The sequence below is a fragment of the Pinus tabuliformis genome, chromosome 1_1 (assembly GCF_031772625.1).
Source record: "Pinus tabuliformis cultivar Carrire ecotype Pingquan chromosome 1_1, CPIR1, whole genome shotgun sequence".
In the NCBI taxonomy this organism is placed as follows: Eukaryota; Viridiplantae; Streptophyta; class Pinopsida; order Pinales; family Pinaceae; genus Pinus; species Pinus tabuliformis.
In genome coordinates, this window is record NC_142297.1 from 951,612,084 (window position 1) to 951,756,262 (window position 144,179).

Consider the following 144,179-nt stretch of genomic DNA (forward strand, 5'->3'; position numbering starts at 1 on the left):
TGTGCCTTAGCCTCTCCACCAATTTTCAAGGCTAGAGCACTTCCAATGCTACCAAAAACTAACAATCCTATGGAATATGAGCAGGATGAGTAGTTCACCTTCTGCTGTCGGCACATCCTACCCATGCAATCCGTGACTCATGGGAAGTACCTCTCATCTAGCCAATGAGTGGGGAAATGAGGATAGGGACCATAGTACTACCAATGGACGCATCGTGTACTACCATACTCCCTATGCTAGGATGTTGATATTGATCTAGGATCAATGGAAACTGACTTCGAGTTGGTTAAGAGTGGTATGACACACTCTCTATTATTGGAGACTGACTTCGGGTCAGTGGAGAATGGTATGATACATTCTCGATCATTTCTTCTTTCTTCATGGTTCAACAAAGCAGAGCAGAGCAAAGACAGTGATGGTACAGATTGTCAGACAGTTTGGTAGGTGAAGTTCTCCCTAGTTGAGAGGGAGTGTTAATTTTGGCAACTAGGGCCAAACTTCACATTGGACAGCTCATATGAGGCAAATGATATTTTTATTGGATTCCTCTCAATGAGAGGCGTGGGATTGATCTAAAGATCATCCCATTCTGACATGTACAAATGGAATTATGAATTTATTTTGATTATGAACAAATTGTCAAGGTCGGCCAGCAAACTCATCTAGGCTCAGAAGCCCAACAGTGACGTCTATTCATCCTCAATGTTTTCATATAAATACAAGGTGTCTCCTCATTTGGACACTTAACTCACTCACACATCTCTCTCTTCTTGAATGGGTACGGATTTCTGAGGCTTCTCTCTCTCCACACGTGCGAAGAAGGCACTGTTCTTTTGTTGTCCCTACGTTGACCAAAGTTGACCGAAAATTGCAGAAGGTTGTTTTGACTAGCGTTGACCATCTTTGACTGTGGTTTTGTGTGGGGTATTTCTGTTTGGGCAGGCCGCAGTTCTAGGCACGAAATCTGAGGTTGTTTGACCTCTGTTTGACCAGCGTTGACTGTGTTAGGGTTTGCTGCAGCGTTGACTTTTGTTGACCAGATTTGACTGGACTTTTTTGCACTGTTTCTAGGCTGATTTGACTTGCTGTTGGAGGTCGAGTTGACCAAGTTTGACTGAGTTGTTTTGGAGGTCAAAATCTGCCCTGTTGACCAACGTTGACTTTCTGGTTAGGGCTTTCTGTTTCTATTGTTTGACTGATCAGATTTCACTGTGATTGGGCAAGTGAATATTGTATATTGTACTCTCTCTCTCTGCTGAACTTTTGAAGAATTATAAGAAGAATTGATCAAGGGTTTCCCCACATTGGGGTTTGTCCCTGGCTGGTGCCATATCTTGTGTCCTCTTGTCTTGGCTTGTCTTCTACTGTTATTGTTTATGTTCTATCTGCATTTTACTATCATGTTGATGTGATTGCTAAACTGGATATTGATATTGGGCTAATATGGAAATTGAAGTAAAATTGCTCTAAGCATAGAACATACCATTGTTATCCAAAAATGAACAATGGTCGATGCCCTACGAAGAAGATCTAGAAGATGAAGGCTCCATAATGAAGAAGATGAAGTTCATGACATCAAAAGGAGGAGCCCTACAAGCAACTGATAGTACCATGATCTCCACCAAAGAGCAAATAGTTGTTGTTGATAACAAGTCCCTAGTTAAGAGAGAGCTTGCGTATATTCCTTTTATAGGAATGAGTATATCTTCCCTAGTTGAGAAGGAGAGATAGACACATCATTCTTGTCTTCATGTTATAAAGAAAGAATGGAGGATTAGGTAAGCATCTGAGATTGATTTCGATACTCTTTGAGGATGTGGTAGGGCATCTAACAGGTAAGAGTAGTCGAAGAGGAAATTCCTTGAGGATGTGTTAATTCCAAGACAGGGATTGTCCTAAATGGACATACCCATTGAACACCAGGGTGGGGTATGTGCCTTGAGAGATAATGATAATGGTGTCTATCAGTCATCGGTCTCACCAACATTGTGCTTTGATCTTGTGGAAAGATAGAGTTGTTAGTCAATATCTTTCTATGTGACAATGTTGGTTGGTATGATGAGATGCTTTGGTATAAGTTGATAAAATAGCTTATGAGATGGCCTACCAATCCGACTCTTCTTTTGAGAATTCTTCAGTATGAGAATATCCAAGTACCATGAATAGATTATTAATACCTCCCTAGTTAAGAGGGAGTGTTGAAATATGTAACTAGGTTTGGTCTTCATAATGACATATGTAATCATATTTTATGTATTTAATGTAAAGAGAAAAATAAATTTATTATTGTCATTTTTGAGGCATGGATTTCATGCTCAAGGAAAATTTATTTATAGATCAAGCACGCATTGAATGCTTCTAGGGCTTGTCCTTGAGTCTACAAGTCGATTGAGTCATTGTCATGTGTAGAAAACCATTTTGGGCATGTTACATCTTGTAAAGAAAATTTATGTAAAGTCAAAAGTGTCAAATAGACCCTCCAAGACCTTGTCATCATCAAAAGAACAAGTTGGCCTTCATGAGTGGACAAGTCGGCCTAAAGGAAGCAATTCAACCTAGAAAGAAGCCTATATATAAGAAGACTTTGACCTCATTTGAAGATCATCCAATCAGCTCTCAAGAAGTTCGATCTAAGAGGAGAAGAGGACGAAAAAAGAAGTCGAATACCTAACAAAGAAGGAGAAGGAGAAAGCGAAGCTTTGGGATTGTCTTTGGGCTAATATCCTTCACACATGAAAGATAATTAGGGCATCTATTGCAGCAGCTAAAGACCGAATTGCAAAAGTCAAGTTAGGGTTCCAAGTGGCATACTTTGCAAGCCGAGTTTCTTAGAAGAAAGGATCAACTCAAGCAAAGAAGAAAAGAGGAAGAAATCACTATTTTCTCCACACGTGCAAGAGCTAGGGTTTCTGCAGAAGAAACTACTGAGGGTCGAAGTCGCTGAAGAAACTGTTGGGGGTCAAAATTGCAGAAGAAACTGCTAGAGGTCGACATTGCAAAAAAAATTTGAGGTTAAAGTTGTTGGAAGGAAAGCATCGAGGAGGAAGGATTGACTTGGTCTTGGAGGGAACTTTGACAAGGGTCATAGGTCTTGGAATTCGTCATTTGAAGTTCTATAAGAAGAGAATAATTCTTGTGGGTTTTCCTCTCAAGAGGAGAGGTTTTGGCCCTGGCTGATAGCCTATATCTTGTGTCCTATTGTCTCATTGATCTTCATTGTTTGGTAGTTGTTTGATGATAGAGAACACTAATAATAATCAAGTGAAAGAAGAAGTTAATCAAGTTAAGTAAAAATACATCACAAACAGTTATCAAAGTAAGAGAAATCACCTAATCTAGCTGCCCCTAGATTTCTCAACAATCTAGGGGCCGAAGGAAAAACTATCCTCTTGTTTTAGGCTTTCAAGGTTTATCTAGCATCATTTTGAGGGTTTGAAAGTATCTTCACAATTGTGAAAATTTGTTACAGCAATATCTTCTTAAGGATTGGTAAGGCTCTTTGCCTAGGGTTTTATGAGAGAGGTTGCTTTTAACCCTTTAAAGCCCTACTTTAATTTTTGTAGTATTTTAACTACATATTATCAATATCTGGAAGTGTTTTAGGTTGCCCTAAGTGCTGCAAAAAATTTTATCTTTGTTAGGACATTTTCCAATGTTGACCCTAGGGGAGTTCGACCCCCCTCTTTATGCATGTTTGGATCAGACTGTTGTAACTTACAATGTACTTGCAATTTTATCATAAATGGGCAGTGTTTTCACTCACATTTCAGTGCCCAAGCTCAAGCACCTAAAGATCCATCATCCTAGTGTGTTTCCACACTTCTAGGTTGCTTCAAAGACACTCCAAATCTAGTATTTTTGTGTTTTCAGGTTATTTTGCAGATCTGAAAGCGTAGGACAGCAGGAAGTTTGTCCAAATCAGGTTACAAAACAAGTGGCAATCAAGGACAAATCATCTCACTTGATGTATGTACTCTTCCCTCACTCTTGAGCATCAAAGATTACCATCTACTATGTATTTTGAGTGAGTAACAAGAAGCACAATTGGAAGAGTCCTCCTTTACTTTTCTACATATTGAAGTAAATGCTTGTGGTTGGTTAGAGAATGTTTATAACAACCTCACTATGGCTTCTTCCATAAACGTTCAAACCCTCCTAATTATTGACCCTAACTCCATCACCATTGGATAGGCACTAGTCTTGGCAACCCAATGAGTTCACATTGTACCACGACTATCTACATGTCATAGCCTCTAAGAAAGGCCATTGTTTTAGAGATAACACCTTCCCACTAGATAATCCACCCATGTTCACCTCGAGGCCTAGGAAACAAAGTCTAAATGGTTTTTATGAAGGTGCAAAACATTCAAAATTAAATGTGTCTATGCATGCACTTTTTTTTCAACACCCCTTGTAAAGCAAACCAAATACACTAGTGGTCTAACAAAGTGGTCATCCTTTCTTCATGAACCAAACTTCAACTTGAAGAATCAAAGTACAGGGAGTTTTGCTCAAAAAGCATCACTCTATCAAGCCTTTGAAACATCTTTCCTTGGCCTTCCTGAAAATTATTCCAAAGACACCACAGCTATGTAGAACCATGGTGCTATCACCTATTGGGCTATAGAAACCTTAGTCGAGCTTTTTATCTCTAAGAGGGATTTGCACCGCTAGGTCACCTTCTTTGTTGTCCTGACTTTCTACCATACTAAAATCTCCACAAACCAACCATGTGGTCTCTAGTGATTCACTCCAAATGACTACCATCTCCTTGGCATTGTTAGTAGCATATATGTTGGCCAACACAACAAATATCCATCTAAATTCAGAAGTAACCAAACCAACATCACCTAGCCAAACAATAAATGAGGTCATACTTGACAAAAACCAAATGATTTTGACTTCATGCAAACACAAGGTGTGCACTTCACCAATCATAGTCCTTATCCAATAAACTATGTTTTCTACCAAGGTTACTCATTCCCTAGACATTCCATGATGCAACCTTCATTGGGAACCCACAATGGTATCCATCCAAACTAATGGGCTTTGGCATCTTCAATTAACCATCAACCAAATCATCCATCTATAGCAATAGGGACAGGGAATAGGCCCTTTGGCCTCCTCCTCATTGAGAAAGTACTGAGACCTAACACATCACTAGTTTTATCTAGAGGAGCCTAAGACCTACTGAAGCAATGATCAATGTATCCTTTTTCACCAGATATTTTGCGGACTAGTTGTTCTTGTCGTAACATGCTACTTGGGTCCATCCTCCTTCCACAACATTATCAGCCTAAGAATATGATTGTGCTTGAGGGGCTTGAGTGGTTAAGACCATTGGGGAGTCAACTTTGCCATCAACAAACAAACATGAATGCACTGGTCCCAGCTTGGACACCTGAAACAGGTATTAGGCAAGTCGATACACCTAGTAGCCTAGTAGGTTGCCTTATCATTTTGTCTCCTACCTTTATGAGGACAAACTACTTTAAGTCCTTGAGCAAGTTAACATTGAGAAAGACTCTACACTATGAGCTATGGTTAAATAAGCGCTTAGACTCATGGCAAATAAATCTACCAACATGGGCCAAAATCTGCTCTAGAAAATGCCATAACAGCATTGGGAGACCAGGAAACTCAACCCAAACCAGGTAGGACAACTGGGGTGTGTGATCAAAAGAGAAGTCTCCACTCCATGGAAAAAAGACCATTGAGATGTTTTTACAGACCCACATGCCATGCTTAGTGACATCAAGAAAATGGGGCAAAATCACAAACTGAAACAGAAAGAATCCATTGGTCAAGTTGCAGCATAGATACAGTGCCAAGCATGTGGCTAGTAAACCCCCTTAGCCCATCCCCTAATGATAACTTCAGGTGAGACATAACCTACAAAATAGCCCAAATGGGTTTCTTCTTGAAGAGCATTACAAATTTTGTCATATTTAAAGACAGAAATAAATAGCCATTTCATAAGGTTCAATATTACATCGTAGTACACCTTGGGAATGTTTGTGGGTACTATAAATGCTACCAGAGCTATCATTACCACTTCGAGAAACAATGATAGAGTTATCAAGGTGGGGGTAACCATTTAAGGCTCCCTCTGAAGCCTTCTGCCAATGTTGGCAGTAGCCGATTCCAGTTAGGCCAAATCAAATGCAGAAAGACTAAGATTAAGCATGCCATTATATGAAATCTTCAACGCCACTCAAACCTTAACCAGGAAAGGGCCTATTCCAACGATTTTCAGTTAACCCCAAGTGCACTTGGAAATTCTGAGATTTAAATCCATGTTCAAATGATATTTCATGAAGGGATGATATCAATCAAGACTATCGTAAATGCATATTTTTAGGCTTTGAAGACATTCCTCTAAATTTTAGATGCACATCAAGGACTGATATTACTTTGTTTGTGTGGAGAGATGGGCTGTCTAACAAGAAAGCTTTCTACAAAGGCTCTGTCTGAGCTTGAAAACAACCCCTCCACAGGGGTAATGTTATATGATCTTATATCTCAAATCATTAGTAAATAACTCAGTCCATGAGCTGGATGCCTGTTAGATGTTTGGAGAGATGGGCTGTACGACAAGAAAAGATTCCCCAAAGGCTCTGTATGAGCTTGAAATCAGCCCTTCCACAGAGGTAATGTTATATGATCTTATATATCAGATCATTCGTAAATAATTCAGTCCATGAGCTGGATGCCTCTTAGATATCAACCATGTAATATCCCGCTTCAAATACAATCACAAAACTAACCCCAAGCACGGTCACACAACCAATTTTCTTTCTCCTCTTCGTATCCCACTTCAAAATTAACCCCAAGCACAGTCATATAAGATAGACATATTGCTGTATAATGAATATCCTTGTCAAATTACAATTAAAGTTCCAATAGACAACTTACAAAACTATCCAAAACTTAATCAAATCATATCACAGAAAAAAATGCATGGTTTAGTTTTAATATCCATGATTCCATGTTTCATTTCTGACACCTCTTGTTGAAAGTTAAGTGAAAGATTGCTGAATTGAAAGAAATATGACAATATTCTGCAGCAAATATTACACATTGTAACAAAAAATGACTCTATAACCAAAGGCACATTTTCAAGCACCATCATAAGTATTCGTGTATAACTTAAATATGATCTACTCTGAATTCCTCCTCATTCACAACATTGGTAAGGTGCGTGTACTTTTTCGAGGAGCCCCTGCACCGCTCAACAGGATATTTGAGACCATTTTTCTTAACTTTTCTCAGTGCTGCTTCACCAAGGTCCACCTCACAGATGTCTGCAAGCCTTACCAAATACAGTAGAACATCTGATAACTCTTCACCTAAATGCTCCTTCTCTGCAGCATTCCAGTCTGGAAGGCCTTTTGGAACCTCACCCTTCCATTGAAATATTTCAGACAGTTCTCCCACTTCTCCCACCTGAAACATGAAATAATGTGCAATATTAGAGCTATCACGAGGAAATGGTTATGAAGTTTTGATATTAAGAGCTACCACAGTGTACAAGCTGTCATAATAGGTCAGTCAATCTCGGAATATGTTAATGGAATATAATACTGAAAATTATAATAAAATAAAAAAGATAAAAGCCTACCAATATAGCAGAAGAAACAATAGAATAACCAAACCAAAAAAATAACTACCCTAATATAACAGAAGATAACTCTAGCCCCAAGGGTTAGCTCAAGTGGTCTGGAGCCAAACGTGAAGTCCTTTGATATTGTTGCTAGTTGTTGCTGATCACGGATTATACTCTCTTTGATTCCCTTGGGGTGAGGCCCCGTAATCAGGGGCAATGGTTTACCTGGTTTACGGTCCACGAAATGTGGGGAAGTACTCTGGGGTTTCCCGTGCTTTCATTCCAAGTAAAAAATAAATAAATAATTTATATGGTATGCTTCTCCTGTGAGTCAAAACCAGATTGACAAAGCAGAGGCACAACTAGCCTCTATACAGCTGTTGGCATAAGTAGCCCATATCCAGCTCTTCTTTACAATTTTCCTATTGTGCAATGTTGTGAAAACCAATATGAAAATTTTTACCACTCGATGATATTGTCGCCGGGAAATATCAACAATATTTTTGTTGGTGATAATATCATGATATTATCATAAATATCACGATATTATCATGAGATGAACCAAAAAATTGCCAGCCCGCAAACAAAGGTGCTTTAAGTGGGTTTTTTGACTTATTTTGCAAACAGAAAGAAGGGTTGGGAGAGCAAAGGAGGAAGAGACTGGTTTTTTCTCAAGAAACAGATGAGGAAAACACCATTTTCCTTTGCCATCACCATGTTTTTTTGTAGCGGGGATTAATTTCCCTCAACCATGGATGCATTTGCAGGTATGGGCAGCAATTTTCCCCATTTTTTCATAGGTTTTCCTTTACCCATTAGTTTTCACTCATCTTGTTGGGGATAGAGTGTGTTTTATGTGCCATCATCAATTTATTATGAAGTAGGGAGAGATGCCAACAGCTGGTGGTGTATTTGCAGGTACATCCACCTCCTTTTTTTTGTTTTTACAAATTTTTGATAGGTTTTGCATGCCTATCAGTTTTTCCTCTTTTTTCTTAAATTTGTATTGGATTGTAGGAGATATACAGTTTATGTATCATTTAGATTTGTAATTTTTCATGCAATTTTTTTGTGTTTTGACTCTAAAAATGTTGATTTTAATTCATTTTGTGCCCTAGGTTTAATCATTACATTGAAGACTAAAAATGCCAAGACATTTGTACCCTATGTGGGAATATGGTGAACCCAAGTGAGGATTCAGTAGACAAATTTTGTATTGTAAGTTGTGTGGCAAGCACATTATAGGGGGGACCTCCCAATTGAAATACCACATTACACAACTTTCGAGACATGAAATAGAAATCTGCATAGGAACAAGCCTGAAAATCATCCATATTGCCAACAAAGCACTTGCAGATATGGATGGAGCCAAAGAGAATAGTGAAGCTATGAAAAAGTCAAGTTACAAGGGAGGAATAGGGAGAAGAAGTGAGAGTGGTTCTTCAACATCCCCTCCCACAATGTCTGGCCCCTCATAGAACTCGTCATGTTTTCTTACTACCTTCTTTCAAGTTGGTGCTTAAAATAAAGAAGGGAGAAGTTGACAAGCTAGTGGGTAGGTATTTTCTATGGAGTGGCATTCCTTTCAACATTGCCCATAACAATATATTCTACCAGCCTACGTTCGATGTTGTTGCTATTGTTGGCTTGGGGTACAAGGCCCCTTTCCTATGATCAGTTGAGAGGGTGTATTCGTCAAAATGAAAAGGTCGACTACACCACTACATTGGAGCAATTTAAGGAATCATCAAAACACATTAGATGCACTGTGATGTCAGATGGTTTGATTGATCAGAAGGATAAGACCCTTCTTAACTTCTTGGTTAATTGTCCCAAGGGAATAATGTTTATTAAATCTGTTGATGATCTACACATATTAAAAATGCACAATTATTATGTGAGTTGTTGGACAAGTTCATGCAAGAGGTATGTCCATAGAACTTTATCTAAGTCATATATGTCGTTGTTTGTAGGTTGCTTATGTAGAGGTATCCTATGTTGTTTTGGACTCCTTGTGCTACACGTTGTATTGATTTGATGTTAGAATATATAGGGAAAAATTCTTATGTAAGGGATATTGTTGAATCATCTAGGAGCATAACAAAATTGATATATAATCATGCATCTGTGCTTAGCTTGATTTGAAGATTCATCAATAAGAAGGAGTTGGTGCATCCTCTCATTACATGGTTTGCCACTAGATTCATGTCTCTTTCATCTCTCTTGACTTCTATGTGGGATGTAAAGAGAATGTTTCTTTCAGAGGAGTGTTGTGTTTTCTCATTTAGTCGTAAACTGGAGGGGGAGGCCATAGGCAAGCTAGTTTCATATCAAGAGAGATTTTGGGCAGGAGTGGAGGAGGTGTGTACCATTAGTGAAGTTTTAGTAAAGGTTCTTCAGTTGGTTGTCGAAGACAAGCCCACAATGTGCTACTTGTATAAGGCCATGGATAGGGCCAAAGACCTATTATGAGGATAAGGGGGATGATGGATTTGAGAAATGACTATTGTGTGGAGAGTGACTGATGAGCGATGGAACAATACATTCCATCACGCTATTCATTTTGCAGGGACCTACCTCAACCTCACATTTTCTTACTCATGTGGCTTTAGATTTGATGATTATGTGATGGATGGATTCCTCACATATGATCAGAGGATGGTGTCATCTCCACAAGAACGTGCGGATATTTCTAAAGATATGGAGATATATAGAATGGCAGGTAGAACATTTGCCTTGACATGGCTATCCAAGATAGGAAGACCAAAATGCCAAGTATTCATTTTGTTTCAAATTTCATTGTCTCTTCATGCTTTGTTTCAAAATTCAAATTTCAATGTTTTTTCTTATGTTTCTCTTATTTGTTGTGTTAGTTTTTGGTAGCATCGGAAGTGCTCTAGCCTTGAAATTGGTGGAGAGGCTAAGGCACATGAGTTCCAAAAAACCCAGAAACCATTTGGTGAAATTCCAGCCAGATTGTATTTTATTAAAATAATTAATATTTTTAAATGTTCCACCAAGGTTCCGGGACGAGGGGGCGAGGGAGCGAGGGGGCGCGAGAGCGGCCTATGCAAAAGCTCCCCACCATTTTTTAGGAAACGTGGGGGAGCGTCAGGGTCTTAAAAACTTATAAATATAAAATATAATTTATTAATTGAGTCCACTATGACAATTTGGTTTGAATTGAAAAGCTGCAAAGCATGATCATTGATATGAATATCATTATCTAAATTTCTAATATCATATAAAATAATAAATTTAAAATTCTAATTTATAATCATACATTATAACAAAATACAAAGACAGCAATACCACCATCTTCAGCATTCTGATAATACACAACAAACCTCAACAATGTCGTTGTAGAAGATCACTGTAGATCTATTCTTCCTGCATCTCTGTTATCAATAAAAGATCTTAATCTCAGAATCTTAACACTTCTGTCCTCTGCAACTTCAACAATATGTTATCAAGGCAACTCTGTTCAGTTCTAAGCCAAACTGCTATAATCATTGGTGAGTTTTGCCCATCTGTACATAGTATCAATTACAAGGATATACAAAACAACAGTGTTGTGTTATGCTCGTGTGAATTCTATTATCAATTGTATCCTTGTTGAAGAGTGACTGTTGTGCAGACTCCTGATGGCATAACAAGATGCTAATGCCTCTGTCCACTGATGCACATTTGTGTCTAGAACATTACTCATACTTCTATCATAACTCCAAATATCTGCAATCTAAACCTGTAGCTTCCATATCTGACAATTTGGCTATATGTATTACAGCTTCTACTCCTTTACTTTGAAACTCTTGTTTAAATTCAAATTACAATGACCTCAAGGATTAGCACTGCCACACAAAAGTTAAGTTAATTTGATGCTGAACTTCTTTGCCTTCTAATATTTCTTATCGTTACAAACTGAATTCTTCACAAGAGGGAGCCTTTGATGTTGATCATCCATAGTGAATCTTGAAGAGCCGAAGAGAAGCAAAGAAGCATTGATGAGTAACCACTTCAGGGATGATCTCCTCACAGAATGTGTAGGGTAATATTGAGCAGCAACCATAGAGAAATGAATTTGTTTGTATCAAACTCAGAATTTGTCTAATCAGAGGGCCGACGGTTCATAGTGATAGAAATCCTCAAGATCTGTCTTCAATTCTATCTAATATGTGCACTCCAGAATTCCTGCAAATAACCAAATCACATTACCAATGTGATAGCCATATCAAGGGTCCATTCTGCAATCTGCAATGTTCCAACAGATGCCATCGAGGTTCCATGTGTGGGAGTGATCAAATCTAGTAATAACAACACACACAGCGCGCGAAGGCTATGTGTGTTGTTATGTGTTCACCCTGCCGTTTTAATAACATGAAACAGCTAAATTCCAAAACCCTACGCTTAGTTTAACTGTTGATTAAAGATTAGTTTTAGGGTTAAGTTAATTAAAATCGTTTTTTTTTGCATAAACGTGTGCCACATCCCCCCCACGCCCCCCCACGTCCCCTCACGTCCCCTTTCTTGGAAACGCCCCCTCAGGAAAGGGAAACGACTCCCTGGCACGTCCCCCTGAGTTTCCTCATTTTTGGGGACGTGGGGAAACGTCCCCTATTCGTCCCCAAGTCCCCGGAGCGCAGGGGAGCGAGGAAACTAGACCCCTAGGGGGGGGGGGGGGCGAGTCCCCGTGGAACACTGATATTTTTAATGGAGTTCCTAAGTCTAAACTTAGGGAAATTAAAATATTAGAGGGTATTAATCAAAATATGGGTGAGAATGATCTAGAAGGCGAATCAAGTCATGTTTTAATCTTAGCCGTTGATTAGAGACTTAATCTCGGTCATTGAAAACTCAACAAGAAAAGTATAAAATGGAAGCTTGGGGTTCATTTGGAAACACACAAAGAGAGATAGAGGAAATCAATTTTCTGAGATGAGAAGTTCTCAGGAGGAAAATCGATTGGGGAGATCTTGTAGCTGAGGGGTAGACAGAATCCGGGAGGACTTTCCAGAAAATAACAAACCAGGAGGCGGAGAGAGCTTGCAGAGAGGGAGAGCAGTAGTTGAGAGAGTTGACGCAAAAAAGTTGTCTGTCACGCAAAATCCAGAACTGTCGGAACAGCCAAAACTGCCAGAACAACTAGGAGAGCTGACGCAGAGGCAGCGCAGTAGCTAGTGTTGATTTGTGGTAGCATCAAATGTGCTCTAGCCACGAAAATTGGTGGAAAGGCTAAAGCACATGAGATCTCCAAAACCCAGAAATCGTTTGGAGAAATTCTACCCGGATGAGGAGATATTAAAATAATTAATATTTTTAATGGGGTCCTAAGTATAAACTTAGGAAAATTAAAATTTTAATGTGTATTAATATAATTTTGGGTTAGAAGGTTCCAAAAGACGAGGATCAAGCCAAATCTAATCTTAGTCGTTGATTAGGGACTTAATCTCGGTCGTTGAAGACTCAACAGAAAAGTATAAGAGGAGGCTTGAGGGTTAGTTAGAGATACACCAAATTGATCAGTCAGTTCGATTTTCTGGAGCGGGGTTTGATGAGATAATCGAACCAGTGATCTGTCGCAACGAGGGGCAGTTCGCAGAAGGCCAAGAATACATAGCAGAGAGGCAGAGATAGTGCCAAAGAGACATCGCAAAGCCTGGGAAGGTTAATACAGAGCTAGCTGGGACTAACGCAGAGGCTGAGGAGGCCAGCGTAGGTGATGCAGAGGGCCAAAGGGCTGACGCAGAGAGCCAAGTGGCTAACACAGATGCAACAGTAGCTGCGCGAGGCTAGCAGAGCTGACGCAGGGCCAAGAGGCAGCACTGGAGATTTTCGTGGGGCAGACTGGAGCTAAGAGGGTGACGCAGTCCCTGGAAGTGATGCAAAGCAATGGAGAAGCTTGGAGCAGCTTTCCCTGTCCAACGAAGGAGTTGTAGTAGTTGCTGTGGATCGATCATCTAGTAGTTGATTAGCTAAAATATCTGTCTCCGAGGAGAGGTACTTCTGCAAAGGAATTTCTCTGAAGGGTGAGCCATTTCTGGCACCCTAGTTGTATTCAGAAACTGCATAATAATAAAACCCTCATATATGTTGCACCGGTTTTCCCGCATTAGGTTTTTCCGGGGACGATTGCCCAAAAATAACGATGTCCCTTGTGTGATTGTCTCAATTATTTCAGTTGTTGATCTATATATGAGTTAAGGTTGCATTTGTGTTTATTTCGATATTTATATTTATAAATAACTTGTTAATCGAAAGAACAAGTAGGTGATAATAAACCAGATAATGCAGTAGGAATTTCTGACGTGTCAGACGTAGAAATTTCAACATGGTATCAGAAGATTGCAAATCACAGGAGAACTGAAGACGCCAGCAGGAGAAATCTGAAATTTGCAGTAGTAGCATCTATCCCGAGAGACAGCGTTGTTCCAGAGCAGAAGCAGCAAGAGAGGAAGTGACACATAGCTTGCATCAGCATTTCAAGCCAAAAGGAAGGTCAGTGCAGAGGTGAAGAGGGGCAAATCAAACCTACGTTGCGCCCGATCATCTTTCTCAGCCAAGAAGGATCGACGTTGTGGCCAGGAGGAGCAGATTCACTCGTTGCCAAAATTGCGCAAAGCCTGAAAGGCTCAGTTTCTTCGATTGTCGAAGCTTAGGGGTTGTGGACAGATTGTGATTTGAGGAGCTGGTGGGACGTTGTTCTTGTCGATTCAGAACAATGTCTAAGGAGGTTGGACCAAGGTAGAGGGAGTCACTACCTCAACGGATTTCTAGCCAAGGAATCCAGATCCGAGTTGCAGTTGCAAGGAGGATTGGAGAGGAGCGGTTCGACAGTTAGCCAGAGGATTTCCAAAAGGGAAATCAGGACTTAGAGGGAGATTTCCAGGAGGGGAGTCGAGACTCAGAGGGAGTCCATAAGAGGAGTTGAAATGGTAGTGAACGAACTAAGGGATCAGGACAGGTTCGACGGGGCTTCTAACTTTGTCATCTAGAAGGCCAGGATCCTGGCAGTCCTGGATCGACATCATATCAAGGACTTTGCCTTGAAAACCATGGCTATCCCAGTTGACCCAGCCGAGAACAAGAAGTATGAAGATGCAATGGCGAGGGCGAAGTGTGTGATCCTAGATGGGGTCAAAGATCATGTCATACCACATATTGCTGAGAAGAACGCTGCAAAGGAGATGTGGGACACCCTGACCACCTTATACCAGGGCTCTTCCGTGCAGAGGAAGATGCTATTGGAGAATCAGCTGTAGTCATATCAGATGCAGAAGGGAGAGCAGATAGATCCATTCCTTGTCAGGTTGCAGGAGATTCACGACCAGCTTACCTCCGTGGGGTCTACATCGGATCCAGAATTTATGGTCGGGACTGCCCTGAATGCAGTCTCTGAGGAGTGGGAGACATTTTTCAAAAGTATTTTGGGCAGGGCTACTCTTCCCGGTTGGGAGGAGATGTGGGCAGCTCTTCGACAAGAAGAGATCAGGAGGATGACCAAGGCGGGGAGTAGTGGTAAGGGAGTTCAAGTCAAGAAAGAGGAGGAGGAGGATGCGGCTCTAGCATCTACAGGGCAGTAAGGAAAAAGGAAGAAGGATATCTCCAAGGTCAAGTGCTTCAATTGTGGGAGCTGGGTCATTATGCATCCTAGTGTTCCCAAAAGAAAGGCAAGGGAGAAGCTTCCGATTCAAAGGCAGCGCCAACTAAGGCAGAGAAAGAGGTCAAGACTGATGACGATTGTGCCATGAATGCTCATGCACCTCTAGAGAAGAGGTGGGTACACATCGAGTTGTAGTCAGGATGACTACATACTAGGGGCAGGATCCTTGAGGTGCCCAAACTCTTGGATCATATCCGGCTACAAGAGCCCTTAACGATAGTAGCAAAAATGACAGGGGTCGGGTGGAGCAATGTGTAGTGGAGCAACAAGGCAGTGCTTGGGTGCAAAAATCTGAGGCAGCGCAGTAGAGGTTGCAGCAGTGCGAGAGGCACAGAGGTGTATGCAACAGCGGAGTGGTAGCAGAGGGAGGACAGGATAGCAGTAGAGGCAGCTTCAGTTTCACAAGGCTTCCAGACTGACTAGGATGTTAAGTATTTGAGAGAAGTCAGTTACCTACTTCTCGGTAACTACGTTGCAATGCATCACTTAGCAGTGGCAGTGCTAGGGGCAACATGGGCAGCATATTGAGAGGGAGCTGCAGTACAGATGTAGCAGTGGCAATGGCAGTGTCATGGGCAGCAGAACAAAAAGCAGCAGTGCAGATGATGTGAGGCCGCAGGCTAAGCATCAGCACAGGTACTGGTGCCGAGGATCAGTGTCATGTTTCAGTGATGGAGCAGTACTAGAACACATTCCTCGCTAAGAGGGAGTGTTGATTTGTGGTAGCATCAGATGTGCTCTAGCCATGAAAATTGATGGAGAGGCTAAAGCACATGAGATCTCCAAAACCCAGAAATCATTTGGAGAAATTCTACCCGGATGAGGAGATATTAAAATAATTAATATTTTTAATGGGGTCCTAAGTATAAACTTAGGAAAATTAAAATATTAGTGTATTAATATAATTTTGGGTTAGAAGGTTCCAAGAAACGAGGATCAAGCCAAATCTAATCTTAGCCATTGATTAGGGACTTAGTCTCGGCCGTTGAAGACTCAACAGGAAAAGTATAAGAGGAGGCTTGAGGGTTACTTGGAGATACATCAAATTGATCAGTCAATTCGATTTGCTGGAGCGAGGTTTGCTGAGAGAATCGAACCAGTGATTTGTTGCAGCGAGGGGCGATTCGGCAGAAGGTCGAGAATACATAGCAGAGAGGCAGAGATAGTGTCAGAGAGACAGCATAGAGCTTAAGGAGGCTGACGCAGAGGCTGAGGTGGCCAGCGTGGGTGACGCAAAGGGCCAAGGACTGATGCAAAGAGCCAAGTGGCTGACGTAGAGGCTAGCAGAGCTAACGCAGGGCCAAGAGGCAGCGCTAGAGATTTTCGTGGCGTAGACTGGAGCTGAGAGGGTGACGCAGTCCCTGGAAGTGACGTAGAGCAGTGGAGAAGCTTTGAGCAGCTTTCATTGTCTAGCTAAGGAGTTGTCGTAGTTGTTGTGGGATCGATCATCTGGTAGCTGATTATCCAGAATATCTATCTCCAAGGAGATGTACTTCTGCCAAGGAAATTCTCTGAAGGGTGAGCCATTTCTGGCACCCTAGTTGTATTAAGAAACTACATAATAATAAAACTCTGATATCTGTTGCACCGGTTTTCCTACATTGGGTTTTCTCGGGGACGATTGTCCAAAAATAACAGTGTCCCTTGTGTGATTGTCTCAGTTATTTCAGTTGTTGATCTGTATATGAGTTAAGGTTGCATTTGTGTTTATTTCGGTATTATATTTATAAATAACTTGTTAATAGAAAGAACAAGTAAGAGATAATAAACCAGATAATGCAGTAGGAATTTCTGACGTGTTAGACTTAGAAATTTCAACAGCCAGGAGAGCTAACGTAGAAAAGTTGTTTGTCACGCACAATCCAGAACTGTCGAAACAGCTAAAACTGTCGGGAACTGTCGGGAACAGCCGGAACAGCCGGGATAGCTGACGCAGGGAACAAAGGAGCCGACGCAGAGCCAGCGCAGAAATAGCCTGGGTTAGCCAGTCTTGGTCGAATCAGCCGGAATTCTACCGAGTGAAGTGAGGTAAAACTCACTCAAATTTTCCGCCAGTATTTTCTCTGTAAAGGATTGCTAGATGAGCATCCTAGATTTGTATTCAGATATTTCTCCTCCATAATAATAAACCCTCAGAACTGTTGCACCGGTTTTCCCGCATTGGGTTTTTCTAGGGACTATTGTGTCCAAAAATAAGTGTGTACTATGTATCTTGTTCTTTGCTCTGTTTTCTGTTTCATGAGATCAAATAATTAATTAGTGTAGTTTGCAGAAGTAATTTGCTTCAATATTCAGAAGAATAACTTGGTGATTAAAAATCAAGTAGGTGAAGTAGATTCAGGTTTGTTGCAGTAGGGGTTCCTTTAGAGTGTAGGAATTTTGTAATATCCCTTTTCCGAGATATTCCTCAAACCCCAGCAAAATCCAACCAAATGCGTACAAATTATATAGTAACCGGGAAGCTCAAAGAGATAAAAATAACAGTGGTGCAACATATAATAATGTAAACATGGAATATAAGTAGATACTCGAGAAATGCAGAGAGAAATGCTAAGCCATTTTATTATACTAAGTAAAGGAAAGAGTACAGGAGGTGATCAGAAAGATAGCACCTCGACTTGCACAAGGCAAGTGAAGAAATACACCCAGAATAGTAAAGAAATGGCCCCTCTCTTAACTGCGTCCAAGCTACTGGGGAAATGTTGTGCTGCTGCTACTGCATGGAATCAAGTGAGGATTTGGGGTTGTTCCCTTCCTCAAAAAATGTTGAAACTCTGGAATCAGCCTCTGCTCAATAAACCCAGAAAAACCTAGAAAGCTTTTCTGAAATAGCTGACCCCCGAAAATCACCCCCTTGAGGATCTACGCAATCCTTCAAGGCTATGCGCTGCCACTGAATAGAACCCTCCAAAACTCTGCCCGAAACTCTGCAAAAATCCTCCAATATGCAAGGGTTGATCCCTTGCTCAATCTCCCAGCTCAAATCCTACGCAAAAACCCCAATCTGGAACTCCCACCAAAAGAACTGCGTCCCTCTCTCAAGACTACGCAGTTATGAAAAATGCTCAGTTCCTCCTCACTCCAAAGATCAATCCTCCTGCAAAAGACTACTGAAAACTACCTTGCCCGAGCAGGCACTCGAAGTCCCCCAGGGCTAAGGGTGAGATCTCCGAACGGAGACACTCAATGCACTAAACAGTGCTGCAGACAGGCTAAACAGCCAGCGTGCTCTAAGTCGAAGTGACTAGCTCAAATGCACATAATCGAATGCCAAAATGAGGAGGCTCCTCTCTCCTTTATAGCGTTGGCCCCTCTCAAAACCCTAAAGCCACCTCCTCCAACGTAGCCATCTCTTGCCACGTGCTCCTCTCCATCTACGCAGTCCCTCCAAGTGTCTACGTGGGCCCCCTTCTCTACGTGGTCCTATGGCCCCCTTGGCTCCCCTTTAAGTTACAACATTGTGCTACTGAGGGAGTGACTTTATTCTAAAAGTGAGTTATGTCCCCCTTTCCTCACCTTTTTATTTATAAAATAACTATAGAAGGCAAAATTGAGCAAAATCGAATATTCCAATTAGCCATGGCTAATTAGGAATATTACAATCTCCCCCGACAAAATGTTGCTTGTCCTCAAGCAACTGAAGTGATGGACGCTGCAAAATTTTCTCACTCTCCCAAGTGGCATCCTCATCCGGCAAATTCTTCCACCTCACCAAGAATTCCCGGACTGTCCTGCTTCGCAGCTACCTCTCCCTGGTATCAATAATAGCCTCTGGCTGCAACACAAAATGCCCCTCATCATCCATGGGTGGTAGCTCATCTATCACTGTCACCTGCTGCCCCAATGCCTTCTTCAAGCATGATACATGAAAAATATTATGAATCTTGTTGCCTTGGGACAGCTCCAACTCATACGCAACCTGTCCAATCCTGCATATCACCCGATATGGCCGATAAAAGCGAGGCTTGAGCTTCTCAGCCCCCTTCTGCTTTAATGGCGACTGTCGGTATGGCTGTAATCTTAGGTAGACCAAGTCCCCTACCTCAAACTGTCTCTCCACCCGACCCCTGTCAACGTACAGCTTCTGCTGGTTCTGCGTTGTAGCCATGTTATCTTTGAGAGCTTGGAGAATATCCTGACTCTCTTGGATCCAAATCTTGGCTCTTGGAGCCTTGCTATCACCAAACATCACGTCAGCAAAAGATAAAGGATGATATCCATACAAGGCATAGAATGGTGACATACCAAAATGGACATGTGATGTGTAGTGTTGTAGCAGTACTCCCCCAGATGCAGCCACTTCAGCCATGCTCACCGTTGCTCGCTGACATAGTTACGCAAGTAGCCCTCCAGCCACTTGTTAACTAACTCTGTCTGCCCGTCCGTCTGTGGGTGATAACTGGTACTCGTGTCATCTCCATCCCCACCAACCGGAAAAGCTCCTGCCAAAGCCCGCCCATGAAACGGCTGTCCTTGTCACTGACGATGGTCTTAGGAAGACCATGTAGCCTGAAGACCTCTCTGAAGAACAGCTCGGCCACCTGTGTTGATGTGTAGTGTGCGGATATGGCGAAAAAATGTGCGTACTTTGTCAGCCAATCAACGACGACAAGGATACAATCCTTGCCCTGTACCATGGGCAACCCTATGATGAAGTCCATCGATATACACTCCCATTTCCCCTCCAGAATGGGAAGAGGCTGCAATAATCCTGTGGGATGGCTCATCTCCCCCTTGTTCCTCTGGCAAATATCGCACTCCCAGATATGCTGGAGTACATCCTCCTTGAGGCCCTTCCATGAGAACCTCTCTCTAATGGCCCTGTAGGTTTTGGTAGACCCCTGATGGCCGGCCAATGGTGAATCATGTGATGCCTGAAGTATCTTCTTCTTGAGCTGAGATCCCTCAGTCAAGAGGATCCGGTCCCTGTAGTAGATGATCTCATCGACCACCCTGTACCTATCATCCACCACCTGCCCATCCAGAACCTCACATGCAAATCTGTCCTTGGAGTACTCTACTAAGAGTCGAGCCCTCCAGTCTGTATCCAAGCTCATAAGAGACAACGTGGCTGGTCTACGTGAAAGGGCATCTGCTACTATGTTGTTCTTACCCTTGACATACTCAATATCAAAGTCATACGCTTGGATCTTACTGATCCACTTCTGCTGCCTCTCTTGTAGCTGTTTCTGCTCCAAAAAGAACCTGAAGTTGTTGTGATCAGTCCTCACCCTGAACCTGTTACCCACTAAATACTGCCGGAACTTGGCCAATGCATGCATGATGGCCAGCATCTCCTTGTCGTATATAGAATACAACCTCTCGTGCGGAAGGAGCTTCCTGCTCTCAAAGGCTATAGGGTAACCTCCCTGCATCAACACTGCGTCGATCCCCTCTCCCGACGCATCACACTCCAAAACAAATCGCTGCAAAAAATCCAGCAATGTAAGCACTGGGCAGCTACTCATAACCTCCTTGAGCCTATCAAAGGCTCACTGCGCTGTATCCGACCAACTGAATGCCCCCTTCCTCGTTAGATCTGTCAGGGGTGCAGCAAAGCTGTGAGAAACTCTTGACGAACTTCTGGTAGTAAGTACAAATGCCAATGAATCCCCGAAGTTCTGTCACGTTCCTCGGCTCCAGACAATCTCTGATGACCCTGATCTTCTCCTCGTGGACTCTCACTCCGTCCACCCCTATGATGTGTCCCAAGTACAACATCTCCGTCAACCCAAACTCACACTTGGAGAGCTTGGCATAGAACTGCTGCTCCTCCAAGATGTGCAACGCTGTCTCAATGTGCTGGAGATGCTCCTCCCAAGTCCTACTGTAAATGAGGATATCATCAAAGAACACTAACACAAACTTCCTTAAGTGACTACGGAAGATGTGATTCATGCAGGACTGGAATGTAGCTGGGGCGTTGGTTAGCCCGAAGGGCATCACCAAAAACTCAAAGTGCCCATAGTGACACCTGAAGGCGGTCTTGGGAATGTCCTGCTCCCTCACGCGAATCTGATGGTACCCAGATCTCAGATCAATCTTTGAGAATAACCGTGCTCCTCTCAACTCATCCATCAACTCATCGATCCTGGGTATGGGGTACCTGTTCTTCAGTGTCTTTTTGTTCAGGGCCCTGTAGTCAATGCACATCCTCAATGTGACGTCCTTCTTCTTCACCAACACCACGGAAGAAGCAAAAGGACTCGTGCTCGGTCAAATGTGCCCAAGAGCCAACAACTCCTGAATGGCCCGCTCAATCTCATCCCGATAGGCCTTGGGATGCCTATAGGGGGTAGTAATCACTGCCTGTATGCCCTGCTCAAGCTCAATGGTGTGCTCAAACCCCCAGTCCGGTGGCTGTACTGGCGGAATCTCCCCAAACACTGTGGCATACTATGGACTGTATCTCTGGATGTACCATCTACCCTATAGTCCATGCCTCTGATGCATGCAGCTCCACTGCCCACTCTACGTCTCCCTTCCGGAAGACAGCCTCCATCCGATGAGCCGAAACAGTCTGAGGCGGATATGTGTGTTGTCCCCGTATCTTCTCATGCCTCCCTGTCTTCTCATCATCCCACTCCATCTCTAGGGTCTTCCAATTTGTCGTGACCTTCCCTAGAATGATAAGCCACTGAACACCCAGTATCATGTTGGTGTCCGGAATATCGACCACGAAAAAGTGGTCAATTAGTGTGTAGGTGCCCATCATCACTGATAACTCTGGGACATAACGAGCACACACCATGGTCTGATCTACTGGGACCAAAACTGAAAATCCATCGAAGCTCTTTGTTTGTATACCTCTCCGCTCAACCATCTGTGCATCGATGAAGTTGTGGGTTGCCCCACTGTCAACCAAAACTGATACTCGCTGGCCACGTACTGTCCCCCGTACACGTAGCATCAAATACTTGGGAACTCCTCGCAATGCTGCAAGGGCCCCTCCAGTAGGTGCAAAAGCTGCACCACCTGCTGCTGGCAGTGGAGGTGGCGAAGGACCCTGCACGGCATGACTATCTCCTGCCTCCACATCAACCTCCTCATCCTCTTCCTCGCTACTCTCGGAGAAGACCTCAATAAAATGTGCTTTGCCGACAGCACATCTATGTCCCGATGCCCACGGCTCCTGACAGGTAAAGCACAACCGCTTCTTCAACTCCCTCCTGGCATCATCGTCAATCTGTGCTCGTCCTGGATTCCCCTTTGGAGGCGGAATCCTCACATCCTTCCCTTTAGGCTGGAAAGTCTGTCTCTGGGAGTAAGGTGTCCGGGTCCTGAGTAAGACATCCTGTAAGTCCCGGGTCCTGCTAATAGTATCCTGGAGTGTGGCTGGTCGAGTGGATCGGACTAAACCCCGAAGTGGCTTTGCTAACCCCTCAACATACATGTAGATCCTCCGTGCCGCGGATAGATCTGGCACCATCACTGAAACCCTCAAAAAGTCTGCAATGTAGGTCTCTGGGCTCCCGGTCTGTTGAGCCTCGTCAGCTCAACAAATTGTTGTTCTGGATCCCTCCAGTCAAACCTCTCCATCAATCTCCTGGTGAATTCGGCATATGTCGTCACTGTGGAGTGTCCGAGTGTAACCATCCCATGGAACCACCAATCCTGGGCCTCACCATCCAAATGTAATGTCGCCACCTTGATGGCCTCTGTCTGGTTAAGCTGGAAATAGATGTCCAGCTTCTCCACCCAAGACTTTGCCGAACTGTTTGATGAACCATCAAACGTAGGCAAGTGGAATCTACTAGCTGCACGGTGGGTGTCACCCTCATGATAATGCCGGTATCTTCTGTGATGGTCGCGGGGTCTACTATCCCGTTGGAGCTGAACAAAGTCTCTGAATGAGAGAGCATCCTTGAACTCCTGCCCATAGGCCTGGTACTCTGCAAAATAATCGCCCATATGAGCGGGCTCTGCCTCCTGCTGGGCTCCGGCCCCAGTGTCTGCTCCTAAGAAAGTGGGCACGGTAGAGCATGTAGGGGCATGTGAGGCCATCTGCGGAGTAGTATCACGCTGAGTGGCACCCTGCTCTGGCAAATGGTGGGATGTACCCGATCCCTCACCAACCTGGAAAACCCGTGGGTTCTCACGCTGTCTAGCCTCCACTGCCATGAATCTCTGCCCCATCACCTCGATCTGCCTCGACAAATCCTGCACTAATTTGAGGAGCATGTCTGCAAATCTCTTCCCGTCCTCATCTGCCATCAGATCCTCCTGCTCTGCGTCCACCACAGGCTCCTCCTGTTTTGTGTTCACCACTGGCTCCTCCTGTTCTGTGTCCACCACCCGAACACAGTCTCCCTCTCCGTAGGTGTTCTCCAACCTACGCTCAATATCTCTGTATTTCCTACCTCTGTAACAGATGTAGGGCTTCTCCCTCGGTGTCATAGACTGCTAGCTCCACAGGCTGAGCCAGATCTATGCTCTGATACCACTGTAATATCCCTTTTCCAGGATATTCCTCAAACCCCAGCAAACTCCAACCAAATGCGTACAAATGATATAGTAACCGAGAAGCTCAAAGAGATAAAAATAACAGTGGTGCAACATATAACAATGTAAACATGGAATATAAGTAGATACTCAAGAAATGCAAAGAGAAATGCTAAGCCATTTTATTATACTGAGTAATGGAAAGAGTACAGGAGGTGATCAGAAAGATAGCACCTCGACTTGCACAAGGCAAGTGAAGAAATACACCCAGAATAGTAAAGAAATGGCCTCTCTCTGAACTGCGTCCAAGCTGCTGGAGAACTGTTGTGCTGCTGCCACTGCATGGAATTAAGTGAGGATTTGGAGCTGTTCCCTTCCTCAAAAAATGTTGAAACTCTGGAATCAGCCTCTGCTCAATAGACCCAGAAAAAACCCAAAAAACTTTTCTGAAATAGCCGACCCCCGAAAATCACCCCCTTGAGGATCTATGCAATCCCTCAAGGCTCTGCGCTGCCATTGAATAGAACCCTCCAAAACTCTGCCCGAAACTCTGCAAAAATCCTCCAATATGCAAGGGCTGATCCCTTGCTCAATCTCCCAACTCAAATCCTACGCAAAAACCCCAATCCGGAACTCCCACCAAAAGAACTGCGTCCCTCTCTCAAGACTGCGCAGTTATGAAAAATGCTTAGTTCCTCCTCACTCCAAAGATCAATCCTCCTGCAAAAGACTACTGAAAACTACCTTGCCCAAGCAGGCACTCGAAGTCCCCCGGGGCTAAGGGTGAGATCTCCGAACGGAGACACTCGATGCACTAAACAGTGCTGCAGACAGGCTAAACAGCGAGCGTGCTCTAAGTCAAAGTGACTAGCTCAAATGCACATAATCGAATGCCAAAATGAGGAGGCTCCTCCCTCCTTTATAGCGTTGGCCCCTCTCAAAACCCTAAAGCCACCTCTTCCAACGTAGCCATCTCTTGCCACATGCTCCTCTCCATCTGCGCAGTCCCTCCAAGTGTCTACGTGGGCCCCCTTCTCTACGTGGTCCTATGGCCCCCTTGGCTCCCCTTTAAGTTACAACGTTGTGCTACTTAGGGAGTAACTTTATTCTAAAAGTGAGTTATGTCCCCCTTTCCTCACCTTTTTATTTACAAAATAACTATAGAAGGCAAAATTGAGCAAAATCAAATATTCCAATTAGCCATGGCTAATTAGGAATATTACAAATTTTCACATGGTATCAGACGATTGATTTTGAAACAGGAAGAGCAGATCCAGTGTTGAGCAATTAGGCCAAAAGATGCACTTGGCAACAATTCAAATCCCCTTGAAGGGATTGCGTAGTCCTTTCCAGGAAGCATATCCGAGGAAATCTCTCTCTGAGTGAGACGACAGAGAAGTACGATTTCCAGTTCGTAAGTTTGCAGAGGTAGAAAGAGTGACATAGAGCCTCAGCGTAGTGCTTGAAGAGTGCAGTTTCTGTCGGGGCATAAATCCGCTGGAAAAGAACGAAGACACGTAGAAGGGAAATTTTCTCCTTAAAGAACTTTCCGCCAAAAAGTTCGAATTCCTCACTTACTGAGCAGCTGATAAGTGCTAAGTAGTGACTAGAGGAGTCAATTCGACAGTTGGGTGAGATGACATCGCATGGGCTCAGAGATCAAGACAAGTTGGAAGGTGCTTCCAACTATGTCATATGGAAGACCAGAATCATAGTTGTTCTGGAGGAACATGATCTCGAGACCTACGGCAATAGTGTTGTAGCTGTTCTTGTTGACAACGATCAAAAGAAGAAATACAAGGTCGAGCAAGGGAAGGCAAAGAGGTTCATTCTTGATGGAGTTCGAAATCATGTGGTCTCACACTTGCAAGGCAAGGATACAGCCCAAGAGATATGGGAAGCCTTGTCTTCTCTGTATGAAGGCTCTTCCGAACAACAGAAGATGTATTTGGAGCAGAAGTTGCAGCGGACCTTGATGCAGAAAGGAGAAGGGGTGAACCTCTATCTTCAACGTCTTCAGGACACTAGAAACCAGCTTGTTGCAGTGGGGTCCACTCCTCAACCAACCGCAATGGTGAGGATAGCCCCGAATGGAGTCTCGGATGAATGGCAAGTTTTCGTCCAAAGCATATTGGGAAGAGAAAAACTACCTTCATGGGAGGAGATTTGGGCGGCTCTTCAACAAGAGGAGTTAAGGAGGGACCTAGTGAAGGTCAACCTCAGTGGCAACAATGCGAGTGGCACAAAGACGAAGGAGTGGGAGGAGAATGCAGCTCTAGCATCGAAGGGACAACACAAGCCGAAGCGAAAGGAGGACATTTCAAAGGTGAAATATTTCAGTTGTGGCGAGATGGGCCACTATGCATCCCAGTGTCCTTTGAAGAAAAAAGACAAGGATTAGAAACATGATCCTAAGGTTGCTTCAGCAAAGATTGACGAGGATGAGTTTGCCATGAGTGACCACGCATCTCCAGGAGGGAGATGGGGCGATATTGAGCTGTAGTCAGGGGGACTACATGTGGGCAGGATCCTTGAGGAATCCACCTCTTGGATAAATTCCTTGCTACGGGAGCCTAAGATTCAACAGTAGCGAGAGGGGCTTAGTGTCAGATGATACAGTGGAGTGTTTGGAGGACAGATGCAATAGCTGGGGAGCAGAGACTGATCAGCGCAGAGCGAGATTGGAAGCAATGCAATTGGCACAGTGTAGGAGTCAGCAACAACGCAGAAGATTCAGAGGGTCAAAATCAGCAGCAGTCAGATTCCAACATTCATTGTATTATGTTGAACATAGTTAAGTTCAAATAATTTTGGATGTTTTCCAGGTGCTTCTCTCAACAACTGAGTTGCAGTATAGATGCAGTGTTAGCAGTGGCAGTGCTAGCAGCATAGCAGATGCAGTGGTTGAGAGGGAGTTGTAGTACAAATGCAGCAGTGGCAGCCGCAGTGTCATGGGTAACAGTACAGTAGCAACAACAGCACAGTGTTGGTGGCAGCAGCAATGTAGAAAAGAGGTGCTTCAGAAACAGAGCAGCATGTAGGTGGACATTGTTGCTAGAGCACTTTCCTTGCTAAGAGGGAGTGTTAGTTTTTGGTAGCATCAGAAGTGCTCTAGCCTTGAAAATTGGTGGAGAGGCTAAGGTACATGAGTTCTAAGGAACCCAAAAACCGTTTGGTGAAATTCCACCCAGATTGTATTTTATTAAAATAATTATTATTTTTGATGGAGTTCCTAAGTCTAAACTTAGGGAAATTAAAGTATTATTGGGTATTAATCAAAATATGGGTGAGAATGATCTAGAAGGTGGATCAAGTCATGTTTTAATCTTAGCCGTTGATTAGAGACTTAATCTTGGTCGTTAAAGACTCAACAAGAAAAGTATAAAATGGAGGCTTGGGGTTCATTTGGAAACACACACAGAGAGATTGAGGAAATCGATTTTCTAAGGTGAGAAGTTCTCAGGAAGAAAATTGTTAATTTTAGGTATGTTTTATGCTGAGAGCAAATTTACTTCAATTTTCCTTATTAGCTCAATATCAATTCTAGATTAGCAATCACATTTAGCATGATAGTAAAATGCAGATAGAACATAAACATAAATCGCAGAAAACAAGCCAAGACAAGAGGACACAAGATGTGGCACCAGCAAGGGACAGACCCCAATGTGGGGAAACCCTTGATCAATTCTTCTTACGTTCTTCAATAGTTCAGCAAAGATAGAGATAGTACATCTGCATCAGAAGTCAACATTTTGACTTATCAAAATAAGAGCAGAGATCTTCTCTAAGATGTCACATGAGGTAGCTAATCTGAACACAAGTGATTCCATCACCTTGTTGTACCTATCACTGTATTGCACCATGTTGCACCATCATACCATGTCCATCATCACAGCGTTGCACCACGTTGCACCATCACCATGTCCATCATCACTGTGCTACACCATGCTGCACCATCATTGAGTTGTACATCATCATGTTGTACCCAACATGTTGCTATGCTCTTCATCATCATGCTACATTATTCATCATGTTGCAGTTGCATTATTCATCATTGTGCACTATGCTGCACCATTCATCATGCTGCTTCATGCACCTTACTGCTCCATGCACCTTACTGCACCATGTTGCCCATGCACCTTACTGCACCATGCTACCCATGCACCATACTACACCATGCTGCCTGTTGTCGCGCAGATTGACACGACAACGCTCGGACCGGGGGCTGTCACTCTGATCCCCGATCCCTCCGTTTAAGCCTGTCTCCCGCGGCTAAGGGGGGTAGTCCCTGCGAGGCGAGGGAGACCAACTATCGGCTAGTTGGGTGGGAGACACGATATGGCAAGTACTAAGATGATTTGATTTAGCAGACCAGTGCCTTTAAAGCGACTACTTGTTAGATGATATAGAATATAAAACCATGAACAACAATCACTTATCATCAGATAGCCTGAACAATGCTTAAATATTCAGTAAAACCACAAAGATCATGGAACTCAATAACGATATCCAGTAGTTAGTAGAATAATAACACAATTATAAATCACCAATTGTTCACCAGATACCACATCAAGATAATCATTCATGTAAAGCATTCATTCCACATCAATAACTTTAAATCTCAGCATAAAAATTTCTCAAATAACTGAATTTTGACAAAAGAATTTCCACAATATTTTCAGACAAAAAGATTTAAAGCTAAATTTTCCAGCTAAATGCTAATCCTAAATTTTTTTTATTTTTTTTTATAATAAAATCTAAAAAGAAAATCTAGAAAATTATTCTAAAACTAAACTATATTAAGAATAAAACTAATCCTAACTTTAAAACATAAACATTTGTTTTGATTTTTTTTTTTTTTTTTTTTTTTTTTTTTTTTTTTTTTTGATTTTTATATTTATAAAATAAAAATCTAAAATCCTAAACGAAAACTATAAATTATCCTAAAAATATAAAAAAAATAAAACTAAAACTAAATCCCTTTTTTTTTTATATGAGACTTTATAAAACCCTAAAAAATAAAAAAAACAAAACCTAACTATACGCTATCACACCTACACATAACGAAAGCTGAGAAAAACAAAAAATTTGAAAACGACCAAAGCGTGAGGCTCAAAATCAAAACGCAAGACGAATTTCGTGACAGGGCTCGGAGGCGGAATGAGGGCTTTCGGGCTTAAAAAAAAAAAAAAACAAACGCTGATACGTTCCCCGGCAAAATGTGACGGCAGAGAAGAAATGAAAGTCAAAAATGCTGAACGCATGCCCCTTTTTTTTTTACATGCGCATTCAAATAAAACCGTGACTGCAGGTATAACTACAGACCAGCACGCAGGAAAGAAAACCAGCCAGGGTTTGAGCGACGGATGCAAGGGCGCAACGAAGGCAGGAGAAAGCACGGGTTAGATTTAACACTGAACTATGAAACGAAACCAAATGGCTATGAAACGTAACTAGGGCACGAATAGTGGATTGAAACCCCCAGCCGCGGATCAAACCATAACAGGAAACAACGCAGTCAAAAAAAATCAACGTATGCGGATCAATTATGTCACGATTTTTGCCCCTTTTGTTTTTTATTCTGAGAAAATAAAAAAAATGTGAAAAGCAGCTCCACGCATAAATCAAACCCTGTACACTAAAATCACAATCGTAATATCGAAATCGACCTGTTGGAGATTTGTAGACTTACCTGATGCCTGTATGTAGCGCTTATCCCACAGAAAATTTGTCACGCCAAGCGTATGAGGCACCTGATCTGCAAGGAATGTCCGATCCCCAAGCAATTGCGGGTGGAAAACTTGAACAGCGAAGAGAGAAATTTAACGTTTATTTCTGAGGAGTATGACGTGGGGCAGCGTTTCCTCCGAAGCTTAGTTGAAAACCCTTTAACTGGACTGTGTTCTTTTCAGTGCACAGTTTGTGGAATTCAATCCCTCAACAGCCAGCCCAGCAGATGGGCAGACAATCAACACAGTACTAGAGGAAAACCCTTTTCTCGATTTTGTCTTAGTAATCCTGCAGGAAAAGAACACTGGCAGATATACACAAAATTTTGCAGTAAACCCTTGAAAATTTGCCCAAAATCACAAAAAATTATAGCTCTGGACAGCCAGATTTAACAATAATTGCAGTAATATTTTCAATATATCAGAAATTTGAACTTTACTGTGAACATAAAGAAAATCTCTCAATGTAAAACACGAAATAAAATTTAAAAGATTAACCCAGGGCACAATCAGCTGGGCTCTGCACAGAAAAGCCTGTGGGAGTCGGCTGGTTCAGCCCAGAACTTCCCCAAACGCCCACAAATATCCTTCACCTAAAGATTTCCTGCACACCTCAAGCAACCATCAGTAAAGAGAGCAAGAAATGCTGCTAAATTTCAGGAAATAATGGAGATACCTGCCATTTCTCCAGAAACCCTACAACATTCAAACCCTAGCGAGTGAGCAAGATACCTGTACTCACAATACTCTGAAAACAAGCTATTATTAACGGCTGAAAACTGAAATATGCAGAAAAATAAACATCTCACAGCAATTCCAGAGAGTAACACCAGCCAGATTTGAACCCCAAAGTCTTTTTATTAACCAGAAAATCAGATTACAAGAGAGTTTTTTCAGTATAGACTCACAGATCAGATAAACCTGTAAAATGACCCCCTAAGACCCTATATAAAGGAAATGATCCCAACGGCTAGTTTTGAGTGATCCATGTTGAAGCGATCTCGACCGTCGATGAGGGTTAAGACATCTCTTAATCTCATCCGTCGATTTTATTAAAAAAGAGATATTTTGCATGCATTCACAAAAATATTATTATTTTATTGTTTAGGGTTTTTGCTTTATTTTATGAACTTTTTATTATTTTTTATTTATTTCATTTTTTTTTTAATTTTTTAATTTTTTAATTTTTTTTTATTTATTTTATTATTTTAGTATTTCATTTATTTTCTTAAATGGATCATTCGAACTAAGCCGTTGGAAACATCACCTAGGACCTAGGACTTAGGACTCATGAGGGGATTTACAACATTTTTCAACCCTCAAGACACATTTCATCATGATTTTTACAATTTACATCTCAAAGGGATGAACCCACTTAATACAGACCCTCATAGAACACCCAGTTCTGCGACACAACTATAATCTAGCAGATTAACACACTAAGATTCTCCTAAAGTTCTAATGACAAAATCCATCCCGGCTTTGGGGTCAGGTTTGAAGGAAAACTCTGTCGATCGTAGATCGATGAGACGAAAAACCTCCCGGGACGTAGATCATCATTAGAAAGTTAGGTCCACCTAGGCAACTTTACATACATGACTCTGATCTGCTTAGATTATTTACAATTCATACATGCAGACTGGGTTTACAACAAAAATGATCAAGCTGTTGATGACTGTAGGCTGGCACGGACACGTTGCTCAGGAGCTACCCCTCTCTGCCAACAGAAAGGAGGTGTACTGCATGGGTAGTTGACCCGTAGTGGTCAACACTGCCCATGCACCTTACTGCACCATGCTGCCCATGCACCATACTGCACCATGTTGTCCATGCACCTTACTGCACCATGTTGCCCATGCACCTTACTACACCATGCTGCTCCATGCACCTTACTGCACCATGCTGCTCATGCACCTTACTGTATCTTACCAGCTTTAGCTGCTTGCTATGGCTTGCAGCCGAGTAGTGCAGCTAGGCTATAGTTAGCAGCCAAGCTTACGACAGCAGTTAGTTATGACTAGATGTGACATCTTTACATCTGAGATTGGGGCCTTTTAGGCCTCCTTACTACGTCTTCCAGACCTTCCCTTTTGACGCTATCCCTGTCATGTCAGATTAGGCATCATATAGCTGAGGTATCACTGTGGCAAACCTCCTCTTTCCAACATACATGAATCCATCTTTTGCTGCTTAGAACCCTCAATGATATGGATAGGAGGGTTGCGGTTAGGACAACATAGAACCCTTCTTTTGTAGCCAAATAAGGCCAGCATTTAGAGTGCTACACAGAACTACGACTAGGTCTCTTTTAGAACAGTGTGTAGACTTAGAACCCTTGCTCCATGACAGAATTTAGGGTAGCGTACTTAGGATTCTTATCGCTGTGTAGAAAGGTCCCATTTAGGACAACGTGGAACCTTCTGTAGACTCCACCATAAGATTTGTCCTCCATGATAGCGTTAGGCTTCTATCATATCAACGTTAAGACTTCTCCTTGGACTGCGTTATGAAACCTTCCTCCCTGACTGCGTGAGCCTTCATAACTATAATTTAGTGCCTCTTCTTGCTACGTATTACACTTCTCCATTAGGCTGTTAGGGCTTCTCCATAGGGCAGCGTATTAGACTTCTTCATTAGGCTGTTAGGGCTTCTCCATAGGGCAGCGTATCACCTAGGGCACTCTCTCTAGATCTCATCTTCATCAAACCCAAAACAGAATGAAGAGAGATCACAAGAGTGTGTGTCCAAATGACTAACAAGCCACCTCTTTTTATACTAAAACGTTGAGCACAAGTGGGGGCAATTTGGTCGTTGGCCGACCTTGATGAATAGTCCCATAACACAAATAAATTCATATCTCCATGAATACATGTCGGAATAGGATGATCTTTAGATCAATCCTACACCTCTCGATGAGAAGAATCCAAGAAAAATATCAGCTGCCATGAATAAGTAGACCCACATGGAGTTTGGCCCTAGTTGCCAATTTTAACACTCCCTCTCAACTAGGGAGAACTCCATCAGCTAATCCATTTGCCAGACTGTACTATCTCTACCATCAATGCTCTGCACCGCTCTACTCTGCTGAACTACGAAGAAGAAGAAATGATCGAAAATGTATCATAACATCCTCTATTGACCCGAAGTCAGTCCCATATAAAAGAGAGTGTCTCATACCACTCTTACTGATCCGAAATCAATTCCAATAAAGAGAGTATCTCATACCACTCTTACTAATCCGAAATCAGTTCCAAATAAAGAGAGTGTCTCATACCACTCTTACTGGTCCAAAATCAATTCCAAAAAAGAGTGAGTTATATCACTCTTACTAACTCGAAGTCAGTTCCAATTGATCCCAGATCAATATCATCCGAGCATAGGGAGTACAATAGTAACACGATGCATCCATCGGTAATACTATGTTCCCTATCCTCATTTCCCTACTCATTGGCCAGATGAGAGGTACTTCCCATGAGTCCCAAACTGCATGGGTAGGATGTCTCAGTAGGAGAGGGATGAACCACTCATCTTGCCTACATAGCAGACCACTAGGGGAAGGTTGAACCACTCACCCTATGGTTGCTCATCGCTCCACGATGTACCCCCAAACCCCCGAAGCTCCTAGAGCTCAATGTCCATATCATACAGGACCCTTAGGAGAGGGTCTCTCAACGACTCCTAGTCGTTCTCGGAAAGTCAAGAATTTGACCTTTCCCAAGGACTTCGACAGAATATCGACAACCTGCACATCAGTCCCAATGCGATGGAGCCTTCTAGCTCCTTGATGTACCATATCCTAGATAAAGAGGTACTTGATGTTTGTATGCTTGGAGAGATCATAGAACACAGGATTCCTCAACAATCAAATCCCCCTTCGGTTGTCACAGAAGATCACAATGGTATCCAGCATGTGTCCAAGCAGCTCACTAAAGAGCTTCCTCAACCAGGCAGCTTCACACAAGGTCATACTCGTAGCCATGTATTCGGTCTCATCGGTGCTCGAAGCAACCGACTTCTGCTTCCTACTCATCCAGGATATCGAAGCAAAACCCAAAGAGAACCAGCACCCAGAAGTGCTCTTGCGATCCTCCACATTGTCAGCCAAGTCAGCATTCGAATAATCACGCAGCTTCACATTTCCAACAGTGTATCTCAATCCATGAGAGATTATGCCCCGAAGATATCTCAGAAGATTCTTGGCACCAATCCAATGAGGCTCAACCATATATGAGCTCAACATGTTAACTGCAAAACATATATCCGAACGAGAGTTCACCAAGAACATCAATGCTAGAATGAGTTTATAAAACTCAGAGGCATTTCCCAAATCCAGTCCGGCATCACTACCACATAAATTTTGAAAGTTAAGCTCCATCGAGGTAGTCACAGGCTTGCAGTTTACCATTCCAAATCTGGAATCCAACTCCCTCTTACTTTTGCAAATGAGAGGGTCTGCACCTGTCAGAAAGAGGTCGTCCTAATAAGGTGCCAAAATGAGATGTCTATCATCCACAACGTTCAAGTAATGGTTTGGATCGGCTTCACTCCTAGTGAATCTCAGCTTCATCAGACAGCTATCAATCCTCTCATATCAAGTCTGGGGTGTTTGCTCTAAGACATAGAGAGCTTTCTTCCACCTGCATACTTGAGATTCCCAATCATGAATCTCAAACCCCTCAGGTTGTTCCACATCTGAGGTCTTGCTACATGAGGGGAATGGTCCCCTTGTAAGTTTTCCTTCGGTACATCTCGGACATGTACCTTCATGCTCTTCTTGAATTCAAGCATCTCTGTCACCATCTGACTCACATCGGGTAGGGCCCCATAATAAGTAGACCTTCGGTGCTATAGAAGAGATGTGTCAACTAACATGGTCCCCAATGGACTTCCTGCAACTTGATACAAATTGCCAACCCTGAACCCAAGAATAAAAGCATCTTGAAAAATTCCTTTTTCAAACACGTACCTTTCCATCGATGAATGCCACCTTGAAACCTTTGACTTCCATTGTCGAAATGGACACCAGGTTCTTCTTGAGATCAGGTACATAAAGAACTTCTTGTAAATTAATCGTCTTACCCTTATTCAATTGAGGGGTAACATTCCCTACACCCTTTCTGGGAGAGGTGGCATTGACTCCAAGTATAATCTCCACGATTGTTTCCTTCTCTATCAAATTAGAGAAAGCTTCCTTCTATCCGATGAAGTAACTTGAAGCACTACTATCAATAAGCCAGATTCCCAAAGAGTCTGGAGGAGAAGTAGTGGAGAGGACCAATATAAGATAATACTCCTTTTGCTTATCACAAACAACATTTGATTCTTCATACCTAGAGTTCCATGCTTTCTTGAAGAGTCGGCCATTTCCTTGATGACCTGCATTACCTGTCATTCCTTCAATCATTGAAGATGTCCCTGGAATGATTGTTATCATCATCAAGTGATGTGTCCCTACCATTCGGACACTCCTTCACATAATGGCCGAACTTATTGCAAGCAAGGCATCTGCCTTTCCTTCCACCCTTAGATCTGGACTTCCCATTGAAGTGATCTTTAGGTAGGCCATCGGATGCTTCCGCTGCACCACTCGGATAATATTCTCTGCTTCGACTTCACCCTTGGTGAATTTGAAGTGGGATGAGGAACCCATTGAGCCTTTTATCCTTTCTAACTGTCTTCGGTGATTGCTCTTTCACCCTTGCTTGGGCTTTGTCTTCACCTCAGCTCTGATACCATGTTAATTTTAGGTATGCTCTATGCTGAGAGCAAATTTACTTCAATTTTCCTTATTAGCTCAATATCAATTCCAGATTAGCAATCACATTTAGCATGATAGTAAAATGCAGATAGAACATAAACATAAATCACAGAAAACAAGCCAAGACAAGAGGACACAAGATGTGGCGTCAGCGAGGGGGTTACCCCAATGTGGGGAAACCTTGATCAATTCTTCTTATGTTCTTCAATAGTTCAACAAAGAGGGAGATAGTACATCTACATCAGAAGTCAACATTTTGACTTATCAAAATAAGAGCAGAGATCTTGTCTAAGAAGATGTCACATGAGGTAGTTGATCTGAACACAGGTGATTCCATCACCTTGTTGTACCTATCACTGTGCTGCACCATGCTACACCATCATACCATGTCCATCATCATTGTGCTGCACCATCACCATGTCCATCATCACTGCGCTGCACCATCACCATGTCCATCATCACTGTGTTGCACCATGTTGCACCATCATTGAGATGTAACTCATCATGTTGTACCCAACATGCTGCTCTGCTCTTCATCATCATGCTGCACTATTCATCACTGTGCTACACCACTATCACTGTGCACTACGCTGCACCATTCATCATGCTGCTTCATGCACCTTACTGCACCATGCTGCCCATGCACCTTACTGCACCATGATGCTCCATGCACCTTACTGCACCATGCTGCCCATGCACCATACTGCACCATGTTGCCCATGCACCTTACTGCACCATGCTATCCATGCATCTTACTGCACCGTGTTTCTCATGCACCTTACTACACCATGCTGCTCCATGCACCTTACTGCACCATGTTGCTCATGCACCTTACTGTATCTTACCAGCCTTATCTGCTTGCTATGGCTTGCAGCCTAGTAGAGCAGTTAGGCTATAGTTAGCAACCAAGCCTAGGACAACAGTTAGTTATGACAAGATGTGACATCTTTACATCTGAGATTAGGACCTCTTTAGGCCTCCTTACTGCGGCTTCCAGACCTTCCCTTTTGACACTATCCCTGTCATGTCAGATTAGGCATCATATAGCTGAGGTATCACTGTGGCAGACCTCCTCTTTCCAACGTACATGAATCCATCTTTTGCTGCTTAGAACCCTCAATGACTATGGATAGGAGGGTTGCGGTTAGGACAACATAGAACCCTTCTTTTGTAGCGGAATAAGGCTAGCATTTAGAGTGCTACATAGAACTGCGGCTAGGTCTCTTTTAGACCAGCGTGTAGACTTAGAACCCTTGCTCCATGACAGAATTTAGGGTAGCGTACATAGGATTCTTATTGTTGTGTAGAAAGGTCCCATTTAGGACAACGTGGAACCTTCTGTAGACTCCACCATAAGATTTGTCCTCCATGATAGTGTTAGGATTCTATCATATCAACGTTAAGAGTTCTCCTTGGACTGCGTTATGAAACCTTCCTCCCTGACTGTGTGAGCCTTCATGACTGTAATTTAGTGCCTCTTCTTGCTACGTATTAGACTTCTCCATTAGGCTATTAGGGCTTCTCCATAGCACAGTGTATTAGACTTCTTCATTAGGTTGTTAGGGCTTCTCCATAGGGCAGTGTATCACCTAAGGCACTCTCTCTAGATCTCGTCTTCATCAAACCCAAAACAAAATGAAGAGAAATCACAAGAGTGTGTGTGTCCAAATGACTAACAAGCTACCCCTTTTTATACTAAAACGTTGAGCACAAGTGGGGGCAATTTGGTCACTAGCCGACCTTGACGAATTGTCCCATAACACAAATAATTCATATCTCCATGAATACATGTCAGAATCGCATGATATTTAGATCAATCCTACACCTCTCGACGAGAGGAATCCAAGAAAAATATCTGCTGCCATGAATAAGTAGACCCACATGGAGTTTGGCCCTAGTTGCCAATTTTAACGCTCCCTCTCAACTAGGGAGAACTCCATCAGCTAATCCATCTGCCAAACTGTACTATCTTTGCCATCAGTGCCCTGCACCGCTCTACTCTGCTGAACTCGAAGAAGAAGAAATGATCGAGAATGTATCATACCATTCTCTACTGACCCGAAGTCAGTCCCATATAAAAGGGAGTGTCTCATACCACTCTTACTCATCCGAAATCAGTTCCAATAAAGAGTGTCCCATACCACTCTTACTGATCTGAAATCAATTCCAAATAAAGAGTGTCTCATACCGCTCTTACTGATCCGAATTCAGTTCCAAAAGAGAGTGAGTTATATCACTCTTACTAACCCGAAGTCAATTCCAATTGATCCCAGATCAATATCATCCTAGCATAAGGAGTACAATAGTAACACGATGTGTCCATCCGTACTACTATGGTCCCTATCCTCATTTCCCTACTCATTGGCCAGATGAGAGGTACTGCCCATGAGTCCCAAACTGCATGGGTAGGATGTCTCAGCAGGAGAGGGATGAACCACTCATCCTGCCTACATAGCAGACCACTAGGGGAAGGCTGAACCACTCACCCTATGGTTGCTCATGGCTCCACGATGTATCCCCAAGCACACCGGAGCTCCTAGAGCTCAATGTCCATATCATACAGGACCCTTAGGAGAGAGTCTCTTCACGACTCCTAGTCGTTCTCGGGAAGTCAAGAATTTGACCTTTCCCAGGGGCTTCGATAGAATATCGGCGACCTGCACATCAGTCCCAATGCGATGGAGCCTTCTTGCTCCTCAATGTATCATATCCTAGATAAAGAGGTACCTGACGTCTGTATGCTTGGAACGATCATAGAACACGAGATTCCTCAACAATCAAATCCCCTCTGGTTGTCACAGAAGATCACGGTGGTATCTAACATGTGTCCAAACAGCTCATTGAAGAGCTTCCTCAACCAGGCAGCTTCACACAAGGTCATACTCGTAGCCATGTATTCGGTCTCATCGGTGCTCGAAGCAACCGACTTCTGCTTCCTACTCATCCAGGATATCGAAGCAAAACCCAAAGAGAACCAACACCCAGAAGTGCTCTTGCGATCCTCCACATTGACAACCCAGTCAGCATTCGAATAATCATGCAACTTCACATTTCCGGCAGTGTATCTCAATCCATGAGAGATTGTGCCCTGAACAGAGAGATTGTGCCCCAATGATATCTCAGAAGATCCTTGGCACCAATCCAGTGAGGCTCAACCATATATGAGCTCAACATGCTAACTGCAAAACATATATCCGGACGGGAGTTCACCAAGAACATCAATGCTAGAATGAGTTTATGAAACTCAGAGGCATTTCCCAAATCCGGTCTGGCATCACTACCACATAACTTTTGAAAGTTAAGCTCCATAGAGGTAGTCACGGGCTTGCAATTTACCATTCCAAATCTAGAATCCAACTTCCTCTTACTTTTGCAAACGAGAGGGTCTACACCTGTCAGAAAAAAGTTGTCCTCATAAGGTGCCAGTATGAGAGGTCTATCATCCACAACCTTCAAGCAATGGTTTGATCGGCTTCACTCCTAGTGAATCTCAGCTTCATCAGACAACTATCAATCCTCTCATATCAAGTCTGGGGTGTTTGCTCTAAAGACATAGAGAGCTTTCTTCCACCTGCATACTTGAGATTCCCAATCATGAATCTCAAACCCCTTAGGTTGTTCCACATCTGAGGTCTTGCTACATGAGGGGAATGGTCCCCTTGTAAGTTTTCCTTCGATACATCTTGGACATGTACCTTCATGCTCTTCTTGAATTAAGGCATCCATGTCACCATCTGACTCACATCGGGTAGGGCCCCATAATAAGCAGAACTTCGGTGCTATAGAAGAGATGTGTCAACTGACATGGTCCCCAATGGACTTCCCGCAACTTGATACAAATTGCCAACCCTGAACCCAAGAATAAAAGCATCTTGAAAAATTCATTTTTCAAACATGTACCTTTCCATCGATGAATGCCACCTTGAAACCTTTGAGTTCCATTGCCGAAATGGACACCAGGTTCTTTTTGAGATCGGGTACATAAAGAACTTCTTGTAAATGAATCGTGTTACCCTTATTCAATTGAGGGGTAACATTCCCTACACCCTTTCCGGGATAGGTGGCATTGACTCCAAGTATAATCTCCACGATTGTTTCCTTCTCTATCAAATTAGAGAAAGCTTCCTTTTATCCGATGAAGTACCTTGAAGCACTACTATCAATAAGCCAAATTCCCAAAGAGTCTGGAGGAGAAGTAGTGGAGAGGGCCAATATAAGATAATATTCCTTTTGCTTATCAGAAACAACATTTGATTCTTCATACCTGGAGTTCCTTGCTTTCTTGAAGAGTCGGCCATTTCCTTGATGACCTGCATTACCTGTCATTCCTCCGATCATTGAAGATATCCCTGGAATGATTGTTATCATCATCAAGTGATGTGTCCCTACTATTCGAACACTCCTTCACATAATGGTTGAACTTATTGCAAGCAAGGCATCTGCCTTTCCTTCCACCCTTAGATCTGGACTTCCCATTGAAGTGATCTTTAGGTAGGCCATCAGATGCTTCCGCTGCGCCACTCGGATAATATTCTCTGCTTCGACTTCACCCTTGGTGAATTTGAAGTGGGATGAGGAACCCATTGAGCCTTTTGTCCTTTCCACTTGTCTTCAGTGATTGCTCTTTCACTCTTGCTTGGGCTTTGTCTTCACCTCAGCTCTGATACCATGTTAATTTTAGGTATGCTCTATGCTGAGAGCAAATTTACTTCAATTTTCCTTATTAGCTCAATATCAATTCCAGATTAGCAATCACATTTAGCATGATAGTAAAATGCAAATAGAACATAAACATAAATCACAAAAAACAAGCCATGACAATAGCAGACAAGATGAGGCGTCAACGAGGGACAAACCCCAATGTGGGGAAACCTTTGATCAATTCTTCTTATGTTCTTCGAGCAGAGAGATAGTACATCTACATCTGAAGTCAACATTTTGACTTATCAAAATAAGAGTTGAGATCTTCTCTAAGAAGATGTCACATGAGGTAGTTGATCTGAACACAGATGATTCCATCACCTTGTTGTACCTATCACTGTGTTGCACCATGCTACACCATCATACCATGTCCATCATCATTGTGCTACACCAACACCATGTCCATCATCACTGCACTGCACCATCACCATGTCCATCATCACTGTGCTACACCATGTTGCACCATCATTGAGATGTACCTCATCATGATGTACCCAACATGCTACTCTGCTCTTCATCATCATGCTGCACTATTCATCACTGTGTTGCACCACTGTCACTGTGCACTATGTTGCACCATTCATCATGCTGCTTCATGCACCTTACTGCACCATGCTGCCCATGCACCTTACTGCACCATGCTGCTCCATGCACCTTACTAAACCATGCTGCTCCATGCACCTTACTGCACCATGCTGCCCATGCACCTTACTGCACCATGTTGCCCATGCACCATACTGCACCATGTTGCCCATGCACCATACTGCACCTTGTTGTCCATGCACCTTACTACACCATGTTGCCCATGCACCTTATTGCACCTTGTTGCTCCATGCACCTTACTGCACCATGTTGCTCATGCACCTTACTGTATCTTACCAGCGTTAGCTGCTTGCTATGGCTTGCAGCCTAGTAGAGCAGCTAGGCTATAGTTAGCAGCCAAGCTTAGGACAGCAGTTAGTTATGACTAGATGTGACATCTTTACATCTGAGATTGGGGCCTCTTTAGGCCTCCTTACTGCAGCTTCCAGACCTTCCCTTTTGACGTTATCCCTGTCATGCCAGATTAGGCATCATATAGCTGAGGTATCATTGTGGCAGACCTCCTCTTTCCAGCATACATGAATCCATATTTCGCTGCTTAGAACCCTCAATCACTGCGGATAGGAGGGTTGCAGTTAGGACAACATAGGCCCCTTCTTTTGTAGCGGAATAAGGCCAGCATTTAGAGTGCTACATAGAATTGCAGCTAGGTCTCTTTTAGACCAACGTGTAGACTTAGAACCCTTGCTCCATGATAGCATTTAGGGAAGCGTACTTAGGCTTCTTATTGTTGTGTAGAAAGGTCCAATTTAGGACAGTGTGGAACCTTGTGTAGACTCCACCATAAGAGTTGTCCTCCATGACATTATTAGGCTTCTATCATATCAATGTTAAGACTTCACCTTGGACTGCGTTATGAAACCTTCCTCCCTGACTGCGTGAGCCTTCATGACTGTAATTTAGTGCCTCTTATTACTACGTATTAGACTTCTCCATTAAGCTGTTAGGGCTTCTCCATAGCACAACGTATTAGACTTCTTCATTAGTCTGTTAGGGCTTCTCCATAAGGCAGCGTATCACCTAGGGCACTCTCTCTAGATCTCATATTCATCAAACCCAAAACAGAATGAACAGAGATCACAAGAGTGTATGTGTCCAAATGACTAACAAGCCACCTCTTTCTCTATTAAAAGTTGAGCACAAGTGGGGGAAATTTGGTTGCTGGCCGACCTTGACGAATTGTCCCATAACACAAATAAATTCATATCTCCATGAATACATGTCGGAATTAGATGATCTTTACATCAATCCTACACCTCTTGACAAGAGGAATCCAAGAAAAATATCAGCTACCATGAATAAGTAGACCCACATGGAGTTTGGCCCTAGTTGCCAATTTTAACAAAAATCGATTGGGGAGATCTTGCAGCTGAGGGGCAAAGAGAATCTAAGAGAAGGACTTTTCGGAAAATACAGAAAAAAGAGGTGGAGAGAGCTTGCAGAGAGTCAACGCAATATACAGGAGAGCTGACGCAGAAAAGTTGTCTGTCACGCAAAATCCAGAACTGTCGGAACAGTAGAAACTGTCAGGAACTACCAGAACAACCGGGAGAGCTGACACAGAGGCAACGCAGTAGCCGATAGAGCTGACGTGGAAAAGTTGCCTGTCACGTAGAATCCAGAACTGTCGAAATAGCTGAAACTGCCAGGGACTGCCAAAACAACCGGATAGTTGACACAGAGGGCAAAGGAGTTGACGCAAAGCCAACGCAGAAATAGCCGAGGTTAGCCAGTCTTGTGCCGAATCAGCCGGAATTCTGCCGAGTGAAGTGAGGTAAAACTCATTCAGATTTTCCGCCAATATTTTCTCTGTAAAGGATTGTTAGATGAGCATCTTAGATTTGTATTCAAATATTTCGCCTGAATAATAATAAACCCTCAGAGTTGTTGCACCGGTTTTCCCACATTGGGTTTTTCCGAGGACTATTGTGTCCAAAAATAAGTGTGTCCTATGTATCTTGTTCTTTGTTTTGTTTTTTGTTTCATGAGATCAAATATTTAATTAGTGTAGGTTGCAAAAGTAATTTGCTTCAATATTCAGAAGAATAACTTGGTGATTAAAAATCAAGTAGGTGAAGTAGATTCAGGTTTGCTGCAGTAGGGGTTCCTTTAGAGTGTAGGAATTTTCACATGTTGTAGATGCTTGGTAGACAAGTTATGGCACAATAGTACCCAATCTACAAAACTTGTCATTCAAGTGCTTAGCCAAACATGTAACTCCTACGGATGTGAGTGCAACTGGAGTGTATTTGGAAAACAACACACCAAGAAACGCAACAGGTTAAAAATTTTCAAATTAAATTTTGAATTCATTTAAATATAATTTATTATTTTATGCCTTGTCACGCTCCAAATTATGTATTATAGTTATTAATTTATAATTTAAGACCGTCATATAGATTGGAGTCTAATCCAAGTGGATATTGGTGGCTACCCACCTCTTCCACTAATTCAACAGTTCTCTATCTTCTTGGCAGTTTTTCTATGGTTTTTTGGGTTCCAAACTTCCAGGGCCATTTTGAGGCCCTAACCAATGTTTTTTGGCAATTTGGGGAGCCAAGCATTGCCATGGCATTCTGTGACCCTAGTTGAAAGCATAGTTTTAAAAACCAGCCAGCATGAACTGGAAACTGGTCAAACCAGCCAGTTCATTAGGCAACCAAGTCGAACCGGGCAAAAAACCCAGTTTAAGGGCTGACTTCGCCAAAAAATCACAAAAAAACGGACCAAACTGACCGGTTTATGTCGGAACCGACCGGTTTATGGTCAAACCGGTCAGTTCCGTCATAAATCAATTGGTTCATTGCCAAGGCCACAGCAGACAGTGACAGACCCACAGACTCTTTTTGGAAGCTTCCTGGGTGTTTTGGAGGGAAAGTAAGGGTTGTTTCCCTTCAAAAACACCCTCTCCAAGCCTTTAAAAGGAGCTCAACCCCCTCATTTGCCTCACGCATCTCATTTGGATTTTTGTGAGTTTGATTGGGAGATTGGAGAGTGTTTAGTTTTTGCTGGAGTAGTCATCTTGGAGACTTGGAGTTGGACTTGGGGCTATTTTGGAGATAGTTTGGAGCTGTTAGTAGAGTTGGCATCTTCAAGAAGAGGCTAAGGAAGCTAGTTTGCATTTCCAGGTAAGGATTTGCACTTGAAAAATTCCTCATGTCATTGATGTCCAAGCATTAAATTTTTAAATGTGTTCTATGCTAGCAAATCTCTAATTCTATGCTATCAAATTTTGTAGGCTACATATGCATTTTTTCCTAAATTTATCTTAGGTTTTCCATTTTTCTTAGCTGCAATTTTTTTTAAATGGCAGATTTCTTTGCAAATTTTAATTATTTCAAGCCAACATGGCTCCAAAAGCCAAGGACACTGCATGGGCTCATTGTGATGTGATTGATGGAAAAATGATATGCAAATTTTGCAATAAATCTATTGGAGGTGGGGGTATTCTCAGATTGAAACAACACTTGGTTGGGATAAGAGGCCAAGTAAAGCCATGTGAAGCACCAAAGGAAGTGTTAGGTCCTATTAGGGCAAAATACCTTGCCAAGTTTGAAAAGTTTGAGGAGAATAAGGCTAGGGAGAAGGCCACCCAAGAAGAAATTTCAAGGAAGAGAGAATTATTACAAGCCATGAAAGAGAGTGGGTATGATGACTATGAGATTCAAGACTCCTCTTCTATCCTTTCCACCAACGACTCCTTTCATTATGTTCCTCCTGCTCTTGGCCAACAATCTAAAGGAACAAAGAGAACAAACATCCAAAGTTATTTCTCATCCTCTGCCACCACTGCCTCTGCTAATCCCACTTCCTCCCAGCCAAGTTGTCAATTCACTTTGGATGAACATTGGAAAAACAATGTAAAGAATCTTCTTCTCAATACATTCCTAGATGGTGGTATGATGCAGATATCCCATTTAATGTTGCTCTCTCACCTTATTACCAAGCTATGTGGGACTCTGTTATAGCTGCAGGAAAGGGCTTCAAAGGCCCTACTATGCATGACTTGAGGGGAGCTCTTTTACAAAAAGAGATTTCATCCGTTGTTGAGTATTTGGATGAGTATAGAGAGTCATGGCTCAAAACAGGTTGTTCCATCATGTCAAATGGATGGACCGATGGAAAGAATTGCACTATCATTAATTTCCTTGTTTCTTGCCCTCAAGGAACAATGTTTTTGAGGTCAATTGATGCATCTGACAAAGTGAAGGATGCAACCCTTCTATTTGAGCTTTTGGATGAGATTATTTAGGAAGTGGGGGAGCAGAATGTTGTGCAGTTCATCACAAATAATGCCTCAAATTATGTTCTTGCTGGAAAGATGCTTGAGTCCAAATATAAGACCATATTTTGGACTTCATGTGTTGCACATTGCATAGACCTCATGCTTGAGGACATAGGTAAAGTGGACTGAGTTAAAAACGTTGTAGAGCATGCCAAGTACATTACAAAATACATCTACAACCACTCATGGGTATTGAGCTTAATGAGGAAAAACATGGGGGCAAAGAGCTTGTTAGGCCAACAATTATGAGATTTGCAACTCACTTCCTCACGTTGCAATGTCTTAATTCTCAACAAAAAACCTGCTGAAAATGTTTTCTTCTGATGATTGGATTGAATCTCGGAGTACTCGTAGACAAGATGGCAAAGACACCAAAAAGAAAGTTTTTGACAATTATTTTTGGAAAAGGTCTGCAGAACTTGTGAAAATTACCGAGCCTCTTGTTAAGGTGCTAAGGATGGTGGATGGGGAAAAATTGGCCATGGGCTACATTTATGAGGCTATGGATCAAGCGAAGGAGCAAATATGGGCAGCTTACAAGAATAAGTTAGCTAAATATGGCCGTATATGGGAGATCATTGATAACAGATGGAACAATCAACTCCATCATCCTATACATGCAGCTGGGTATTTTTTGAACCCAAAGTATCATTATAAAGCTCAGCTAGGAGATCTATAGGTTGGGAAGGTCAGAGATGGATTAATTGATTGCTTGGAGCGCATGGTCCCTAACCATGTAGACCAGTTGGAAATACATAAACAACTTATTCTTTTCAATATGGCAACTAGTAACTTTGGCAAAAACTTGGCAAAGATGGCAAGAGATGTAGAACAACCAAGTAAGCAATTCCAATTTGTTTTTCTTTTCAAGTTAAATTGTTTACAAATTTACAATTCAAATTATCTATAAATACTTGTAATTTCTAAATAAGTAATGAAATGAACTAAGTTACTAATTAATGTCTTTTCTTCGCAGCACATTGGTGGGAGTCATTTGGCAGCCAATGTCCTCAATTGCAAAAGTTTGCAATTAGAGTCCTCAGCAAAACTTGCAATGCTTCAGGTTGTGAGCACAATTGGGCTATTTTTTAGCGCATACGCACGAAGAAGAGAAATCGTTTGGAACAAAAACGATTAAATGATCTTGTCTTCATGCAATACAACCTTCAACTAAGGCACAACCAAATGATGAACAGAAGACCTGATCTAGATCCCATTGTGTTGGAAAATATTGATCCAACATCAAAATGGGTGGAGGAGACTCAAGATCCTGAGTTTGATGTTGATTTTGATATTGACATGGCGTTGGGGGGGATGAAGCATATTTGGTAGCGCCATCAGAACCAGGATTGGTAGCCGCATCAAGAAAAGGCAAACAACCAATGGAAGGCACTAGCCGTGCAGCTTGACCAACTCGTGCTTCCATTAGGTCCACTTCTATCGTTATTGGTGGTAGTGTTACAACTGAGGTTGCAGAAGAGGTTGAGGCATCCTCAGACTCTGATCCAGATGATGTCTATGTAGCTCTTGTTGGTGATCCTGTGTCTAGTAGTGGTGATGAATTTGATGATTGATCATGTGTAGACTTGTAGTCTTGTAGTAGGCCAATGGCCTCATAGCTTGTAGCATTGTTTTTGAACTTTAAAAGCCATTTAGAGCCTCATTGCTTATGTATTTTGTCAATGATATGTATTGCACTTGGTATCATTTTGATATATTCACCTTTACATGGTATATAGATGAGCAAACTTTGCATATTTTGTCTCTATTGGCTTGGAATCATGGATTTAAATCTTAAAAATAGTTTTTTTCATTAAAAAATAATTATTAATGTATTTTTTTTAAAACCTTTCATTGAGATTTGACCAGTCCCGATTTGACTGGTTCTAGTTTGAAACCTGGTTTATTAGGTGGACCGGTCCAGTAACTGGTTCCGATTTTTAAAACTATGGTTGAAAGTTGTAATCTTCGGATAGTTCTTTCCAACAAGCTATTGTGCACCCCAAACAAAGATTGTATGCAAAAGTTATGCCTTCGAAAAGTTGATGTACCAACTAACCACCTCAGGGCCTGCAAACGTTTTGGCACTTCATCTTCTAGCGTGAGGGTTTTGGACCTCTAGAATTCTCTTTATGTTAAAACATCATTCTTTCAACCTCTTACAACAACGTTTGTGAATGCATATAGCCATCATCTCTATCTTTCTTCAGAGATAGCTACCACCATTCTAGTCAGTTTGTGTTCTACCGTATTCTGTATTTTATTTATTAATAGAAGTTAGTTTTCACTATATTATTGTGCTTTTCTTTGTGCATGTGTTTCATTTCCTTTCCTGCATTTCATTTCATTCCTTGTACAACCCCAATCAAAGTCCCAACACCTTAATGACATGGTCTACATCTACTACAAACTCTAACTGTGAGTGAGGGAACCTTAGAAAACACCTTACATGGACGTCATCTTGTTGGAACTTGGATGGGGTCGACACCATTGTTGCATGGAGGGTTGAGACCAAAAAGCTGTCATGGAATCAATCACTGATTGGTTAGAGGAGGAGGCACTGGAGGAGGTAGCAAGGGAGAGAGAGGAGGAAGAGGAGGAAGGGTGACTATTAAGACTGGGAGTGAGCCAGCGCCACCACCTTCAGGGAATTAGACAGAACTAGTAGGATTTAGCAATAGTACCAGTAGAGGACATCAGAGTCTGCATCCTACTTCTTCTTCTAGATGACATTAGAGTCCAATGCCAGCCCCAGGGCCTTCTTTCTCTAGAGGAAAAGCCATTTCTGGAGCCATTACCTCTGCCCATAAAAGGGGTAGAGGAGATCACTAGTTTATTTATCTGATTTCATTGTAGATAACCCATGATGATGAGATAAATTTATTATATTTTATGTTGATATTTTGTGGTTGAAACAGGACTCAAGAGTCTCGACATGATTCAGTGTTGATGTGCGATGTAGCACTAGACATCTTATTTATTAATTCTGTTTACCTATTTATGTGGCAATACATTTATTTGTTGTTATTGTTGCTTCATATGTTGAAAATTTTGAAAAAAGATGAATATTTTTCTTTTTTTAATTTTGCTGATATTTCCCCGATATTTATGGTATTTCGCTTTTCCAGACCCTCAGCAATATTTTCGCAGACACGATGTCAGCAACATTGATTGCGACACTCACGGTACTAGGAAACTATACACCTGGCATTGGATGCACATCCTAAGCAACCAGTGCAGACCTAAGCTTTCTCTAGCTAGGTGGGGTGTCTGCTGCCGATTGGATTTGCACTCAGAAACCCATGACGGAGATTAATCAAAGGCAACTCTAAGACTGCAGAATAGAACTCTAAACATCACGCATTGCCTCTGCTTATACAATAGGCTTCTTTAAGATGCCATGATGGTCAGCTCACTTTGTCAGTACCAAAGGAAGCAACTATGATCTGCAAGTTTAAACTCTGAAGAAACATAGCCTGCCAAATAAATGCTTCTAGCATTCTGTTGTAGATTAAACCCGACTTCTAAGTTGTGAGAAAATCGAAAGCTAGAAGAAACTAGCAAAAGTCGATCCCAGCTTTTATCTTTGCCATCTATTTAAACCCACTTTTTCAACTAGCTGTTCATCGTACCTAAATATAAAAACAACATTGCAAGGAGCTTGCACAACTAAAATCCTGCGATTTTTTATTCAAACTCTCTGAGACAATTACAACCCTGAATTATGTACTTCAAAGGATAGCTCAAGTTTTCTATACATTTCACAATAAAGTTTACCCTCTACACCACCCCTTCTCAAAGCTCCGGCATGTGACTGCACACTAAGAATCAAGATTACACCATTCAAATTTCATTCCTAGCGCCAACATGCCAGGTAAAGACCCAGGAACAGGGAAAAAGGAACCTCTCACAAATGGTCTTAATAACTTTATACATTCAAATAATAAAAAAGGTATCATATAGAGAAGTTTAATGGTAAACAGGATGACCTCATAGACCGAGACTAGATCTTGTGGACTTACAAGAGCCAAGAGAAGATTGCGAGGACTGTGGAACTGATCCCAATTTCTCTCCCTGGTGAACTCTGCCATTTTCAACTGTAAATCTTCGATCGTAACGCCACCGCCAGCAGCCGGCACTTTCGCTGGATCCTCATCTGAAATTCCCCCCTCGCCTTTCATTATACGAGCTCGAAATCAACACAACAACAATACAGGGGATTCGAAACAGCTCTGCACCTGCCCAAAATCAAAACCAAAAACTGACAAAATAAGAACATTCTAAAATCATTAGTTTATTTATACACATCATACAGCTTCCTGACAGAAATCCTCAAATTAAAGCAAACTCCCTTTAAGTGTGGCAGACCTCGATAAATTTCATAAGGGCAGAAATTTCCGAGGCGGGAACTCTGCAAATTCCGTTCTGTCCGCGCATGCTGTTAAATGGAACAAATCTCATGAAACCGCTTGGCTGTATTCCCAAAAACCGGGCTGTTGCGTTGATTGCAGAAAGATTGCCCGAGTAGTCGGAGATCTGGCGAGCCACGTGGAACGTATTCGAAAACACGTTCAACGAGATCGTGGGGTTAGTCAAAAATTCTTGCATTTTATGGAATAGGATGGCTGTTTAATGCAATTTATGGAAGGAATGAATATTCTCCATTTAGACTTTTGGTTTGGTTCGTTGTTCCGAATGACTTTTTAACTGCTTTTCTGACTTTAATTTCCCACTTTCCATTTTAGGGAAGGCCAAAAAAATAAAACTAGAAGTTTATAACATGTTTTTTTGTTTTTTCGGTTAAAGTTTATTCGTTGCGAAAGAAGTTTACGTATATATATATAAAAATAAAATAAAAAATCTTAGTTTACAGTTTTTACATAATTATTATAAAAAATATAAATGAAAATTTTGTTATTTATTTTTATTTCTTACAAATAATTAATTATAAACAAATCTAGATGAAAAAAAAAAAAAATCATATATTTTTGTCTTTAAAACAAATATAAATGAAAATTTTGTTTTCATATATTTTTACGTTTTAGAAACCATTATTTATGAAAAGTTAGAAATATTATGTATCATTTTTTACCAGGTGGATTGAAATGTGAATATGGTTTTTGAATTATATCTAGTGAGGGTTTGTCGAGAAGTTAGGAGCGTTTATTGTGAGGTTTTCCAGGAAAAAGACTAAATACAATAATCAAATAGTTCCATAGGCGCTTCACAAGAAAAAGGTTGAATACAGTGATCAGATGGTCCCATAGGCTATCTTTAGCCTCATAGGCATTAAAATAATTTCTTTCTTTTTGAATTAACACAATAAATTGTTTATATCTTTTACTGTTTTTTAATGATGTAATTTTTATGCTTTTTAGAACTCCATATTTTAACAACTCATATACGATAAAATAAAATTATAATTATAATTAATAATTATAAATTATGTTAAACTAGGTCAAATTAATATATATATAATTTTATTTTTATTGGGTAGTTCAAGTAAACTTATCTGTAATCTTGTTTTTTGTTTTGGTGGGTAATCTTTTAAAAATTACTATATTATTTTAACTTTGCACTATATTTATAAAAATTAAATCAAACTAGATTCATCTTCACTCTCCACATCTATGAAGCACTAAGAGGGATCAAATCTTTGAAGGTGCAAACATTTCCTAAATTTTTGCACTCAAAACAGATGTTTGCAACTGGAGAGATTTGATCCCTAGCAGGGCTTCATACTGGAGTTAAGATGGATATAGTGTGGTATTTTTTTGTGTCGAGAAGGACTCTCCAAGTGAGTATGAATGAATGATATTTTAACGTCCACTAGACTAAAAATAGTCTATGACTACCAACCTCCTCGTTTTCTTCATTTTGCAATTTAATCATTTTCTTACTCAAATTGATGACGAGCTAACCCAACATTCTAAGAGTCCCCTCACTGAAAAGACAATGCCAATGAATTGAGGCTAACATACTATCATAATTGTCCCTATTGTCTCTGAAAGCATCACATTCCAAAATGAAATGTTTTTCTGATTCCACTGCACCAGAAGTGCAAAAAGTACACACTTGTTCTTCCCAAGCTTCTTTAGGTCTCTTCCACCGTCTCGTTTCACACCGAAGTTTATGTGAGTTAGTTCTTAATTGAGCAATAAAAATCTTTGCTCTCCAGGGAATGTTGGCTCCAATGTACTTTTGGAGATCACAAGTGAGGTTGGATTCCTAAACATAGTACTTCTTCTTTCTACCCAACTATTTTCCCCATATAAGCTTATGGAACTTCTCCATAACAAAATTATTTAACTCCTTTGTAATGTTTTTCTCCTATTATGTAAACATTTTGTGATCAAATTACATAAAATAAAAATAAAAATAAATTAATAATTATTAAAATAAAATTTACAGTTGGTGGTTTGTGGTCTCCAGGTTTCCAACCCATTGTTTTGTTAATGGTATTCTTATGTAATATAGCGCATTTAAAGGCATGATATATGTGATATAACCTATTTAAAGGCATAGTCAAACTTAAGAAATAGGTTTTTTTACCGCAATGGACAATACAATTTCAAGCAAGAGTGATTTTTTGTTCTTTAAAATATATTTTTGAATGCATAAATGGATTCATCCCAGTGATAAACCCTTAGGGCACTCAAATTCTTAAACAACTTAAACTCAAATTTTTAAAAATCTCTATCAAATGATTAAAATTAACTAGGAAAAATATCATGATAGATATGGAGTTAATATGGATCTAGGTTGATGATATAGTTGGTTGATATGAATAAAAAATCCAGGATGTACTCTATTCATATGTAAAAAAATGTAAGTGGAAAAAATTGTTGCTCTAAATGGTTTTCAAATACTTTTTTTAAGTGCAATGAGGCATATAACTATGTAAGCTCCATCGCATTGCCTTAGGAGTAAATTGATATGTTAGGAATAGCCAATACTAAGAAGTTTAAGTAAAGGTAGAGTATGAGGGTTGATTTATGTTTGTATGTTTAAATCTAAGTCATTACCCGTGTGAGTATTGTTGAAATTTTATGTTTAATATGAAGTAATTTTTCAATTGTAACTATATAATAATTGTTATCGACGACATTTTTTTATAAGTTTGACATTATTTAAGATTTCCCACATAGAATGTTCAATAATAGTATGTACATTTATACAATAAGATGTTGTTGCTTGGTATCTTTTGACATATATGTCATTCTTTAAAAGGGCAAGGTGTTAGCTTAATTTATTCTCATGAATGTTGTTGTGTATTTGGTTAGTTCTGTGTTAGTAATTATGTACTTGAAATGCCTTAGAAGAGTCACACTAGTTTATGTTGTCAAGTTTACTAGTTCAATACATTGTTCTAAACTGAGCATTATTGCAATGAGAACTCTTATTTTAGTGAAAAGTGGTCTCGTTCTTTGCAAGTCATTAGGGTTTTTTATCATTGTAAGGTGTGGTGCCTCTGAGCTCTAAGAGGTTAAGTGGTGTTGGTGAAAGCACCACCTAAGAGGAATGTACAAGGCCCTATAATTGGAGGAAGAGAGTAGCTTCATCAAGATTAGTTATCAAAACTATCTTAACAAGTCTAAGGACCACTCACTAACACCCTAATCTTAAAAGGCTTGTTGTATATATGTCAACAACATATAAGGATAAATTAATACATATATTAAAGCATCTCTCAATCCCTCTCAAACATCAACATGCTTATGTACATTCTATTCATAATAATAGCCCTCATTTCCCTTTACAATCAATAAAGCATGTCATGTTGCTAATAACGATAATTGATCAATGCAAAAATAGTGATCACAAAAGTGCAAGAATAAAGATCATTACAAATGTTGGATATGGATTTTCCACTTCTATTAGCAATATACTTAATATCTATATAATAGCTTTGACATGTATTTTTGCATCTCTACATCAACAATGTTGGAGACCAATCTTAAGAAGACACGAAAGACTCATATACACCTAATGGTGACATCATATGTGTTGAAGTCTTTTTATTTAAGCATTCCTTCCTCCTTTTAATATTGACTCCATAAAAAAATTCATTTACATAGCACTACACTTTCACCTTTAATTACTTGATGAATAGTAATTAACCACATTCCCACTGTACATAAGCATCTTTCTATTCATTTTAATTGATTTGTATTTCATATATTCAAAAAACACCTAAATTTATCAATCTACCTTCCTTTTAAAATAATTTAACCACACTTACAAACTATAACTATATTTTGATATGATAATATCGCACTCCATACTTTTTTTTCTTAATTTTACATGTAATTCATTATTAACAAATATAAATGTGTAATCCAAATCAACAATTTTATTAGAACAAAAAGAATAGAATATTCTTATTTTACCTAATGGTTAATTACACCATCCTAATACTTACTAACCTAGACCTATATTGTTCTCCACCTTATCCATACAGTGGATTTCAATATATCGAATTATTGTAAAATTGAATTCTTATCTTTTTATTTTTATTTTTAATAGTAAATGACCTTAATCTTTTTATCTTCACTTATAAGATATTTTCGTAATCATATTAGATATTATATAACATGGATCTTGCAGCTTTTTTTTTATATTTACATAAATTAAACAATACAAATTACAATGATCTGAATTTATTCTACCATACATATTTTATTTACTCACTATATTCTATTATCAATCGTTTGTCCACCGCTAGGGCACCCATCTAAACCATGGCATGGAGTTCATTGTCACCATTAAGAGTATAGGGGAGATTGTTAGTAGGACCTCAAGCGCATGGTAAAATAACATGATTAAATCCAATGGCATGCACGAGATGAGGGAACAAACGAAGATATCGATGTGCACATGCACCAAAACAAGTGAACAAATATGGCTCATAAACGTATTAAAATTTTGTAGATCCCAAGGCTGCACACAACTTGAGATTTATGCATAAAATGAAACAAAACGTGAAACATGACAATCTTATTGGTGGATGCATAAACAATCTAGTTCATGATCCAAGAACACTATTTTAAAAACATGGGTAGGTAACCAGAGAAGAGAAACAACTCTAGGTTCTTGTTTTTAGGTTTTTAATAGAGTTGTATTTATGGTTTAGAAAAATATAATAATAAAATATATATTTTGAAAAATGTTATTAGGAATTAGATCTTATAAAGTGTTAAAAAACTAGAGTATCTTTATAGGTGGAATATTTAATTAATAATCAATAAATTGATGTTTACATGGTTAAAATTTTTAACAGGGGAAACAATTCACAACCACAACTAATATGTTATTACTTGAGGCAAGATATTAATGCAATAATAATAGATTATATGAACATCTCTCACAATAGATCATAAATAATAACTTTCTATGCTCTCTAAATAGATATCACGAATCGATCAGATGTTAATTTATAGTTAAGTGTCATTGATATCAAGGAGGTGTTTGATCAATTGGATCACTCGTGTAGGACGTGAGTATGACCATCATATTAGTAAAGTACAAAAGCACACTTAGAACAATTTAATCTAATATTGCATTGTGCCAAGTCGACCTTAACTAGCAACTAGTGTCTAAATATCATAGCATCCCCCCCTTAAGAACAACTTGGGTTAAGATTGAAGGATTTACAAAGTGACAAGAAGTTAAGGAGAGAAGCAATAAAGCCTATACCCCCTTAATGACAACTTCTTGAACTCCTAACATAGACCAAATTTTAGGAACTCCACTATTGTGAGGGCCTTCATGAAAATGTGAACAACTTGAGCATTTATTTGGCAACAAATCAATTCAAGGATGTCATCTTCAAGAAGCTTCTTGGTGAAGTGCTTGTATAGTTCAACATGTTCGTTCACTAATGTTAAATTAGATCTTTGGCAAGGTGAATGGCACTTTTATTATCACTAAAGTGTGGCCAGATGTTGTTGTTGGAATTAAAAATTTGAAAGGATTTGTCAAAGCCACATGGCTTCTTAACTTGCACAAACTATTATGTGATACTTAGCGTTGTTGAAGAGAGAGGAAGGGCACTTTGCTTCTCACAAACCCAAGTGATAGATCAAAAACATATCACTAGTAGGCTTCTAATCATTAGAGCCACCACCCAAATTGAAATATGTAAAACCAATTGAGTGAGGAGTGCTCCCTGAACTATACTATATGTCAAACTGAATGTACCCTATATAGAGCAAAGTATACACTTTATTGCTTTCCGATCACTTTCATAGGGTTTTTTCATGTACTCGGCAACAAGGCCAACAAAAAAGGAGATGTATAGGTGAATATGAGGTAAATACAAAATGTCGCCAATGAATTGTTGGAAATAATACTGAGAGGGGGGGTGAGTCAATATTATAAAATCAATAAACTTTTTCATTTCCATACTTAGATACATATACGCTACTTCATTTAAGTGAACCCGCGTGTATACGCAACTGTGTCTAATGCAACTAGCATATATCCAGAATATATGATTCAATTAATTCATTAAATGTTGATCTTTAGTTAGTGCATCAGAACTTCATTAACCACATGAATAGTAAGCAGGTGCAGTAAAACAGAACAGATCATCACATACACATGAACACCATGATATAAGGTGGAAACCCAATGTGGGTGAAAACCACCTGCTGCAATTCATCTCTATCTTCCTTTAATAAGAAACTTCTTTTTACAATGTACTGGTGCAGTCTTATACCAGTACGCAAGCTTCTACTTGCAAAAGGCTAAAACCTTCTTAGCTTTTGTACTAGCCGATCCATTTACTAGTACGTAGGCGCTGGCCTACTGAAGGCTCCAACCTTCACTCATTTTCCAGTTGCTCCTGGAAGGGAGCTACAACCCCCTGGCTCTTGTAGTAGCCGATATGTTTACCAGTACGTAGGTGCTGGCCTACTAAACTTTACGATCTTCTAGGGACCGTGTTTCATAAATTTTCATACTGGATCCATAAAACAATCACCATTGCAATACAATCATCAACTACACCTGCATCATCAATCTCTGAATCACCCAATACTGAAACCTTGTCAACAACACAATCACCAGAACACAGAACAGATAACATAACTCTGCAACAACAACCAGATCCAACTGCAACTTCAAATATCATACTTCATACTGTATACGCTACTCGGATGAACCCAACCTGTGTCTATACACGCTTTTACCAAAGACAACCCGCGTATAGATCTGCAAATTCTAACTTATAACTTTGCAGCTATTTCAGACATCAGAGAATGACATTTACAGAATAAACATGCGTCAATAATTTAGATGTAGTCTATCCATAATCAAACCATATAATCATAAACATTCCAAGCCTTAATATCCTGATCCATCATCCATCATCATCCGCATAGGTGCATCCTTGATTCAGATCAAGCTAAGCATCACAAACCCATAACCAGCATACTAGATTTCACACTTCATCAGATATTCATCACCTTCTCCCTTGCCTCACCTTGGCCTAATGATCTTCACCTTATATAGGTTTAGGCTTTTCTTAATACCATGGTCCAAAACCATGTAGAACTAATACCTTGGACCCAATACCTGGGATCAACACTTCGGACCAAATACCATGGACCAAATACCACAGACCAAAACTTGGTTTTTCGACATGCACGCGCCTTTCCTTCTGTGAACCTGCGTGTGTACGTATACGCGCCTTTACTTCTGTGAACCTGCGTGTATACGCACTTTCATCAAGTCTAACATGTGTATACCTTTCTTTTTACCTACTACACTAGATCTATCATCTGATTAAGTTGCCATCACCTGTATCATACCTCTGAGTGAGTTGCCATCAAGGACAACACCTGTATCATAATGCCAATAATCTCCCCCTTTGGACTTGATGGCAACCACTACACCAAGTCACTCTCCCCCTTTGACATCAAGGGCAAAGGGCGGACCAAGATATTCTCTTCTTTGATATACATTCTGTTGTTCATACTCCCCCTGAGTACATGCTCAAGTTTCTGATTGAGCTCCCCCTTTGTATATGCCAAGATGTACTAATCTGTCCATGCTCCCCCTGAGCACATGCAAGGTCTGCAAAAGCATAACATAACTCTATACATACATCAATCTCCCAATCAAGTGGGAATACACCATTTTTTACTCATATACCCAACCAAGTGGGGATATACCAAATGTTTATACATGACTCATTACATCATCCATCCCATGCATAGTGGGGTAACAAAATACATCATATGAATCACAAAGACCAAGGACCTAAACAAGACCATGATAGTTATCAACAGCTATCATACACCATATGATCTACATTATAAGCATCTAGCATCCATACCTGTAACCTGCAATCCATTTTTTTGTTCAAGCAAGATATGTCAATAAGCATCATCACCAAAGACTTCTAACCATAATGCCAATAATGCATTATTTGAAGTATATGCTCCCCCTGAACTTGTGCCATGCCATCATCAAAACAGTGACTGAACCATATCAGACTTCTGTACTGCTGCTTTTCTTCAGAACATCATATACGCGACTATGCAGCATATAACTTGCGTATATACGCAACTTGTCTTCATGAAACCTGCGTATGAGATTTAGAACACTGATGTTCCACACTTACAACTTCCTCTGAATCTGTCATGTTTGTGTACTCTGCTATGCCACATCTTTCTAGTTGTACTTCCTTTTTCTTCCATATCTTCAACTGTGATGATGTTTTCTTCTTTTGGTTTGGTGTCCACAATCTTCTCCTGCATTCTTTCGCTATATGTCCAGGCTTGTTGCATGCATAACATCTTACATGTTTCATATTCCTCCTAAAACATTCAATGGCTTTGTGACCAAACATATTGCAAGCAAAACAATATCCCTTAAAGTACCTGGAACGTGATGATCTTTCTGTTTGATGGTCTTGAACCATTCTACTTCTGCATCTAGCTGCAACATGTCCAAGATTATGACATACATAACATTCATCATTATTCATTGGAGGAAATAATCATCTATCACTTCCAAAGTTAGGAGCAAAAGATTTTCTTTGAGGAATTCCTTTCCTTGGTTGTTGATGGGGTTGTCTTCTCATCTCCTTGTTGATCATTTTTGATTTCTCATTAGAGTTCCTTGCCTCGCCTTGTGAGCTAAAGTCACCTTTAGCAGATTCATAAAAACCAAGACTAGTTTTGATAGCAAGCGACCTTTGACTACTAAGAATATCATCCAAGATCTTAGTACTATCTTGAAATCATAATAGTTTATCCTTTTCTTCTATTTTACCTTTCAAGATATTTACCTCAACTTGGTGTTGTTCTTCCTTTTCAAGACATTTCTTCTTCAAAATTTCTTCAGACTTTCTTCCTTCTTCCACTTGTTGCCTTAGTTTGAGAATCTCCTTTTCTTTTTCTTCATTCAGCTCCTGCAGCATTTGACGAACTTTGAAGGCATATTCCGGCTGAGCTTTTAAGCTGATAACTTCTTCTTTGAGGGCACTTTACCTTTTGCTAAGTAGATCTTGTTGATCTATGATTTTATCTGATACTTCATTTGCTTGTTCAGCTTCACTCTGGGGTGATTCAGAATTTGGATCCTTGCTTCCACTTACCAGCAGGCTGTCATTGTTCCTTTGAGTTGTCTTCTTCTTTTGACGTGCTTTCTTTCCCATTGTTCTACGGATCTCCTTCAAGCGATCAAGATTCTACTAAAGGACCTGCTCTGATTCCAATTGTTGGAAATAATACTGAGAGAGGGGGTGAATCAGTATTATAAAATCAATAAACTTTATCATTTCCATACTTAGATACATATACGCTACTTCATTTAAGTGAACCTGCGTGTATACGCAACTGTGTCTAATGCAACTAGCGTATATCCAGAATACTTATGATTCAATTAATCCATTAAATGTTGATCTTTAGTTAGTGCATCAGAACTTCATTAACCACATGAACAGTAAGCAAGTGCAGTAAAACAGAACAGATCATCACATACACATGAACACCATGATATAAGGTGGAAACCCAATGTGGGTGAAAACCACCTGCTGCAATTCGTCTCTATCTTCCTTTAATAAGAAACTTATTTTTACAATGTACTGGTGCAGTGTTATACCAGTACGCAGGCTTCTACCTGCAGAAGGCTACAACCTTCTTAGCTTTTGTACTAGCCGATCCATTTACTAGTATGTAGGCGCTGGCCTACTGAAGGCTCCAACCTTCACTCGTTTTCCAGCTGCTCCTGGAAGGGAGCTACAACCCCCTGGCTCTTGTACTGGCCGATATGTTTACCAGTACGTAGGTGCCGGCCTACTGAACTTTACGATCTTCCAGGGACCACGTTTCATAAATTTTCATACTGGATCCATAAAACAATCACCATTGCAATACAATCATCAACTACACCTGCATCATCAATCTTTGAATCACCCAATACTGAAACCCTGTCAACAACACAGTCACCAAAACACAAAACAGACAACATAACTCTGCAACAACAACCAGATCCAACTGCAACTTCAAATATCATACTTCATACTGTATACACTACTCGGATGAACCCAACCTGCGTGTATACGCGCTTTTACCAAAGACAACCCGCGTACAGATCTGCAAATTCTAACTTATAACTTTGCAGCTATTTCAGACATCAGAACATAACATTTACTGAATAAGCATGCATCAATAATTCAGATCTAGTCTATCCATAATCAAACCATATAATCATAAACATTCCAAGCCTTAATATCCTGATCCATCATCCATCATCATCCGCATAGGTGCATCCTTGATTCAGATCAAGCTAAGCATCACAAACCCATAACCAGCATACTAGATTTCACACTTCATCAGATATTCATCACCTTCTCGCTAGCCTCACCTTGGCCTAATGATCTTCTCCTTATATAGGTTTAGGCTTTTCTCAATACCATGGTCCAAAACCATGTAGAACTAATACCTTGGACCCAATACCTGGGATCAACACTTCGGACCAAATACCATGGACCAAATACCACAGACCAAAACTTGGTTTTCCGACATGTACGCGCCTTTCCTTCTGTGAACCTGCGTGTGTACGTATACGCGCCTTTACTTCTGTGAACCTGCGCATGTGCGTATACCTTTCTTTTGACCTACTGCACTAGATCTGTCATCTGATTAAGTTGCCATCACCTGTATCATACCTCTGAGTGAGTTGACATCAAGGACAACACCTGTATCATAATGCCAACATGAATTAACAATATAAAGTTCAAATCCACATTAAGAGGGAGATGATGTTGATTTACAATCATCAATGTAAAAGCAATGAAGAAGGTCACATGCATACTTGGGTTCATAAGGATAAGTTCCTTCTTGTGTTTGCAAATCTTGGAGGCGAAGAAAACAATGCAAGTGTCCTAAGTATATCATTTCAAAGTTCCTCTTAAGACTAGTTTTCACATGAGCAATAAGTTTGGGATTACTACTAGTGTGTATCAGGGTCATCAACATAAATTTCAAGTATGAGAAGCTAGTCACCTGCTGACTTGGTGTAGACATTAGGATAATAATAACATCTAGATAAGGAAATTCAAGAAGGAATCAATCCATTTTTTCCTACCAAGGGTGAGGAGCTTGCTTGAGGCCATAGAGGGATTTCTTGAGGTGCTATACAAGGCTAGAGTAACTTTGAATCAATTTAAGAGCTCGTTCCATATAATTTGCTTCTTGTAGATCCCCATGCAAGAAGGTAGATTTGACATTCATTTGATGGACCTTCCAATGATATGAAACTGCAAGGGAAAGATCAAGGAAGATAGAATTCATTTTTGCAATGGGAAAAAATGTCATTGTAGCCAATACCTTCTACTTGTGAAAATACCTCGAAAACTAATAGGGGATTATGTCTATTAACAGTAATATATGTAGCATACTTATTCCTCTAAATCTATTTTCATTTGACAAGTTTTCTCTGACTTTCAAAAGAGCGACTAGATCCCAAGTTTCACTCACCATCAAGGAATGAAATTCTTCATTCGTTGTTGTATCCCATGCTATATGGCTAGAAACTTTTATAAATGTTTCTATATCTAGAGTTTCTAGAACTTGAGCAAAAAATGAAGATGCTCTTATAATTATTAAAATGTCCAACATTGATCAAAATGATCACTAATTAGATCATTGATGGCTTCCCTTGTTGTGTAAACCCATCAAGGAAGTTGAGAAGCTAGTGCAAGTTCGGGTTCAATAGACTCATCTAGAGAATGAGGTTGAGTAGGCATATTACTATCTTGACCCTTACCATATGAAGAAGAGTGATCCAAAATAGAAGTAGAAGGATTAGAAAAGGAAGTAATAGTAGATGGCACATGAGCAAAGGATGGGTCATAGGTCAAAGATGACACATACCTCGAATTGGGAATGAAAGTCAAGAGACATTCATGAAACTTAACATATCTTCCAAGAATGACTTCTATTGTATTAGTACAACAACTCTATAACCTTTTACATCCTCTAAAATAACCAATAAAAATGCACTTCTTACTTTTAGGCTACAAGGCTATCATTTTCTCACCAAGAATGTGCACTCAAACTTCATTTTGAAACGCTCCAAAGTGGTTTACATTTGGTTTTATGTTACACCATGCTTCTTTAGGTGTGAGATCTTATAAAGCCTTCGTGGAAGTGTTATTAACTACATAATTTGCACAATTAATGGCTTCCACCCAAAAATGAGGATTGAGACCCTTAGATTGGATCACATAATTTGCCACATCTTTTAATGTGTTGTGTACGTAAAACACATGTAAAATTATGTTGCATTTGAATGCCTAGTGTAGCATAATAAGCATTAAAATTATTTTTAGCATATCTGCCACCATTATATAGTCTTATCCCCTGAAGTTGATATCTATATCATTTTTTTACAGGGCCTCATAGGCCAAAAACATGCTAAAAACTTCACTCTTAAGTTCTAAGAAATATACCCAAGTGTGTCCAAAGAAGTCATCAATGAAAGTTAAGTACTTGCACCTAAAGAAAGAAGGATAAGGAAGTTGACTGCATAAATCACTATGCACAAGTTATAATGGAACCAAGGCATGCTAAGAGGTATGTTTGTCAAAATTGTCCCAATGAGGTTTGTTGAGAACGTAACTTCAATTAACATCATCCCTGCAAGAAATAATAGGAAGACTAATGATTATATTATTTTCACATAATTGTTTCAATGAGTGATAGTTGGTGTGGGAAAACTACTTGTGCCAAATTCCTTTTCATGCCATCGCTATAAGCAATAAACGATAAAGGAAGGAAGATGACCCAAAGTTGTCAAACTTGTACAACCCAATAATATCATCGATTATTCCTAATGTGACAATATGTTGAGGATTTATGAAGTTCTTTATTAAAACTCGATGGTTTTGCTTTAACTAGAATGAGTGATATAATAGACAAAAGGAAGGTTACAAGAGAGATTAGGAACACTTTGCATCATTAAAATTACTATCAATTGATTGAACAATTTTTGGCTCCTACAACAACTAGAGGTTTATCATCATGAACAAATATTTGTTCAATGTTACATTGAGCAAGAGAAAAAAAAAACACCTTAATCATCAGCCATATGATGAAAACTTGTGAATCAAGAATCTACTCATTGAAGAACTAGAATTTGACGCATTCAAAGAAAAGAAGGAAGAAACAAGAGCATATCCTTTTGAGGAATGAGAGGAAGAGCTAATCCAACTTGAGGTTGTTCTTGTTCGTCGCTACTTCCAGTGCTTTCATCTTCTTGAAGCAACGTGAATCTAAACGACATTCTCACCTACAAAATTGCAATGCTTGTCATACTCATTTCCTTTTAGCTTAGTTCCTTTATTAACATTAGGAGTAGAAAACTGAGAGGGTTTGAAACCCTTTCTTTTTTTTGGCTCCTACTTCAAATGATTTGTCAAAGAACCATCTTTTTGCTACTAGTTTATCATGAAAAAGGGTCTTTATGGATATGTAAACTATTAGGGATATTCCACTAGAATGGTTCATCACAACATAAATTACAAGTTTCCACAAACGCTTATTATGTAATCTTTTACTTTAGATTAAGATGTAATATTGCTAAATTAACAAATGAAATACAAAAATAAATTAAACATTGGAATAAAAAAAAGATAAAGACACCATCCACACAATTAATACAAGATGTACCTTGGGAAAACCCAACCAAAAGTTGATGAATAGGCCTTGCTCTTTTCTTCTTTGTTGAGATTTTGCATATTGTTTTTTGGCAAAAATATTCTGGATAATGCCAACAATAGTGGTTTGTTACATAACTGATGGCATCAAATCAGCAAGTGGAGATTTTCTATCCTATTTTGTTGTGATAGCATTTATTATTCAGTATCTTCTATATCTATAAATTGTATGCCTATAGAGGCAAAATTAGTGAGAGATGAGGAGGCGCGAGGAAGAGGAATTCCAGATGTGCAAATCTACTGTTGTAATCTCCTGTTGAGTAATAAGATTTCCAATACCTCTGTTTGGTGGATGTAGCCCAGATTGGTTAGGTGAACCACATTAAATTTTTTCTCTATTTTATGTTGTGTGTGTGTGATTTATTTAGTTTCTGTTGTGCATACTCTAACAATTAGTATCAGAGAAGAATTCATTCACTGCCTATTGGAGAAATAATTGTTTGTTGTAGTTATTCAAGTCGACAGCGCTAGAGGATAAATGTGGATACTGTAAAAGGGAGCATAGAACGAAGGTGAAATGTTGTGATCGATTATGCGTTTGTAAGGGATGGATAAGGCTGCAAACACTGGCTTTGTCCGCTCATCTGAAATTGATTTATTAGAAAGACCGCGATAGCATATTGCAAAAAACGAGCAGAGAACTAACAACGCTGTGAGCTGGAGGGCGTGGAGTATATGTATAATCTGAACGTGGAACATTTCATGGTTGTTACACTTGTTTGCTTTGCGTTGGTTGTATTATATTTCAGGAGATATAAGTTATCCAAGACTGGTGAACGCAGATCCGTTTTGAGTGAGCAGATAATAATATGAGTTTCGGTACAGTCCTGATTAGGTGGATCGGGTCACGAAACCAGTAGTGAAACCACTGCTAAAAGATGCAAGACCAAAGCCGTATTCATCTTCCTGAAGAGTCGAGTTTATGTTTGTAAAAATAACCGTGGGCTGGCGCTGAAGGTTCAAAAGCGCCGTGAGCTAGAGACAGGTACCATTTTTCAGTATTTTTCAGTACGTGAATTGAAGGAAGTTTTTTTATCGTTGACACTATATGTTGTGTAAAGCTTTATGTTCTGTGTGAGAAGTTAAATCAAACTATGTCAAAAACTCAAAGTGCTCGGTTTGAGATCGAGAAGTTTAATGGGAGAAATAACTTCGAAATCTGGAAAGTTAAGGTGCACGAGTAAAAGGTGTGGCAAAGGCACTTTTGGGAAAATCCAAACAACCTTACGCCATGACAGATGACGAATGGAGTGACATCGATGACAGAGCACTAAGCGGCATACGATTGTGTTTGGCGGATGATGTTTTATTTAACATCGTGTCAGAGAAAACTACCGCTGGTCTATGGACAAAGCTAGAAAAGTTGTACATGACTAAATCCTTAACAAATAGGATTCTTCTGAAGAGACAGTTGTACAGCTTGCGCATGAAGGAAGGTACGACAATAACTGATCATTTGAATACCTTTAATACTCTCTTGGTGCAGTTAGATAGCATAGAAGTAAAATTTGATTCAGAAGATAAAGTTGTAACTTTATTATGCTCGTTGCCTGAGTCATGGGATCATTTTGTTACTTCTATAAGTCTTAGTTCATTAGAAACCCTTGAATTTGATGATGTTGTTGGAGCTATGCTATCTGAAGAAACCAGAAAAAGGTCAAATCAAGAAACCTCTACATCAGAAGCAATGATGGTTAGAGGTCAATCTAAAGAAAGACGGTTCAGTAAGCAGAACAACTCTCAGTCAAAATCGAAAGGGAAGAAGAGTAAGCTAAAATGTTGGTTTTGTGGCAAATCGGGACATTTGAAGAAGGACTGTTGGAAGAGACAACAAACATCCAAAGGAGACTCTTCAATAGAAAATAAAGAAGCAAACACGACAGATACAGGTACGGCATCCGGTTCAGGTATAAGTGATGAAGTTTTATCAGTTAATTTGTTAAATCATGATCAACATTGGTTGTTAGATTCTGGTGCGTCCAATCACATGTGCATTCATAAAGAGTGGTTTAAAACTTATAAATCAATCAATGATGGAGTAGTTTACATGGGAAATGATGTCTCATGTAATGTTGTGGGAATTGGAAGCATCCAGATTAAAATGTTTGATGGGACAATTAAAATCTTAACTGATGTAAGACATGTGCCTGAACTTAGAAAAAATCTTATTTCTCTAGGAGTGCTAGACACAAATGGATATAAAACTTTTATTCAAGGTGGAGTAATGAAAATTTATAAAGGAATCCTACTAGTAATGAAAGCAAAGAAGGTTGGAAATCTTTTTCAGTTAGAAGGAAGAACAGAGTCAGATCATGCTTCAATTGTATCTAAAAACAACAATGATTCTATTCGACTTTGGCATCAATGGTTGGGCCATATGAGCGAAAGAGGATTAAAATTTTTATCTGATCGTAAGTTACTTCCTAGTTTAAAGTCTTTTAAGTTAGATTTCTACAAACATTGTATATATGGGAAACAAAGCAAGCAGAAATTTAAAACTGGAAAACATACTAGTAAGGGAATCCTTGATTATATCCATTCTGATGTTTGGGGTCCATCTCCTACAACCTCATATGGAGGATCATCATATTTTGTATCTTTTATAGATGATTTCTCTAGGAAAGTATGGGTCTACATGTTGAAAAGAAAGTCTGATGTATTCACGGTTTTCAAGAAGTTTAGAGAATTAGTTGAAAATATCACTGGAAGAACCATTAAATGTTTAAGAACTGAAAATGGTGGTGAGTTTACTTCAAAGGAATTTGATAATTATTGCAAGAAATTTGGGATCGAAAGACATAGAACTACTGCTTATACTCCTCAGCAAAACAGAGTTGCTAAACGCATTAATAGGACTCTCTTAGAAAGAGCAAGAAGTATGCTAAGTAACGCCAATTTGCAGAAGGAATTATGGACAGAAGTAGTATCTACGGCTTGTTATTTGATAAATCGATCACCATCAACTGCAATAGGATGCAAAATTCCTCAAGAGGTATGGAAAGGTCATCCTTGTGATTATTCTAAATTGAAAGTTTTTGGTTGTGATGCATATGCTCTAATTCCGAAACATCAGCGTTCTAAATTAGATCCTAAATCAAAAAGATATATCTTTGTTGGATATGGTGTTGGGATTAAGGGATACAGGTTGTGGGATCCTACTACTCACAAGATCATCATTAACAAAGATGTTAAATTCAATGAATCTTCACTCGATAATCCAGATGTAGATATTAAATTGAAACAAGAAAATGTACCTAAGTTTCAACATATTCAGTTTGAAACCAGTTCAAACACTGATGATAGTAAAGATGAACAAGTTTCAGATGAAGATCATGAAGAAGTTCCTACAGATAATAATCAACAAATTGTGGAAGAACCAAAAACATCTTTAAGAAGGTCCACGAGAATCAGATATCGTCCTAAAAGGTATGATGATTATGTTACTTCAGTTGCTTTAACCGCTAATGATGATGAACTTTTATGCTATCAAGAAGTTGTAGAAGGTTCTAACAGTGATAAGTGGAAAGAAGCTATGAAGGAAGAAATGAAGGCATTAGACAAGAATGCCACATGGGATCTCGTAACACTTCCCAATGACATAAAAACTATAGGATGTAAATGGGTTTACAAATTGAAAAGGGGTGTTGATGATAAAGAAGACAGGTACAAAGCGAGGCTGGTTGCAAAAGGTTTTTCTCAGAAAGCAGGAATTGACTTTCATGATATTTTTTCACCAGTTGTTAAAATTGTTTCAATTTGGATTATCTTAGCATTAGTTTCTTTACTTGATTTAGAATTACAACAACTAGATGTTAAGACTGCATTCTTACATGGAGATTTAGATGAAGAGATTTATATGGAACAACCTGAAGGGTTTGTTCAAAATCGCAACAAGAAATTTGTTTGCAGGCTCAAGAAATCATTGTATGGTCTGAAGCAGTCACCGAGACAATGGTACAAGAAATTTAATTCTTTTGTGATGAGCCAAAATTATATAAGAAGTGAATATAATCATTGTGTTTACTTTAAGAAATTAAGTAATGACATGTTCATTATCTTAGTATTATATGTTGACGATATGTTTTTAGCAAGCAAAAGCATAAGTGAGATCAACATGTTAAAGGCTCAAATGGCTAGGACGTTTGATATGAAAGGTCTAGGAGCAGCAAGACAGATTTTGGGCATGGAGATTTTCAGAGACAGGAGCAATGGCAAGCTATGGTTATCACAACAGAAGTATATTGAGAAAATACTTTTAAGGTTTAGTATGAACAATGTGAAGCCAATTTCAATCCCTTTAGCTTCCCATTTTAAGCTTTCTTCAAGTTTATGTCCTAACACAAATGAAGAAAAGGAATATATGTCTCGAATTCCATATGCCAATGTAGTAGGTTGTTTGATGTATGCGATGGTTAGTACATGACTAGATATTTCACATGCAGTTGGGGTTGTCAATAGGTATATGACAAATCCAAGGAAAGAACATCAGTCAGCAGTGAAATGGGTGCTTCGGTATCTGAAAGGCACAAGTGATTAATGTATCACTTATAACAAGAGTAGTGAATTTGTTTGCGGATATGTTGATTCCGATTTTGCAGGTGATTTGGATAAGAGAAGGTCAACGTCAGGATATGTCTTTACTCTTGCAGGTGGAGCTATTAGCTGGATGTCAAAGCTACAAAACATTGTTGCTTTATCCACTACAGAAGCAGAATACATAGCTGCTTCACATGCTTGCAAAGAAGCGGTTTGGTTGAAAGGTTTGTTTGGTGAGTTTGGTAGGTTACAAGACAACATTAAGTTATTTTGTGATAGTCAAAGTGCGATTCACTTGGCTAAAAATCCAGCCTATCATAGTAAATAAAAGCATATACCTATAAAGTACCATTTTATAAGACAGGTTATCGCTGAACGGGGAGTCTCTCTTGAAAAAGTGCATACAAAGGAAAACTGTGCAGACATGTTCATGAAACCAGATTTATTAGAGAAGCTACGATGGTGTCTGGCTTCTCTTGGCTTGGAAAGAAAATAAAAATATAACAAATGAACAAGGTATCAGGTTAATTATTGTCAAGGTGGAGATTGTTGAGATTTTGCATATTGTTTTTTGGCAAAAAATCTTTTGGATAATGCCAACAATAGTGGTTTGTTACATCACTGATGGCATCAAATCAGCAAGTGGAGATTACCTATCCTATTTTGTTGTGATAGCATTTATTATTCAGTCTCTTCTATATCTATAAATTGTATGCCTGTAGAGGCAAAATTAGTGAGAGATGAGGAGGCGTGAGGAAGAGGAATTCCAGATGTGCAAATCTGCTGTTGTAATCTCCTGTTGAGTAATAAGATTGCTGATACCTCTGTTTGGTGGATGTAGCCTAGATTGGTTGGGTGAACCACGTTAAATTCTGTCTCTATTTTATGTTGTGTGTGTGATTTATCTAGTTTCTATTGTGCATACTCTAACATTCTTAGTTATGCAATGCAAATACAAAGAAAGTGCACTTAGTATGAAGTTGCCATGGATATTGTGGCATGTATGGCTATGATTGCTTCAATATCCCACTCCTAATGCTCTACGCAACCATGGAGCAACAATCAATACAATAAGAATGGAACTTCTCCTTATCATAGTGATTCAATGTTTGACAATGTCTTAATTGTTGTCTTAGGTTAAATTTTGCATGACTCAACTCTTGATTAGGCTTAGGGTTTTGGACCTTCTATAATTTTCTTAAAACTCCACACATGACTAGTTGTGCATGTGTAAATAATGGAATTTGATGTGGCATCCACTTGATACCATGACGGTTAACAAGATGGGTCAACTTGTGGGCGACATAGCTTCCTCATACAAACCCCAACTAAGGTGACCTTTGCATTGTTGAGAAGTTTTCAATATGTAAACCAATATTGAGAGTCTAGGAACTTTGTTTGCAAAGTTTTGACCCTAAGAAAAGTCATTTAATGCGTCAAACAAGATCCAAAAGTTTCTTAACCTTAAATCACCAAGACATGCTCTACCCCTAAAACCAATCCTACAAGTTAATGACTACAAATTTTCCAACTATAAAGTACTAAAATAGATGATGAATTTGCTAACGGTCTAGTTTAAATCATTTCAAGTAGCCTTATTCAAGTGAATATGAAACTTCCTAAGATTTAATAGTTTGAATCCCAACATTTCAACGAAGCAATGTAGAAAGCCATAAATTTGAAAATCACGCAATCTTTAAAAAACCTTGTGAATTTGTACAAATATGCACATAGATCATAGTAATTTTAGTTCCATTGTTATCCATTTACAAAGCTGAAATTAGAACCGTAATTTTTTTGATAATTTGAAATTGGTTATTTATTCACTTTAAAAACATATTAATAAAATGTTTTTAAAAAACATATATGTATTTTAAGATTGGAGCCTTTTGTGAGGAGCAATTATGTTAAAGAATTTCTAGATTACTCACATTAGACATTTTTATTGTAGAAGTTTAGAGAGCTAGCCCTTTAGACAAATATATGTGATCATATATTTGTCCTCAGGATGAGGCACACTTGTTAGCTCAAAACGTTGAGAATAAAAATGTGTAATGTAAGTAATCCGGAAATTCTTAAACAACATATATGTAAATTAGAAACTAAAACAAATTACTTATAAATCAATATCCTTATTAAGTAAGAACAAAAATTTTAAAAATGAAATAAAAAATATGGGAAATGTTTAAACTTAGAATTTGATGTGTAAGAGTTTTTTGAAACAATCCTATGTTCTAAGTGGACATGTCTGTAGTGTAAAATAGAAATGAGTGTGTTGATGATATAATTATAAAAGATATAAGATGCAAGGTAGCAATTGTAAAAAATGACATTGTCTAAACATGCTACGTTGTAAAAAAAATTTCGCCAAATCTTTCTTTCTTTTTTTTTTTTTTTTTTTAAATGAGTTTTTGATTGCATGCCAAATCTTATTTTTTATGTTTAAAATGAGTTTTTGATTGCATAAATAGATTGTGGAGAATTTTCAACTCAAACTTGTATTTCCAAGAAATTCCTACCAGATTTATATCGAAAAATCTTTCAAAAAGTAACAGCTATAAACTAAAGTAACACAGATAAACTATAGCGTAAAAAAAATTAAATTATACAAAAATAGCCTGAAAAATTATGAACTTAATTATAATAAATACAATCATAGTAAAAATGAAAATATTCATTAGGAAATATATTTCATCAAATAAAATAATAGCATGTTATGAAAGATTAAATATTCTATTAACATGTTATGACGGTTTAATATTCTAGTAACTCGTTTTGGTCATTTTTCTAGTTTTATTTAGATTAAGAAAAATATTACACTAAAACCTAGTATGAAATTAATAAACACATGCACTAAAATAAGTTAATCATTCCATATATAAATTTTAATGTTATTGTTCATCATAAGTTTAAATTAACCACTGCTCAATTCAAAGTTTAAATTAACCACTGCTCAATTCAAAATTTGAATTAGACAATTAATTCAAATAACAAATTTATTATTATATATATATATATATATATATATATATAAATTGGATTTAGGAGTACCCACAATAATAATCACACTTGTCAACGTTTCAAATTCCAACAAGGATATGGGATTTTCCGGTCATATTTAGAGAAAATCCGGCAAGGATTTTTGTAAATCCAAGTTATAGTTGTTAAACTTCAAAATTTTAGGTGCGTTAGACGTTTTTGATGGTGCTGAATCCATTTCCAGATTTTTGTAAATCCAAGTTATAGTTGTTAAACTTCAAAATTTTAGGTGCGTTAGACGTTTTTGATGGTGCTGAATCCATTTCCACCCTCAAAAACACGATTCAAACACTGCATCTACAAGATTTTTTAAATCCACTTTTAACCGTCCCAACAATGAACCACAAATGCTTAAAATCCAAAATAAAAAATATTATTAATTTTTTTATTTTTTTTCCATATTTTATATTTTTATCTTCATATACACAACCAAATTTTATTGTTTTTAAAATAATACATATAAATTTTAAATTTTAAAAAAGCATATGCATTATTTTTTTAAATATAAAAAATTCAAAATAAAACATGATTTATGTGTCAACTCCTCTTTTCTTTTCAAGGCCCACGACAAAGCCAAAACTTATTGCTTTTAAAATAATACATATAACTTTTAAATTTTAAATTTAAAAAAAGCATATGCTTTATTTTTTTAAATATAAAAAATTCAAAATAAAACATGATTTATGCGTGTAACTCTTCTCTTTTCTTTTCAAGGCCCACGACAAAACCAAAACTTATTGCTTTTAAAATAATACATATAAATTTTAAATTTTAAAAAGCATATGCTTTATTTTTTTAAATATAAAAAATTCAAAATAAAACATGATTTATGCGTGTAACTCTTCTCTTTTCTTTTCAAGGCCCACGACAAAGCCAAAATTTATGTTTTTAAAATAATACATATAAATTTTAAATTTTAAAAAAGCATACACTTTATTTTTTTAAATATAAAAAAATCAAAATAAAACATGATTTATGCGTGTAGCTCTTTTCTTTTCAAGGCCCACGACAAAGCAAAACCAAATAGTTCGGTTGTGAGGTCCAAACCAAGCAGTTCGGTGGCCTCACAAAGTGGTTATCCTATCTATATGAATCAGACTTCCACTTAGGAACTCAAAAGTAAAAGAAATTGTTTAAGGAAAGATGGATGTCTAATACTAGAGGTCCAATACACAAAAACCAATATCCTTGTCTAACCAACTAACACGTTTATAAAAATCAATATCGTTATCTAACAAATTATGAAATTTATAGACATTTTATAAAGCAATTTTTGTTGAAAATACACAATATTTTAATCATAATTGGATGAAGGTAATATTAACAATAATTTGTGATTGGCCAAAGGCTAAAATATCTAGATACACTAAGTTTCATCTCAATGGATGTTCATCTGTCGAGCTTTATTACAATAAGTTAATATTAATTTATCATGTAAAAAATTTATTTTTTTATACTCTAAATATTCCATAATATAACTTTCATTAAAAATTCATAATTTAAATCTATCTTTTCAAACTTTAATTTAAATTTCTCTCTTCATACTCTAAATATTCCATAAGGTAATTTTCATTAGAAATTCATAATTTTATCCAAAATAAAAGTCTTTAATCTTTTTCACCAAGTATTAAGTTATCCAATTGGAAAATAAGCCCTTCAACCTTCCTCACAATAAAAAAGAACTAAAACATAATACATTATTAGCTTTTCAACTAGAGGGCCTTAAGACCTACTAGACCAACAACCAACAATCGTTGTAGCCTTTTGGATATCCATTATTATTGTTTCAAGACACTACATGGGTCCTTCCTCCTTCAATAACATTATTGACTTAACTTAAGAATATATTACAAAATCTACCCTTTCTTGTTTCAAGACACTACCAGAATCCTTCCTCTTTCAATAACATTATTAATGTTATTAACTTAAGAATAAATTACAAAATCTACCCTTTCTTGTTTTTGAACATGTGACTACTAAAAGATAAATCATTTGTACTCTAAATATTATTTCATAAGATAGCTTTCAGAAATTCACAATTTTAACCAAAATAAAAGATCAAACATGTGACTACTAAAAGATAAATCATTTGTAAGGAAGGAAACAAACGAAATTTCAAAAACCAAAGAACTACTTTAGAGATCATATGGACCAACCTATGTCAGAATATTCAGGAAACTCTAGCTCTCCAACAGTGGAGTGTTGAGGACTTTCCCACCCAGGCACAGGAACAGAGCATATGGGCAAATTGGAACTTCAAGCTCCAGCAGGTACAACTTGATCCCAACAGACTAAGCACTATCACCAAGCAGCTCTCACACTGGAATCCCCCCCTACAGAAGGTGATAAAGTTAAATTTTGATGGTGCCTCCAAGGGCAACCCAGGTAAAGCAGGACATGGTGGCATATTCAGAGACCATGAAGGCCGACCCTTGCTAATATACTTCGGCTCCATTGGTTGGGACACGAACAATTCCGCAGAAATGGAAGGATTATGGCAAGGTATGAACTTAGCACACCAACATAATTTTCATCCCATCATAATAGAGGGGGACTCCCAAATTCTAATCAATATGGTCACTCAAATACAACTAGGAAGCACTGCTTCGAGAGTTGCCAAAAGCTGGAGATTAGTGGCCAGGCTTGAACTAATAGAGCAATGGATGAAAAATAGGAGAGCAACCACATTTATCCATGTCAAAAGGGACAACAACAAGGTAGCAGATCTCCTGGCAAATATAGGGGTTGAACAGGATCAAGTTCTACATTCTGGCACAATCAACATTCTACATGACCAATCTCAATTGCAAGCTTGCACTGACCTGGTGCACAAGGACGCCCATCTCCCGGATGCGGGTGACAATTAAGGATAGTGAGGTGGCCACCAACTGGGTTGGCGTGTGGCGAGACCACATGGCCTCCCGCAGGTTGGCACAGTGGTCCAAAAATGGCATTTACAATCGCCATAAATGCACCTTATGTAAGCACTGCCTCCATTCTAATAACCGCCATCAACCTCGGCTCAATGCAAACATGAATTCTTGGGAGAATTTCACCTCTGCTCTTGCCTATCCATCCCTGCAACCTCGGCCTCTGCAATGCCTCTGCCCTCATGCAGTGACTGCACCCAGCTCCCGCACAACCACTGGGAGACGCTGCAACCTCCTTTGTTGTATTGATCTTGGCTCGGGCATCCACTTCACCCACAGCCTGGATTGTCATTTTATATTCCCTTCAGCCCTGGTTGCTCATCCCTCTGTTGAACTATCCGCAAGCTCCACTGTGACGTTGCATCCCATTGTGCCCAATTTTGGACGAAATTCGCATCCGCCTGCAGACAACATGGTGTGACATAGGATGCGCAGCCGTAGGGGTGGGAACCGAGGGAGCCTGAGTCGCCCCCAGCACTCTCCTGCTTCGGATACCACTTCCTCTTTGGCTAAGCAAATTTCAGGTCGTTACCCAAATACGCGCAGTGGAAGAGGTCGCCTCCACTCGGTGGCCCCTGCCTCGCCTCCCAGCAGCTTCCCCTCCATTTCTGCCCCGTCTCCCAGAGGCACTCCTTCCACTCCTCAACTACATTCCCAGAATGCCCAATTCACCTTCTGCTCCGCCCTGAACAAGCCCCTCATCACGGCCACCATAACCATTCGCTTTCACGAGGAAGAGCAGAGCTCTGAGGAACAAGCCACCGAGGCTGGTGGACGCATCACTGCAACTGAGGAGCAAGGAACAATGGGAGGTGGCAGCACCAGGGCAATTGGGATATCGAACATTGCTGGTGGTGGGCGCACCACAGCAGGGTGCAGCCACACCAAAGCCAAACCAGAACTGGCTCAGACAAGCATTCAAGGAGCAGGGGAGCAGAGCCAGGAGCAGCAGACCAGACGCGCAGGGAAGGAAGTGAACGAGGCTCCGCAAACAAACTGGGTAATGGATGAATATTGTTGTCTCGTCGAGGAAGAGCACCCAGCTTTGCAGGCTGGCGACACGGAGACATCGTTGTTGGCAAGTGGCGACATGGAGGAGTACAAATGCTTCATTGTGGAGGAGCACCCTCCGTCGCCACCACGTCCCTAGCCTGCCACCTCGATGCCGTGTGTCAGCCTCTTTGTCTGCCACCTTGCTGCCACTCAGTGTGCCACGCGTCCGCCACATAGTCTGCCACTCAGCATGCCACGTGTCTCAGGTTTTTTGGGACTCTGTTTTTTAGCTTTCTGTTTACAATGGGTTTTTGGGAAAACACTATAAGATTTTCGGCTCTTCAGTTGGGTTTTCTTTTTTTGGTCTCATTAGATACAATGATACAAAATTGGATGCTTTGCTGGTTTCCCCTGCATGGGCAGCAAGCTAATTTTCTGAACTTTTTGGTTACGAACTGGTTTCCCTTCTGGGCAGTTCAAATCCAGACTTTTGCTGGTTGATGCCATTCCTCTGGCATGGTTAAGTACAGGCTTCGGCCTCAGTGTATGATATCTTTTTTTCATTAATAGAATTAGTATAACTTAGAAAAAAAAAATAAAAATCATTTGTACTCTAAATATTATTTTATAAGATAGCTTTCATTAGAAATTCACAATTTTAACCAAAATAAAAGTCTTTAATCTTTTCAACTAAGTATTAAGTTATCTACTTGAAAAGTAAGCGCTTCAACCTTCTCCCAACTAAACAATAACTAAAAACCTTCAACCTTCTCCCCACTAAACAATAACTAAAAACCTAACACATCATTGGCTTTTGCTTTTTCTTTTCAAAAAGAGGACCCTAAGACCTGCTAGAACCAACAACCAACCCTTGTTGTAGCCTTTTGCCTTGTAGCTTTTGGATACCCATCCTCCTTCAATAACATTATTAGCTTAAGAATCCTCCTATCCTCCAATAACATTATTAGCTTGTGGTCCATCCTCCTATCCTCCTTCAATAACAGTACCTATCCTCCTTCAATAACAGTATTAGCTTAAGAATATGTTTACACATTAATATACTTAATAGGTTCCATTATCATTTTGTCTCCTACCCTTATGAGGATAAACTGCTGATGACAAATAGCCACCAATGTGGGCAATTGCCAATGTGGGCCAAGATTATAGTGTATTAACTTAAGAATATGTTTACATATTAATATACTTAATAGGTTCCCTTATCATTTTGTCTCCTACCCCTATGAGGATAGGAGGATAAATTGCTCTCCCACCCAAATAGCCACCAATGTGGGCAATTGCCAATGTGAGCCAAGATTATAGTGTATTAACTTAAGAATATGTTTGCACGTTAATATACTTAATAGGTTCCCTTATCATTTTGTCTCCTACCCTTATGAGGATAAATTGCTCTCCTACCCTTGTGAGGGTAGGATAAATTGCTGATGACAAATAGCCACCAATGTGGGCAATTGATGATGACAAATAGCAATTGCCAAGGTGGGCCAAGACTATCTCCACACTAGGAACATCTTTGCGGTTAAAGGTCATTATTAGATTAAGAATATGTTTACAAGTTAATATACTTAATAGGTTCCCTTATCATTTTGTCTCCTACCCTTACGAGGAAAAAAATTGCCGATGACAAAGCCAAGATTATATCCACACTGGAACATCTTTGCGGTTAAGGGACTTGAGTGGTCAATACCATTGCGGATTTCAACTTAAGCCATCAACCAATAATCATGGATAAAATGGTTTGAGCTTTAACACCTATTAAAACAGATATTCTGCAAGTATTAATAGGCTGCCTTATCATTTTGTTTCATAATAAATTGCTGATGGCAGTAGCCACCACTGTGGGCCAAGATTTATATTTGGAAAATGCTATAGGAGCATTGGGAAACTAGGAAGTTCAAACCAAACTAGGCAAAGCAATCGGCCAATTGGCTGCCTTATCAATAGGGAACCCCCCACTCCCCACTCTGAGGAGAAAAAACCATGTTTTTACAAACCCACATGCCACACTTGATGACTTCAGGAAAGCTAACCTTATCAAGTAAACTGGAATAACAAGAAGCCTTGGTCAAGTTGTGGGAATGGATACAGTGCCAGCCATGTGAGTCCCAACCTCCCTGCACCACCTCTTAATAATATGACCCACAAAATATCCCAAAAGGATTTCTCACTTAAACGCATTAAACATTTTGTCATGTTCAAAGGCAAGGATTTGATTAGGTTCAATATTCTGCAATCCTCAAACCATAACTCAAGCCCTAACGAGGAAAAGCCCTCTTTGAGGGCTTGCTGGTCAACCCCAAGTGCTCTTGAAAATTTGAGATTTGAGAGCATGCCCAGATGATATTCCGTGAGGGGCTCGTATCAATGAAGACTGTTTTAAAAGAATATTATATCGAGGTCTAATATTGCTTCGTTTACGTAGAGAACTGGGCTCTATGGCAACAAAACTTTCCATAAAGGTTCTGCTTGGATTTGAAATAAGCTCCTGCACAGAGGCAATGTTATATCTCAGATTATCTGTAAATAATTCAGTCCATGTTTTCAGCCATAGGCTGGATAACTGTTGGATGCCAACCACAATCATGTAAGTTTCAGTCACAACCAATATTGTTTCTCCTCCGCAGATCCCACTTCTAACTTCACTCTCGAAATTGACTCCCAGCATAATCATATAAGATAGACACCTTGGAAAATTATGATCATCTTCATCAAATTCCAATTAAAGTTCCAGTTGGGCAATTTACAAAACCATCAAAAACGTAATCAAATCATAAAAAACAAAAAATGCTTCGTTTACATTTAATATGCATAATTCCATGTTTAAAACAAAAAAGGCTTCGTTTACATTTAATATGCATGATTCTATGTTTCATTTCACACCCCTCTCGTTGAAACCTGAGTGAAAGACTGCTGAAGTGAGATCAATATCATGAAATGCTTCAACAAATATTACACATTGTAAAAAAGAGACTGCATGACCAAAGGCACATGCTGGAGCACCATCACAAGTATTCTTCTATGGCCGTATCTACCCTGAACTCCTCCTCATTCACAACATTCGCAAGCTGCGTGTACTTCTTGGAGGAGCCCTTGCACCGCTCAACAGGATATTTGAGACCATTTTTCTTAACTTTTCTCAGTGCTGCTTCACCAAGGTCCACCCCACAGATGTCTGCAAGTCTCACCAAATATAGTAGAACATCTGATAACTCTTCACCAAGATGCTCCTTCTCTGCAGAACTCCAGCCTGGAAGACCTTTTGGAACCTCGCCCTTCCATTGAAATATTTCAGACAGTTCACCCACTTCTCCCACCTGAAACATGAAATCATGCGCAACACTAGAGTTATAGCAAGGAAATGGTTATGTACTTTGACATTAAGAACTACCACAGGATAACAGCTGTTACAATAAGACAGTCCTTCTTGGAATATGTTCATGGAATATAATATACTGAAAAGATTAATAGATAAAAACAAACCAATATAGCAGAGGAAACAATTGAATAACCAAACAAAAAAATACCCTAAGATAACAGAAAATAAATCTACACCTCACTCTACATTGTTGTGAATATATAGTAGGTTTTCCCTGCAAGTCAAAACAGGATTGTCAAAGTATAAGCAGAACTAGCCTCTATATAGCTGTTGGCACAAGTAACTCTTGACAAATTCTTCATAATGAGTTTGTTACTCTGACACACACTGTAGGGGGGATTTTCCAGCTGGAATTGGACGTACATTTTAAAGCCAGATTGTCAAATTAGAGACAGAAATAGCCTCTATATAGCTGTTGGCACAATAGCTCTTGTCAAGTTCTTCATGATGAGTTTGTTATTGTGACACACTGTGTAGGGGAAATTGTCTTAGCTGGAATCGGATGCACATTTTAAACAGCCAGTGTAGACCTCCCGAGCCACGGTGAGAATACAACTACCTGATAAGCATGAGTTTCTTTGAAAATACCCTAGATAAGCATGAGTTAGATTTAAGCCTTGAACTTCAGCAGCTCAAAATTTATATCAAAATCTCAGACAAGGTTGGGAGAAGGGAATTTTTCTCCTTATTAGACTTGAACACAGAAAAACACGATCCATAGATAGAGTAAGCCAACACTCAGGCTTATCCCATTCAATCCTAGGTAGAGATCCAGGAACAGGGGGAAAAGGAACCTTCTACAAACGGTTTTAATAACTTTATACATTCAAACAATCAGAAAAATATCAGGAACAGGGGGGAAAGGAACCTCGCGCAAACGGTACATTCAAATAATCGAAAAACATCATATCTAGAATTTGAATGGTCGCTAGGACAACTTCATACAGAGACTAAAACCTTGTGGACTTACAAGAGCCAAGAGAAGATTGCGGGGACTGTGGAACTGATCCCAATTTCTCTCCCTGGCGAACTCCGCCATTTTCCTCTGCAACTCTTCGATCGTAACGCCACCGCCGCCGGCCACCTCCTTCCTGGAATCCTCATCTGAATTGCCCCCTTCGCCTTTCATTTTCCTGGCTGGAAATCACGCACTAACTACACAAAAGACAATTCGAGACAGCTCACCTGCCCAAAACCAGAACCGGAACCGAAATCTGCACAATAAAACATTCCAGAGTCATTAAGTTGTTACAAGTTCCCAACAGATATTCTCGGATTTAAGATAACTGCATGACCTCGATAAATCTGGAAGGGGCAGAAAATTCCAAAGGGCGGGAACTCTGCATATTCTGTTTGCCTGGGCATGCTATTAAATGGGACAAATCTCATGAGCCTCCTGGCAGCCTGGCTGTATTCCCCAAAACTGAGCTGTCGATTCACTGCAGAAAGATTGCCAAGCGAATCGCAGATCCCGGCGAGCCACGTGGGACATATTCGAGGGCAAGGCCGACGAAGTTGTGGGCTCCGTAAACAATACTGCCAGACGTGCCTTTTATTGCGAAGCACGGCCTTTCAAACTAAATGTATGGGAGGAAGGACCGAATGAATCTTCTCCATTCATAATTTCAGTTTGGTTCGTTGTTTCGAATTAGTTTCAGGTGCTTTCACTTTCACCGACTTTCTTTTCACGCGTGTAAAATTTGAATATTTTGATACCTGTCTTTGGTTGAATTGAATATTTGAAAATTTTTATACCTGTCTTTGGTAGGCTACATGCTGATCGACCATGAGCCAAAATTTTTAGACTGGTAAATGTTCTAGAAGATGCAAAGAAGTTTGTGGGTTCACCAAAAGCCACTTTTTCACAAAGTTGTGGCCAGACAAACCGATATCTATTTTTTTTAGGTTGAAAAGTGATGTAATTCATGATGTAATCATGGACAAAAATTTGATGCAATTGAGAGATGGTAGTTGTGGTGTGTTGTGTCCAAGAATGTAAGTTTTGTTGTGATGTGTAGTATCGTAGTGATAGAAATTTTGTAGCAATATAATGTATAGTATAGATAAAAACAATTGTAGTTGTCTGGTATTGTATGCTAGATTGATTCAAAGTGTTTCGTGATGGGTTATAATGGTTTGAGTATGGTTAATTATATCTGATCATTTTTCACTGTTGTTGATGGGTTATAATGGTTTGAGTGTTGTTGATGGGTTATAATGGTTTGAGTATGGTTAATTATATTTGATCATTTTTAACCGTTGTTGGTCTATGTTTGATAGTGGGGAATTCTTGAACATAGTTTGATTTACATAATTTTTATAATTTTTGTATGAGAAAGTCACTTTAATTTGATCATTTCATAATCATAGTAATGGGAATAAGAAAATGGCCTCTTTTCTTTATATTTTATTTTTACCATAATGAAAATTTTGTATTAAAAGAAATTTCGCCTTTGGAGCATAATATTACATCAAAATAGGGCAAGAACTAAATGGTAGACTAAAACTAAAATAAAATATTTCCACTTCGGAGTACTCTAAAAAAAGCATACTACCTCTAAAGCATACCTATTATATCTAAAGGTGTACACTTTCCAAAAAACACCCAAAATTTTACAAAATCTAACTAACATACTCATTTAAGGGGCAGGGGAAGCATTAGGGGATAGGGCATATTGACTCTTGCCCATTGATCCATAACATTCATATTTCCAAACTAGCCCCTTTGTTGGCCAATTTATCTTCTTCTTGATTATTTTGTTGGAGAACATGAAAAAACTTACAGGGTTGGAATTTGGGAAGGAGAGCTTTGATTTTTTTAAGATAATTTTCTATTTACTATCTTTTGGAAGAGAGTGAACCACCAAATGGTGAAGGATAATCCTAAAGTCGTAAAAAATTATTAGAGCATTTAGATTATGAGCATGAGCTAGAGTTAAGCCCTGAAGAAGCACATATGTCGTTACACAATTGTTTGATCCAAGTCCCAATCCCCAAGGATAAGATGTCTCTATAGGTTCCTCGGGGTGAAAAATAAGCTCCGCTGCACCTGTCACCGCTACATGTTTTTCTTTTTATTAATGAAAAACATAAATACATATACAATAACAATCATAACCTATTATGAGTCCCTGTATAAAATATATGGTTTTATAGATTACAACTTGATGCATGATTTGATACCCATAATTTTCCATGACCCCTAAATTGGATATTTTTAATATTGTCAACACCTATTAACAATATTAATGTCACAACATTATATATCGTAATTGATTCTAAAAATAACCCTTGCTCTTACTCAATTAACACAAAGTAGAAAGGAATCTGATTATATGTATACTCATACATGCTTGTTGATTATGTTGGGTGGCCAGTTTGTTGGTTGTAAATAAGTGCATTAAAGCATGGAAAATATTGAGCATCATACAACCAACATCTTGCAACATCTATAAGATGTGTGGATTGTAGAAGGGATGGATGCAAAAGGTATGCATCTATGAAGTTTGATATTGGGGAGATGTGTTGTTTTTTGGTGAGATACTCCTATAATTTTTTTGGTTGACATTCAAGGAGAAGAAGGGGCAACAACCAATTGTGAGGGGTAATTGTTGCATCATATAGCATGTTTCGTGTGCTCCTATGTCACAGTCTGTAAGTATTTCTACAAGTAATTTTTTAACTACAACAATGGAAGGATCAAGAGCAAGGGAACACAGGGAAATTTATGAAGCATGTGGTGGAACTTTCAAACCTTGTTTCTGCTTTAGATGCATATCTAGTAATGTGGTTTTAAACAATGTGGAGTGATAGGATTGGTTCATAATCAACATTGGCATGCCAAATTAAAAGGATGGGAGGGTTGTGGATATTTAACAATTATCATTCCAAGCAAGGATGTAGATTTTGTTGCCACAATCATCAATGGAAAAGTCAGACAAGGCATGTAACTACCATGGTGTATTATAACAACATGCATGTTGTTACAGCAGACAAATCCCTCTTGCGAACAGGGGCGATCTCCCTAGATCCTTGACAGAAACTAGAAATAACAGACAATTGAACTAACTCTTTCCCTAAGTTGGACTTGTTTGAATTATAAGTATTAAATCCAATGGATGAACCTCTTACCTATTTCACGAAATGCTCGATGAATATCCCTTGTTGTGACTTGATGTAGTTCCTCAATGCTTGATAAGATCTGTAACCATAAACAAGAAAAGGATCAAAATCATATGCGATATAATAATCCAAACAAACTTAACCTAATGATCAAGGAGATTAGGAATTGAATTTGCCTTAATAAACACTTTAAACAATTATAAACCATTCACCATTCCAATAAGACAATTCAATGGGGAAAAGTGTTCATTTGTATTAATTCAAGATAAAGAAGAGCCTTACAACCTTCACCTTGATGCTGTGAGGTTCCTCCCAAATGCCTTCAATCTCCTCCTTAGATGATAAGCTTTCCAATCTCAAACTAGCGGCATAAGTTGATCTTCTTTCAGTTCTGAGCTCCTCAATCCTTCTATCCTCTAGTTGTTTTATAGGCTAAGAGGAAGAAGTTTCAGATCCAAGAGGAGGGTGAGATCCTCTAATTGAGGGATTAGGTTTCCTTGAGGAAATGGATTAAGATGCATCATCTGAGGGTTATAGCTTGAATAGTCATCACCTGTAAGCTTTCAGTTGGGAAATATTCGACCAACTACATTTCTAGAATGTACTTTTTTATTTTTACTTTCTTTATTTCACTTGTGCAGTCTATAGTGGTAGACAGTGCACAGTTTTGTGTTGTTCTCAGAGTTAATTCCAGTGAATGCGCGGGAATATCTAGGAAAATCAGTGCAGGTGATACTTAACAAGGTGAAGCAACTATTTTTCCCAAATTTCCCATCTTCTTCAAGATATTTTTGGTTGTTGGACTTCTAAGGGAGTTCAATCAAACATGTTCACGGATGGTAAAAAGACCCATAAACTGATCAAGTGTCATGGTGACAAATTGATGTGTAACAGATTGCCCCCTAAAGTGCGAAGTCTGTGAAATAAGTTTTAAAAGATTGAAGCACTTTATCATACCAAGGATTAGATCAGAGACAATGGTTGGAAACCTGCAGGGAACATTCAAGGATTACAATGCAAATGTATATAAATAATCATCGCTGAGGTAGGCATTCCCATACTCAGAGTAAAGCTAACTCAATGAATAAGTACGGAAAAACCAAAAATCATATAGATAGTAGACATAGTATGGGCGCAACCATCTGTCATGAATTTGTCTACATAATCATGAATATAAATATCCTCGCAACCTGGATTGATGAAACTAGATCCAGGGTCTTGATCTTCATCTCCTGATCCATAGTACGAATCTAACCATGCAAGTGAATGTTTCAAAGTCAAACATGGCATAAACTACTTAATTACCGGCCAATGATGTGGATCATTAACAAGTGCGAGAGAAACCACCAATAATCACAATGGTCCTCAAGGTACTTCCAGTACAATCTATGAAATGCGAATAAGTGATCTGAAGTCGAACATTCATAGAATCATTCGATCGAAGACCAAGGATGAGAACCTATTGTCGAAGGCGAGAAACCTACCATTAAGGCATGCAGGCCTCAAGGTACTTAAGGTTTCTAGATCAACTTCCTAGATAATGAGCTGAAGTCGATAGGAAGTGACTTGTCGCAGGAAAGCCTACGACACGAAACATTTTAGTTTTTGAAAATAGTTTGCAAGGACTGCCTCAGGAGATGGCCGATGCGATTGAAGGCTAAAATTTGCAAAGGAACTTGAACTAAGGGTGAACTTCTATTGAACACATAATGACACGACAATTGACTTGGCATCATTTGACTTAACGATAACACCCAAAACCATGAAGACTTTCAATGAGGTTTGATTAACTGTAAGACAAATGGATTTCCCAACCCAGATAAGAAATGTCACGAAGTGTCGTGTTCAAGAGTGACATGTTGCCTTTATGATAAAATGTAAAATGGACACCTTTTTCCCAATCCCCCCCACCATTATTGTTAAGTACCTCGTTATGTTTTTACAAGCTTGAGGAGGATAATATATGCTTGTACTGTAAGCTCATCCTTCGGATGAGTCCATCAAAGTATTTTTAACAAACCCTAAGAAGAATGGTTCGGTCTTGTTATGCTTAATGAGTCCTATACTATTTAGTTTTTACGAGTCTAGTAAAGGAGTAACTCAATGTCATTTTCTTTTAAGAGTTTGAAAAAGACACAAAAAGGAAACTCATTCAATTCTTTTAATGTAAAATTTTAACGAGCCCAGAGAAAGTAAAGCTCGATGTTTTTCAATTTTAGGGAGTCAGAAGAAAAACATAAGTAAACTCCATCAGGTTCTTTTTCGTGAGTTTAGTCCTGCAGGTCCGAAAAAAGGATAAAATAATACAAGAGAGAACTCTATTGACCATGTTTGATCAACGTATACATTTTTCGTAAATAATCCTAACTTAGTATGTAAAAGGGGTAAACTTATACTGAGTGGACAATTGTTCATTTACTTTTACGAGTTCGAACAAACAAGTACTCAACAATCTTTTCATTTTTTAAGAGTTTGAAAAGGGCTTAAAAGAGGACTCTATGATTTTCGCTTTTCGTAATTTTTTAAGAGCATGAAAAGTGATAAAAGTCTATTAATAGTCAAAATGATTTATTCTCACTCTGTAACCTATTCTGCACATTTAAACTCAATAAATTATTATAACTGCTCAAAAATATAAAATTTTCCCTCCTAAAAGGTCTTAATCATAAAAATAATATTTATTTTTAGCTCAAAAACCCTATAAAAGTGGAAAAAGTAAATTATTTCTCACCATTTGCATTTTTACCATTTGAGAGCAGAAAAAAGGAGCTTTTTACCACCAGACTTTCGGGATTGATTCCGAGCTAACCGGTGGACGAAATCACAAACCGCTTCCTCCAGGTAGAATATCTCTTCCTAATTAACCTTTTCATCCATTTAAATTTCAGTTTTAAGCTTTCAATCAATTTTTTGGGGTAAAATTTTGTCGAAAATTCCACCCTCGGCCCTACGTTGATATTCTTTTATTTGGCCCATGTAGGTTGGTAAATTCTTAAACGCAAAAAATCACGGCCTGCACAGATATCCTCCTGAAAATCCACACAGTTTCGCTCATTTTGTAAAACAATGGCATCATGAGCGCTGAGGGTTTTAAAAATAAAAGATTTGAACCCCAAAAATTATGAGATTGACTTTAAAAAAGATTCTAAACTCTTTTAAATGGTCATTTCAGGTTTATTGATTACTCAAAATGGAATGGAGGGAAAGAGAACATGAAGCCAATGATTTGGCAGCTTTGGCAGATCCAGCTACCATGCAGGCTCTGAGAACTTGTGGCCTCCTGAAATATTGGCTCATACCTGGGATGAAAGCTCAGGTAGATTTGATGACATGGCTGGTAAGGACCTGGAATGTCCAGGAACAGTGTTTTGTGATTGGAGATCATCACGTTACCATTGACATCGATGACATTTATTTCTTGACTAGGCTTTCTCGTCGGGGAGTCGATATTTCATTATTTGGACAGAGGATAGGAGGAGATACTACAGATGGGTATCTACAACGTTTTTGTGGGGGTGCACCACCCAAGGATGGCAAGATTGATATTCAGACCATTAGACTCTTGCCCCTGAGGACCATTACTTTCACTGTTAGCAAGTTGTGTGGCAGCGCTGCCCTTCATTTGGCCACACAGGCATAGATGCAGACTGTCATGGAATGCTGGGAATCCACGATGTTCAATTGGTGCGAGGCAGTGGTTATAAACATGAAGGGACAACTGACTAGATGCAAGAATGGGAAACTGAAGAACTTCGGTTATGGCGCCATTCTTATTGCTTTCGCCTTAGAGAGGATTCCACTTCTCCAGCCACAACAGATCTTAGCAGATGAGGGAGGTCCCAAGGATCCACATATGCTGAGATGGGTTGCACTTATGGCACGTCATGGAGGCGATGGACCGATGGTGAGGTATACTCCTGATTTTTTTGATTGGTTGGGCCAACAAATCATTTCGATCGAGGACTTCCCATATGCAGGGATGGATTACAGAGGTGACCTTGATATCCCACTTCCAGCCGGAGCTCAGTGGGGTGACCTGGGTGAGAATTTCTCATTTCGACATGTTTTCAATTTTTATTTTTTTATGTATTTTTGTCTTCAAAGGCTAATTATCTGAAATGCATGTGCAGATGTGGGCCTAAACCAACCAACAAGGCTGAGGCATTTTGACAGACGAGGTGAGGAGCCTATAGCAGTTGTGGCAGCTAACCCAGATGCAGTAGAGACTTTGACAGAGCTGGAACACAACCTAGAGAGGTTGACTTTGGATATCCCAGAGACTGGGATGGATGACATCCCTCTCTGATATCAGAGACATGTGGTTGGGGTTCCAGGGCCACTTAGGCAATTACTACGTCGAGTTGCCCGTGCTATAGTTTGTTATCATGAGCATCATCATGCTTAGCTGTTCTAGTTTCTAAGACCACATTTTGATTTTTGGTGCCAGCTTATTTGGAAAATAAAGGCCACGAGGCCTTATGTCCTCGGATGACATATTTTTGTAGACACACTTCTATACAAACTCACTACTTTTACTTTTAGTTTATCTTGATCAATATGTGGATGAATATTGCTTTATTTTACAAATGTCGCAAATGTCTATTTAACACATGGTTATTTAATGCATCTATTAATGTGTTTAAATTTCTTGGAATGTGTTGATATTCAATATAATCAAATTGCCTTTCCAAGAGACGGGCCGTAAAAACATTCTTAGCATTGAAGGACTTCTTACTGTATAGACATTGTTTAAATGTAATACTACGAGCTATGAATCTAACCTAATGATCAAACATCGAATACCAAATGTGATGGCATCAGATAATAGCTCAATGACTATGCTTATATTCTGCTATATTGTTCGTTGTTTGACCAAGGCATATTCCATGAATAGAGACTAGCTCATCACTGGGTGAATAGATAACCCAGGCTGCGGAAGATAAATTCCGAGTACTACGACTAGTGCCATCAACAAAGCCAATGTAAGTTTGAGGGAACATCGACATCTGCAAATCAAGTGCAAAACAAGATAAGCAGGAGTAGTAGGAAATGTAAAAAATATTAACTATCGCACACACCTAAAAACGGTAAATAATGTACAAATCTCCACGAAATTTTTATGCATAATATTTCTTTAGGTAAAGACCATTTCTGGGCTTTCCTAAAGGAATACCATCATAATCAACCAGCTCATAGGCTCCTTTAGCTAATACATGTTTTATGATGTAAGGGCCATGCCACATGGGCTCGAATTTTCCTGCACCTAACTTGTCATGAGCTTGATCATAAACCAAGACTAGGTCACCTTCTGTATATGAACGAGGATTCACATTTTGATCAAATTGAGCTTTGACTCATTTTTTATGAGCCTCGCTAGCTAGTGCAGCATCATGATGAGTTTCATCTAAACATGCTAAATGTACAAAATTCTCTTCGTCTACAGAGGTAGCGGGTAGTAATTCGATGGCTAGTTTCAGAGATGGGATTTCACATTCAATTGGCAATACTGCTTCCAAGCCATAAACAAGTTGGTAAAACCTGTCGATGTTTTTGTAGTAGTACAGTAATCCCACAATGATGAAAAAATATGGTATGCCAGTTTCCTTTATGAATACCAAATATCAATATAATCATATTTGTTAAAACCTTATTAACAACTTTGACTTGACCATTAGCTTGTGGATAATAAGGAGTAGAGCTATCATGGCACAGGGCAAGTTGTGTTGATAGTTCAGTCATCATAAAGTTATGAAAATGGCTACAATGGTTCATAACAATAGTTTGTGGGACACCAAACTGAGCAATCACATGATTGAAAATGAAAATTGTTGCAGTTTTGTGATTGTCTTTATATGTAGGCATCGCTTCAGCCCATTTCGTAAAGTAATCGACTGCAAGGATAATATACCCATGGCCCCCGACCGAGTGAGGGTTACATGTGACAAAATATATGCCCCATTTTGCAAAAGGACCAACAACTATGATAGGGTGAAGAGGAGTTGGAGGTGCTCGCATTTTGCGATTGTAGACTTGGCAATTATGGCATTTTTGGACTGCAATAATGCAATCTTTAAACATTGAAGGCCAAAAATAACCAACACGTAATATATTTTGGGTAGTAGCATACCCAGACATATGATTTCCATTCTGGAGCATGTGGGAGGTCATGGGGGGGCGACAACCCCTCTTGTTCATTGCGCCGAGTGCAGCAGGGGGGGTGACAGTCCCCCCTATAGGGGGGTTTGAGGGGGGTGGTAGCCCCCCTTTACAGGGTTCGTGGCAACGCCCTAGGGAATTTTTTTTGGAACCTATATTAGGTGGGCAAACCTACCTATGGTTTTTTATGCATGGTTTTAGGCATGATGGTTTCCTGTCCATGGTATTTTGTAGATCTGGTCAAGGGAACAACAATTATGTTCTAATCCAGGGTTTATGGATGCTTCGGCATGTATATTTATGTATTGTAACATTGAAAGGAATATAATGAAAAATCAATCTGGTAGTCCCGGTTTTGGGATCCAAGGGAAAATCTCTTGTGTATATTTGTTTTATGTTTTATGCTCTCACCATTGTTTATTTTCTGTTTTTAGAATCCGTATGTAGGTAACTTCTGTACGGGGTTAAAACCTACAATATGGTTGTTTATGGCTAAGGAAATTGGCAAAGGCAACTAAGGCATTAAAGAGGCAAAAAGGTATTTTGTCACAATTATTTATGAAAATAATGGAAATTAGGATAAAAGGAAGGTGGAAGGTCACAGGTTTCATGTGAGGAGGAAATTGAAGGTAAATAATGGAAAATGAATAAAATAGAGGCCTCATTAATAAAAAGGCTTATGAGGATCAGTGGGCAAGACTTGATTAGTTTAGTTTTGGATCTCTCTCATTATTCTCTCTCTCTCTCTCTCATACTCTTAGACACTTAGAGTTTTCTTGGAGCACTTTGGCATTGGATCAAGAAAGGCAAAGAAGGTAAGAGTAAGCAAAGATCAAGCAGGGAAAGGCAGGATCAAGCAACTACAACATGCTTCATTGCAGGTATCGACTTGCATGTGTATTTTCCTTGCTAGATTTGGCATGCATGGGATTGCATGTGTTTCTTTTCTACCATGGCATGGGTTTTGCTAGGTGTGACAATATTTTCAGCCTAGCCTTTCCATTTCCTGATAGCTTTGATGAGATGGGTTCTCTCATTCGGTTTATGTGGGATGACCAGATTGGATTCGAAACTGAGTAGGGTGGATCTCCAAATTGACAAACACATGGTGTAGTGGTCCCTGAACTGGACTGAGGATGCACGAAGCCACTGGCCTAGTAACCCATGAACCAGATTGTGGGTTGTTGTAAAGCCAGATTATGTGCCTCGGTGGGCCTAGGAATCCTTGGTGGTGAATGGCGAGATATAAGGTAAATCCAAGAGGTGGATTTTCTCTCCTTTTGGCCTAGTGATTCCGAGATGGAATGCACGGTAAATCCTGGAGAGTATGTCTCAGTGTAGGGCCTAGTGATTCTTGGATCGGACTGCGGATGCATGGTAAAGCCTGAGAGACTAGGAGGCACTCAAATTCCTCACGGTGTAGGCAGAGAACTCCGATGGCATCCACATTGATTGGTGTTTTTGATGTGTTCTATAAGTCCCACATTCATGCTTGGAATATGGCATGAGGGTGATTGGCTAAAGAGAGACTTGGCTCAGCCAATCTATGGTTGGATGGAATGTGGTAGTCCAACATCGGTTGATTCATTGCATTGATTGATGAGAAATTCATTCCATTGATTTTCATGTGTAAATTTACTGGTGTATATATGGATTTTGATGGTTGATATGTTTATTGTATTTTTGTTCCTATTATGCTGGTTATATGCACATTTTATGACAACAACTATGTATGGATCTCAACATGTTTTTACTTGTATATAAATGGATAAGATGTCTATGACCTAAAAGATGAATATGCGGAAAATTACATGAAGGAACAATGGTACATAGCGATTCTCAAATAAGTATGAGATCCCTACACTTAATTATGTTGTTTACACCTGTAGGTTACATGTCGATGATATGTTTTGTTATCACTCAGATTTTCCTTGAAGTTGTTGGGAAGAGGAAAGGGGTCTGAGGTAACCACAAACCAACTTTTAGGTACAGAATCTAGCCAATCTATACCCAGAGAGGGCTCTCTCTTTATGATTTAGCTTGGTTTTGAAAGATAGTAGGCTAGTTGTGAAGTTTAGGAGTATTGTTTGAATTTGGGTGGTGAGATTCAATAGCAGAGGGGTAGGACTGAGTAGTTTAGGCCATTGGGCTAATGGAGTCAAAGAAGATGGCTTAACTAGATTTGGTTTCTGTTGTGGCCACCAACAACCCCCCTCCTTCTTTAAGTATTAGCAATAACACTAAAGAAGTGGGGACCCTTAGTAAAAAATTCAAAAAAAATTATAATTTATTTATTTATTTATTATTATTATTATTATTATTATTTTTTTTTTTTTTTGTATTATACTCCTTAAAATATATCGCACGGAAAAGAGTAAAACATTTCTTTATGAGCACAATAAAAAACTGCGAAGAAGCGATGCGAAATTCATCGCATCGCATACATTAAGAAGCGCCCATAAATGAAACAAATCTCCGATGGCCAATATGCGACATCGCATATCGCAACATCGCATAAACAACACACAATAACTTAACAAATTGCAATGATCTGCGATCTTGCGATAAGCGCGATCTGCGATCTTGCGATAAGCGCGATGTTGTGATTCTGTGATAAACTGATCAGGAAACTCTACAATGACACATCTTGATAATGTGATCCGCAATGCTGCGATGCGAGTCGCAGAAATCACCCATCGCAAATTTTCCTCGGCTCAGCATTCAAGAAAAGCTGTCCCTAAACCAAAAAAATCGGGCGCACGCCTTAAAAGAAATTAATGAATGTACGCCAAAGTATTCATGAAGGACAATTTTGTGTTTTTCGAAGAGTTAGTTCACTATGGGTGTCATGATTTTATACATTTGTAGAGCTTAGAGCTTTCGTGTCAAAATTTATTATCATTACTCTTTTCCTTTGCGTGAACTGTAGGAATAAAAAACAGGAAACAACATGAAGCAATGTGCAGGAAATATCTAAGGAAAAAGGGAAAGCGTCAATGCTCGGAGAACAGAGAAGAGATGTCCTCATAAACAGATACCGCATGCAACAGAAACGCAGATTTCAGAGTATTACTGAACAGATGCTGATATCAATAGGCAATTCGACACTCAAGGTCAAAATCTCACAAAAGCAACATGTTTACAAAATTCTGAAAGCTTATGCCCAGTAAAGGGAAAAGCGCTAAAGGCGGAAAACGCACCAGAAAGGCCCGGATCAAAGAATGGAGGCAGTTTTCGATGCGCGATTAGCGCTAGGCGCTAATCGCGCATCGCTAAGAAAATTGTTCAGAAAGCAAAGTCCCTAATTTGCTTAGTCATCCACGAGTCCAGAAACCAAGATAGCAAAAGCAGAAGCAATTTGAGAGAAATTTGGGTTGTTACCAAGTATATACACAGTAAATTCGCCCAGCCAGAGGATGATTCCCAAAAATATCTTCTAGTTTACTAGAAAGTGGTGCCAGCGCTTGCCATTTCTATTTGCGTAGCTCAAGCAAAAGCAGAAAACAACCAGCCGACTCTTCCCAGGCAAATGTTGCATGCTCGCAACATTAAGGAGCAAATGCAGAAATAGTTAGGAATTAGATTCAATTTTTAGAAATAAGTTTGTTTAGGTAAAGGGCGGTCATTTAAACCGTATCCTAAATTTATGTAATTAAGTTATTTAGTTAGCAGTATTTAAACCCTTCTCATGCATTTAGAGAAGGGTCCAGAAATTTGTCAAAAACTTGTCCTCAGAACATGCACTTCTGCACCCTCAGAGGAGGTTTTGATGAATGAATGGATCAAGGTTTATTAATGTTTGCATTTGATATCTACTACTGATGTTGCACTTCTGTACTCTTGGTAGATATTAGAACAAGTAGAGATAAATCATTGTTGCTTGAAGCTTATGAGTAGGACCAGTGATAAATGGTACTTTTATCTCTTGGCCATTTCTGCTTATATTCTTAAACTGATATACAGTTTTTAGTTGTTTATATGTTATTCATGAATGTTTGAGTTACCATTTGGCACTTTTGTACAGTGGAGCTATTTATTTATGTTTGATATATGAATAACTTATTATGTGATATGTTGTTCACAACTGTTTTACCTAACTTTTTATGCAAAGTGGTTCATCTTCATTGATTTCCATTCTTATGATAGCTCAATGATCTTTATTACCAGTTATTATTTGAAATCTCTTTAGATCGCATAATAGAAGAAATACATCCCGGGTTAGCATAGATTAGATGTGATGTTTTCATTAGATTACAATAGCATAGAATTATATTAAAGTAGCTTAGATTAGAACTCTTAGATCAACATCATCCAACTCTGCACACACACACACCCTTAGATTGGGAAACTGGTCCCATTATCCCCAGTCGGACCCGCTATACCAAACGGATAAGGAGCTGCCAACCAAGGTCCGGACCGGGCGGGTATCCCCCTTATTGTCGACTCGATTTTCGGGGCTTCAACATATTTGGCGCTAGAAGGAGGGCCTAAACTATGAATGGCACTTAAATCAAAATCTAAATACCATTCTGAGAGTAAAACGCCCTCATCATCTCCCCCGACTTCTCCAGTATATTTAAATCTAGAGTCAGAAGTCGCTCGAGTATCAATCGCTGCTACACGCCCTGATAGTTCAGACCAATCTACCATTAAACCTCCTGGAGTTGAATCTCTGATTCACAAACTTCAGGGATTTTCCATTTCTCCTCAGAGGTCTGATAAATCTCAAAGCAGTGTGACTTCGCAGTACAATCCTGCTCATCCCCTAACCAGGTTAAAGAGTGAAAAATTTGGCATCCAACCAACTAAGTTGCCTCTTCCCACCAGGAAAAGAGCGAGGAAATCACCACAAGAGTCTGACAGTGAGACTCTTTCATCTACATCGCCCATTTCAACTACCTCACCGCGAAGTCAACCACCCACACCTCCATTCCAAACCATCATCCATCCGTCTACCGGGACTTCCACAACCCCTCTTCAATCATCTACGATCATAGTATCCTCATCTTCCCAGCCACAGAGATCATCTTCTGCACTTTTCTCTACTAGCAGCTCAACAATGGCCCAGTCTCCATGGAAAAGCCCTGGGGCAGTTTTAATGCCCGCGCCCTTGAGTCAAATACCGGCCCATCCTGAGAAATGGCTGCCCAAATTCAATCCAGAAGCAGGCATGCTAGCGGAAGAGCACATAAAAAATTTCATGCTTTTTATCAATCTCAATGGAGTTACTAACGAAGATGTTGTTGTTCGGCTTTTTCCCTATACACTGCAAGGGACAGCAGGGTCATGGTATTTTTCATTACCCTCCGGGTCTATCACAAGTTGGGATATCTTCCACAATCAATTCCTTATCAAGTTTGGTGATGACAGATCAACGACAACATTAATCAATGACCTATCCAATCTTAAGGCCCAAGCTAAAGAACCTATCAAAGATTTCGATTTACAGTTCAATAAAATTCTCAACAAAATTCCCACTGCTTCCCAACCCAGCGAAGAAGTACGATGTGAATGGTATATTACTTCTTTACCATCAAACATAGCAATCTTCGTGGATAGAGCAAATAAAACAACCTTAGTTGAAAACATGACAGAGGCGATAACAGTAGAGAAATGCATATAGCCCTGGAAAAGAGATCCGCGATAGAGGAACGCAAGTCTAAAAAAGTCACTTTCAAGGAAGACTCCAAGAAGAAACAAACAAAAGACCCTTTCGATTTGGAAGGATTGCAGAAAGTATTAAAGACCATGTCTAATGAGATGATTGACATAAAAAAACAAGTAGCAGAAACTTCTTTAAAAAAGCCCTACAGAACTTTTAAAAGAGTCCTTCAACGGATGCAAGACCACCCAATGCCATCTCCAATGCTGAAATTGAGGAAGAGGAAGAAGAAGAAAATGCCACTGAAGGGCAGATCGATGACGAAGAAGTTGTGGAATTACAAGGAATGTGGGATTTCATCCTCCCACAAGAAGAAGATCAAGAAGTATTTCCGGTTAGCACACGAAGCAAAAATCAGCTTGATCCTCCCCAAACTACCCCTAAGCAGAAGAGCGCAAGCCCTACAACAAAAGCTAAAGTCGCAACAAAGAAGACAACCACTAAAGCGACTCGATCTAGCCCAGTCCAAGCAAATCAAATAACTCCATCAAAAACACTGATAGTGTCGGATGAAATGGAATACAATATTATTGATGACATGAAAAAGACTAGGGCTAATATTTCCCTTTATGAATTGAGCAAATTGAAGCATCAACAAAAGATAATGATGAAAGAATTACACGCCGTGCCTAGTGTACCTTTGCCTACCGCTGTACTCTCTCAAGCTTCCCACAACATGGGAAGACCTCCAACTAACGCGATCAATAAGATTGATCCAAATGATATCGCCTTGATTGGAGGAAGATCAAGATCTCACACTCCCCCGTTTCTTCTCACTTATGAAATTTCCAATAAAAATGTGCACAATTATTTGGTAGTTTCCGGTGCTTCATCGAATATTTTACCCAGATCAATATGTGCTAAGTTAAATGTTCAACCACAAAAATCCGCAGTACGCATAGTTCAGCTTGATCGATCTCAAGTCGAAGTGATTGGTGAAATTAATCAAGTAACCATAAGATTGTCATCTAACCCGAAGGTATGTCAGGTTATTGACATTCTAGTGGTTGATATCCCATAATTATATGGCTTAATTCTTAGCAGGGATTGGTCCGAGAAACTCCATGGATACTTTGCAACCGACTGGTCGCACATGTGGTTACCCTACAATGGTAAACTGAATCAAATAAAGGTTGAACGAGAGTTACACCAGAAGTACATAGTAACGGAATTAGAGGGAGAAAATGAAGCGGTATCGTATAACAACAGTATCATAAGCAATTACTCGGTAGATTCTTTTCTCGGTAATTTCAATGCTCACCCATCACCTTACTTAGAAAATTCAGTTTTGTCCCAAGTCGAAATTTTTTCCCAAACTGATAGTTCAAAGTGTGTTAATTTTGTAGATGAACCTGTAAATACATCTTTGTTTTGAAAATTATATTTCGATGGCTCTAAATCTAACGAAGGAGCAGGAGCAGGATGCGTTCTGATTAGTCCAGAAGGAAACAAGACTATGCTTACGTGCAGACTCGAATTCAATTGCACAAACAATACAACAGAATATGAGGCCTTGGTGCAAGGTCTATACAAAGCAATCGGGTTAAACATCAAGTATCTTCAAGTCTTCGGAGACTCTAAGATTATCGTCAAACAGGTACGTAACACTATACATTGCCTATCAGGTCATTTAAAACACTATCAATCTTTAGTACAAGATCTGACTGAGCATTTCATAGCATTTAATATCTCTTCAATCCCGAGACTCCAAAACGTAAGCACAGACCTTTTGGCTAACGTAGCCTCTAGGCTTATTCCCTCCGAAGATTTTAGTCCAGATAGATTCTCAATAGAATTAATCTTTAGACTGTCCATCCCTGACAACATTACAAATTGGAGAGTATTCAATGACGATCCTGATATTGTAAATTTCCTCACTTCTGAAGGATCCTACTCCAATCAGATAATTGACAAAGACCATCACGATCGACAAATACAACAAAATAGCACTGATAATGCTATACCTAAATCGGTGGTTAAGTTAGAAGACTTATACGATTTGAAAAATCGGTTTAAAAGGTCTACCAATTCAAAGCTCTACAGTTCAACTCTGAACTACGAATTAGTAAACCTAGGAACCGATGATAAACCACAAAATGTTAATCTAGGCATCGGCCTAGTCCCTGAAGAAAAACTAGCATATATTCGTCTTTTGAGACAATATAAAAATGTTTTTGCCTGGAATTACGATGCGCTGAAGACGTACGATACTTCTATCATTCAGCATACTATTCCTATGATTGACAACGAAAAACCTGTCCAACAGAAACTGAGAAAGATCCACCCCAATTTAGAAAATCAGATAAAAACTGAGCTAAATAAGTTATTAAGAGCCAGAATAATTTTCCCCGTCAGACATTCCAAATGGGTCTCCAATATGGTACCCGTTAGAAAGAAAAACGGAGATATTAGAATCTGTATCGATTTTTAGAATCTTAACAAAGCCTGTCAAAAAGACAATTTTCCTCTTCCACCTATGGAACAGATATTACAGGCAGTAGCAGTCTCAGAACTGATGTCTTTCTTGGACGGATTTTCAGGATATAATCAAGTGCTAGGTCATCCCGATGATTAGTTGAAAACCACATTCAGAACTAAATGGGGCACATATGCATATCGGAAGATGCCATTCGGTTTGATTAATGCCGGCGCTACATTTCAAAGAGCCATGGACATCGCATTTAAGGGTTTAGTCAATAAATCTGTAGTATTTTATTTGGATGATATAACAGTGTACTCCAAGAAGCGAAGCGACCATCTCAAAGATTTAAAACAAAATTTTCAACGATGTTTAAGGTATGGGATTTCACTTAACCCAAAGAAATATTTTTTCGCATTAAGTGAAGGAAAACTTCTAGGATTCATAGTGTCAAAATCCGGTATTCAGATTGATCCTGACAGAATCAAAGAAATCTCTAAAATATCTCTACCTCATAATAAAAAAGCCATGCAATCTTTCCTTGGTCAAATCAATTTTGTAAAGAGATTTGTCCCAGATTTTTCACGAATTGTGTCTCCTTTGCAAACCATGATTAAAAAGAATTCAAATTTCAAATGGGGTCAAGATGAACATGAAGCATTCAACCTGATCAAAGAAGCTATTATTAATGCTCCATCTTTAGCAACCCCGAATTTTTCAAAATCTTTTGTTTTATACACATTTGCCTCAGAGAAATCATATGTTGCAATTCTAACTCAAGCAAATCAAGGAAAAACAGAAGCTCCAATTGCGTTTTTTAGCTCAAATTTACAAGGTGCTGAACTCAATTATTCAGACGTGGAAAAACAGGCCTATGCTGTTTTCAAAGCGGTCAAATATTTCAGACCTTTCTTACTTAAAACCCATACTAAGATCATAGTACCGTTTCCAGCGGTAAGAAATCTTCTAATACAAAAGGATATGGGTGAGAAAAGAGCAAATTGGATCACTGCTTTACAAGATAACGACCTTGAAATCAAACCACCAAACATTGTAAGAGGTCAAGGCTTCTGCAAAATGTTGGCTGGAGCATCGCAAATCTCTGAAATTTCATCCGAAGAGATACAAATGTATGAGGTAAGCCTAAACGATGCAGAATCATTGTATGCTGATATCATTTATTATCTTAAGAACGGGTATGCTCCATCACACCTGGATCACACTAAGAAAAGAGCTCTGAGATTGAAAGCTAAACAATATCAGCTCATAAATGATATTCTTTTTAGAAAGAATTATGATTCTGTTCTTCTTAGATGTCTTGAAAAAACTGAAGCTGAAAAAGTTTTGCAGGAACTCCATGATGGACCAGCAGGCAGATACTATGTTGGAGATGCTACTGCACATAAAATTTTACGTGCAGGATATCACTGGCCTACGCTGTTCAAAGATTCACACAGTTACGTGAGGAAATGTCAAGTCTGCCAAACTACTGCTGGAAGACAAAAGAAGCCGTCCCTGCCACTACAACCGGTAAACATTGAGCAACCATTCAGTCAGTGGGGCTTGGACATAATAGGTGAGATCGTTCCTCACTCTTCTAAGCAACATAGATACATCCTCACAGCAACAGATTATTTTACTGAATGGGTAGAAGCAGTTCCTCTCAAGACGGCTAATTCTGAAAATATTATCGAATTCATAGATCAATTTATAATCACTAGGTTTGGGTTGCCAACGGCTTTAATGTTTGATAATGCATCATACTTTTCTGGAAATGCAATGACTGAGTTTGCACTTAAAAGAGGGTTCAAACTAAAATATTCGGCCAATTACTATCCGCAAGGTAATGGGTTAGCTGAGTCAACAAATAAAAACCTAATCAGGATTATTAAAAGAACAGTTGACGAGAACCAAAAGAATTGGCATAAAGCTTTGGTAAATGCTTTATGGGCAGATAGAATAACGGAAAAAGCTTCAATCGACACTTCCCCCTTTAATTTAGTTTATGGGAAAGAAGTGGTTCTTCCAACTCACTTAGTCATTCCCTCTTTGTCTTTAATACAATACATTGATGAAGTACCTACTTCCTCCATACAACTAAGACAAATGGAAATAATTAAATTAGAAGAGAAACGAGAACAAGCTAAGAAATCCCATGGTCATCATCAAGCGCTAATAAAATCCTCTTTTGATTCAAACATAATGACCATAAATTTTTTTCAGATGGGAGATTTAGTTTTAAAATGGGATAAGGCTCACGAAGAAAAGGGCAAACATACAAAATTTCAAAAGATGTGGCTTGGTCCTTTTCAGATTGTTGAAGTCATAGGTCCATCAACGCTTGTCTTACAGAATCTAGCAGGTAGAAGGGATTCTTTGCCTGTTAATGGTCAAATCCTTAAAATATATTTTCCATAGAATATTATTCTTCTATTTTGTAGAATAGTTTTGTTTTTTCTTTTCTTTTTCATAATAAAACCAGTTGTAAATGGTTACTACCGGTATTCATGAAAAGACACCAATTCTCTTTCAGATTTTGAGCTTTTTGCTTGTATAAATAGAATTTTTTTTGAAAATCTGACCTTTATTATTGACAGATACAGTTAAAAACTTTAGCCTAGATATGATACTAGTTTCAACTTCAAAAAATTTGATGAAAGCAACCTTTAGCGAAGGAATTGTTTTATATCAGCACAATGAAAGGTATCAATAACAAAATAAAGGTTCTCTGTAAAACAGCTGTTTTCAAACTCTATTATTGTCGTCCAGAGCTTTCTTAAGGAAAACAATGATTTCCTCCATGTTAAAGAAAATCATAGCATTCAGAGGGGCAATCCAAGAAACATTATATCTCAAAGAATAAGAGGTCTCATCACGAGCCGGCTTATCATGATCACAGATATTATAACTTTGTTGACTTTGCCAAACACTGTCCATCAAAACAGGGCAATGACTTAAGATTGTTGAAATCAAAAGACAAGGGGTCTCATCACGAGCCAGCTTGTTCAGCAAAAGTGTAAATCAAGTGAATGACTGTGTCATAATTTGGCTACCAAACCAAGACATTGTTCTTTAAGAATAAAAGAGGAAAAAGTGTCAATATGGATTTTTCTTTGAAGGTTGTAGATAACCTTAAACATGATAAAGGATCATTGCTGGGTAACAGGTAACCCTGTAGAGGCTATGGACGCCTGCTGGCAGCAGAGGCTCTACCTACGACAAACGAGCATATTTTAAAGCTAGCACACAGAGAAGACTTTATTTTATCTTTACAAGACCATGTAATGGCTGATATAAATACAAGGACAAGCCTGAGGAAGCAAACAATTAGAATAGAAAGAGGTTGAAACAAAATATCATTGATAGAATAAGGCATAATGTTCTCTATCTGTCCATAACAAAGTTTAGATTTATGAAAATTTTCCCTTTTTGGAAGTTTAAAAAATTCAATAGAAAAGCAGAGATAACTGGTTCTTCCAAGTGAATCGCCATTGTTGTGGCCACCAACAACCCCCCTCCTTCTTTAAGTATTAGCAATAACACTAAAGAAGTGGGGACCCTTAGTAAAAAATTCAAAAAATTTTATAATTTTTTTTTTTTTTTGTTTGTATTATACTCCTTAAAATATATCGCACGGAGAAGAGTAAAACATTTCTTTATGAGCACAATAAAAAACTGTGAAGAAGCGATACGAAATTCATCGCATCGCATACATTAAGAAGCGCCCATAAATGAAACAAATCTCCGATGGCCGATATGAGACATCGCATATCGCAACATCGCATAAACAACACACAATAACTTAACAAATTGTAGCGATCTGCGATCTTGCGATAAGTGCGATCTGCAATCTTGCGATAAGTGCGATCTGCGATCTTGTGATAAGCGCGATCTGCGATCTTGCGATAAGCGCGATGCTGCGATTCTGTGATAAACTGATCAGGAAACTTTGTAATGACACATCTTGATAATGCGATCCGCGATGCTGCGATGCGAGTTGCAGAAATCACCCATCGCAAATTTTCCTCGGCTCAGCATTCAAGAAAAGCAGTCCCTAAACCAAAAAAATCGGGCGCACACCTTAAAAGAAATTAATGAATGTACGCCAAAGTATTCATGAAGGACAGTTTTGTGTTTTTCGAAGAGTCAGTTCACTACGGGTGTCATGATTTTATACATTCGTAGAGCTTAGAGCTTTCGTGTCAAAATTTATTATCATTACTCTTTTCGTTTGCGTGAACTGCTAGAATAAAAAACAGGAAACAACATGAAGCAATGTGCAGGAAATATCTAAGGAAAAAGGGAAAGCGTCAATGCTCGGAGAACAGAGAAGAGATGTCCTCATAAACGGATACCGCATGCAACAGAAACACAGATTTCAGAGTATTACTGAACAGATGCTGATATCAATAGGCAATTCGACACTCAAGGTCAAAAGCTCACAAAAGCAGCATGTTTACAAAATTCTGAAAGCTTATGCCCAGTAAAGGGAAAAGCGCTAAAGGCGGAAAACGCACCAGAAAGGCCCGGATCAAAGAACGGAGGCAGTTTTCGATGCGCGATTAGCGCCTAGCGCTAATCGCGCATCGCTAAGAAAATTGTTCAGAAAGCAAAGTCCCTAATTTGCTTAGTCATCCACGAGTCCAGAAACCAAGATAGCAAAAGCAGAAGCAATTTGAGAGAAATTTGGGTTGTTACCAAGTATATACGCAGTAAATTCGCCCAGCCAGAGGATGATTCCCAAAAATATCTTCTAGTTTACTAGAAAGTGGTGCCAGTGCTTGCCATTTCTATTTGCATAGCTCAAGCAAAAGCAGAAAACAACCAGCCGACTCTTCCCAGGCAAATGTTGCATGCTCGCAACATTAAGGAGCAAATGCAGAAATAGTTAGGAATTAGATTCAATTTTTAGAAATAAGTTTGTTTAGGTAAAGGGCGGTCATTTAAACCATATCCTAAATTTATGTAATTAAGTTATTTAGTTAGCAGTATTTAAACCCTTCTCATGCATTTAGAGAAGGGTCCAGAATTTTTTCAAAAACTTGTCCTCAGAACATGCACTTCTGCACCCTCAGAGGAGGTTTTGATGAATGAATGGATCAAGGTTTATTAATGTTTGCATTTGGTATCTGCTACTGATGTTGCACTTCTGTACTCTTGGTAGATAATAGAACAAGTAGAGATAAATCATTGTTGCTTGAAGCTTATGAGTAGGACCAGTCATAAATGGTACTTTTATCTCTTGGCCATTTCTGCTTATATTCTTAAAGTGATATACAGTTTTTAGTTGTTTATATGTTATTGCATGAATGTTTGAGTTACCATTTGGCACTTTTGTACAGTGGAGCTATTTATTTATGTTTAATATATGAATAACTTATTATGCGATATGCTGTTCACAACTGTTTTGCCTAACTTTTTATGCAAAGTGGTTCATCTTCATTGATTTCCATTCTTATGATAGCTGAATGATCTTTATTACCAGTTATTATTTGAAATCTCTTTAGATCGCATAATAGAAGAAATACATCCCGGGTTAGCATAGATTAGATGTGCTGTTTTCATTAGATTACAATAACATAGAATTAGATTAAAGTAGCTTAGATTAGAACTCTTAGATCAACATCATCCAACTCTGCACACAAACACACCCTTAGATTGGGAAACTGGTCCCATTATCCCCAGTCGGACCCGCTATACCAAACGGATAAGGAGCTGCCAACCAAGGTCCGGACCGGGCGGGTATCCCCCTTGTTGTCGACCCGATTTTCGGGGTTTCAACAGTTTCTTAACAAAAGATGGTTTCACAGAGCAAGATGGTCAAACAGGGAACAAATAACAACTTGGAATAGATGAAATGGGTTTAAAATGGGTGAAGGGCAGTTAAGAATCCTTCAGCCTATTTAAAGAGGGAACTTGAATGATTACTACTAAAGAGCAGTTAAGTATTCTTTAATAAATAATCAAAATGAACGAACTAGAAAACAAGAGCAATTAAGATTTCACTGTTTATCCTAATTCAGAAGAAAACATAGAGAATAATAACGATTGAAAACAGAGTGCAATCAAGCATATTCCGAATTAATCTTTTTTGTTTATCATTTAGATATGAAACATAGATGATATAATAAACAAGGAAAACTTTAAAACATAAGGTATAGAGGACTTATTGATCCGGTGTTTGATTCAAGAAATCTGTGGAAAGTCCTTTGCATCAATTCTTTATCCAACAAGCCATACAAAAGTTGGTCCAATAGCACTTTATTCCAAAATAATTAGTGTTACAACAATGTATAAGAATCCACCCTCAATACTCCAATTGAGGGGGTATATATACAATTTTTTTTTACAATGAAATATCTCATAACAAAGTGAGATATAAACTGGGGTGACTAATCATATCTTTCAAGAAAATAGGGCTAGAAGACCTCGTAGATGACAGATAAGGCAACCAAATGGTTTGCTGTCCCTATTTTCGAGAATGTGCTGGAGTTAGGCCCTATGATTTGGCCTCTTGTTGTCCTTGGTGTAACTATGTGCTGGTTGCTCTGTTTTGACCTCCCTACTGATACACTTTACCTGCATCTGATACTCTTTACCTGTTGATCTCTTTTCATCCTCTTTACCTTCATTGACTGTAGTAAAAATCAAAATTTACCTTTTACCTAGGATAAATTACAAAATTTCAAGCATTTCTTCCCACCATTTTGGTTGTGGTATTCTGGTTTTCTGAAGCTTTCTGAGGGTTTCATCTGTTTCTGTATACCTGAAAAATGTAGGTTGAATTGGGAACAAGTGCTTTAGTTCATGTTCGACATAGAATAAGTTCTCTAGGCTGTCATAGAGAACTCTGCCTGTAGGCAATGCTTTTATCCCTGATGCACTTGTAGATGAACCTGCTTGGTTGCCTGCATACTTATTCAATTTCTCCACATAATCTTTATGCCTCATTAACCTGTCATTAATCACTAAAGGACTGGGTAGCCCTTTATTTTACAAAATATCAAACTTCTCCATAAAAGCATTAATCTCTGCCCGCATGTCATGACATTGCATCAAAGTTTTCTTGGTTAATACCCTTTTGATTTCCAAAATGGTTTCTGTCCTGTCATTAATGCCTAACCCTTCCAGTTGTTCTTTATTTCTAGTATTCAAAAAATGTATGAGCCTGTTGGCTTCCTCAGGCATTTGTCCTAATTCTGCTCTTGTCCTTTGGACTTCTTCTTGGGCTGCCTTCACAAGATCAATCTGCTCAAAAATCACTTGGATGGATGGCCAAACATCATTTATGGATTGAGTGATGTTGGCCCAAAGAATTCTCTTGATTTCTGTTAGAGGCTTGTCAAATGTAAGATCTTTCTCCAATGATTTTACTTTGTTTTCTAACATTTTAATCTCTCTTGTCTTTTCTGCAACATTTATCTTTGAGAGATCATAGCTTTGTTCCATTTTGGCATATTTCTCTTTTACCTTATTTAGTTCTAAAACTTGTAGTTTCAGGTCCTCCATTGATTTTATTAGCTCTTCTGTGCTCAAATTAGCAGTACTGCCCTGTGCTACTCCTGTTGTTCCTGTTGTTGTTGTACCTGTAACTACCTCTGTTGTGACTGCTGGAATATTTGGTGCCAATGCTGCTCCAAGAGTTGATGGGACTGCTGTTGATACTACTGGTATCACATTGGGAGGCTGGGAGGTCGACTCTCCCTGCTTGTCCTTCAATGCCTTTTCAAGTGCTTGTTCAGTATCATTCAGTCGTTCATTGAGCTTTAAGAGTAAATCCATTAGCTCTTCTTCAGATTTTTGCTTTATAACCTCATCAGTCTGTGGATGTCTTGAAGGTGGCAGTTTTAGTTGCTTCCTTAGGGCAGCAATATCTTCATCTTTCTTTTTGATCAAGGCTTCTGTAGCCTTTGCATCTTTGGGATCATGGCCCAATCCAATAATTATTTCTTCTAAGGTTTTTATTCTATTATCTTTGGCCTGAGAGGAGGCCTTTTCCAAGTGTAGTTGAGCAGTAGTGTTGTCCAAAGAATTTTGTAACCTGTGGGCCATCATTGCCTTGCCAGTCAAGGTTGAGTAAATCATTTCTCCTGTTTGCTTATGCAACTCAATTTGATCCAAAGGATGAATATCCTTTGCCATGACTTCAAAATTTGTTCTGAGATAATCTGCTGTTGATCTAGGCTGCTGCACCTTGGGCTTGAAATAGCTCATTATCATCTTGCCTTCTTTGATGTCATAGGCTGACATCAATCTCTGTTGATTTGTAGGAGCCATCTTCAAATATTGGTTATAAACCTGCAGCCTCAATGGATCATTCCTGGCTTTTATTTCTGTGAATGTTTTCTTGATATCTGAGGCATCAGTCCTTGGTGGCTTGGAAGAGGAGATCTCTACACTTTTCTGCCTTTCTAGCTCCTGCCTCTGAGAGCTAGTGGATGTTCCTCTTGTTGGGAAAGTTTGTTGGCTTTCCACTCTTTCTTCCCTCTGACTATCTGTATTTTCTTTTGAAAATTCCTCCTCTGAAAGGGGATTTAATCTCTGTCTCTTTGTTCCAGGCTGTCCTAATGGTTCACTGGCAGGGGTAGTTTTTTTCCCTGTCTCTCTTTTTGTTTCTTTCCTCATTTAGAGGAGTTTGCAGAACTGGAGGCTCTCCTATATTGGTCTGAGTGGGAGGAGTCTATATTTGAGCTTGTTCTCTGGAAGTTTGAAGCTGCTTGGACATTGTAGGCTGTTCAGTGTGTTGAAAGTTGGTCTTTAATTCCTTGCCCTTAGATGACCCTGTAGCTAGTATACTTGTTTCCTGTGAAGGTTGCTGAGAGGTTCCAGCACTAGAGGCACCAATTCCTAACTTAAATGGTACATGCCCAAAAGAATCCAAGTCAAGTGTTTTCTCAAGATCTCTCATAACTTTCTCAAAATTGACCTGTTCACTATCATGCTCTACTAGGGTACCTTCCCTCCATTCATCCATATTTGCATATTTTTCAATTTCTAGAATTCTATGGTGAATATATGGGGACAACCTGTTCTTCATTCTCCTATCACATATAAAACTGTTAGGATCATATGGTTTCCACCCAAAACTCTTTTGTAACTTAAGTTGCTCTTCTAAAAAATTTTCTGCTTCTTTCCATGCTTCCCTAGTGTTGCAGACAAAAGGGCCTAGCTGGTTCTTGATTCTAAGCTGAGATTTCTTCTTGGCATTACAAAAATGGACTAGGTCTGCATTTATCATTTTCCTGAAATATTCCAATGCAAAGAGTCTCATTGGAACATACTTTGGTAGCTTAAAAGGGCAGAGTTCGCACCTATAAATCCTGATTTCTGTGCGATTCTTATATAGGTACCAGTCACCTATCCTGTATTGCTTGGAGAGCTGGAGGATTTTCTTCATATCACCATTTATCCTAGGAGGGGAAACTCCTGGCAACAAAGTGGTTGTTGGATGGACAAATAGGTCAACGAAATCATTGTAGGTATAAGGGGTCTCAATGGAATTATGGAAAATGGGACTCCAAAAAATGACAGACCTTGGATTGCCTCTGGTGTCAAGTTTCTTGACTGGGAAAGGGAAGTTGTCTGACTAATAATACAACAGAAGATGATAGATGAAAGTAGTGTATTTGAAGACTCCTTCATTGTCCAGTCTTAGGAATTGGTCATGAATTTTGTTGGCAATATAAGAGGCATAATCATATTTAACAGCAGGGGGCTGTCCAGGAGTAAAAATTGACAATAATACTAAGGTTATCTCATCAACATACTCTCCAGAGTTGAATCCCATGATTGAGGCTATCATATCAATAATAATTTTTCCTGTATCTGTAAAGAAAACCTGTAGATAAGGAGGTGGGCCTTTAGGCTGATGTTTAGGGTCCATGAACATCTGACAGATGCGAGTCAGTTCTGATTGAGACAATTGGGGAGCTCTTTCAAGTAAGTATCCCATAGAAAGGGGAGTGAGAGCATGACTGGAGTGGAATTGCAGCATTTCATTGATAGACTGAGCAGTTATGGGAAAAAGGACTGTTTGGCTTGGGGACATGACTGCTCTTTGGTTAGGGTCATAATTGGCACAACAGTGATGAATGATATCTGGGAAAACATGGATTGAAGGGAGGAAGTACATGGGAAGGTTGGATTCCCACAGTCCTAAGATGTCAGAGCCATTAAGATAGTTGTCTCTGGCTTGGCAAAAGATCTTAAGGTGGTTTTCATTACCGGATAAGTCTTTTATCTGAAAATCTTTATCGGCCAGAGGCAGATAATCTAAATCTTTGTGAGGGGCGTTCATAGGTACAACATTCAGAGCTATAGGAGTTTCCATCTCTAGTTCTTGTGGATTCAGGAATGGAATTTGGGTTTTCTGTGGAAAATAGTGAAAATAGTAGGTTTGGGAACCTATACAGTGAACAAAGACTGAATGTATAGTGAAATTGGTCTTCTTCTGTGGAATATTCAGTGTAAAACCAAAACTTGCAGGGTTTTTGGTGGAAATGGGTAAATACCTGTATTGGGGAAGTGAACAGTGCAATGGCAGGATGGATAACAAGTTCTGGATGGCATCGCTGCAATTTTTCTGACCAGGTGGCGGTTGAAAAGCTTCAGCGGTTGACCGGGACGTCGCTTTGCATGGGAACATAGTTTGCCGTATAAAACATTGAAAATGACATTTCATTGGTTTTATTCGCAAAATCTAGGTTGGCGGGGGTTTTTTGGATTATCGGGTGGGTGACGTATGCAGGGAAATGACGTTTTGTCGTTTATGGAGGGCGGTAAGCGGGATGGGATCGCACCGCTTTTGGAGGCGGGTGGTTTTCAGACGGGGGACAACGATCCCATTGGCTACATGACGCGTGGCGGAGGTACGCAGAGGGGGCGCGATATCGATACCGACCGTCGGATGATGGGGACGGGATCGAACGTTGGACGAGAGGCGTGTTGTGGTGGGCCCAACACAATAAAAAATATTTAATTGTATCGGAGGTAATGTGATTGGTTGGGGGGTGGTTCTTAATTAACCGTAAGGGTTAATTAATTCCAATTAATCCTGTTTGACAAGTATCTATGGTTATATTTAATCGGGGTGGGATATATAATATTTCGGGGTTTTATATAGTTAAATAATATGAGAGTGGGTTAATTTTTCCAAAGGATTTATATAATATAAGTTAGAAATTAATATGAAGCAATGTGATAAAAAGCGCTAAGTAAAAACATTAGAGTATACATTTAAACTTAGGCTTAAAGTGGAAAAGGAGTTTTTATGTGATATTGCGCATTTTTCCTAAGTAAAATAGGATTTTACTTAGGAAAAGACTTATGAGAGTGAATGAATGATTTATGGATGGTTTTAAGTACTTAGGCCATTTAAATTATTGGGCCGAGGGTCTGGTCCCTCCAGAAGTCAGAGAAATGCTCTGAGCCCCTTTAACTTTCAAAGACCTTAATACTTTAGGGGGAATTAGTGAAGTCTTTAGGGAAAAATATGAAGGGAAGTTAATTATTTAACCTTGTTTTGCTTGAACTGCATCAAGTGAAATGTCTGCCTTACACTTGTGATAAAAGTGAAAATTAACACATTTAGAGACATTATCCATCACAAGTAATTCTGCAACACCATCTACCTACCCTACCTACTTTAGCCTGACATTTTTTCTTCTTTATTAGGGTGCACTTGGACTGGCAAACCCTTATCACACTTTTTCTTTTACATATAGAAATCTATCTAAGTCTAACCTTATTACATCCAAGGGCTCAGATTAAACTGTTGAGCTCCTTTTATTCACTCTACCTATCTACTTATCTGCCAAGATTAAACAGTTTGGTCAGATTTTATTCTCTATCTCTAAAACATAAAATTGAAAATATGAACTAGTCAAGTTTAAACTGTTTGACTGTTCACCAATTGTGGCATAAGTTACAAGTTGCACACAATTTGTTTATTACATAAGAGTAAAAAGTAGTGGCATTTAGACTTGCACACTTTCCTTGGTCTTTCTTTTGGTGGGGTTCATTTTCCTTCACTTTTTTGACCATTTTATTTCTTTTCACCCTTTGATTTTTCTTTTAGGGTATACCCTCTTTACATTTTTTAAATTTTTTGATTTTTTGACAATATGGAAAACCTTTGCAACAAGGAAAGGTATGAACATATTACATAGCTCATCAAGTCAATCATGAAATATGACACCTATTGGTATAGGAGCATAACATGTTTGATGAAATACATGTCATGGCTAATAGGGGTCTGGTTAAGGTCTTGTTGAGCTTATTGCTTTTGCATCATTATTTCCCTGTACTTTTATTGATTTCAATCTTTCATTCCATTCTGGGTAGTGGCTTGGGCTCTGGGCTTGAAAAAGTGGCTTAAATCCCGGGGTTGCTGGCACAGAACTGGCAAGTTTGGTCCATAGTCGCTAGCATGCAGGCCTATGAGAGTGACTTTAGGTCTATGGTCGCTCCCTTGCCCATAGCATGAGAGCGACTATGGCCTCAAAGGTCTAGAACAGTAGTGGGACCCAGGGATAGACTGTCTGAGTGGCTAACTTGTCTCCTGAGGGTTCTATTGATGATGTTGGATGACTGTGTGTGATGTTTCAGAATTCCACTTCCTTAAGGTCACATAGGAGGTCGAATCTGATCATAGTAACCTCTCGTCTCATGTTTACCCCAGTTGGCATAGTTACTTGGGTGGATGTGGGAGGAGGGTGTTACAGAGTGGTATCAAAGCATGGTTCAACTCTCAGACTGGATCAATGATGTATTGATCATGCATGCATGTCAGTTGCATGTGTGTCTCTTACACTTGCATACCATGTGCTTGTTGCATTTCTTGATGCTTGACTATGGTTGTAGTATGGTTATCATGGAGAATTTGATATTGATTTTGTGGAATACATTGTCATAAGTATGTGATTGACTGTATATGGATTATATGTCGCTTATATGTTGATTTTATGTCACCTACTTACATCCTTGTATGTTAGGTTACATTCTTGAATATTTTGATTGCATGTATCAATATTGTAGGTTGATTACAAGAATTGATCGCTTATGCTTGACTACATGCATTTATGCGTATGTGCAGTTGATTGAGCATTACTTATGCATATTGATGGTTGCATGTGGTAATGTGTACAATGGAGTAGTGGTTATTGTCATGCATGAGGTCATGGTTTGTGAAGTTGATATGGTCATGCAATGATGACTGAAATCTTGCTAGAATGATGTGTATATGGTTTGGTACTCATGTGTTATATGTCTATATGCAGTTGTTATGCATGTACGGTCTTGGTTATAGTTTTAATAGTAGGTCAAACATGCCTTGTGAAGTCATTGTATGCAATTTAGGTCATCATGGTGCTATTGGTATGTTATGATGCTAATGTGTTGAATGAGGTAAAGTAGGAGATGCAGATCATCAAAGTGAAGTTGCAGCATTGGACCTCAAGGCGAGAGCATGTTGTTATACAAATTTGTATACTGGGCATGCAAGTATGTAGGTTAAGGATTGTTACATGCATTAGGGTTATATACATTAGGTTATGTACATGTCTTTTGATGTTATGGTTACGTACTTGATAGATGATAGTTGATTAGCATAGTCATATACACATGAGTCAAATAGTCAAGAATGATAGTAACATGTGGTTGTAAGCATTGTTATTGTTAGTTAGGTTAGATAACTTGATGATTATGTTATATGATATGTTGTTGATGAGTATGTTATAGGTTAACTTGTTGTTGCTATATGACAGTTATCTTGATGATTAGGTTTTATGTTGTTGATGAGCATGATATATAGCTTATTGTTGTTATGTGCTATTAACTTGATGATCAAGGTTATTTCATTGAGATCTTGATGTTGTAATTTGGATTGGTCATATGCGTGATGGTTATGTTCATTGCATTGAATATCTCAATGTTATATGTATTATGTTAACCTGGTTTGACCTATGTAGATGGTTATGGTTGCGATATTCATGTATGAGCTGACATATTTGTGTAATGTCCCTAATTAAATTAATTTTGTTAAGAAGAATTCCCATTTTTGCAAGTTGGGCGTTGGGAATGTTTTGGCATGAGAATTTAGGAAAAGTGGGTTGAGGGAATCCCCACTTAATTTTTAGAGAAATGGAGGCCATCAACATTAGAGAAAAAGAAAATTAAATTGGTAGTGGAATATGGGGCCCACATGAAGTACGCACTTGGGGAAGAAGGAATTCAAATTCCTTGAGGCAAATCAAATTGGTGGAGGGACCCACAAGGAATGCATGGCCAACAATTATAAAAGGAAGGAATGAGGGAGCAATAGGGGTCTTTTGTCTATTTGAAAATCAAATTTGCCTTAGTTGTTCAGCTGAGCCAATATTGTGTTGTTTAGCACACGAGTGTCTCCAAGTGGAGATCTCAACCCTTGCTTCAATGGACTTTGAGTGCCAGCCCTAGGAGGGAGTTCTACTTCATTCGAAGTCATACTAGCAACAGTGAGTTGAGTTGCAACGAAAATAAGTCGAGTTACAACAGTAGGGGAAGTAACAACAAGGAGGTCGAGTTACAACAGTAGGAAATAGCAGCAAGGAGGCTGAGTTCCAACAACAGGGAGAGTAGCAGCAACGCAGAGCAGGGAGAGTAACAACAGCGCAGGGACTGCACAGTCATTGGAGTGAGATTTGTTAGGACACCATTATCCCGAGGATTTTGGAGCTGGGGGGCTGGGAGATCATTTGGAGGTCCATTTGAGGAGGATTTATAGAGGTGGGAGTGCAGAGATTGACAGGATCAGTCACAGCAACATAATTCGTATTTGGAGGAGGGTCAAGCTATGAAGGGTCAAATTTTGAAGGTTGGAACCAAGGGAAACCCTTCTAGGTTTTTCTGGGTTTTGGGCAAGGATCATAATCCCAAATTCCTAGAATTTTTTGGGCACTCTAAAGTGGGAAAATCAGGGGGCGAAGTCAAGCAACAATGTAGTTTTGAAGTAGCAATGCAATTTCCTAGAGGAGCTGGTTATCTCAGTCGTTGGGCTTGCTTGTACTCATCACTTGGTGCTTGTAGCTTGCGTTGTGCAAGCCCAGGTGCACTCTCTCCTACTTGTTGTACCAAAAACTGATATTATTAATAAAATTTTGGCTAGTTTTGGGATTTGCATAAATTTTTGGTTCGTGTGTATTTGTTTCTGAAATTTTTTGTGTTATTGTATTTGCATGTCTTTGTTATCATTGTAAAATTTCCACTAGGAATATTACAGTGGTATCAGAGCATGATCTTGTCCAGTTGTGGAGTAGCCAGCAAGATCATGGAAGATTTGGGCATGTATGCATTGTGATGGGTGAACTATAGACAAACCCATGGCTCAAGGGAGAGTGAGTATCATTGAGGGAAAAATGACCCTCACCCACTTTGATGGTTCAACTAGGAGTTCTGTCAGAAAATGGGTACAAGAATTGGACACATATTTTTGGCTAAACCCCATGAGGGAGGCATATGCTATTAGACATGCCACTTTGCACTTGGACAGAGATGTTATGGAGTGGTGGTACCAAGGGTTGATCCCTTTGGGTCATGCACGTATCACATCGTACACAGAGTTCACATGGAGGCTCATGGAGAGATTTGACTGAGATGACACCAAACCCCCTCAAAGGGAGTGGATTGGATGAGGATAGTTAGAGGGTGAGACCAGGGGGTGTTTCTACTAGTGGAGACCGGGATTTAGATGTCAGGATCTTGAGGAGGAGGTTGAGCAAGAGGACATGCAAGATGGTGAGGGGCACATTGATATACCCGGTGTGGCGTAGGAGGCACCATTGTTGGAGGCCTCTTTGGTAGCTCCAGCTGACACCTTGGTTGAGGGAGTAGAGCATACACTCGGAGGGCCATCTATTGATGAGATGCCAACAGTTGATGAGGTACCCAGTGCTATGACCCAATTTCTAGACGATGGTCACCTACAACAGGTTGATGAGGTGCCTAGAGGCATACTTTTCGTTGAGGAGATACCAGAAGAGATGAAGGGGTCCAGAGCAGTGACCAAGTTTATAGAGGATAACCACCCTCCACAATTTCATCAATTTTGGGCTAGCCTTCTAGTGTTGAGAAAGAAGGCCATGACAGTGCGAGAGGTCATTCTGTAGTAGAATGAGGAGTTGGAGGGAATGAGAGTGGTTTGTGCTGAGTCAATGGCCAAACTGACTCACGTTGGGGAACGGTTGGGTTCCCTAATGGTTTAGCTAGAGTGAACATTGGAGTGATGGGGCAACCCTACTCAGACATGCATAGATGAGGCCGGTAGCATTAACAGGTTACCACTACACATTGGAGAGGGAGAGGCATAGTCACCTCAACATATTTTATGTGTTGACCAGGATGGTGAGATGAGGTGACATGAGTTGCACAGGGTGCATCCTTGGCATGATGGAGGGTTAGTTCTGTGTATGGGAGTTTGTGCTTTCGATCCTTCCCATGGGGTTGGATGGCAAGAGATTCTGAGTTGGTGCTTGATGGAGTGGGCTAGGCATATGGAGTTGGTCATAGGTTGAAGTGAGAGTTAGCAGGCACATTCAGGCATCGAGGATACTAGAGGCCTAGGGTGGCATTGGGATCCAGGTGGCACTCCCCATCACTTCATGGATTGGGCTAGTCATGGGTACTAGTAGGATGGTGGATCTAATGATCAGACTCACCCCCATTTTCATATTCCCATCAGAGTTCTGGACAACACCAATGATAGGTTGGGCTGACAAGGGATCCACCAGACTCTGTGAGTCGTCTTGGCATATTGGTTGTGTATGGGGTCATTGGATGATCAGTGTACCCTGACAGGAGGTTGTCAGAGGAGGTGGCATCTGTAGGCCACCAAATAGTTCCTTGTATGGAGGGGTGTATTTCCCAGGTTGTTCCCTTTGACTCTGAAGGGAATACAACCGAGGTAACCACTAACCAATCTTTTGGCCACAGGTCCTAGCCAACCTGCAACCAGAGGGGGCTCTCTCTTTCTGATTTATCTTTGTTCGGTGTAATTTTTAGGCTAGTTATGGAGCACAGGATTTTGTTTTGAATTTGTTGGGATGATGATTTTAGTCAGAACAGGTATGTTTTTGCAGAATAATCTAGACCATTGGGCATGGAGTCGATGGTGGTGAATTGCTGGAAATATCTTTTTGAGGAAAAGGTTCTGTTACAGAGCCAGAGAAGCATCTATGGAATAATTTTTCAAATTTGTAATATGATGGGATGAAATCAGGGAGTGAAAGGCAACTAAGGATCTTTCAGTGAACTGATAGGGGGAATAGCGGGAACATTACTTAGGAGCATTTAAGAATTCCTGAACAACATTCATAATGATGGAGCAAATACAAACATGAGTAGTTAATAATTCATGTTTATGATTAGTTCTGAAGAAAACATTTTTAACAACAGAGATTGAGCATAGGGTGTATTTAAACAATTCCCGTACTATTCTTTTTCTCTATTGCTAAGCTAATGACACATATATTTGAGTTAAGCAAGCATAGAAAGACAAAACATAGTTTAGGATAACTTATTGTTCCATTAGACAACACAGGAATTCTGTAGCAGAACGCAGATCATCACTTAGACATCAAACAGTGCAGAGATCGTGAAATTTTCCAGCCATTTGTATTAGATAGTCTGAAAATATACAAAGCAGTGTCTCAGAGAGAAAATCACCAACCCCAAATACCTTGTATGGGGAGGTATATATACAAAATTTAGATACAAAATATCTAGCTGATGAGTTAATGGCTCATAAATTCTATGCCAACCCCTGAGGAATTATAGCTGAAAGAGTAAATGCTGTAATAACTATTTAGTGCATTAGCTGTCCATCTTTGTCAGAAAGCTTTGACTTTTGTGACCCATTGAGTCGGCTGGAGCCGTGTTGTCCAAAATTTGCGCGTTTCCTTTCTTTGGCTTGCTGTCCCAGTACTTGGCTGAGTCATTATTCTCACCCGCTCTGCCTACTGTCTTCATGCTGCATTAATTTTGTTGACATGAGGCTGATTAGAAGAGACCGAACTGAGATTATTGGGGCAAAATTTGCAGCATGGATTGCCACCAATCCTCCTTAGGCAGTTGGTGTCTTCGTATTTTTATTAAAGTTTCATCTGCCTCTGTGTACCTATAAAAATTTGGTGGGACCTCAAACAGGTGATTAATTTCATGCTCAATGTAGAATAAATTTTCTAGCTTGTTATAGAGGCTCTGCCCTGATGGAGGTCCTGCTTCTTCAGAAGTGCTGGTGGATGCTGTGATCTGATTTGCAATGAAATTGGTCATCCTAGTGGCATATTGCTCACGGGTGAGCAGTCTTCCTGCGCCGGTCAATAGGCTGGGCAATCCTTTGTCTTGTAATGCACCCATTCTAAGCTTGTAGTCATCTACCTCAGCCTGCATTTCCTGACATTTTCTCTCCAAAGTTTGCACAAAATTTCTGAGGGTCAGCACTTTTTTAGCTGTTAGAACAGTATCTGTTCTGCTGCTGATGTCTAGGGCTGCCAACTCCTCCTTGGTGTGAGTGTTGAGGAAATGTATCATCCTGCTGGCCTGCTCAGGCATATTCCCTAGTGCTGCTCTGGCCTTCTGGCTTTCAACTTGTGCTTGGCCTATTAACTCCATCTGCTCATGCACTGTTTTGATTGACTTCCAATGTTTGGTAATAGAGTGGTCAATCCGGGTCCACAAAATATTCTTTATCTCCGCCAGAGTCTTCTCTAAATTTAGTTCCTTTTCCAAGGCCTTTATTTTGTCCTTTAGGGCCTTAATCTCTCTGGTCTGCTCTGCTACTGTCATTTTGGATTTGTCATATTTTGTTTCCAGCTCAGCCAATTTTTCTTTGGCTTGTTTGATCTCTGTTGCCTGAAGCTCCAACTCTTTGACAGCTTTGGTCAAATCATCCATGCTTATGCTAGCCTCAGGAGATGTTGTTGTTGCCTCTGTAGCATCTGTAGTTGTTGTAGCCGTTGGAGGGGTCATTGTTGCTTCTGTAGTTGCTGCAGTAGTTGGGGCAGTTTGAGGAGGCTGGGAGGTTGATTCTCCCTGTTTGTCTTGCAGTGCTCTCTCCAACTCCCCTTCCAAATCAATCACTCTTTGGTTGAGTTTCATCATCAGATCCAATTGATCCTCAACTTCTTTCTCTTTTTGCAATTCTCCTGTTTGAGGGTGCTCAATAGGAAGCAATCTCAATCTTTTTTTCAATGCAGCAATATCATCATCCTTCTTCTTCATAAGGGCCCTCACACCCTTAGGATCCTTAGGATCATGTCCCAAGTCCACAATAATGTCCTCCAATGTTTTGATTCTGTTGTCTTTAGCTGTGGAGGACATTCTTTCTAAATCAAGCTAAGTTTTAGTGTTCTTCAGAGATTCCTTTAATTCATGGGCCATTGTGGCCTTGTCTACCAATGTGGCATAGACCATTTCCCTTGTTTGCTTATGCAGTTCTATTTGATCAATGGGGTGAATGTCTTTTTCCATGACCTCCAACTTTGTTCTAACATAATCTGCAGCTGAGTGCGGCTGCTGTATTTTGGGTTTAAAATGGCTGAGAATCATCTTTTCCTCTTTGATGTCATATGGTGCCATCAGCCTTTCTTGTTTAGCCGGTGTTGCCTTGAGGAATTGGTCATATAACTGCACTCTTAGCAGCTCATTTTGTGCCTTAATTTCTTTAAAGGTAGCCTTGGTGCTAGATGGCTTCTTGCTTTGCTGAGTGGAGGAAGACACCTCCATGCCATGCTGTCTTTCCTGCTCTTGTTGAAAAGAGCTTGTGGCTGTTTGTTGGCTATCTTCTTTATCTTTCCTTGGGCTTCCAAGGATTTCTTCACTGATTTCTTCTATAACTGGAGAATCAACCTTTTGCCTTTTGGCTTCGGGTTGCTGAGTGGATCCACTAGCAGGTGTGGACTCCTCTCAGTCTCGTTTTCTGTCTCTTTCCTCATGTGCAGGAGTCTGCAAGGCAGACACTGTTGGTGCCTCTGTTTGTTGTGGAGGAGTCTGTTCTTGCTGCTGCCCAATTGAAGAGGCAGGCTGCTCTGTGACCACTTCTTTTTCTGCACCCATTATCCCCTTGCCCTTTTCTGTACCTGTTGCTGATGTAGATGGCCCCTGGGTGGCTGGTGCGGTTGCAGCAGTGGATGTACCTTCTCCGATTTGATGTGGCAGCTTGAATGTTACCTGCTGCACAGAATCCAAGTCAAGAGTTTTTTCTAAATCCTTGACATTTTTCTCCATTATTTCCTCTTGAGTTAATTCCTCAACTAATGTACCTTGCAACCATTCATCTTGATTGGCATACTGCTCAATTTGTGGATATTTACAGTGGTCATAACCTAGCAGCCTGTATTTGACTCTTCTGGCACTGATGAAGCCTTCTGGGTCATAAGGGACCCACCAGAAGCTCCTCTTTAGTTTATATTTATCCCTGAGAATTTGATCAGCATCTTGCCAACCTTCTTTCTTGTTCATGATGAAGGGGCCCAAATGGTCTTTAAATTTGAGGTGGGCTTTCTTTTTGGCACTATGAAAGTGGGTGAGGTCAGAACTAATGAGTTGCCTATAGTATTCCAAGGCGAACAATCTCATCGGTACATACCTTGGGAGCCTGTAAGGACAGAGCTCACAGCCATAGATTCTGATGACTGTATAGTTTTGATATAGGTACCAATCACCTATTTTATAGCTCTTGGACAGCTGCAAGGTCTTCTAAATCTCAAATGACAGTCTGGGAGGAGGGGATCTCATTAAAAGGCAAGAGACTGGGTAAACAAATTGGTCAACAAACTCACAGTAAGAATATGGAGAGTCTTGAACTTGGTGGAAAACTGATGACCAGAAGATGACAGACCTCTTTTCACCCCTAGAATCCAATTTCTTGATGGGGCATTGGAAGATTTCAGACTGATAATACATGAATAAGTGGTAGATATATGATGAATATTTAAATACTCCCTCCCTATCCACTTTCAATAGCTGGTCATGTATTTTATTGGCTATAAACTTGGCAAAGTTATACTTGTAAGCAGGGGGCTGGCCTGGACTATATGCAGCTAATAATACCAACACTGTTTCATCAATGTGCTCACTGGTTTTGAAGCCCAGCACATAAGAGATCATATCAACTAGGAGCCTGCCTACCTCATTGAAATGGACATATAAGAAAGGAGGTGGCCCTGTAGGCTGGCGGTCTGCCCTCATGAATGTCTTGGTGATCTTTTCAATGTCAGCACTGGAGAGTTTGGCGCCTGCATCCAACAAATAGTTCATGGAGAAGGGAAACAAAAGCTGAGTTTGCTTGAAATTGAGCATTTGGTTGATGGATTCGGGATTAATGTGAAAAAGTATGCTCCCAGATGGAGACTTAACAGTTCTCTGAGTTGGATCATAGTTCTCAGCACATAAGCAGATGAGCTCTGGAAAGACATTGACAGATGGGAAGAAATAATAAGGCAGATTGGACTCCCATATACCATATGTGTCATTGTTGCTTAGATAGCTGTTTCTCAACTGGCAGAAGGTCTGTAAGTGGTTTCTGTCACCAACAAGATCTTGGATAAGGTAATCTCTATCAGCAAGAGGCATGGCTTCAAGCTCCTTGTTTGGTGGATTCATAGGAGTGACACTGAGAGCTGATGGTGTAGCCATTGTAGAACTTTCAGGTGTTATCTTTAGAATGAAGTTTTTGAGTATAACAGGCTGAAGATGATAGCTTATGAGGATTTGAAGAGGAGTGGCAGAATGAGTGTAGCTGGAGCCAAAGTTGCCTTTTGAAAAGAACAACTTGAAGAGTTTGATTTGAGCTTTGGTTTCTTCTGGTGAACTCTCAGAATTTAGAGACAGTGAGGGTAAATGCAGAGGAGAAAAGGATTGCAGCTTAGTATACTAAGAGCTTGAATCGAAACACGGCAAAAGGGAACAATGCCGGGCAGGTGTGAGAGTATGTCGAAAATTCAAGCCCGAAAATGATTCTGTGACAGTGAAATTATGTATAGTGCTCGGCTATCTTAAACAGGGGGTGCCTTAGATTATTTAGGCCAACATTTACAGGACAACACCATTAAATTAAGGAGTTTTGTAGGCACTTTAGTGGAAAAATTTGCAGAGAACAGGAAGAACACGGGCAAACAGGTTGAATTTGGCAAATATCTGGATTAGCTAACGCCGAGGGTGTTCGAGTTGATTGGAGGACGAAGACTGTCGTCGAATTTGTGGGTGATGGCGTCCAAAGTAGTGAATTTTGAAATCTGGACGCAGTTGGAGGTGACCATCAGAACATCGCAGCCGCAATTGTACAATGAAAATGACCGAAAATGGTCACTTTCGGCCTTTTTAACGATAAATTTGGCGCATACGTGCTTTTGGCGCTTTCCAGCGATGACGTCAGCGTGACGTCATCAGGGGGCCCCGGGTACGGACGGGTGACGTGGATGCTGACTGGGATGACAGTGTGGCGGGACACGGTGGCACAATGCGGGAGCGTCAAGATAGCGTGGCGGGCGACGTGGGACAGTGGCGGGGGCCCGGGCGTGACGTCACAGTGACGAGAGCGCTGACGTAATGGGGGGTGGTCGGTTTGCGGACGGCGGTTTCCGGTTTCCCCACACCGCTTTTGGGGAGAAGCGGTTTCGGGGGGGAGGCCTCTGAACACCCCGGGCTGCCGACACGTGGTGGGGGTACTGCGGAAAAACTGCCCATCCCCCGGACGTTAAAGCCCGGCATGTTGGCGGCTCAGATCACCTACCCACCATTGGATCGGGCGCGGTGGGAGATCAACGGCTTGCGGGGCCTCCGACGCGGCGTGCAGGTTTCGCAACGGGACCCGCCCATTATTTAAATGATATTTTGTGGCGCGGGTTTAAAACTTTAGTTCGGTTGGGTTTTGGGGTTCGAATTAATGCAGGTCATGGCGCCATAATGTCTAATAAAAAGTATTTAAACATTTAGGATTGGGCTTAGACTGCGGGGTGACTTTCAAGGATTTAGGGGAATGGGGGTTTAGGTATAGGCTATTAATCTTAACCAGGGGTTAGATTAATTCCGGGGTAAGAACGCAGAAGGGTTGATTATAGTCCCAGATGGACTAATGTCTCCCATAACCATGTTACTTTAGCTATAATGGTAAAGGGGGGGGGATATTTAAAATATTTTTGGGAATTTTCTATAGTTTTTTGTAAGAAATAGGGGTGGGGATGTACTAGGGAGCTATGTAATAGGGTTAGAAGTTAATATGGGTATGAATGTGAGGTGAAGTGGGAAACCAAAGATAGATGAAGTATGAAGTGAGGGCTTTACATAAGAAATGTGGCTTCTTTTTGAAGAAGAAGGTCACAACTTGTCATGACTTTCTCAAGGGAGAAATGCAAGGAGGATTGTTTAGGCAGATCCTAAAGTCCTCAAGGGGATGTTAGTAAGAAACCTTTTGACAGGAATGAGGGAAGTTAGAGATGGTTTGATAGTTTGCCAAATGGACCATTGTTCTTGCCCTTCTCTTATTGGTGAGATAAGATATGATTTTCAACATATCATGTGATCAGACCTTGTTTCTGCAACCTCCAACTGCCTACCTTGCCTAATAGACCTAACATTTTTCCTTCTTTTGGATGGGTGCACTTAGCCTTGCAAACCCTGATAATCCTCTTTTCTTTTTGCTGCCCTCCTATCTAAATCTACCCTTATGTCTTCCACGGGCCCAGATTAAGCAATTGGGCTCCTTCCTTTCTCTATCCAGCTACTCACCTGCCAAGCTTGAACTGTTTGAACAGGTATTCATTCTCTAGTCTAGAACAGGAAATTTAAAACATGGCATGGCCCAGCTTGAATTGTTGGGCCATCCATCAAGATAGCAGTGCCATTTTGGTTGGCCACTTTCCTGGTCTTTCTTTGGGGTTCATTTCAATTATTTTTTTTGACCAATTCATTTTCTTGCCTTTTGATTATTCTTTTAAGGCATACCCTCTTTACATTTTTTAACTGTCTGTTTCTTTCACAAAATATGGAACCTTTGTATCATCAAAGATGAACATTTTTGGCACTTCCACTGTCAATCATGAAAAATGAAACCCTATTGGTATAGGAGACTAACAGTGGTCACCAAGGAGAAACACCCTAGTGACACCACCACAGGCATATAGGGATATTTTCTTGTCAGATCTCTCAGGGAGGATTAGGAGGGAAGGTCCACTCATCCAAGAGTATGGAGATGAAGGTTAGAATCAATGTTACTGACAGGATGCGGGTTGATACTTACAAACATAGTTTTAGGCCATGTCACCCAGGGGTGTATAGGGGCATGCAGTGGTGCAAAATAATATGCAGTGGAGCACAGAGGTGCGCGGTGGTGCATAGTGGTGTGTAGTGTCGCACTAGGTTGTCAGAGGAGCGGTTCGCATCATAGTACATTACCTTATAGAGTGACAGAGACATGTGCCTCTACTTCAGTAGGGCTTGTTGGGATCTTTCATGAGCAAGGGATATCGTGTATGGCCGAGGCAATTTCCTAGTGGGTATCCAGGCTTCAAACACTGTATTGGCACTTTACAGAGGGTGCGGGTGGCATACTTAGTGGGGATGATTGGATGGAGCAGGACGGATTCGCAGACACTGAGGTGGCTGTAGGAATCAGACATCTGTCGATTGGTTGCATTCAGAGGGTAGCTATTTGGCACATAAGGTTTCTAGCGGTCATCAGTACTAGGCAGTGGCAGGCACAAGGAAGTTTGGCATGCATCAAATTTGCTCATGATATATGGAGCCTATACATTGATTACATGCAGGGACTAGAGATGAGGCATGGATGGATTCCAACAGTTGTTATAGCTATGTTGCAGCAGGTCTGGTTATGGGATCCATGGGTTCAGTTGGTTGATAGATCACTTTGTCTCGTGATGAGCAGAGTCATGGCAGAGAGTGATCTAGTTCACTCTTGGGCCGACACATGGGGGTTCTGGGAGGCCTTCATCGTATGGCGAGGCAGGCTTTCCCTGTTGCTGCACAGGTTCAGGGTTAGCTTTGGATGGGTAGGCTTTGGCATCATGGAGATACCTGGGTAGGATGTATTTGGCCTTTATCCTATTTCACCATCGGGTTCCAGGAGAGGAGGATACGACATGCGCACGATGGGCAGTTAGTTGTAATCAGAGTAGCGCAACGTCGACATGGTGGCATATTTTTTAGATTAGCATGGGACCCTGGTATCGAGGGATTCATTTATGATAGGATGGTGCACGGATTCAGGGTGACCCGGTGGTACATTTGGGACCCCGTATTGTGTGCAGTGACTATTTGGGTCAACTGATCGAGAGGGTGCTTGTTCAGGCATTGCTTGAGGACAAGCAATTTTTGGTGGGGAGGACTATAATGTCCCCAATTAAATTAATTTTGTTAAGAAGAATTCCCATTTTTTCAATTTGGGAATTGGGAATGTTTTGGCATGAAAACTTAGGAAAAGTGGGTTGAGGGAGTCCCCACTTAATTTTTGGAGAAATGGAGGCCACCAAAATTAGAGAAAAAGAAAATTAAATTGGTAGTGGAATATGGGGCCCACATGAAGTACGCACTTGGGGAAGAAGGAATTCAAATTCCTTGAGGCAAATCAAATTGGTGGAGGGACCCACAAGGAATGCATGGCCAACAATTATAAAAGGAAGGAATGAGGGAGAAATAGGGGTCTTTTGTCTATTTGAAAATCGAATTTGCCTTAGTTGTTCAGCTGAGCCAATATTGTGTTGTTTAGCACACGAGTGTCTCCGAGCGGAGATCTCAACCCTTGCTTCGGTGGACTTCGAGTGCCAGCCCTAGGAGGGAGTTTTACTTCGTTCCAAGTCATACTAGCAACAATGAGTCGAGTTACAACAACAATAAGTCGAGTTACAACAGCAGGGGAAGTAACAACAAGGAGGTCGAGTTACAACAACAAGAAAGTAGCAGTAGGAGGGTCGAGTTACAGCAGCAAGGAGGCTGAGTTCCAGCAGCAGGGAGAGTAGCAACAATGCAGAGCAGGGAGAGTAACAATAGCACAAAATAGGGAGAGTAACAACAACACAGGGACTGCGCAATCATTGGAGTGAGATTTGTTGGGGCAACATTATCCTGAGGATTTTGGAGCTGGGGAGATGGGAGATAATTTGGAGGGCCATTTGAGGAGGATTGTTGGAGTTGGGAGTGCAGAGATTGACAGGATCAGTCACAACAACAAAATTCATATTTGGAGGAGGGCCAAGTTGTGAAGGGTCAATTTTTGAAGGTTGGAACCAAGTATAACCCTTTCTAGGTTTTGGGCAAGGATCACAATCACAAATTCCTAGAATTTTCTGGGTACTCTAGAGTGGGAAAATTAGGGGGCGAAGTCAAGCAACAATGTAGTTTTAGAGCAGTAGCGCAGTTTTCTGGAGGAGATGGTTATTGCAGCCATTGGGCTTTCTTGTACTCATCACTTGGTGCTTGTAGCTTGCCTTGTGCAAGCCTAGGTGCACTTTCTCCTACTCTTTGTACCACAAGTTGATATTATTAATAAAACCTTGGCCAGTTTTGGGATTTGCAAAAATTTATGGTTCGTTTGTATTTGTTTCTGAAAATTTATGTGTTATTGTATTTGCATGTATTTGTTATCACTGTAAAATTTCCATTAGGAATATTACGATTTGTGATATGGTGTCGTACTAATCTCGATTGATTATACATATGTGATTGTTATGCATGAACGACAAATGCTTATGAGCTTATGACGTGAACATGTTAGTTACTTAATGTTATGGATATCATGATTTATGTTTGAGTTGATATGTTGTGAACCACACTAGTTGGTTCGAAACGCGCCGACAAATGGTTTTCCATGTGATTTTCGCCAAAAAATCTCTCACAAAGTTGTATCATGCTAACCTAGCTATATTGTGTAGACAAGATAGCCTCCCCTGATATACACTAAGGTATGAGTTTTCTTATGTCGTATATTTGTTGCTTGATTGTTTGATTATGACGTCTATTTAGTGTTTGAGTGTTTGGTGCCTAGTTGATTTATTTAACGTGGTATGTTTGCAAGTTGGTTGAATGTTTGATGAATTTCAAAATATGAGTATGCGTTCCAATAATCTTGCTTTAAGATGGTTTTACTAACACATACGTGTTGAGACAGTTGATGTGTACTTGAATGTAGTAGGTGATAGTTGTAGCATTATGTCTAATGATTATGAGTTGACTATGGATTATGACATGAATGTTTGTAAAAGTTGTTCTCAAATTGATAGATATGATTGTCTTGATAATTGGAACATGTGGTTGACATGTGTGAGCAGTGGCAGGAAACATGCTTGGTATTAGCGTGATGAGGTAATAATTGATGTGTTTATATAACTAACAATTGGGTGACGTGACAATATATAGTGAGACTCAGTTACAATAGGGTAAAAGTAAAAAATAGGAATCAGGTAAGAATTCCTTTGGCTATGTTTGGAAACCCTAATTCCAAACGAACAAGTGCTTTGCATACTCTCTTAACCTTTATTTTGTTTGACATTTTGTGGATATGTGCTAGATTCACGAAAATGTACTTGACAGGTATATTAGCTAGTCTTTAGTTACAGGTGGATCTGTCAAACAATTGGAGTCCCTTGAGAGATGGCATGGATGTGTTCAGTTGCAAGCAACGTGCTTGGCACAACAAGATAAGGTAACTGATGTATTGTTATGTTTATTTATACACTGACAATTATGTGTATGGAAATATGATGCAGGGGATTGCATGGCAAAGAGAGGTTGCCATGAAATCTTGAAGAAGGCTCTGGTTTAGTTTCCCTGGGAACCATTTGGATTGAGTCATGGTGTTTTTTGTTAGTCTTGTGCTTTTGGCCTTTTTTAGATTTGCTTACGCTTGATTTGAAACTTTATTATTGTCTAGAGTATGGCATACCATTTCGTTTGTGGAGTCGTGTTGTTATTGGTTTTCATGGTTTTCTTCTTCGATATCATTTTGGGATTCTTCTTCTTCTTGTTTTTGTTCTTGCCTTTTATGTTTTGAGTCTCGGGAATTGGTTGGGAGAGAGGAAAATTTGATGGAGCTCGGGGAGAGTTGTGTGGTAGCCAATAGGTAATGTAAGACACGGGTGAAGCTCGGTGTATGAGTAAGCGCAGCAAAAGGTAAGACTATGACAATCGGTTGGACTGGTTGGGTCCATTGTGGTAAATGGATGATGATAAAAAAATCATGGGAAAGGTAATCAAGAAAAGTTAAAGTAAATGGATCTGAGGTGTCAGATGCCTTGGCTATGTTGGGACTGTTGTTCTCAATATTGCACATGTGTTTCATGAATAAAGGAAGTTATCTTAACCTTGACCTTATAATATCTGGCAATTTTGTTGTGATCATGATTATGTTGATGTTTATATATGTATACATGTAGGCATGTATGTATGTCATGTCTGATAGGGTGATCACGAATCATGATTATTCTATGCTAATGTTTATATGTACATATGTATGTATGTATGTATGATGTTGACTGATGAGATCATTATTATTTTAGGATGTACGTATGTGTACATGTATCTATGTCATTGTATGGCAGGGTCATCGGGAATCATTCTTGTGGAGGAATGATTGCTTACGCATGCACATGACATGAAGAGGTTCCTGGTTTATGAGGAATCAAGTGGGAAGAGTAGTCATTACAAACATATGAGGTCAATAGCATGTGAATATGAATTTATATTGTATGATTGTATTATGCCTATGCTTATGTTATGGACAGGTTATACCGAGGGATACATTAGCAAAGTGAAAGCAGTGTGGTCTGCGACATGCCGGGAGAAGCATGGATAAGACATTGGAAGCAAGGTTACTTGGTAAAGAGTTAGTGCGGCTTAGGATGTGTGGCACGACTGTTGTGCATATATAGTATATATTGTACTTGTTGCACCTGTGATGTTGTGTGCATGCGGTGTGGTGTATATTTAGTGTGTGTACATGTTGGATATGCAGTATTGTGTACATATTGTACTGTGTGCATGATGGACATGCGGTGTTGTGTGCATATGGTGTTGTGCACATGTTGTATATGTAATGTTGCGTACAAATGATGCTATGTACATGTTGGAAATGCAGTGCTATGTACAAGTGGTGTTGCGTGCATGTTGTACATGTGGTGCTATGTACATATGGTGTGGTGTGCATGATTTTACAAGTGGTGCTGTGTGCACGTGCTGCTGTGTACATGTTGTAAAAGTGGCGTTGTGTGCAGGTGGTGTTGTGTACATGTCTTGCATGTGGTGTTGTGTACATGTGGTGTCACGTACATGTCGTGCGTGTGGTACTGTGTACATGTGGTATTGTGTACATGTTGTATAGTGGTGCAGTGTACATATGGCGTTGTGTACACATTGTGCAGGTGGTGTCGTGTACATGTGATGTTGTGCACACATTGTGCAGGTGGTGCTTGGTACATGTGGTACTGGTGTACGTGTGGGATTGAGTGCATGTTGTACATGCTATGTTGCAGGCATGCGGTACTATGTATGTGCATTATGTAGTCATTGTATTATGACATATGCATTCATTGTGTTGTACTCTAGACATGCATTTGTGTTATGTTGTACATTAGGTGTAGGTGCATGTATTGTGTTCTACACTTGGTGTAGGTGTATGAGTTGTGTTGTATACTGGGTGTATGTGTATGCATTATGTGGTGTCGCACGTTGTGTGCAGATGAATGTCTTCTAATGTACATTGTGCATGTATACGTACGTACATTGGGTGTAGATGTATGTGTTGTATGTCAGGTATAAGTGTATGTGTTGCATGGTGTTGTAAGGACCGTGTGGTTGTATGTGTGTGATGCACACTATGCATATGTGCACCTGGTGGAGGAGACGACACTAGGTCTTTTACTAGGCGTGGCAACCGATCCGGTGTGTGTACAAAAGAACAAAGGCAGAAGTAAGGATCGATGAAGGATAAGTATCGGTATTGTATTTCGATTTTACTATACATATGATTTATGATTCTGGTCTATGATGATTACAATTGATCTATGATTGTGGTTTATGATGGTTATGTTTTGAGCTAACTTGATGTGATGTTTTTATACATGATGCTAGTTTGACTTGTCGTGACAGGAAGTAAACAAGATTGGAAGTGTACCTTATTGACGAGCTACCAATTAGGTATGATTTGAAGTTTCAATTTATTTTGAATTTTATGGAAGTTGTGTGCTTGGTATAGGAAGCACGGAAATTCCTGGTTGGGTGGTTAAAATCAACTACAAGAATTAGCAACAACAGTGAAAAGAATTGGAATATGCAACAGTTTGTTGGTAAAGCACTTTAGGAACAAGGCCATTGTGGGACACTGGTACTCAATTGTGTCCATTGATTGCCAGGATCATGCTATGACCGGTATTATGGTTTTGAGGCAGGTATATGCCTTCATTTTTGTATCTTCTGATGTGAGGAAGCCTTTCCAAGGGATGGATTTCCTGGGATGGGGGTGCCAACGAAACTTGCAAGGTGAGTGGTTGCACAGAAGGGTTGACCAGATTACCCGAGGGACTGTGTAGTAGAGAAGGGAAAGCCAGAGATGGATTTGTTTTGGTCATAAGCATTGCCATATGGAATCAGATGCACATCGGGAGTGCGCCTTGGAACAATGAGTCGGTAACTATTCACTAAGAGGACAAGTGGCGCGGGATTGCAACGCTAGACATTGGATGCAACTTTGACTGTGGCAACAGATTTTGGACTTCCTGGGCAGGAGGTGAATCCTGGTACTACTTTGAGGGTGGAGGTGTGAGCCTCTGGATTCCCTTGTTGATTGATACGGGGATCGTATCCTTTATTTTCTGGTTTAGAAAATGTGCATATGTGTATATGTGGATTGTAAATACCATAATGAGTTGTATTATAAAGCTCCAGTAAACGATATGTTTGTCATGTTTCAGCAGTAGTCATTGTAAATACTGCAACGAGCTATGTTATAAAGCTCCATGGGCAGTATGTTTTGTTTTCGACAATCTTGTTGGTTATATGTGTCATTGAACATCGAGGACGATGTTCCCCCAAGGGGGAGGGTTTTGTAACAACCCTGGTGAAAATTCCATGTAAAAATATATAAATACCATGGACGACGGGACACATATTCTAAGATGAATTGTTGGTAGGACATCCTAGTGGGTGTTCATTTGGTTGTTTATGGCTAAGGAAATTGGCAAAGGCAATTGCTAAGGCATTAAAGAGGCAAAAAGGTATTTTGGCACAATTATTTATGAAAATAATGGAAATTAGGAGAAAAGGAAGGTGAAAGGTCACAGGTTGCATGTGAGGAGGAAATTGAAGGAAAATAATGGAAAATGAAGAAAACAGAGGCCTCATTAATAAAAGGATTTTGAGGATCAGTGGGCAAGACTTGATCAGTTCAGTTTTGGAGCTCTCTCATTATTCTCTCTCTCTCTCTCTCTCTCATACTCTTGGACACTTAGAGTTTTCTTGGAGCACTTTGGAATTGGCACAAGAAAGGAAAAGAAGGCAAGACGAAGTAAAGATCAAGCAGGGAAAGGCAGGATCAAGCAACTACAACATGCGTCATTGCATGTATTGACTTGCATGTGTATTTTCCTTGCTAGATTTGGCATGCATGGGATTGCATATGTTTCGTTTCTACCATGGCGTGGGTTTTAGTAGGTGTGATAATATTTTTAGCCTAGCCTTGCCATTTCCTGATAGCATTGATGAGATGGGTTCTCTCATTCGGTTTATGTGGGATGACCGGATTGGATTCGAAGCTAAGTGGGGTGGATCTCCGAATTGACAAACACATGGTGTAGTGGTCCCTGAACCAGACTGAAAAATGCAAGAATCCACTGGCTTAGTAACCCTTGAACCAGATTGTAGGTTGCAGTAAAGCCAAATTGTGTGCCTCGGTGGGCCTAAGAATCCTTGCCGGTGAATGGCGGGATATACGATAAAGCCAAGAGGTGGATTTTCTCTCCACTGGTCCTAGTGATTCCGGGATGTAGTGCACGGTAAATCTCGGAGAGTATGTTTTGGTGTAGGGCCTAGTGATCCTTGGATCGGATGATGGATGCACGGTGAATCCTGAGAGACTAGGAAGCACTCAAATTCCTCACGGTTTAGGCAAAGAACTCTGGTGGCATCCACATTGATTGGTGTTTTTGATGTGTTCTATGAGTCCCACATTCATGCTTGGAATATGGCACGGGGGTGATTGGCTGAAGAGAGACTTGGCTCAGCCAATCTATGGTCGGTTGGAATGTGGTAGTCCCATCACCGGTTGGTTCATTGAATTGATTAATGAGAAATTAATTCCATTGATTTTCATGTGTAAATTCATTGGTGTATCATATGGATTTTGATGGATGATATGTTTATTGTATTTATGTTCCTATTATGCTGGTTATATGCACATTTTATGAAAACAACTATGTATGGATCTCAACATGTTTTTACTTGTATATGAATGGATAATGTGTCTATGACCTAATAGATGAATATGCAGCAAATGACATGAGGGAACAATGGTTCATATCGATTCTCAGATAAGTATGAGATCCCTACACTTAATTCTATTGTTTACACCTGTAGGTTACATGTCGATGATATGCTTGAAAAAATTCCTGTCATGGCTAGTAGGGGTTGGGTTAAGGTCTTTTTTAGCTTATTTCTTTTGCATCATTGTTCCCCTGTACTTTTATTGATTTCAAGCTTTCATTCCATTCTAAGCAGTGGCCTGGGCTTTGGGCCTTAAAAAATGGCTTAAATCCCGAGTTTGTTGGCACAAAACTAGCAAATTTGGTCCATTGTCGCTGGCATGCAGGCCTACTAGAGTGACTTTAGGTCTATGGTCGCTCCCTTGCCCATATAATGAGAGAAACCATGGCCTCAGATGTCCAGAACAGTAGTGGGACCCAGGGACAAGTTGTCAGAGTGGTTGACCCTTCTCCTGAGGGTTTTGTTTATGATGTTGGATGACTGTGTGTGATGCTTCATCGATTCCACTTCCTTAAGGTCACATAGGAGGTTGAATATGGCCATAGTAGCCTCTCGTCTCATGTTTACCCTGGTTGGCATAGTTACTTGGGTGGATGTGGGAGGAGAGTGTTACAAAAAAGTTGGGTAATGAAATTATGAAATCATATATGTTAGTTCATTCCTGGACTTGTGACAAAAATATATTGTTCCATAGAGAGATGCCCGAAAGTGCATTAGTTTCTAAATGAGCATGTCACTAGGGGAGTGTTCCAAATAGATGTTAAGAACAATGATTATTCTGGGGAAGTTGTCTTGAATGTTTTCTTCACAAATACAAAAGTGGTTGCCTAATTGCAGTGTCACCTTACAAGATTGTACAAGTAGTAATGAAACCTCAAGTGCTTTCCAAATATATTGGCATGGTATCTTAGTAGGTGCAACACATAGTATTGCATTTGAATTTATTGAAATCATGATTGCATGAACATGGAAATGCCTATGGGGAAGAATGTGGGTAAGGCCATAGCATATAATCCCTCTGTGTTATATTCATTGATTGGTGACAACCCAATAATTGACCATGGAATTTAATTTGTTGTGTGGAAATTTGGTGAGTGCAAGTACCTTCTTACTTTTTGGAGTTATGTGCATGCATTATGGATAGTGGCTACAAAAGAGGATGTTTATTGGCAATTTGTTTCTATAGATGCAGTTTGGGTGTGATCCATATCTATAGAAGTGCAAGGGGCATTTGTATTAGTTGAGTGTGTGTTACACTAAAATTTGTCACCATGACTATTTGCAGTCAGTATGGCTCCATCAACTGTCACACTGTCCTCCTTGGCAAGTCTTATACCTCTGCTCCTCATGTCAAACTCCAAGAAAGAGAGAAAGTCTTTAAAAAGTCAATATAACTCTGGTTACGCAGTTTCTCTTACCCTTACCTGCGTGTACGCACCTCAAGTTCATAATACCTGCGTACTTGTATGCTCTGTCTGTAAAGGGGTGGGTGCGTACTCCTGTAAAGGTCAAAAGGCGCAAGTTGTACTTCAAAAAAGTTACTTGTGGTCGAATCTAGAGCATTCTAGAAGATGGTTTGACGTGGATTGATCGCCTCCAGATGGTTCATGCATCCCAAAGAAAGAGGAACTTATCCCATGAAGAGAGGAGCTATCCCTTTGAAAGAGGGGCTTATCCCATTGATGGTGGACCTGATTAACTTCCTCCAAAGCATTATAAATACAAGCATTGGGCCAGAGGGAGGGGAGGTTGAAAGCTGAACATTCCTAAGGGTAGATGCTGCTGAAATTAGGACTCCCTTATAGAGCTTGAGAGGAGAGATTCCAATCCTTTCTTAGCTTCATTTGGAAGTGGGTGAGCTGATCAAAGTAAAGGAGAACTCTTGCTGGAACCTGGGAGGGACCTGCACAACGCCAAGGCACTGGTTGTAATGGTTTCTTTTGTTTCCAATTAATACAATTAAGTTCATTTTTCTCAACAAGTTGTTATATATAATTTGTTTCATAAACTCCTTGGTCTTTATGATGAATATGTTTTATTATATGAGTTATTCAGGTGCTATGTAATCGTTTGCTTGTTAGTGAATGCAGGCTTCAAGGAGAAGGTGGAGCTCATCTGGATCGGAGAGGCTTGGCTGCTACAAACAGCGTTGGACTAAAGGTATGCTTTAAACACCTGGTTGCTTGTATTTTAAATGCATATTTAGGGAAAGATAGTGCTTGATTGTCTTGTTTGTCACTAGAAAGCCTTCGCTTCTAGGGAGGTCGGTTTTGTCTGCAAAATTGACTCTTTCCGCATGACAGTGTGAATGGTGAAGCAATGGGGAAACATCAATCGGTGAGGTTGGAAACTTTAACATGGGATCTATTGATATTGAAATCATAAAAGTGTTGGCCAGATCTCTTGTGTGAAATGATTAAATTGTCCAAGTCCTATATGCAACGAGGGAAGTAGTTGACAATTGGAGAAATGTATTGGGGAAAGCTTATCATATTGTTTTCGTATTTTTATTGTCCACCATGTGCATGGGTGACCTACAATATGGGATTGACATGTGTTATAAGCCTTTATTCAACTCATGTGAGGATTGTTAGGACATGCAGTTTTTTGTTAGTATTCATGTTATTCTCTAAGGAATTGTGGTGGCCATGTTTTTCTAAAATGCATTAATAACTAGTACGATTTCCATTAAAGAAGTAGAACTAAAGTCTAAGATATTATTAATTACAGATTGTGTATACATGGATGTATGGGAGTATCTCCAATCATGTATGGAATTGGCAGTGGTCTTGCGATATGTTATTGTTGATAAAATAATGAACCATTGATCGAGGGGTGCTACTTTGGTAGTTTGTGTGAGAGTTTGTTTGCAAAGTGGGATGGTAGTTTGATGATGAAAGATGGTTGATATGAACATGTTAAGTGATAGCTTCACTCGGGGGGGGAAGCAATATTTTCATTTTAGAAAAAACATGGTTTGTAGAAGTAGATGGGCTTGCTTGGGAAATTGGAGCGGCATATTGGGATTCTCTCTTTTTCTTGTTGATGGCATCTCTATTTCTTTGATATATATGATACATGTGTGCATTTATGCATTATCTGTTTTCTTAATAGTGGATGCAAGGGTACTTTTTTCATTGGGAAGAGGCATATATAGTAGTAGTCAAGAAGGGGCGACTACACTTGGATGTGAAAAAGGTAATAATAGGGATGCTATATAGTACACATATAGAAATGACGGTTAAATGCTCCTTATAATAGCATCAAAGATGAGAAAAGTAGTAAGTAAATAAGTACATCAATTTAGCAAAATTACTTGATATTGTAAAATAAATTAATTCTTAATGTGAAAGGTCTAAAATCCATACCACACATTTAATATGTATATTCTCAAATATGTTTGTAATGTGAAATAATATATAAATTTAAAGTAGTGATATTGATTCTACGCATTAGATAAAAAACAACTAAAATAAATAGTATACGCATAAAAATGGACTAAAATAAATGCAGGTACCTATCCGCACATTTTAAACAATGCAATATATATTAAAAACAAATTATTTAATAAAATTTGTGTGCAAAAATTTACTATTTGTATTATTAGGTATCTTAATAACATAGAAGTATTAGAAGCATGTTAAAGGGACTCATGGAAAGTGAAGGATATATCCAACATTGAATTGGATATGAATTTTTTTAATAGGCTAAATAAGAAACTAAGCATGAAAAAGTATGATGTTAAAAGAAGTATTTACTAGAATGTATGGAATGTAAGACGGTTTACACAACTTTGAAAATATTATAAAAATAGAGGGAAAAAATGTTTACATCCCTCTGTGTTTAGTGGAACTTGTGAGTTTCATCAAGATGTAGTTGAAGGCTTTTAAAAATGGAAGGAATAAAACAAATCATATTCCTATATGCTTGATAAAACTTACTAATGTTGTGAAATAAGAGCTTGTTCCCAACTTCAAATTTAAATGTTTTGATGACATGATGATAACCTTCACATTTGTGTATTTAAATGTTTCCATCTTCATAGAAAGTGTGAAAATGTGTTGCTATGACCTTTAAGTGCTTTCTTTCTTTAAATATTTCCATCTTCACAAAAAGTGTGGAAATGTGCTGCTTGCATTCAACTTTGGAGACTATTTCTTTGATGGAGTCGAGTTCATATGAAAGAAAATAAAAGTATTTAACTTAGATTCCCACGAGCTCAGTTGTTGCATCACAAAAGGCAAGAAAATAATATAGTGATACATAATTATAGTTGAGAAAATCGAGATTGCATTTGGGGCAATACCAACTATTGTTGTTTTTTTGGATGACTTGCATTACTCATCATCGATGACCAAAGGGTAGGAAAGGTAGTAGAAGTTGTCTACCCATTTTTTTGTTATGGTAGCCTTAAGTAAAATTTAGCCATATTTTGTAGGGGAGGTCATGCTAGTAACTTACACATTGTTCTTTTTTTGTTTACCTATATAGGAACATTTGTATATATTGTAGTCAATGATGGGAAGCAAGCGTGTAAGCCCTCTTTCTCAAACCATCATGTTAGCCTAAGTGTTTCTTTAATAATTAGGTTAATTAGAATGAAGATAGTCCCAATAGTCTTTCCATTAAACTTAGATACATGGCCTCCCTTCATTGCAAGGATAGGTAGGTTGCCTAAAAAACACAAATTAGTTATTTCCTTGTCTTCTATATGGCAATGTTCTTCCCACAATGAGACATCAATGCTAAAACCATATATGTTTTACATGGGATTTTTTTTTCTTCTATAGTCCATGATCCATCTTTGCTATTTATAGCGGACATATTAGTGACAATTCCAATAATGTCAAAAATGGAGCCAGCAAATATATGAGTTTGTTGTTTGATTTGAAGGTGAAATGCGGTTGGGAAATTGGTATGATTTCTCTTGTGTAATCTTGAATGCTAAAGAGGTTTTATGTAAGAAAATCTCCTAATTATTATTTCACTGGCTATGTAGTTTGTTTGTCTATTTGATAATTTCTTTGGAGATTAGGTAGATATGACAATTTGGATATGATCATAAAATGTATCCATGGAATCATTAAATCAAGTGATATATATCTTGCCCTAGTTTATGTCAATAAACTCAAATCCAAAAACCTTACTAGACCCTTGTTGGTTCTTGAAATGACGAAGGGTTGTATTTGCCTTTGCTTGACCCTTTATAATTTAAGATATACAGGTGCAATTCTCTAATAGAAATATGTGTTTGAATAATGGAGAAGGAATTTGGGATAATGCACATTTTTTTTTAGCAGTGGTTCTTGCATGGAAGATGAGAGGTTGTCTATTTGGTGAGAAATTGGGAGCAACACAGGGGTTGGATGACCAATTAATGCTAGGTGAGAAGAAACAATTTTGAATTGATATGGTATGGTAATCCTGTATGAAAAATAAGAATCACCAAATAGCAAATCAATAGTCAGCATGTGCTGAAGCAAGTATTTCAACCATAGGATAATAGATGAGTGAATCTTACACACATTGGTTAACAACTGCATAGGTCCATTTTTCCATGTGTATAATCAAACCCTTTTGAAGTGTTTGAAAGCTACAAGGGCATTAAATTTTTTGGAAACATTATATGTTGCATGTGCACACCATCAAATATAGAGGTGTGGTAGTATAATGGTGGATTTGGATAGATCAAACAAGTTCAACATCAAGAATTTGAAGGAATGTTGGATTTCTGACGATAGTGTAATCATCAAGTCAAGGGCATGATCAATTAGGAGAGTTGACATATTGAAGCAACAACAAAATTTAAAATAGAACCCTGCAGATGAAAGGAGAGAGTGAAACTAATTCAAGACCACAACTAGCTTCAACATAAACAAGCATTGACAAGGAAACGAATAAATGGAACTAAGAACATTGCAATCTTTCCTTGAGTTCATTCTTATCCAAATTTATGTAGGACCAAAATGAAATATAGATTCAAATCAAAATACAACGATACAATGAACCAAAATTTCAATTAATAAAATAGCAACTGCTGAAAACTGTTTACATACATAAGAGAAACAAACGAGCTCGGGCGATGGTATATCTCTGAGAAGAGATGTGACGGCTACATGCCTACTGAATTGTGTTATAATGAGGCTCAAAGGCCTTTTTATTATTGAGAAACAATGGAAAACCAAAAACATCCAAAAACCTAACCCTAGGAGATGAAGCACCAAAAGTTTTTGGGCCCCGTTGAGGTTAGTTGGTACATCAACTTCCCGAGGTCATAACTTTGGCATATGATCTCTGTTTGATGCGTACGATACCTTGTTAGAAAGATATATTCGAGGGAAACCACTTTCAACTACAAATATGTATTGTAAGTTCTAGAGTTGCTCGTTTTTCAAAAAAAAAACATTGTTTAGGGCCTCAAGACGGCTTCGAAAGTTCAGGACCTGAAAAAACTACCAAAAATAGTAAATTGTGCGAGAAATTAGGAGATTGAAAGGAAATAGTGTTGGGTGTCAAAGTGGAATAGGCGAGTGGTCACCAATATTTTCATTTTAGAAAAAACATGGTTGGTAGAAGTAGATGGGCTTGCTTGGGAAATTGGAGTAGCATATTGGGATTCTCTCTTTTGCTTGTTGATGGCATCTCTATTTCTTTGATATATATGATCCATGTGTGCATTTATGCATTATCTGTTTTCCTAATAGTAGATGCAAGGGCACTTTTTTCATTGGGGAGAGGCATATCTAGTAGTAGTCAAGAAGGGGAGACTACACTTGGATGTGAAAAAGGTAATAATAGGGATTATATATAGTACACATATAGAAATGACAGTTAAATGCTCCTTATATTAGCATCAAAGATGAGAAAAGTAGTAAGTATATAAGTACATCAATTTAGAAAAATTAATTGATATTATAAAATAAATTAATTCTTAATGTGAAAGGTCTAAAATCTATACCACACATTTAATATGTATATTCTCGAATATGTTATTAATGTGAAATGATATATAAAATTAAAGTAGTGATATTGATTCTAAGCATTAGATAAAAAACAACTAAAATAAATAGTATACACATAAAAATGGACTAAAATAAATGTAGGTAAATATCCGCACATTTTAAACAATGCAATATATATTAAAAACACATTATTTAATAAAATTTGTGCACAAAAATTTACTATTTGTATTATTAGGTATCTTAATAACATAGAAGTATTAGAAGCATGTTAAAGGGACTCATGGAAAGTGAAGGATATATCCAACATTGAATTAGATATGAATCTTTTTAATAGGCTAAATAAGAAACTAAGCATGAAAAAGTATGATGTTAAAAGAAGTATTTACTAGAATGTATGGAATGTAAGAGGGTTTACACAACTTTGAAAATATTATAAAAATAGAGGGAGAAAATATTTACATCCCTCTGTGTTTAGTGGAACTTGTGAGTTTCATCAAGATGTATTTGAAGGCTTTTAAAAATGGAAGGAATAAAACAAATCATATTCCTATATGCTTGATAAAACTTACTAATTTTGTGAAATAAGAGCTTGTTCCCAACTTCAAATTTAAATGTTTTGATGACATGATGATAACCATCAAATGCTTTGTGTATTTAAATGTTTCCATCTTCATAGAAAGTGTGAAAATGTGTTGCTATGACCTTTAAGTGCTTTCTTTCTTTAAATATTTCCATCTTCACAAAAAGTGTGGAAAGGTGCTGCTTGCATTCAACTTTGGAGACTATTGCTTTGATGGAGTCGAGTTCATATGAAAGAAAATGAAAGTATTTCACTTAGATTCCCACGAGCTTAGTTGTTGCATCACAAAAGGCAAGAAAATAATACAGTGATCCATAATTATAATTGAGCAAATCAAGATTGCATTTGGGACAATACCAACTATTGTTGTTTTCTTGGATGACTTGCATTACTCATCATCAATGACCAAATTGTAGGAAAGGTAGTAGAAGTTGTCTACCCATTTTTTTGTTATGGTAGCCTTAAGTAAAATTTAGCCATATTTTGTAGGGGAGGTCATGCTAGTAACGTACACATTGTTCTTTTTTTGTTTACCTATTTAGGAACATTTGTATATATTGTAGTCAATGATGGGAAGCAAGCCTGTAAGCCCTCTTTCTCAAACCATCATGTTAGCCTAAGTGTTTCTTAAATAATTAGGTTAATTATAATGAAGATAGTCCCGATATTCTTTCCATTGAACTTAGATACATGGACTCCCTTCATTGCAAGGACAGGTAGGTTGCCTAAAGAACACAAATTAGTTATTTCCTTGTCTTGTATATGGCAATGTTCTCCCCACAATGAGACATCAATGCTAAAACCATATATGTTTTACATGGGATTTTTTTTTCTTCTATAGTCCATGATCCATATTTGCTATTTATAGGGGACATATTAGTGACAAGTCCAATAATGTCAAAAATGGAGCCAACAAATATATATATATATATATATATATATATATATATGAGTTTGTTAATTGATTTGAAGGTGAAATGCAGTTGGGAAATTGATATGCTTTCTCTTGTGTAATCTTGAATGCTAAGGAGGTTGGACGTAAGAAAATCTCCTAATTATTATTTAACTAGCTATGTAGTTTGTTTGTCTATTTGATAATTTCTTTGGAGATTAGGTAGATATGACAATTTGGATATGATCATAAAATGTATCAGTGGAATCATTAAATCAAGTGATATATATCTTGCCCTAGTTTATGTCAATAAACTCAAATCCAAAAACCTTACTAGACCCTTGTTGGTTCTTGAAATGACGAAGGGTTGTATTTGCCTTTCCTTGACCCTTTATAATTTAAGATATACAGGTGCAATTCTCTAATAGAAATATGTGTTTGAATGATGGAGAAGGAATTTGGGATAATGAACATTTTTTTTTAGCAGTGGTTCTTGCATGGAAGATGAGAGGTTGTCTATTTGGTGAGAAATTGGGAGCAACACAGGGGTTGGATGACCAATTAATGCTAGGTGAGAAGAAACAATTTTGAATTGCTATGGTATGATAATCCTGTATGAAAAATAAGAATCACCAAATAGAAAATCAATAGTCAACATGTGTTGAAGCAAGTATTTCAACCATAGTATAATAGATGGGTGAATCTTACACACATTGGTTAACAACTGCATAGGTCCATTTTTCCATGTGTATAATCAAACCCTTTTGAAGTGTTTGAAAGCTACAAGGGCATTGAATTTTTTGGAAACATTATATGTTGCATGTGCACACCATCAAATATAGAAGTGTGGTAGTGTAAGGGTGGCTTTGGATAGATCAAACAAGTTCAACATCAAGAATTTGCAGGAATGTTAGATGTTTGACGATAGTGCAACCATCAAGTAAAGGGCATGATCAATTAGGAGAGTTGACATATTGAAGCAACAACAAACTTTAAAATAGAACCCTGTAGATGAAAGGAGAGAGTGAAACTAATTCAAGACCACAACTAGCTTCAACATAAACAAGCATTGACAAGGCAACAAATAAATGGAACTAAGAACATTGCAATCTTTTGTTGAGTTCATTCTTATCCAAATTTATGTAGGAACAAAATGAAATATACATTCAAATCAAAAAACAAAGACACAATGAACCAAAATTTAAATTAATAAAATAACAACTACTGAAAACTGTTTACATACATAAGAGAAACAAACTAGCTTGGGCGATGGTATATCTCCGAGAAGAGATGTGACGGTTACATGCCTACTATACTGTGTTATAATGAGGCTCAAAGGCCTTTTTATTATTGAGAAACAATGGAAAATCCAAAACATCCAAAAACCTAAACCTAGGAGATGAAGCACCAAAAGTTTTTGGGCCCCGTTGGGGTTAGTTGGTACATCAACTTCCCGAGGTCATAACTTTGGCATATGATCTCTGTTTGATGCGTACGATACCTTGTTAGAAAGATATATTCGAGGGAAACCACTTTCGACTACAAATATGTATTGCAAGTTCTAGGGTTTCTCGTTTTTCAAAAAAACATCGTTTAGGGCCTTAAAACAGCTTCAAAAGTTCAGGACCTAAAAAAACTACCAAAAATAGTAAATTGTGCTAGAAATTAGGAGATTGAAAGGAAATAGTGTTGGGTGTCTAAGTGGAATAGACGAGTGGTCATCAATATCTACCTGGATCAGTCTTCCTCCCATAGGAAGCAATGGTACCAATTGCATTGAGTTCTTCCATGAGATGGGGAAACTTTTGTTGAACTTGGTCCTTGGTGAGCCACTTGCCTTGGTGCAGGAGCTAGCCAACTTTGACAACTTGATATAGTTGGATCTTATGTTAGCGAGTGTTCTTAATCTATGTTTCCATGATCCAATAAGTCTTGACCTGTTCAATGCAATCTTGGTTGAGCTTTGTTGGTGTCAGCTACTCAACAATGTCTGATGTGTCCAACAGTGGTGGAAAGTGTGGCCAAAGACGATCCACATTGAACATTGGGTGCAGGTCAAGGAATGGGGAATTTTGAGCTCAAAAGAATTGTCACCCACGACCTTAGTGATGGTATAAGTCCCATATCGGAGTGGTTTAAGCTTTCATTGGGCTCTGATAAGCCTTTCCTTCTGCAAATGCAACCACACATTGTCACCCAATTGAAACTTATGTGGCACCATATGTTGATCATTATGTTGTTTGTACTTGGAATTAGATTTATCCAAGATGTCATGAAACTTTTGGCGGATGTGTTGGATGCGTTCGATAAACCTGGTGGATTTATCAACTTCGGACTAAACATGTGCAAATTCTGTCTCTGTAGTCACAAGAGGCATTACAACATCAATGGGACATAATGGTTGAAATCCCATGCCCACTTGAAAGGGGTTATCACCAGTGGAGCTATGGAGAGCTCTATTATAGTTGTGTTACACATAGGGGATACTCCCATCTCATGTTCGTGGATGCTTGGAGTTGTACTTGTGTAGTATCTGCACTATCATCATGTTGACAACTTATGCATGGCCATCAATATGAGGATGAAATGTAGTTGACTTGGTGTGCTTAGTGTCTAAAAAAGACCAGAGGCTCGATCATAATACGCTCTAGAACTTTCTATCCCAGTTTGAGATAATGGTTTGTGGGATCCCAAAATACACCCACACTTGTTCAAAGAAGAATTTGGCAGTGTCTTCTGTTGTGATTCTCTTGTTGTAAGTCATCAATATGGCCATCTTAGAAAATCTGTCAATGACCACGTACACAGTTGTTACCATGCTTGGTAGAAGGAAGTTCAAACATATAGTCCATGGAGATGGATTCCCAGTGTCTGCTAAGAGTAGGAATAAGAGTATCCAAGCCTTGATTCTTAATGGTTGGCTTTGTGATGACATAAGTAGTGCAAGATTTGATATATTTTCCAACATCCTTTTAAAGGTTTGGCCAATAAAAATACATCTGTCATACTACGTCTGTCTTCTTTATGCCAAAGTGTCCTGTGACCTAATAGTAGTGTGCATCTCGAATCATCTTATCTCACTCGCATGAAGGAACCCAAAGGTGTCCTAGGTGGCATAACAATGCTTCCTAGAAGTGGAAGTCTAGAACTTGCTTGCCATCCATCATCATCTAGTATGTGATGGCGAATTTTGGATCATTTTTGTAAATTTATGTCCATATAGAAGTCTCGTGCTCACAAGAGTAAAGAACAATTGTCAATGTCACAATCGGTGGCCAACTGAGGTAGTTTTCAACATTATTGATGTTTCCCTTATTATACTTAATATTCAGATGAAATTGTTGCGGGTATGTGGACCATTTTTTATGGCGGTCGTTCTGCAACTTCCCTTGTGTTTGTATAAACTGAAGAGGTTAGTGATTCTTGTGGATGATTGTCTCCTTCCCTAAAATGTAATGTTTCCACTACCGATAAGCTTGCACGATGGAATTATCTCTTTATCGTAAGTGGGGTACTTCTGAATTGTATCAGGGAGTGTCTCACTCTGATAGGCCTCCATATGCCCTTGCTGGGTGAGAACTGTCTCAATTTTAATTTCAAATTTAAAATTGTTGTTGCAGGTCTGGAAATGTGAGTACTGGTGCAGAGCAAAGGCAGTGCTTCAGCTCAACGAACACCTTATGTTGGGACTCATATAGAAAAATTTCACTTTCACTTTGCCCTTAGTAACTTGAATCAAAGGCCAAGTGATATGAGAGAATCCCAACATGAACCTTCGATATAATTTGGAAAGCCCCAAAAAGTTGCAAAGCACTGTTAGAGTGGTCGGGGTTGGCCAATCCTGAATGGCTTGGATCTTAACCGAATCCAAATGCACAACTTTCTCATCAATGATGTAACCCATATATTAGACCTGGTTCATGTCAAAGGTGCATTTCTCCAAGTTGGAAGATAGTTTGTGTTGCCGCAGGGTTTGAAGGACCTATCGAATATGTTGCAAGTGTTCTTCCCAAATCTTGTTGAAGATGAGGATGTTGTCCAGATATACAACCATGGATGAGTTGGTGAAGGGCCGCAAGATCTCATTGATTAGCCTCATAAAAGTTGTAGGGGAATTTTTCAACCCGAAGGGCATGACCAACCACTAAAAAAGGACCTCCTTGGATTTGGAGGTGGTCTTCCATACATTTGTGGGTTCTATTGGAACTTGGTGATACTCGGACTTAAAATCAATCTTACTGAAGTACTTGGCCCCCTCAAGCTGGTCAAGAAGGTCATCAATCCGTGGGATTAGATACTTGTTCCTATCAATGATTTTATTTAGTACTCGATAATCAATATAGAGTCTTCAAGTCCCATTATTCTCCTGTATTAGTACAATTGGGCTCCCACAAGGTGAGGAACTTGGTCAGATGTGCCCTTTTTGTAGCAACTCCTGGTTCTGTTGCTTGATTTCTATGTTTTCAAGAAGAAAGCGGTGGTATATCAACCCATTGGGTAGAGGTGCTTCGGGAATCAGATCGATCGAATTCTTGACCTGACAGTGCATAGGGACCCTTGTGGGTGAGGAGAAGATGTCCCTGTATTCTTCCATGATCTTTTCCACCTGGTTTTGCTGCGTGGAGGAACCCTTCCTGGGGGCCATGGATGTGGCCACGATATTCCCCTTACTTTGAGAGTGAATAAGAAAGAAAACAAATTTCCCACTCTAGGAGATTATCTTATTGCATTTCTTAGCATAGATCAAAGAAATGACGGTAGGTGGGGCTACCTCTGGTATCCTATATATCTTACTGCCCAACGTAATAATAACATTGTGAGGCCTAGACTTATACATAACATGACTCTTCCACAAGTATGGTTGGCCTAATAATGCATCAGAGAATTTAAGGGGAGCAAAATCACACAGTACCTCATCTATGAAGGGCTTGATGTTGTAGAGTAGGCAATAATGCTGGTTGACACGAAGATCTTGCCCTTGGTGGAGCCATCCGATGGTGTATGAATACGGGTGTGGTGCTGTCGATAGGCCCGACCGCATCATGATCTCGATTGAGATGAGGTTCTTTTGAATCCTATCGACAATGAACTACGACGACAAACCCCTCACTCACATTTGTGAGTGGAAGAGATGCTCACCATCCTTTGGATCTTTGGGCTTAACCTTCTTGACCTTGGTGGTGGAAACCATGGGACTAGGTTCTACATCAATAATATGCTTCCACTTGTTGTTCCCCTTATTAGTCTCTGGCTCAGAGTCAAAACATGCATCTAACTTTGAAGCTTTTAGCTTGGCCACCAGTGGTTTCTTAGCATGACACACATTTGTGTTGTGGTGGGGCTCTTGTGGAACTCACACCACTTTCTGGTGTCCTTCTTCATCTTTGTGGTGTTATTCTTTGATTTTGGCTTCGATGGGTTATCCCGGGCCACTCCATCTTGGCTTTATCCTTTGTTTTGCGGTTTGGAGGCGCCTTTTCCCTACTTCGAATTCACAGATGAAAAGTCCTGCTTATTCTGTTTAAACTTAGGCTCGATCCTCACAACATATCGATATGCTGGGCCAAGCAAGGAGGTGTCTAGGAACTCCATTTATTTTTGGATGTATTTTTGTAGACAACCACTGTACTTGAGTATTAGATGCTTCTCAGGATCCTTGATACCCAACTTCATGCGTAGGGTATGGAAAATGTTTGTGAACTCTGATACATCTTGGTCCCTACCTTTCCTTAGTGAGGTCCACTTTATGTACTTATCCTCATAGCTTCCAATAGGGTAATATTGTTCATTGATGACATTTCAGAAGGAATACCAAGAGGGTATGTCTAAAAATAGTGAGGGTTTCTCGTCGTCTCTTTGCTCACAGTAATTATCCCACCATTCCTTAACATGGGGGGTGGCTTTCAAGAACGAAAAAGTAATATTTTCCCTATCAGAAAAATATCCCTCCAACAGATTTAAACATCTATCCAGGGCATATGTGTCTATTTGGCCTTCACATATAGGGATGTCAAAGTTAACTTGTACCTTGAAGGGGGAAACACCTCTGAAGTGATCGTTGGATGAAGATGCTTCGCCTGTTGATACTTATAGAAGGATCTGGGAATTTTTTTCCATCATCTCATTCCTTTGTTGTTCGAGGGCTTCCTCAAACAATATTTTTGAAAGGATCTCTTGCTCCCTCATCTTTATTTTCTTTCACCATGGGAGGTCATTGATATCGGTGAGGCTAGTCTTGTAAGGGTTCAACCAGTTCAAGTCCCAACTCCTTATACCCTGACCATGTTGGGGACATGCATTGAAAAATAGAGAATGAGCAAACCGCTTTGATACCACTCATCCCTATTTATGTAGGAACGAAATGCAATACATATTCAAACCAAAACATAGAGATACAATGAAACATAATTTCAATTAATAAAATAACAATTGTTAAAAATTGTTTACATACATAAGAGAAACAAACTAGCTCGGGTAATGGTAGCTTATCTTTGAGAAAATATGTGACAGATACATGGCTACTAAATTGTGTTATAATGAGGTTCAAATGTATTTTTATTAGTGAGAAACAATGGAAAACCCGAAACATCCAAAAACCTAACCCTAGGAGATGAAGCGCTAAAAGTTTGTGGGTCCCATTGGGGTTAGTTGGTACATCAACTTCTCAGGGTCGTAACTTTGGCATATGATCTATGTTTTATGCGTACAATACCTCTTAGAAATATCTATATGAGGGCAACCACTTTTGACTGCAAACCCCTACCAAAAACTTTGGGTTTGCCCGTTTTCCAAAAAAAACATTGTTTAGGGCCTAAAAACGGCTCTAGAAGTTAAGTACCTGAAAAAATGTCAAAAATAGTAAATTGTGCTAGAAATTAGGAAACTAAAAAGAAATAATGTTGGGGGTCCAAGTGGAATAGGCGGGTGGGCACCAATATTTACATGGATCACATTCTATCTT

The 144,179-nt window shown here is 39.3% G+C and overlaps 2 protein-coding genes across 3 annotated transcripts; both read right to left on the bottom strand.

Annotated features, from left to right (window-relative positions):
- Window positions 1–6,942: 6,942 nt before the first annotated feature.
- On the bottom strand, window positions 6,943–49,364 carry LOC149217649 (uncharacterized). Of its 2 annotated transcripts, XM_089393020.1 has the most exons (3): window positions 49,153–49,364; window positions 48,807–49,022; window positions 6,943–7,446 (listed from the first exon to the last, which is right to left on the bottom strand). In XM_089393020.1, exons 2-3 carry the CDS (start codon window positions 48,963–48,965, stop codon window positions 7,150–7,152), a joined length of 456 nt encoding a protein of 151 aa, XP_089249146.1. In that variant the 5' UTR covers window positions 48,966–49,022; window positions 49,153–49,364; the 3' UTR covers window positions 6,943–7,149. The 2 variants fall into 2 exon arrangements, with proteins under 2 accessions (XP_089249146.1, XP_089249147.1); XM_089393021.1 differs by lacking the exon at window positions 49,153–49,364 and having other exon boundaries at window positions 48,807–49,146.
- Window positions 49,365–77,300: 27,936 nt separating this feature from the next.
- LOC149217650 (uncharacterized) lies at window positions 77,301–79,496 on the bottom strand. The gene is made up of 3 exons (XM_089393019.1): window positions 79,204–79,496; window positions 78,879–79,122; window positions 77,301–77,846 (listed from the first exon to the last, which is right to left on the bottom strand). The coding sequence occupies exons 2-3, from the start codon at window positions 79,035–79,037 to the stop codon at window positions 77,535–77,537; spliced, it is 471 nt and encodes a 156-aa protein (XP_089249145.1). The 5' UTR covers window positions 79,038–79,122; window positions 79,204–79,496; the 3' UTR covers window positions 77,301–77,534.
- Window positions 79,497–144,179: the final 64,683 nt, after the last annotated feature.

Excerpts from the sequence above, each read along its gene's own strand:
- LOC149217649 (XM_089393020.1), bottom strand. The coding sequence starts at position 48,965 with ATGAAAGGCGAGGGGGGAATTTCAGATGAGGATCCAGCGAAAGTGCCG. Across the intron at positions 7,447-48,806 it reads GCAATCTTCTCTTGGCTCTT|GTGGGAGAAGTGGGAGAACT; the intron begins GTAAGTCCACAA and ends TTCATGTTTCAG.
- LOC149217650 (XM_089393019.1), bottom strand. The coding sequence starts at position 79,037 with ATGAAAGGCGAAGGGGGCAATTCAGATGAGGATTCCAGGAAGGAGGTG. Across the intron at positions 77,847-78,878 it reads GCAATCTTCTCTTGGCTCTT|GTGGGAGAAGTGGGTGAACT; the intron begins GTAAGTCCACAA and ends TTCATGTTTCAG.